We start from the raw sequence: 118,951 nt of genomic DNA on the forward strand, positions 1-118,951 counted from the left end.
TGTTATTTTAGTAGAAAATGCTCTATAGAAACAATTATTCACCACCTGGAACCATTTTATGGAATAATTTGATCATACTTTATCCCAATAAATACATACTTTACAAAGATTGGATGGAGAGAAACATGTGATCTATTGTCCACCTAATAGATGCCAATGGCTCAATATTAAACTAAGAACAGTTCTGCATTAAATATAAACCCAGTTCCTCTAAAAATGGAATTAATCGGATTCATTAAACGATTGAAAAAAAAAAATTATTAATCAGACTCAAAGTCTGATATAACATCAACAGAGAAACCAAACTTTCTGCTGTTTCTTACATTTAATATCACTCATCTATTTAAAAAGTCAACAAGTAAACAATCTAATCTACACTTTATTCCCTAGGAAAATATATAGAAATTATATTCTTTACACATTTAAAATAAAACAATGAGGAAAAGTCAAGAATTCTTTATGTGAAACTTCTAATGCACCCAAAAGCTAAAGATGTTAAGTATGATTTACTCTGAATAATTGAAGCAGGAATAATATGGAGGACAATTGATGCTTTTTGTTTGAAAATGATATAAAAATAATAGATCCTAATGTTTTATTATTGAGTTAAATAATTTTGGAATAAAAATGGATGGATCGAACCAACAGTTAAACTACTAGAGATATGAAAACATTCTTGATATTAGTGATTTTATATATGAATCCCCTCCTGTTTTTAACATGTCTAAATGGATTAATAAATAGAATTAAGGGCGCCATGTTGGGGAGGTCAACTTGCTGCCCTAACCAGCTGGTTTAACCAGAACAGCTGAAGGATACTGTTTTTGTTTGAATCAATGGACAGCTCTAGGGATACTTTGCGTAGCAATCTTTGTAAGACATTAGCACATAGACAGCATGTATACACACACTATATATATATATATATATATATATATATATATATATATATATATATATATATATATATATATATAAGAGAGACAGATGTTTTTAGCCAAAAGAAAACAAAAAAACGTGAAATTTATTCAATATTCAGCGAGTTAAAGTTGATTAAAAGTGATTCTGTTCCTGCTCAACACTTTACACTGAGCGGAGCTGTCGACCGCCCCAAGATGGCGCCACCAGATCATATGAGCGCTGACGATGCGGGTCAGTGTCTGAGTGGCTCACAGTCACATGAAATCATCGCGTAATTGACGTGTAGTCGACGCGTTCTTAATGCGTCAACTACGTGTGACAGATTGAAAGGCGAAGACAACACGGTAATAACGCGCAGACAGCGCGTGAAACACCTGTTATTCACGTGTTGTCTACGTGTCACAAACCAGGAAAACAGTAATTGAACCATTTAGCTTCCATAAAGCTACATCTAGCAGACAAGCTTTAGCTCAAAAAGCGCATTTCATCCCAGAGTGACACATCACCTTTCGTCACTTCCGGACCTGCGCAGTTGTCTCAAACCTCTACCGAGCAGCGAACAGAGAACCAGCTGGAAAAAACGATAAAACAAGCAGAATAAGAGACGGTTTTTGAAATATGTTCGCTTAAAAGACACTTTAAAGGTAGAAAACCCGGAGGAGAGCAGCTCAGACGGCTGGAAAGCATCGCAGAGCCTCAGGAACCGTCCAGGCATCGGCTCGGTCTGCCGTAGAGGGAAGGAAGAGTCAGTTCGGCCAAAGAGACGCAGCGCAGCAAGAAACCATGAACCCTGAGTAGTGAGTCTCCTCTTCATCACCTCCTCATCCTCACAGCTGCTCTGTTACCATAGTATCTGCTCTAACGAGGGGGGGTGCGGATTTAAAGGACATAGCTGGCACCTAGCTGGCCCCTATGTGGCTCCAAGCTGGCCCCTAGCTTGCTCCGAGCTGGCCCCTGGCCATCTCCTTTCTGGCCCCCAGCTATCCTCTAGCTGGCCCCTATCTGGCTCCTTGCTGGCCCCTAGCTGGCTCCAAGCTGGCCTCTAGGTATCTCATTTCTGGCCCCCAGCTATCCCCTAGCTGGCTCCAAGCTTGCTCCAAGCTGGCCCCTAGCTTGCTCCTAGATGGCTCCTAGCTGGCCCCTAGATGGCTCCTAGATGGCTCCTAGCTGGCCCCTAGATGGCTCCTAGCTGGCCCCTAGATGGCTCCTAGATGGCTCCTAGCTTGCCCCTAGATGGTTCCTAGCTGACCCCTAGCTGGCTCCTAGATGGCTCCTAGCTGGCCCCTAGATGGCTCCTAGATGGCTCCTAGCTGACCCCTAGCTGGCTCCTAGATGGCTCCTAGCTGGCCCCTAGATGGCTCCTAGCTGACCCCTAGCTGGCTCCTAGATGGCTCCTGGCTGGCCCCTAGATGGCTCCTAGCTGACCCCTAGCTAGCTCCTAGATGGCTCCTAGCTGGCCCCTAGCTGGCTCCTAGATGGCTCCTAGCTGACCCCTAGCTTGCTCCTAGCTGGCTCCTAGATGGCTCCTAGCTGGCTCCTAGATGGCTCCTAGCTGACCCCTAGCTTGCTCCTAGCTTGCTCCTAGATGGCTCCTAGCTGGCCCCTAGATGGCTCCTAGCTGGCCCCTAGATGGCTCCTAGCTGACCCCTAGCTGGCTCCTAGATGGCTCCTGGCTGGCCCCTAGATGGCTCCTAGCTGACCCCTAGCTGGCTCCTAGATGGCTCCTAGCTGGCCCCTAGCTGGCTCCTAGATGGCTCCTAGCTGACCCCTAGCTTGCTCCTAGCTTGCTCCTAGATGGCTCCTAGCTGGCCCCTAGATGGCTCCTAGCTGGCCCCTAGATGGCTCCTAGATGGCTCCTAGCTGGCTCCTAGATGGCTCCTAGCTGGCTCCTAGCTGGCCCCTAGATGGCTCCTAGCTGGCCCCTAGATGGCTCCTAGATGGCTCCTAGCTGGCTCCTAGATGGCTCCTAGCTGACCCCTAGCTGGCCCCTAGATGGCTCCTAGATGGCTCCTAGCTGACCCCTAGCTTGCTCCTAGATGGCTCCTAGCTGGCCCCTAGCTGACCGCTAGGTTGCTCCTAGATGGCTCCTAGCTGGCTCCTAGCTGACACCTAGCTGGCTCCTAGATGGCTCCTAGCTGGCCCCTAGATGGCTCCTAGATGGCTCCTAACTGACCCCTAGCTTGCTCCTAGCTGGCTCCTAGATGGCTCCTAGCTGGCCCCTAGCTTGCTCCTAGATGGCTCCTAGCTGGCCCCTAGATGGCTCCTAGATGGCTCCTAGCTGGCCCCTAGATGGCCCCTAGATTGCTCCTAGCTGACCCCTAGATGGCTCCTAGATGGCTCCTGGCTGGCCCCTAGATGGCTCCTAGCTGACCCCTAGCTGGCTCCTAGATGGCTCCTAGCTGGCCCCTAGCTGGCTCCTAGATGGCTCCTAGCTGACCCCTAGCTTGCTCCTAGCTTGCTCCTAGATGGCTCCTAGCTGGCCCCTAGATGGCTCCTGGCTGGCCCCTAGCTGGCTCCTAGATGGCTCCTAGCTGGCCCCTAGCTGGCTCCTAGATGGCTCCTAGCTGACCCCTAGCTGGCTCCTAGCTTGCTCCTAGATGGCTCCTAGCTGGCCCCTAGATGGCTCCTAGATGGCTCCTAGCTGGCCCCTAGATGGCTCCTAGATGGCTCCTAGCTGGCTCCTAGATGGCTCCTAGCTGGCCCCTAGATGGCCCCTAGATGGCTCCTAGCTGGCCCCTAGATGGCTCCTAGCTGGCCCCTAGATGGCTCCTAGCTGGCTCCTAGCTGGCTCCTAGATGGCTCCTAGCTGACCCCTAGCTGGCCCCTAGATGGCTCCTAGATGGCTCCTAGCTGACCCCTAGCTTGCTCCTAGATGGCTCCTAGCTGGCCCCTAGCTGACCCCTAGCTGGCTCCTAGATGGCTCCTAGCTTACCCCTAGCTGGCTCCTAGCTGACCCCTAGCTGACCCCTAGCTGGCTCCTAGATGGCTCCTAGCTGGCCCCTAGATGGCTCCTAGATGGCTCCTAGCTGACCCCTAGCTTGCTCCTAGCTGGCTCCTAGATGGCTCCTAGCTGGCCCCTAGCTTGCTCCTAGATGGCTCCTAGCTGGCCCCTAGATGGCTCCTAGATGGCTCCTAGCTGGCCCCTAGATGGCTCCTAGATGGCTCCTAGCTGACCCCTAGCTGGCTCCTAGCTGCTCCTAGCTGGCTCCCTAGCTGGCCTCCTAGATGGCCTCTAGCCCTAGATGGCCCTAGATGGCTCTAGCTGGCCCCTAGCCATGCGCTACCTAGATGGCTCCTAGCTGGCTGCCCCTAGATGGCTCCTAGCTGACCCTACTAGCATGGCCCCTAGTCTTGGCTCCTATGACCCCAGGCCCAGCTGTCCTAGATGCTCCTAGCTGCCCCAGCCCGCTGGCCCCTCTCCAGATGGCTCCTAGCTGGCCCCTCCTAGATGGCTCCTAGATGAGCTCCCTAGCTTGCTCCTAGCTGGCCCCTAGATGGCTCCTAGATGGCTCCTAGCTGGCGCTCCTAGATGGCTTGCCCTAGATGGCTCCTAGCTGGCCCTAGCTGACCCACCTAGCTGGCTCCCTAGATGGCTCTAGCTGGTACCCTAGCTGGCTCCTAGCTGACCCCTAGTGGCTCCTGCTGACCCCTAGCTGGCTCCTAGATGGCTCTATAGCTGACTAGCTTGCCCTAGATGGCTCCTAGCTGGCTCCTAGCTGACCCCTAGCTGCTCCTAGAGGCTAGCTACCCCTAGCTGGCTCCTAGCTGACCCTAGGCTGTGCTCCTAGATGGCTCCTAGCTGGCCCCTAGATGGCTCCTAGATGGCTCCTAGTGCCCTAGTGAGCCTCCTAGATGGCTCCTAGCTGGCCCGCCCTAGCTGCTCCTAGCTGGCCCTAAGCTGGCCCCTAGCTGATGCTCCTAGATGGCTCCAGTGACCCTAGCTGCTCCTAGCTGACCCTAGCTGGCCACCTGGCTCCTAGATGGCTCCTAGACTTGGCCCCCTAGCTGGCCCTAGCTGCCCTAGATGGCTCCTAGCTGACCCCTAGCTGGCTCCTAGCTGACCCCTAGATGCTCCTAGATGGCTCCTAGCTGGCTCCCAGCTGGCCCTAGATGGCTCCTAGCTGGCTCCTAGATGGCTCCTAGCTGACCCCTAGCTGGCTCCTAGCTGACCCCTAGCTTGCTCCTAGATGGCTCCTAGCTGGCTCCTAGATGGCTCCTAGCTGACCCCTAGCTGGCTCCTAGCTGACCCCTAGCTTGCTCCTAGCTGGCTCTTAGCTGACCCCTAGCTGGCTCTTAGCTGACCCCTAGCTGGCTCTTAGCTGACCCCTAGCTTGCTCCTAGCTGGCTCCTAGCTGACCCCTAGCTTGCTCCTAGCTGGCTCTTAGCTGACCCCTAGCTTGCTCCTAGCTGGCTCCTAGCTGACCCCTAGCTTGCTCCTAGCTGGCTCCTAGCTGACCCCTAGCTTGCTCCTAGATGGCTCCTAGCTGGTCCCTAGATGGCTCCTAGATGGCTCCTAGATGGCTCCTAGCTGACCCCTAGCTGGCTCCTAGCTGGCCCCTAGCTGGCTCCTAGATGGCTCCTAGCTGGCCCCTAGCTGGCTCCTAGATGGCTCCTAGCTGACCCCTAGCTGACCCCTAGCTGGCTCCTAGCTGGCTCCTAGCTGACCCCTAGCTGGCTCCTAGCTGACCCCTAGATGGCTCCTAGCTGACCCCTAGCTGGCTCCTAGCTGACCCCTAGCTTGCTCCTAGATGGCTCCTAGCTGGCTCCTAGATGGCTCCTAGCTGGCCCCTAGCTGGCTCCTAGATGGCTCCTAGCTGACCCCTAGCTCGCTCCTAGCTGACCCCTAGCTTGCTCCTAGCTGGCTCCTAGATGGCTCCTAGCTGGCTCCTAGCTGACCCCTAGCTGGCTCCTAGCTGACCCCTAGCTTGCTCCTAGATGGCTCCTAGCTGACCCCTAGCTGGCTCCTAGCTGACCCCTAGCTTGCTCCTAGCTGGCTCTTAGCTGACCCCTAGCTTGCTCCTAGCTGACCCCTAGCTTGCTCCTAGCTGACCCCTAGCTTGCTCCTAGCTGGCTCCTAGCTGACCCCTAGCTTGCTCCTAGCTGGCTCCTAGATGGCTCCTAGCTTGCTCCTAGATGGCTCCTAGCTGACCCCTAGCTGGCTCCTAGCTGACCCCTAGCTGGCTCCTAGCTGACCCCTAGCTTGTTCCTAGCTGACCCCTAGCTTGCTCCTAGCTGGCTCCTAGCTGATCCCTAGCTTGCTCCTAGCTGGCTCCTAGATGGCTCCTAGCTTGCTCCTAGATGGCTCCTAGCTGACCCCTAGCTGGCTCCTAGCTGACCCCTAGCTTGTTCCTAGCTGACCCCTAGCTTGCTCCTAGCTGGCTCCTAGCTGACCCCTAGCTTGCTCCTAGCTGACCCCTAGCTTGCTCCTAGCTGGCTCCTAGCTGACCCATAGCTTGCTCCTAGCTGGCTCCTAGATGGCTCCTAGCTTGCTCCTAGATGGCTCCTAGCTGACCCCTAGCTGGCTCCTAGCTGACCCCTAGCTTGCTCCTAGATGGCTCCTAGCTGACCCCTAGCTGGCTCCTAGCTGACCCCTAGCTTGCTCCTAGCTGGCTCCTAGCTGACCCCTAGCTTGCTCCTAGATGGCTCCTAGCTGGCCCCTAGATGGCTCCTAGATGGCTCCTAGCTGACCCCTAGCTGGCTCCTAGCTGGCCCCTAGCTGGCTCCTAGATGGCTCCTAGCTGGCCCATAGCTGGCTCCTAGATGGCTCCTAGCTGGCCCCTAGATGGCTCCTAGATGGCTCCTAGCTGACCCCTAGCTGGCTCCTAGCTGGCCCCTAGCTGGCTCCTAGCTGACCCCTAGCTTGCTCCTAGATGGCTCCTAGCTGGCCCCTAGATGGCTCCTAGCTGGCTCCTAGCTGGCCCCTAGCTGGCTCCTAGCTGGCTCCTAGCTGGCTCCTAGATGGCTCCTAGATGGCCCCTAGCTGGCCCCTAGCTTGCTCCGAGCTGGCCCCTAGCTGGCTCCTAGATGGCCCCTAGCTGGCCCCTAGCTTGCTCCGAGCTGGCCCCTAGCTGGCTCCTAGCTGGCTCCTAGATGGCTCCGAGCTGGCCCCTAGCTGGCTCCTAGATGGCCCCTAGCTGGCCCCTAGCTTGCTCCGAGCTGGCCCCTAGCTGGCTCCTAGCTGGCTCCTAGATGGCTCCTAGCTGGCCCCTAGCTGGCTCCTAACTGGCCCCCCCATCGTTCAGATGATCAGCTGATTGCTTCTGTTCTGTCAACCTTTAGAGGGAGAAGAGTTTTTCTAGAAGCCATTTTTTTTATTTTGGGGCCCGGTCCTAGCTCGCATCAGGCTGGATGGATCCACAGTTTACCGTCCTGCTGAGGGCCCGGCTGAACATTTGAGTCTGGGGCCATTCTTCCTCTCCTTGGTGCTGAAGCAGCAGTGGGATCCGGGCCTTACCACTAACGTTGGTCCGTTTTTTGTTTTGTGTTTCCTTTCCGCCAGCGCCACCAGAGGGCGCCGCTCTTCATTCTTAATCAGAGCCTTACTGATATTTTTACGATGGCAGTAACTTTAGAGCAGAACCAAATCTGGATTATTTCCTCCATTTAATGGATCCAAGGATCCAGAATGAACTCCCTGTGGTTCTGATGGTGAATCTAAGTCCAGATAAACTATATGGACCCAGTTAGCGGCGCTGATGGAGGAGCAGCAGAAGGAGAGGATGATGGAAAATTAGAACAGGATAGAAGAAGACATGCTAACAGTTAGCATTGAAGCCTTATGAGGTCATGACCTTCATGTATCCAACTTCTAACATTCCTCTGAGAGAAACCAGAACCAGAACCGCCTGTTTAAAGCTCTGCTAGCAGAACCAAGTCTCCCTGCTCTGATTGGTGGATTAGACTGAAACAGAGAGCTAGATCACAGTTAGCGTCTGCTTGAAACGAAGGAAAATAGACTGATGCTAAGTTATGCGTCCTTCTTTTTGCCCGTTCTGAAGGTCGGTGTAGGTGTCACAACTCGATCCGTCCCGGAAGCACGATCCGTTCTGCGCATCCAGATATACATCCGGGTCGCCCTCTATTTTATTTTAATAATACCTAAATCATGTTTTCCCTCCCCAAAAATAGTAAACGTACTAAAATATAAAGTATTAAACGTTAAGAATGTATTTCCTGACAAAAAGAAAAGCCTTAAAATCCTTTCTGTTCATCACCCGTCTCTCCCCGATCTGAACCGGAAATGGGATGCTACGCTACTTCCGGTCGCTAACTTTTTCAGCTTTGGATTTAAACATAAATCTAGTCTTCTTGAGTTTAATGTTTTCGTTTTAACCTCATGCTATGTAGTGTGTAATCTAAAGAAAGAAACAACTAAAAAGCAGTGTGGAGGTGCCATATGATGACATCATAAGAAAGGGCGGGGCTCTGAGCGGATTTGGTACCTACACCGGTCTATCTGGATGCAGACACTGAAATCAAACACGCCCTGACAGTGTGTCAGAGCGACATACCCTGTCTATTAATGATAGATCTACATCTATAGCTGCTGGGAATCACATGAGTTTCACAGATTTAATTCATATTTTTTATTCAGGCCTAATCTCCTGTTTTGTTGTCTTATTTATTCAGTATCTTATCGAGGTGGCTGAATAAACGTTAACACATAATGATGGACGATCATCTTTTTCAGTTTATTGATGACTTTCATGTTAGAGAGAACAGAGGTTTTAAGAAAAATGCCTCTTATTGGTTTAATCACTAATCGACTTTTACAATCATTTGACTTTAGATCAATTTATTAATCGGTTATTTTAATCCCTTCTGTAAATGGTAAATATTTAGACTGGAACACCTTTATCCTTTTCTAGCGTGTAGCAATTACTACAGAAAATGTCGTTTTTATAAGTTTATGCTGAAAACAAATGATGCTTCTGCCTAAATTCATATTATGTTATTCATTCGTTTTTATTTAGTTTTATTGTTTTTAAATAGCCGAATTTTTAAATATTAACCTACGAAAATGATCTAAAACTAAGTAAAAACTTTTTTTATATTAATTTATTTCCTTTAAATTTAAGCAAATAAATAAAATAAGCCAATGCATCAAAACTTTTTAAATGAGATATTATGCTCTTAAAACAAGACAATGGAGTTTTTTCTCATTTTAAATGTAAATTATTGTATTTTGTTGACAAATTGTCTTACCTGTTGTAAAAGGAAAATATGCTTATTCTTTGTCAAACTTAACTTTTATTTACTCGACTTATTAGATGAGCACTTTTACTTGCGTACGAGTTCTGATTTATTCACCGACACCAGAGGAAAAAAAACATTTAATGTTCAGCCGATAAAAAATATAAAGGGATTTCATCATCATATCATTTTTAGACAAATTTATATTTTGATTAAATTTAATTCATAATTTTAAACCTGGTTTTAATGATTTAACCGTGCATTTTATAACATTTTAATCATGTATTAGATGAGTATGTTATTTTTTTTTATTGATCCTATTGATGTGTTTTTCTATAAATCGATGTATAACTCAGGGATTACGTCGCAATGATTGTTAAAAACAGGGGGGGGCCGTAATCATAACCCCCCAGCTTTGGGACCGCCCCCCCGCCTGCTGTCATGGTTGGTTATTAATGATCAACATTAAAGACTCATTAAAAGTAGGAACCAACTGCTGGTTCGTTTAGAACGATGATGGTCGGTGGATTCCATCCCTTCGCTCACAGACGCTCTCTGTAGCGGCGCCCCAGGTGTGGCGCTCCGTATACTGCCATCTTTGTATCAGGGGGGCGGGTTGCTGAGAGGAGCGGCCAGAGGGAACATGCTGCACCCCAGAATGAATACTGATCAGACTGTGGCAGAAGGACAGAGGAGGACTGGTTAAACTCTGCTTAAACTCTGGTTAAAGACTGGTTAAAATCTGGATAAGATCTGATTAAACTGGTCAAACTCTTGTTCAACTCTGCTTAAACTCTGGTTATACGCTGGTTAAAAACTGGTTAAAATCTTGTTCAACTCTACTTAAACTATTGTTATGCTCTGGTTCAACTGTGCTAAAACTGCTTAAAGACTGGTTAAAATTTTGTTAAATTCTAGATAAGATCTGATTAAACTGGTTAAACTCTTGTTCAACTCTGCTAAAACTTGTTTTACTCTGGTTCAACTTTGCTAAAACTCTGGTTAAAGACTGGTTAAACTCTTGTTGAACTCTGCTAAAACTTGTTTTACTCTGGTTCAACTCTGCTAAAACTCTGGTTAAAGACTGGTTAAACTCTTGTTGAACTCTGCTAAAACTTGTTTTACTCTGGTTCAACTCTGCTAAAACTTGTTTTACTCTGGTTCAACTCTGCTAAAACTCTGGTTAAAGACTGGTTAAACTGGTTAAACTCTTGTTCAACTCTGCTTAAACTCTGGTTATACGCTGGTTAAAAACTGGTTAAAATCTTGTTCAACTCTACTTAAACTATTGTTATGCTCTGGTTCAACTGTGCTAAAACTGCTTAAAGACTGGTTAAAATTTTGTTAAATTCTAGATAAGATCTGATTAAACTGGTTAAACTCTTGTTCAACTCTGCTAAAACTTGTTTTACTCTGGTTCAACTCTGCTAAAACTCTGGTTAAAGACTGGTTAAACTCTTGTTGAACTCTGCTAAAACTTGTTTTACTCTGGTTCAACTCTGCTAAAACTCTGGTTAAAGACTGGTTAAACTCTTGTTGAACTCTGCTAAAACTTGTTTTACTCTGGTTCAACTCTGCTAAAACTTGTTTTACTCTGGTTCAACTCTGCTAAAACTCTGGTTAAAGACTGGTTAAACTGGTTAAACTCTTGTTGAACTCTGCTAAAATTTGTTTTACTCTGGTTCAACTCTGCTAAAACTCTGGTTAAAGACTGGTTAAACTCTTGTTGAACTCTGCTAAAACTTGTTTTACTCTGGTTCAACTCTGCTAAAACTCTGGTTAAAGACTGGTTAAACTCTTGTTGAACCTCGCTAAAACTTGTTTTACTCTGGTTCAACTCTGCTAAAACTTGTTTTACTCTGGTTCAACTCTGCTAAAACTCTGGTTAAAGAATGGTTAAACTCTTGTTGAACTCTGCTAAAACTTGTTTTACTCTGGTTTAACTCTGCTAAAACTCTGGTTAAAGACTGGTTAAACTCTTGTTGAACCTCGCTAAAACTTGTTTTACTCTGGTTCAACTCTGCTAAAACTTGTTTTACTCTGGTTCAACTCTGCTAAAACTCTGGTTAAAGACTGGTTAAACTCTTGTTGAACCTCGCTAAAACTTGTTTTACTCTGGTTCAACTCTGCTAAAACTTGTTTTACTCTGGTTCAACTCTGCTAAAACTCTGGTTAAAGAATGGTTAAACTCTTGTTGAACTCTGCTAAAACTTGTTTTACTCTGGTTCAACTCTGCTAAAACTCTGGTTAAAGACTGGTTAAACTCTTGTTGAACCTCGCTAAAACTTGTTTTACTCTGGTTCAACTCTGCTAAAACTTGTTTTACTCTGGTTCAACTCTGCTAAAACTCTGGTTAAAGAATGGTTAAACTCTTGTTGAACTCTGCTAAAACTTGTTTTACTCTGGTTTAACTCTGCTAAAACTCTGGTTAAAGACTGGTTAAACTCTTGTTGAACCTCGCTAAAACTTGTTTTACTCTGGTTCAACTCTGCTAAAACTTGTTTTACTCTGGTTCAACTCTGCTAAAACTCTGGTTAAAGACTGGTTAAACTCTTGTTGAACCTCGCTAAAACTTGTTTTACTCTGGTTCAACTCTGCTAAAACTTGTTTTACTCTGGTTCAACTCTGCTAAAACTCTGGTTAAAGAATGGTTAAACTCTTGTTGAACTCTGCTAAAACTTGTTTTACTCTGGTTTAACTCTGCTAAAACTCTGGTTAAAGACTGGTTATATGCTGGATAAACTCTGGATAAGATCTAATTAAACTAGTCAAACTCTTGTTCAACTCTGCTTAAACTCTGGTTAAAGACAGGTTAAGGACTGGTTATACGCTGGGTAAACTGGTTAAACTCTTGTTGAACTCTGCTAAAACTGCTTAAACTCTGGTTTAAGACTGGTTATATGCTGGTTAAAATCTGGATAAACTCTGTTCTCCCTGAGCATGCGTGGTTCTCTCCGGGTACTCCAGCTTCCTCCCGGTCTGAAACAGGACTGTTAGGTTAATTGGCTTCTCTAAATAGTCTCAGGTGTGAATAATGGTCGTGGATGGTGACCTGTCATGGTGGACCCCGCCTGGTGCGTTTTTCGCAGACAGCTGGAGATAAACGCCGGTCCCACTGCGACCCTGACTAAGCAGGAGAAAATAGATGAATGGATAAAAAAATTAGAAACAACCAGCAAATGAAATGAACAATAAAAACACAGCATCTGTTTTAGGAGTTATATTTCAGAAATTTAAATTACACCCATAGGGCCGGATCTATCAAAGGTTTGCGTGTATAAAAACGTGAGCTATTTCACTGCGCACGCTAAAAAATGTACAAACTGATCTATCAACAGCGTACTAAAAGGATTTGGTCTTTAAAACGTGCTAAATAGCGCCTCTGATCCATTTAGTACTTTTTCTGCAATGAATATGCAATATGGGGCGTTTACACGCTAAAGTGCGTCTTGTGGGAGGAGAACATGTAAATATATTAATTTAGCACTCGCAAAGTGATTTATCAAACTTGAACGCAATTTTGCTAACGGTATCTGACTCTATATTTAACACGTTTCAAAAGAAGGTGCAAATGGTCTGTATGCGTAATTGCGCACACATGGCAGCGGTTATTGTCGCAAGAAGGAGACATCGAAATGAAGCAAGGAGACGCAGAGAACGCATTTTTTCACTCCGTGTGAATATTTTTGCAATGAACGAGGAAACGATCATCAAAACATATAGTTTATCCAGCATTGCCATTTTGGAGCTGTTGGGGGAACTCCGAATGGATTTGGAGCCAGCCACAAGGAGGACCCACGCAATACCAGATATCGCAAAACTCCTTGCAACATTGCACTTTTTTGCATCTGGGTCATTCCAGCGTACAGTTGCAGCGAGAGCTGGGATCTCCCAATCTCGTTTTTTCAGAAGTGCTGTCCGACGGGGTCGGGGTTCTCCACCTGCGCCTGTGGAGCAACGTGCCAAATGCTGCGGGGATCTCATCCACAGTCACAGGCCAATACAAAACACCTGTTTTTTTTTTTGTTTTTTTTTTTACTGCAGCACATACCACCTTAGGGAATAAAGGTTGCCAATTTATAAATATAAATATATATATATATATATATATATATATATATATATATATATATATATATATATATATTTACTTATTTATTTTTTTTGTTGGGGGTCACTGTAAGATTTAAATTTCTTAATGCACTAGTTTGTACAGACTACAAACTACTTTGCCGCAAACCACAAAACGCGCAAAACAATCATTTAAATAGGGCGTCTCCAACAGTTTTGCACCTTCCACCAGTTACGCAATCACTCTTGTTAAATCACCCGCAAACCATGGTTCAGCCCCTCGCGCAAAATTCCAGTTTGCGAGCGCAAATTACTGCACGCAAAATTGGATCTTGATAAATCCGGCCCATAGTTGCTAAAAATCCGGTCATGCCGCTCTCTAAGCTGCTGCATCTGAAAACATGTTGATCTTTGACCTCACAGCACAGGTGTAACTTTGTGATGGCCTGGTGGGGACAGTCCCACCAATAATCCGCTTTTTTTCTCCTTTCCGCTCATTTCCTGTAGCCAGAGCTAGCAGGTTGGGTGCAGCTAACTGTGTTCAGTGTTTTTTCCCTCTCTCGCTGCTCCCATGCCACGCCTCTCGGTGTGACATCATCAGATCTGTCGCTTTCAGACATCTGATTTGCGGTCGCATTTCAGTGACGCACAGAGAAGCACTCAGTGAATATTGACCAGCTGCTGCTTCGATGTTTTAGTAAAAGTAAAAAAAAATTTGTGATGCCACCGAAAAATCTGTTTGTTAGACATCTGGAGCTTTTTCAGCTAAAACTGCAGCAGATTATAAGTTTATACAAGTTAGTAATATAATGCAAGAAGCTTGAGGAAAAATAGTTTGTTCTTCTTTACTAGTTAGAAAAATCTGGGCTTCTCAGAGGACCACTGAACAGACAGAATCAGACTGCAGCTTCTATAGATCTAGAAATGTAGTTCCTGGCATCATTATTTTAGTAAAGAGGTTCATAAATCTTTTTAGACAGAGAGAAGCAGGGAGAGCTGCAGATTTAAAGGAGAAACAGATTTACTGGGATATGCAACATCCCAGAAATATAAAATATATCTCCAAGTTTACCAGAAATAAATATACAGCGCTAAAGTTAAAATGCAGCATATCCATATTTTTCTGGATGGATGGAATTGAATTTGTACTTCATGGATGCATGATATATTGATTATGGCATCAGAATCGACTGTTATCAGTTATATTTTATACATTAATGTTTTTGGGCCTTATATCTAAAAGGCATCCCTCTAACATCTATGAATATAAATATCAGTTTATTATAGTTATCTTGTGTTCTCAACCATAGGAAAGCATTCAAGAAATGTATTTATATATATGTTTGGAAGGAGTAACTGTAGGTTCATCAGCCACTCCTTAGAGCGCCCCCACCTTCAGGGAGCCTCCACCCTTAGGGTGCCCCCACCCTTAGAGTGCCCCCACCCTCAGAGCGCCTCCACCCTTAGAGCGCCCCCACCTTCAGAGAGCCTCCACCCTTAGGGCGCCCCCACCTTCAGGGAGCCTCCACCCTTAGGGCGCCCCCACCTTCAGGGAGCCTCCACCCTTAGGGTGCCCCCACCCTTAGAGTGCCCCCACCCTCAGAGCGCCTCCACCCTTAGTGCGCCCCCACCTTCAGAGAGCCTCCACCCTTAGGGCGCCCCCCACCTTCAGGGAGCCTCCACCCTTAGGGCGCCCCCACCTTCAGGGAGCCTCCACCCTTAGGGCGCCCCTAAGGGTGGAGGCTCCCTGAAGGTGGGGGCACTCTAAGGGTGCCCCCACCCTTAGAGTGCCCCCACCTTCAGGGAGCCTCCACCCTTAGGGTGCCCTCACCCTTAGAGCGCCCCCACCTTCAGGGAGCCTCCACCCTTAGAGCGCCCCCACCTTCAGGGAGCCTCCACCCTTAGGGCGCCCCCACCTTCAGGGAGCCTCCACCCTTAGGGTGCCCTCACCCTTAGAGCGCCCCCACCTTCAGAGCGCCTCCACCCTTAGAGCGCCCCCACCTTCAGGGAGCCTCCACCCTTAGGGTGCCCCCACCTTCAGAGCGCCTCCACCCTTAGAGCGCACCCACCTTCAGGGAGCCTCCACCCTTAGGGCACCCCCACCTTCAGGGAGCCTTCACCCTTAGGGTGCCCTCACCCTTAGAGTGCCCCCACCCTCAGAGCGCCTCCACCCTTAGAGCGCCCCCACCTTCAGGGAGCCTCCACCCTTAGGGTGCCCTCACCCTTAGAGTGCCCCCACCCTCAGAGCGCCCCCACCTTCAGGGAGCCTCCACCCTTAGGGCGCCCCCACCTTCAGGGAGCCTCCACCCTTAGGGTGCCCTCACCCTTAGAGTGCCCCCACCCTCAGAGCGCCTCCACCCTTAGAGCGCCCCCACCTTCAGGGAGCCTCCACCCTTAGGGTGCCCCCACCTTCAGAGCGCCTCCACCCTTAGAGCGCCCCCACCTTCAGGGAGCCTCCACCCTTAGGGCGCCCCCAACTTCAGAGCGCCTCCACCCTTAGAGCGCCCCCACCTTCAGGGAGCCTCCACCCTTAGGGCGCCCCCACCTTCAGGCGGCCTCCACCCTTAGAGCGCCCCCACCTTCAGGGGGCCTCCACCCTTAGAGCACCCCCACCTTCAGGGCGCCTCCACCCTTAGAGCGCCCCGACCTTCAGGGAGCCTCCACCCTTAGGGTGCCCCCACCCTCACAGCGCCTTCACCCTTTGAGCACCCCCACCTTCAGGGAGCCTCCACCCTCAGTGCTCCCCCACTCTCTCATCACTAAGTTGCACCCTTGTCTCTCAGTTGTAGTTGTTTTTTTTTCCCTCAGCTCGTCTTTGATTGATGGAGATTCATCATTGCTCCGCCCTGAATGCAGCGTTACTCTTTTATGTAATATGACTTAAATACCTACAAAAAATAACAACTGAAAAAATGTAAATAAAATCCCAGCTATATACATCCGGCTGCAGCAACATAAATGACCTGACTGCCCTCTGCTGGCGTAATGCGGTACAATAATAAAAGAGAAAACCTCAATTGGAAGCTAGACCTCAGATTAATGCATTATGATAAAAACTTCTCTCCTAAACCTCAGTTTTAATTAGTTTCTGTGATTTTTCCTTTTGTTGTGTTTTTGTTGTTTTTTATTGCTACGCCTAGTTTTCTGTTTTTTTCATTTTTAATTTCAGATAAACCAGAAGTTTTAGTTTTAGTTAAATAAAAAACCTTGGTCCCATCAAATGATATATGTTAATTCCAAAGAATGTTATATAATGACATCATTACTGGACTTTGCATGTTTCCAGAAATAAATCAAGAGAGTGGAGCTGCAGACCTGCATACCAACAGTCAATATGCGCTAGACGTCAGATTTGCTTTTTTCTTTTTAGTTTTGTACAAAAAAATTGATTTAAAACTACCTCAGCGGGCATGTATCCCTTTATTCATGTACAATAAACCAAACAATGTAGGGTCAGATGATCGCCATACGCTTCAAAAAACACCAAAAAGAAAGTAATTTTTTTTGTGCATGACTACAGGGACAGACTACAGGGATAGAACAAAGGGACAGACTACAGGGACAGACTACAGGGACAGAACAAAGGGACAGACTACAGGGACAGAACAAACGGACAGACTACAGGGACAGACTACAAGGACAGACTACAGGCATAGAACAAAGGGACAGACTACAGGGACAGACTACAGGGATAGAACAAAGGGACAGACTACAGGGACAGACTACAGGGACAGAAAAAAAGGGACAGACTACAGGGACAGTCTACAAGAACAGAACAAAGGGACAGACTACAAGGACAGACTACAGGGATAGAACAAAGGGATGGTCTACAGGGACAGAACAAAGGGACAGACTACAGGGATAGAACAAAGGGACAGACTACAGGGACAGAACAAAGGGACAGACTACAGGGACAGACTACAGGGATAGAACAAAGGGACAGTCTACAGGGACAGACTACAGGGACAGAACAAAGGGACAGTCTACAGGGACAGAACAAAGGGACAGACTACAAGGACAGACTACAGGGATAGAACAAAGGGACAGACTACAGAGATAGAACAAAGGGACAGTCTACAGGGACAGACTACAGAGACAGACTACAGGGACAGTACAGGGATAGAACAAAGGGACAGACTACAGGGATAGTCTACAGGGACAGTCTACAGGGACAGAACAAAGGGACAGACTACAGGGACAGTCTACAGGGACAGACTATAGGGACAGACTACAGGGACAGTCTACAGGGACAGAACAAAGGGACAGACTACAGGGACAGTCTACAGGGACAGACTATAGGGACAGACTATAGGGAGAGAACAAAGGGACAGTCTACAGGGACAGAGCAAAGGGACAGTCTACAGGGACAGACTACAGGTACAGACTATAGGGACAGACTACAAGGACAGACTACAGGGATAGAACAAAGGGACAGACTACAGAGATAGAACAAAGGGACAGTCTACAGGGACAGACTACAGAGACAGACTACAGGGACAGTACAGGGATAGAACAAAGGGACAGACTACAGGGATAGTCTACAGGGACAGTCTACAGGGACAGAACAAAGGGACAGACTACAGGGACAGTCTACAGGGACAGACTATAGGGACAGACTACAGGGACAGTCTACAGGGACAGAACAAAGGGACAGACTACAGGGACAGTCTACAGGGACAGACTATAGGGACAGACTATAGGGAGAGAACAAAGGGACAGTCTACAGGGACAGAGCAAAGGGACAGTCTACAGGGACAGACTACAGGTACAGACTATAGGGACAGACCACAGGGATAGAACAAAGGGACAGTCTACAGGGACAGTCTACAGGGACAGACTACAGGACAGTCTACAGGGAAAGAACAAAGGGACAGTCTACAGGGACAGTCTACAGGGACAGACTACAGGGACAGAACAAAGGGACAGTCTACAGGACAGTCTACAGGGACAGAACAAAGGGACAGTCTACAGGGACAGTCTACAGGGACAGACTACAGGGACAGAACAAAGGGACAGTCTACAGGGACAGGGACTACAGGACAGTCTACAGGGACAGACTACAGGGATAGAACAAAGGGACAGACTACAGGGACAGACTACAGGGACAGTCTACAGGGACAGTCTACAGGGACAGACTACAGGGACAGACTACAGGGACAGACTACAGGGACAGACTACAGGGACAGACTACAGGGACAGAACAAAGGGACAGACTACAGGGACAGTCTACAGGGACAGACTACAGGGACAGAACAAAGGGACAGTCTACAGGGACATGGACTACAGGACAGTCTACAGGGACAGACTACAGGGATAGAACAAAGGGACAGACTACAGGGACAGTCTACAGGGACAGTCTACAGGGACAGTCTACAGGGACAGACTACAGGGACAGAACAAAGGGACAGACTACAGGGACAGAACAAAGGGACAGACTACAAGGACAGACTACAGGGATAGAACAAAGGGACAGACTACAAGGACAGACTACAGGGATAGAACAAAGGGACAGACTACAGGGATAGAACAAAGGGACAGACTACAGAGATAGAACAAAGGGACAGACTACAGAGACAGACTACAGGGACAGTACAAAGGGACAGACTACAGGGACAGAACAAAGGGACAGACTACAGGGACAGAACAAAGGGACAGAACAAAGGGACAGACTAAAGGGATAGTCTACAGGGACAGAACAAAGGGACAGACTACAGGGACAGTCTACAGGGACAGACTATAGGGACAGACTACAGGGACAGTACAAAGGGACAGACTACAGGGACAGAACAAAGGGACAGACTACAGGGACAGTCTACAGGGACAGACTATAGGGACAGACTACAGGGACAGAACAAAGGGACAGACTAAAGGGACAGTCTACAGGGACAGAACAAAGGGACAGACTACAGGGACAGTCTACAGGGACAGACTAAAGGGACAGAACAAAGGGACAGTCTACAGAGACGGACTACAGAGACAGAACAAAGGGACAGACTACAGGGACAGAACAAAGGGACAGACTACAAGGACAGACTACAGGGATAGAACAAAGGGACAGACTACAGAGATAGAACAAAGGGACAGTCTACAGGGACAGACTACAGAGACAGACTACAGGGACAGTACAGGGATAGAACAAAGGGACAGACTACAGGGATAGTCTACAGGGACAGTCTACAGGGACAGAACAAAGGGACAGACTACAGGGACAGTCTACAGGGACAGACTATAGGGACAGACTACAGGGACAGTCTACAGGGACAGAACAAAGGGACAGACTACAGGGACAGTCTACAGGGACAGACTATAGGGACAGACTATAGGGAGAGAACAAAGGGACAGTCTACAGGGACAGAGCAAAGGGACAGTCTACAGGGACAGACTACAGGTACAGACTATAGGGACAGACCACAGGGATAGAACAAAGGGACAGTCTACAGGGACAGTCTACAGGGACAGACTACAGGACAGTCTACAGGGAAAGAACAAAGGGACAGTCTACAGGGACAGTCTACAGGGACAGACTACAGGGACAGAACAAAGGGACAGTCTACAGGACAGTCTACAGGGACAGAACAAAGGGACAGTCTACAGGGACAGTCTACAGGGACAGACTACAGGGACAGAACAAAGGGACAGTCTACAGGGACATGGACTACAGGACAGTCTACAGGGACAGACTACAGGGATAGAACAAAGGGACAGACTACAGGGACAGACTACAGGGACAGTCTACAGGGACAGTCTACAGGGACAGACTACAGGGACAGACTACAGGGACAGACTACAGGGACAGACTACAGGGACAGACTACAGGGACAGTCTACAGGGACAGACTACAGGGACAGTCTACAGGGACATGGACTACAGGACAGTCTACAGGGACAGACTACAGGGATAGAACAAAGGGACAGACTACAGGGACAGTCTACAGGGACAGTCTACAGGGACAGTCTACAGGGACAGAATACAGGGACAGAACAAAGGGACAGACTACAGGGACAGAACAAAGGGACAGACTACAAGGACAGACTACAGGGATAGAACAAAGGGACAGACTACAAGGACAGACTACAGGGATAGAACAAAGGGACAGACTACAGGGATAGAACAAAGGGACAGACTACAGAGATAGAACAAAGGGACAGACTACAGAGACAGACTACAGGGACAGTACAAAGGGACAGACTACAGGGACAGAACAAAGGGACAGACTACAGGGACAGAACAAAGGGACAGAACAAAGGGACAGACTAAAGGGATAGTCTACAGGGACAGTCTACAGGGACAGAACAAAGGGACAGACTACAGGGACAGTCTACAGGGACAGACTATAGGGACAGACTACAGGGACAGTACAAAGGGACAGACTACAGGGACAGAACAAAGGGACAGACTACAGGGACAGTCTACAGGGACAGACTATAGGGACAGACTACAGGGACAGAACAAAGGGACAGACTAAAGGGACAGTCTACAGGGACAGAACAAAGGGACAGACTACAGGGACAGTCTACAGGGACAGACTACAGGGACAGAACAAAGGGACAGTCTACAGAGACGGACTACAGAGACAGAACAAAGGGACAGACTACAGGGACAGTCTACAGGGACAGAACAAAGGGACAGACTACAGGGACAGTCTACAGGGACAGACTATAGGGACAGACTACAGGGACAGTACAAAGGGACAGACTACAGGGACAGAACAAAGGGACAGACTACAGGGACAGTCTACAGGGACAGACTATAGGGACAGACTACAGGGACAGAACAAAGGGACAGACTAAAGGGATAGTCTACAGGGACAGTCTACAGGGACAGAACAAAGGGACAGACTACAGGGACAGTCTACAGGGACAGACTATAGGGACAGACTACAGGGACAGTACAAAGGGACAGACTACAGGGACAGAACAAAGGGACAGACTACAGGGACAGTCTACAGGGACAGACTATAGGGACAGTCTACAGGGACAGAACAAAGGGACAGTCTACAGGGATAGACTATAGGGACAGTCTACTGGGACAGAACAAAGGGACAGACCACAGGGATAGAACAAAGGGACAGTCTACTGGGACAGAACAAAGGGACAGACTACAGGACAGTCTACAGGGACAGAACAAAGGGACAGTCTACAGGGACAGACTATAGGGACAGACCACAGGGATAGAACAAAGGGACAGTCTACAGGGACAGAACAAAGGGACAGACTACAGGACAGTCTACAGGGACAGAACAAAGGGACAGTCTACAGGGACAGACTACAGGGACAGACTACATGGATAGAAAAAGGGACAGTCTACAGAGATGGACTACAGGACAGTCTACAGGGACAGACTACAGGGACAGAACAAAGGGACAGTCTACAGACACGGACTACAGGACAGTCTACAGGGACAGACTACAGGGACAGACTACAGGGACAGACTACAGGGACAGTCTATAGGGACAGACTAAAGGGATAGAACAAAGGGACAGTCTACAGAGACGGACTACAGGGACAGAACAAAGGGACGGACTACAGGGACAGAACAAAGGGACAGTCTACAGGGACAGACTACAGGGACAGAACAAAGGGACAGTCTACAGAGACGGACTACAGAGACAGAACAAAGGGACAGACTACAGGGACAGTCTACAGGGACAGAACAAAGGGACAGTCTACAGAGACGGGCTACAGAGACAGTCTACTACTTAAAGTAGCAGCAGCAGCAACCCAGACTGACAGCTCATTGGCTCATTTGGATCACGTGCAGCCTGGAGCCGGACGCTCCCCAGGGCTTTACCGTATTAACAGGAGAAGAGGCGCAAGTGAAATTAGACAGTGCCGTCAGAAAACATGCAGAAATTTATAAACGTTTGAAGTCAGGTTAGTTCTGGACTTCTAATCCGTGACCTCTGCCCTAGATAATGACCACAATAGACAATAACTTCTGTTTTTTTTCACCACACGACACCTGGAAAAAAAACAAAAAACTTTCAGATGTCTATTTATTTTATTTTCTTGGAAGCTTTTTTTTCGGTTGAATCAGCAGATTTCACATCATGACGCAGCGTTTGACTTTAGGTGAGTCACACTGAAACATCCGTCTGTAAGAGACGGATAATGTTGCAATAAATAAAAGAAAATCACACAAAAATTAAGATCAAACAGTTTTCTTAAAGGCAGATTTAATGGAGCTCTCACCTCATAAAAATGTCTTCTAATAAAATCCAGCAGGACAAATGCGTTATGAGCTGTTTCTGAATCTAGACGATGTTTTATAATTGAGAAATAAATTATTCTGACGGAAAAGTCGTAGCTGTGACCTTTAAATATATTCCTCTCAAACAGATCGTTGTTACGAAATAGTTTTTTTAAGGGTTCAGCTCCTTTTAGGAACATAAGCAGATAAAAAGATTCTGCTTTTGCTCTTTTTAAGGTTAAATTTAACAGCATTCAGATGATTTCTTTTAAAATAACTTATTTATTCTTTTTTTTTCATTTTCAGCGACTATCTGTTCAAGCTGCTCCTGATCGGAGACTCTGGGGTGGGAAAATCCTGTCTGCTGCTCCGCTTCGCTGTGAGTATCGCCTCACCTCTGTTCCTTCCTGCTGTCTGACTGATGCGTTCGGGGTTCTGATGCGTTCAGGCTCTGATGCGTTCGGGTTCTGATGCGTTCGGGTTCTGATGCGTTCGGGTTCTGATGCGTTCAGGCTCTGATGCGTTCAGACTCTGATGCGTTCGGGTTCTGATGCGTTCGGGTTCTGATGCGTTCGGGTTCTGATACGTTCATGCTCTGATGCGTTCGGGCTCTTATGTGTTCATGTTCTGATGCGTTCAGGTTCTGATACGTTCATGCTCTGATGCGTTCGGGCTCTTATGTGTTCATGTTCTGATGCGTTCAGGTTCTGATACGTTCATGCTCTGATGCGTTCGGGCTCTTATGTGTTCATGTTCTGATGCGTTCAGGTTCTGATACGTTCATGCTCTGATACGTTCATGCTCTGATGCGTTCGGGCTCTTATGTGTTCATGTTCTGATGCGTTCGGGTTCTGATACGTTCATGCTCTGATGCGTTCGGGCTCTTATGTGTTCATGTTCTGATGCGTTCAGGTTCTGATACGTTCATGCTCTGATGCGTTCGGGCTCTGATGCGTTCATTTTCTGATGCGTTCAGGTTCTCATGCGTTCAGGTTCTGATACGTTCAGGTTGTGATGCGTTCAGGTTCTCCCTGTCTTCTGTTCTCCTCCAGGATGACACCTACACAGAGAGCTACATCAGCACCATCGGGGTGGACTTGCTCTGATGCGTTCAGGTTCTGATACGTTCATGCTCTGATGCGTTCGGGCTCTGATGCGTTCATTTTCTGATGCGTTCATTTTCTGATGCGTTCAGGTTCTCATGCGTTCAGGTTCTGATACGTTCAGGTTGTGATGCGTTCAGGTTCTGGTCCTTTCAGGTTATGATGCATTCAGGTTCTCCCTGTCTTCTGTTCTCCTCCAGGATGACACCTACACAGAGAGCTACATCAGCACCATCGGGGTGGACTTGCTCTGATGCGTTCAGACTCTGATGCGTTCATTTTTTGATGCGTTCAGGTTATGATGCGTTCAGATTATGATACTTTCAGGTTCTGATACGTTCGGGCTCTTATGTGTTCTGATGCGTTCAGGTTATGATGCGTTCATTTTCTGATGCAGGTTCTGATGCGTTCAGGCTCTAATACGTTCGGGCTCTTATGTGTTCTGATGCGTTCAGGTTCTGATGCGTTCAGGTTCTGATGCGTTCGGGTTCTGATGCGTTCGGGTTCTGATGCGTTCAGGCACTGATGCGTTCAGGCACTGATGCGTTCGGGTTCTGATGCGTTCGGGTTCTGATGCGTTCGGGTTCTGATGCGTTCGGGTTCTGATGCGTTCGGGTTCTGATGCGTTGGGGGTTCTGATGCGTTGGGGGTTCTGATGCGTTCGGGTTCTGATGCGTTCGGGGCTCTGATACGTTCAGGTTCTGATGCGTTCATTTTCTGATGCGTTCAGGTTCTGATGCGTTCAGGTTCTGATGCGTTCGGGCTCTTATGTGTTCATGTTCTGATGCGTTCAGGTTCTGATACGTTCATGCTCTGATACGTTCGGGCTCTGATGCGTTCATTTTCTGATGCGTTCGGGGCTCTGATACGTTCAGGTTCTGATGCGTTCATTTTCTGATGCGTTCGGGGCTCTGATACGTTCAGGTTCTGATGCGTTCATTTTCTGATGCGTTCAGGTTCTGATGCGTTCAGGTTCTGATGCGTTCGGGCTCTTATGTGTTCATGTTCTGATGCGTTCAGGTTCTGATACGTTCATGCTCTGATACGTTCGGGCTCTGATGCGTTCATTTTCTGATGCGTTCGGGGCTCTGATACGTTCAGGTTCTGATGCGTTCATTTTCTGATGCGTTCAGGTTCTGATGCGTTCAGGTTCTGATGCGTTCAGGTTCTGATGCGTTCGGGCTCTTATGTGTTCATGTTCTGATGCGTTCAGGTTCTGATACGTTCATGCTCTGATACGTTCATGCTCTGATGCGTTCGGGCTCTTATGTGTTCATGTTCTGATGCGTTCAGGTTCTGATACGTTCATGCTCTGATGCGTTCCGGCTCTGATGCGTTCATTTTCTGATGCGTTCGGGCTCTGATGCGTTCATTTTCTGATGCGTTCGGGCTCTGATGCGTTCATTTTCTGATGCGTTCATTTTCTGATGCGTTCAGGTTCTCATGCGTTCAGGTTCTGATACGTTCATGCTCTGATGCGTTCGGGCTCTGATGCGTTCATTTTCTGATGCGTTCGGGCTCTGATGCGTTCATTTTCTGATGCGTTCATTTTCTGATGCGTTCAGGTTCTCATGCGTTCAGGTTCTGATACGTTCAGGTTGTGATGCGTTCAGGTTCTGGTCCTTTCAGGTTATGATGCATTCAGGTTCTCCCTGTCTTCTGTTCTCCTCCAGGATGACACCTACACAGAGAGCTACATCAGCACCATCGGGGTGGACTTGCTCTGATGCGTTCAGGCTCTGATGCGTTCAGGCTCTGATGCGTTCATTTTTTGATGCGTTCAGTTTCTGATGCGTTCAGGTTCTGATGCGTTCGGGCTCTTATGTGTTCATGTTCTGATGCGTTCAGGTTCTGATACGTTCATGCTCTGATGCGTTCGGGCTCTGATGCGTTCATTTTCTGATGCGTTCGGGCTCTGATGCGTTCATTTTCTGATGCGTTCATTTTCTGATGCGTTCAGGTTCTCATGCGTTCAGGTTCTGATACGTTCAGGTTGTGATGCGTTCAGGTTCTGGTCCTTTCAGGTTATGATGCATTCAGGTTCTCCCTGTCTTCTGTTCTCCTCCAGGATGACACCTACACAGAGAGCTACATCAGCACCATCGGGGTGGACTTGCTCTGATGCGTTCAGGCTCTGATGCGTTCAGGCTCTGATGCGTTCATTTTTTGATGCGTTCAGTTTCTGATGCGTTCAGGTTATGATGCGTTCAGATTATGATACTTTCAGGTTCTGATACGTTCAGGTTGTGATGCGTTCATTTTCTGATGCAGGTTCTGATGCGTTCAGGCTCTAATACGTTCGGGCTCTTATGTGTTCTGATGCGTTCAGGTTCTAGTCCTTTCAGGTTCTGGTCAGTTCAGGTTCTGATGCATTCAGGTTATGATGCGTTCGGGTTATGATGCAGGTTCTGATGCGTTCAGGCTCTAATACGTTCGGGCTCTTATGTGTTCTGATGCGTTCAGGTTCTAGTCCTTTCAGGTTCTGGTCAGTTCAGGTTCTGATGCATTCAGGTTATGATGCGTTCGGGTTATGATGCAGGTTCTGATGCGTTCGGGCTCTGATACGTTCAGGTTGTGATGCGTTCAGGTTCTGGTCCTTTCAGGTTATGATGCATTCAGGTTCTCCCTGTCTTCTGTTCTCCTCCAGGATGACACCTACACAGAGAGCTACATCAGCACCATCGGGGTGGACTTTAAGATCCGCACCATCGAGCTGGACAGCAAGACCATCAAGCTGCAGATTGTGAGTCGATAGATACCAGAACCAAGCTAAAGCTAACGCTAAACATCCTGCTGGTGTTTGAGGCTCTGCTCACTTCCTGCTCCATCGTTAGGTTCTAATCCAGGGTTCTGCTGCTTTTGAACCCAGAGAGACGTTTCTTTTTTTTTTCTTTTAAAGTAGAACAGGAAAGGAAGAAGAGAAAAACAAGTAGAAAATATGAAAGAAAGAGGAGATAAAGGGAGATGATCAGTGAATCTCTGGAACTCCATTTTACTTTGTAAAAAAAACACTTAAATTACATTTTCTATATTTACATCAAACACAGCAAGACGCTTTAAATTAAAACGGTTAAACTTTTACCAATATAAAAAAGAAATAAAAGGAGATATTTAAAATTAAATAAAATCTGGAAAAATATATGAAAAATAGAATTAAAATTTTGAAGATTTCGACATGTATTTGAAAATATAAAATCTGAAAAGAGTTTCCATTTATCATTAATTAAAGCCTAAAGCCTCTTTTTCTTTTTTTTGGTGGCTTAGAATTTTTTCAAAGTTCCAATTTTGGAAAATACATGGAGGAAAAATTTGTTCGATCATGGATTACTCATAAAGAGTTTTCCAAGTTGCATCTTTGGAAGTTTTTCCGCCAAACGTTCGTCTCTGTTTCATTTTTCTTTGCTGTGAATAAATCAGATCTGTGCAGCAGAGCAGGACGAAGGAAGCGGCCGCAGATCGCTCCTCTTCCTCTTTCATGGTTTCTACCGAGGAGGAAGGTCAGGCTGCAGCAGGTCGTTGGCTTGGTGACCAAAAAGGAACCGAGTCGGTTCTGGTCTGACGCTCTGAACGCCGCGGCCACACCTCCTGTCATCACGACGCAGCAGCAGGCGGTTTAAGACGCTTTTTTTATCTGACATCATTTAATCTTTTAACAACGTTTAGGATTTAAATAAGCAGCTAAATGATAGAGCTGCACCTCAGGATGTTTCTGACCCCATTCTGGGCGGGCTGCGACCCGGCAGTGGCGGCGAGCTGCGACCTAGCGGCGGCGGGCTGTGACCCAGCAGGCTCCCTAACCTGGTCCCAGCAGTCAGAAATATGTAGCTTCATTGGTACCATCAGCAGTCGGGCGTCGAGGTCAGCTGAAGCTCAGCATTGCTGCTCCCTCATTGTTAATGTCTGGTTTTATGTTGTCAATAAAGTTGTTAATCACGGTTTCATTTTCATACAAATGGAGGAAGAGAAAGGAACATTGCGTCAGAATAATCAGTATCGGCCTTAAGAAGCCTGGATCAGACCATCGCTTTTTCTAAGTTCTGGTTCCATAAAATAAAACCTCAGATGAAATATCGGCTTTACCAGCTGGATCGGTCAATGCTGGTCATTTTGAAGCATATTGGTCCAATTAGTACAAGATCGGATGTTTCTGTTTTATCTTACCAACAGAAAGAACATTTATTCTTATAGTTGCTGTTTTGTCTTCCTGCTCCATCAGTGGGACACGGCAGGACAGGAGAGGTTTCGAACCATCACCTCTAGTTATTATCGTGGCGCCCACGGCATCATCGTAGTTTACGACGTGACCGATCAGGTGAGTCCAACAGGAGACCAGAGATTTATTTACATTTGGATGTTTCCTCTAACGCCTCCTATTTATGGAGAGAAATTTGACCCAGAATTATTGAAAGCAAAAGACAGAAAGCAAAAGACATATGTCAAAAAAGGAAATTTGAAGAAAATGCTTTTCAATAATTGACCTTAAAAACTTGTCAATCAAAAAAATAAATAGTAATTCAGAATATTTATGTCAAAGTTTAATATTCAATTTTTTTTTTACTTTTTTCAGTTTTTTCACATTTTATTCTTTACATTTTTTATTTTTTTATGACTGCTTTGGAAAAGCTACTGGTCCTCATTCCAACCATCCGACAGTAGAGGATAAAATCTGTTAAACATGAATTTTTTCTTTAAATGTATGTTACAAAAAAAATATTTTATTTTGTTTCAGAAAAAGAAATTAACTATTAAAGAATTTTAGGAAAAAAAGTTAACTGAAAAAAAAAACAAATTTACAAAATTATTTGAAAAAATAATGTATGTTAGATAAAAAATGTGAAAACTAAAACATTTGGTTGAACTTTAACCTTTTAACATGAGAATGTTGGACTTTATCTCTCTGCTTTTCCAGGAGTCTTATAACAACATCAAACAGTGGCTGCAGGAAATCGATCGCTACGCCAGTGAAAATGTTAACAAGCTTCTGGTGGGAAACAAGTGCGACCTCACTACTAAGAAAGTGGTCGACTACACAACAGCCAAGGTAAAATGAGACGTTTGAGGCCCGCCAGTTTTTCCAGATATCCATTTTCTTTACCTGATTTGCAAAAACTATCTAGAAATAAGTAGAAACCTTTTAAATTACGTGTATTTCCCAACCAGCAGAGCTCCGAGGCTAACCGCAGCCAGGGCTAACGTTAGCCCGTCTGCAGCGGCCTTGGCTAGCGTTAGCCCGTCTGCAGCAGCCAAGGCTAAAATTAACCGGTCTGCAGCGGCCGTGGCTAGCGTTAGTCCGTATGCAGCAGCCTTGGCTAGCGTTAGCCCGTCTGCAGCGGCCTTGGCTAGCGTTAGCCCGTCTGCAGTGGCCGTGGCTAGCGTTAGTCCATATGCAGCAGCCTTGGCTAGTGTTAGCCCGTCTGCAGCAGCCTTGGCTAGCGTTAGCCCGTCTGCAGCAGCCAAGGCTAAAATTAACCGGTCTGCAGCGGCCGTGGCTAGCGTTAGTCCGTATGCAGCAGCCTTGGCTAGCGTTAGCCCGTCTGCAGCGGCCGTGGCTAGCGTTAGTCCATATGCAGCAGCCTTGGCTAGCGTTAGCCCGTCTGCAGCGGCCTTGGCTGGCGTTAGCCCGTCTACAGCGGCCAAGGCTAAAGTTAACCCGTCTGCAGCGGCATTGGCTAGCGTTAGCCCGTATGCCGCGGCTAGCGTTAGCCCGTCTGCAGCAGCCGCGGCTAGTGTTAGCCCGTCTGCAGCAGCCTTGGCTAGCGTTAGCCTATCTGCAGCGGCCGCGGCTAGCATTAGTCCGTATGCAGCAGCCTTGGCTAGCGTTAGCCCGTCTGCAGCGGCCTTGGCTAGCGTTAACCCATCTGCAGCGGCCTTGGCTAGCGTTAGTCCGTATGCAGCAGCCTTGGCTAGCGTTAGCCCGTCTGCAGCGGCCTTGGCTAGTGTTAGCCCATCTACAGAAGCCAAGGCTAAAGGTAACCGGTCTGCAGCGGCCTTGGCTAGCGTTAGCCCGTCTGCAGCGGCCAAGGCTAAAGTTAACCCGTCTGCAGCAGCCAGGGCTAACTATAGCCTGTCTCCAGCAGCCGCGGCTAGCGTTAGCCCGTCTGCAGTGACCTTGGCTTGCGTTAGCCCGTCTGCAGCAGCCGCGGCTAGCGTTAGCCCGTCTGCAGCAGCCGCGGCTAGCGTTAGCCCGTCTGCAGTGACCTTGGCTTGCGTTAGCCCGTCTGCAGCAGCCGCGGCTAGCGTTAGCCCGTCTGCAGCGACCCTCTCTTTCCTTTATTCCCCCAATAAATGAAAAGTCATAATAACAGGAGGTGAAATGCAGCTCCAGGCGAGCTGAGCGCGTGGTGATGTCATCAGTGTGATTTCTGTTCCAGTTGGCCAGATTTATGCTGCGTTTTCCCGTTAAAGCGTTTATGGAGGGAAAGAATAATTTTTTTGTGATTGAGTCTTGGCATAAACGCGCTGCTTGAAGCGTGAAGTCGTTCTTCAGCGTTTCACCGCCATCTCTCCTTTTTTCTTTTCCCTGACAGGAGTTTGCCGACTCTCTGGCCATCCCTTTCCTGGAGACCAGTGCCAAGAACGCCACCAACGTGGAGCAGGCTTTCATGACCATGGCGGCTGAGATCAAGAAGCGCATGGGCCCCGGGGCCACGGCCAGCGGGGACAAGCCCAACCTAAAGATCGAGAGCACCCCAGTGAGGCAGTCTGGAGGGGGCTGCTGTTAAGGGACCCCCAGTCCTCCCATCACGGTTTTATCCCCGCCCCTTACCCCCCACCCCACCCCCAGCTTGCTCTTTTCTCCCACCTGGAAAAACGGTAGAAGGTTTCTTTAGTCGGTCGGCGAGTCGTCAGACGGTGGAGAGGTTCTACCCAGAATCCTTTAGGGGCGGCGTCCTGCATGCGACTGATGATCCTGGTTCAACGCCACACCAATAAAAAGCGTTGGACGGGAGAAAAAGATCCATGTTGTTACAGACGGCGTTCTCTAGAACCGTTAGCAGTTATGACCAAACCTTTCTTCTTTTTCTCTTCTTCCATCCTGTCTTTTTTTTTTTTTGGTCCTGGAAGTCTCCGCTGCTAACATATTTAGCCTCCCTCCTGTTAGCCTCCAGATGAAGCTCTCTCAGGCTAACTCCGCCACCGCGCCTCCTAACTTCCTGTTAGCCTTCAGTTCTCACCTTCAGCTCCAACAATCGGAGGCTTCCACATGTTTAGAAAGCTCCTAGCCAAACCTCGGCGGGGAAAAGCTGGAACCGATGAGTTCCCTCTGGGCTGATTCTGCCTTAGCGGCATTTTTACGCGTTCATAGGAGCTGTGATCTAGCTGCTAGCCGTCCTGTCTGATATCTCTTTCCATTAAGACACTAAATACTTCCATCATCAGCAGGTGGCACCAATCCCCATCCACGATATCGTCATTACAGTGAGCTAGAAGCCTTTAGCATTAGCTTGATTTTCTTCGGGGTTTTGGTGATATTTTACGCTAACCTACAAACGAAGGGAAGAGACGTCACCGTCCTAGCTAGCCCCCAACCATCCAACATCCTGTAGCTTGAGCTTCGCCTTTAGCATCATGAGCACTATGGATGGGTTAGCTAATGTTTGTTAGCCGCATGGTGGACATCCAGAACAGCCTTCTTTTTTTTTTTTCATCTGCAGCCTTAAAACTTTATGAGAAAAAAAATGACACACTCCATCTTTAAAATTATGGAGATAGATTGGAGCCATAAATTTGTTTTTTTTTTTTACTAAAAATAAATTTTGAAACAAAAAAATAAATTTGAATCCCAAAAAAACGATTTAAAAATTAAAATAATGTGAAGTTGAAAAGGAAGTTTTTGAAACTACTTTTCAGTTTTGTTTTTAATATAACATTAAAAAATGGAAAAGAAAATCTGATACTGGAGTAAAAAAAAAAAAATTTGAGAAGTGGTTTAAAAGACTTATAATCGATTTTTTTTTCTTCTGTTACACAATTTTTAAATCATTTCAGTTATAAAAATGATGTAGTTCCAAGTGTTTTTTTTTTTTTGTTTTTTTTTCCGAATTGTGTTTCAGTTTCTACAATTTTTTTCCCACTTTAAAAACAAAAAAAAATTTGACTCAACTTTATGGCCCCTATGTAGCTCCATAGGTAGACTCATCCCGACCTGATGTACTTCCAGCAAACCGGAGCGTGTCGATCGGATCAGACTGGGCGACGTTCCGATGTCCCCGACCGATGTTAGCGCCGCCGTATCCGTGAGTTAGGAGTCTGTTCTGATGCCTGCAGCTGTTTCAGGACCTCCTGCTATGAATCAAAACTGGAATCTTGCTGCTGATCAAAAAATAAATAACATAAAAATATTTTCCCGCTAAAGTGAACAGGACCCCCCCCCCCACCCCCACCCCACCCCCCCTTAGCTAGCAGCTCTGCAGCCTCGGCGACTTCATCTGGACCTTCAGGGACTGACTGGTCTGGGATCGACGACCGGATATGAACTCCCTGACTTTTAATAAAAAAAAAATAAAGATTTCTGATTCCCTTTCCTACCCCCCCCCCCCACCCCCCCTCCCTTAAACACCAAAACTCTGGAGGTTGAGCATAAAGTGTACAGAGCAGGAAGAAGGTGCATCTCTCCATCACGGCATCACGCCGTCCTCACCGCCGCCGCCGGTGCAGAACAAGAATCCACAGTAAAGCGGTCTTATTCTCACGCGTGGATCTTTGGGCTTTGATCGCACGTTTTTTTTTGTTTGTTTGTTTTTGTTTTTGTTGCCTGTCTCTGTTGTCCAGGCGACGGATTGTTGGTGTTCTTTCATTGAATCCTGTGTGTTTAGGAAGGATCAGGCTGATCTGTAGGTGGGAAGACGGGGACTGGAGTCTTTGGCTCATGAATGTGATTTGGCTTTTTTTTTACTTTTTACTTCTGTTTCGGGTTTCCTTTGATCGGGGGGTGGGGGGGGTATTTTGTGTCATTTTGCACATTTTTTTTTCTTGCTTTCCAGTAGTTGAATGCAGCAGGCGCTCTGTAGAAGGTGTTAGCTAAAGAAACACCAGCTAATCGCTGTCATGTCACTTTTTCTGTCTCGTTTGGCTTGTTCCCTTCGGTTTCTGTCTCACTGCACGGTTTAAACTTGTCTTTTTCTGTACATAATAAAAAAGATATATGTAATAAAATTCTGGAAAAACAGCGGCTGGAGACGGTCTGAAAATGTCCGTCTGTCTCGCAGGTGATTGTCCTTCCTGGTTTAGATGGAGGAATTCTTCAGGATGAGGTTTTATATGAGTCAAATGTTAATGTTTTAAAGCTTTTAAATGAAATCTGCTGCTGATGTCAGAAAAGATGCCAATTTGTAGATTAGATAATTTTTCTAAATGAGCTCAGAGCTAAAAACTTCAGGTAAGTCCATTTAGTAAAAAACTTGTTTCCTGATTGTAAAAGTGTTTAAAAAATAATTTCTATTCAAACGTCGAGTTGAACCAAAGTATTTAAATCCAGACGTCTGCTTGTGCTGTTATGTTTAAACATTGATAGGACAGAGCCAGAGGAAGGAGATAATAGAAAGTATGGAGTTAAATATGGAGCGTAAATTTTGTTCACTACTTTTATTTATTTTTTTTTATTGAAAATTTAACTAAACCCTTTTTATTTTTTAATCTAAAGGTATATATTTTTTTATAACTGTATATTTTGAAAAAAAAAAAATTTTTAATTAACAATGGGAACGTGAATTGATGAGATATTTTTCAGATTAAATTTTTGTTTTAACTTTTCGTTTGAAACTGATGGAACTGAGCAGTTTGAAAGTAAAAAGGAAAACTAAAATATAATCTAAAAATAGTAAAAAAAAAAAAAAGTTGGTTTTTAACAAACTTTATGGAACAAAAACAGTCTCCATAATTGCCTCTCTGGCCAACGTCCCTGTATGCTCACCTCTATTTCAACCTTATGGAGTTCATTTAGGGCCACAAAGTTTACTCTAAAACTTTTTTTTTTTTTTTTTTATAAAGATCTGACACCAAAAATTATTTTTTCAAAGTACTTTTACCATACTCCTTTTTTAGTTTTGGATTATTTATTTTTTAAGATTATTTTTCCTTCTATTTTTCAGATTTTTTTTTCCAGTTTAAATTAGTAAAAACAAAACAAATTAAACCCAGAAAAAAAAACCTACAATTTGAAAAGTAGTGATATTTTCTGTTTTAAATTTGTTAAATTTAAATTTTGTTTCTTAGTTACCTTTTTTTAGATTTTGAAGAAATAACTACAAAATGCAGAGGTAATATTTTACAAAAACACTTGTTGCCAAATAATTTTTCATTTTGAAATTTTGTTTTTAAGTTTAACAAATCTTTTAAACCCTAGGGTCCATGTTTAGTGCCATACTTGCATGAAATATTACATTTGTTTCACATAAAGTCAAAATTTAGAAGTCAGAAATAAAACACTGGTTTCATCATATTAAACAGGAAGACTGAACTCAAAGGTTGCCATTTGTGGAAGTTCAAAGATGAGAACAAACCCAAATTCTCGGGGTTATTCTGCCGTTATTCTGGTGGTTCATATTTTAAAGAAGTATTTTCACATTTATCACATGTATTTCTTAATTTATGCAATTAGTTGGTTTTCCTTAGAAAACTGAACCAATCTGACTGGATGATCTAGTAGAGACACCTCTGTAAACGTGTTGTGAAATGGTCCTGAAGAAATTCATTTTATTAATATTTATAATAACAAAATTAGTTTGGAACTATATATATATATATGTGTGTGTGTGTTTCCATGTATGGTTAATGCAACTATTCCTTATTTGTGCACATTAAGGATGTTTTTGATAAAAATCCTTTCATTAAAATTCCATCAGAACGCTGATAATATTAAGTGTGTCTCAGCCCCCCCCCCTTCAGTGTCCACCATATTGGATCAGTCCATTTGCTGCACATGTTCAGAAAGGTCCAAACAGACAGCAGCAAACCATTTGAAAACAAACCATGCAAAGAGCAGTGTTGCCAACTTAGCGCTTTAGTCGCTATATTTAGCCACTTTTCAGACCCCTCTAGCACTTTGATTTCTAAAAAGCTCCTAGCGCCAAATCTAGAGACTTTTTTCTGCTACCGGAGACTTTGGAGACAACATCTAAAAGCAGCGAACTCTGCTCTCCAGAGCGAGTAGATTGGTAACCCCGCCTCCTGCTCTCCTCTATCTTGTCTGCTGTCATGATTCATGCAGCTATTATTTCATCCAAATGAAAAATGGAGAACAGATAAGCAGATCATGGCTTGTCTACAGTGAAAAGAAGGACTGGGTTATTTACTTTGGCCTTTTTGGAAACACAGGAAGGAGCAATCAGCTAAGTGAGCTTAGTGCTTGGAAAAAATCTTTCATTCCTTTAGAGACAGCATGAAAAGTCAGCTGAGTACAAAACATAGAGAGGAAAACAAGAAGAAAAGGGACAAGAAGAGAGGGACACAACCTAGAACAGATAATGGATGTCTATTCTATTCAGAGGGCCCCCTGCCTGTCTTTGCCTAGGGCCCTACATTTCCTAAACCCGCCCCTGGATGCCGTACTGGGTGGAGAGGAAGTTTGTGAATCAAGTTCTTACATTCCAGAACTTTCTGCTGATATGAGACCATAAAATAAAAGCTTTGTCCCCTTGGAAAGTTTGATCCTGTTTTCTGAAATACCAGGCAGGAGAATCAGACATTTTTTCTACTGGGTGCAGTACAGCGGAGATCCAGTAGATGAAGCTTTTTCCTGCCTTCCCATAATTTAGGAATTTGACATATTTAAGATTACCGTTTTCTATCAAATCTCAATTAGAACTCAAGAAAAACTGATAAATTCAGCTGTAAAAATTCTACTTAATACTATGTGGCTACATGTAATATGCCCCCCTAGGGGTCAGGAACCCCCTATATAGAGGAAGGGTGTGCAGGTGGTGCATGTTATGGATGACCAGCTCTACCATATTAAAATAAATAGATAAAAATGTAAATGTTCAATAAATAAATAAGCATATTTTAATTGCAGTAAAATGCTAACCAACCAATGGGCAGAAAGTGACCCTCTAAGACACGCCCCCTCCTCATTTGCATAATGACAGGCTGTAAAAACGCATTTAAATAGCATTTAAAAAATAAATAGGGTAAAAAAAAAATACAAGGTAAGTATAAAACAGACAAAAATGTTATAACATGCCCATAAATAATTACTATAAAAATAATCAATTAATAAATAAAGTTGAAGATTATAACAGACAATTAATAAATAAGGTAATTATTACAAAGGTGAATAAATAAAGATGCTAACTAAAAGAGATATATAATTTAATTTTTTACCTACATTTATTTGTTTATTATATTTTGGGGGGCAATTATTGTATACTTATTTATTAATGGTGCATTTAGTTATTTCTGTATTTATTTTGAAATATGGCAGAGTTGGTCCTCCATATACTATAGCTTTAAGAGACAAAGATAAACATCTAAGACAATAAATATCTAAGTTAGGGTTTGATTGATTTTGAGTTGTAGCTTTTGTTAATTTCTGAATAGAAGAAAATTTGTAAACCTAAATCTTAAAATAAATAAATAAATAAAAACCCCAAAATCTTAAAAAATTTAATCTGAAAAACAAATGTGAAAAATAAAATCTCAAATTAGAAAATAGGAAACATAAAGCTTTTTTTATTGAGAAGTTTTTCCAGAGTTCCTTATTAAAGTTTTGTTTTGTTTCCTATAATATTGGAGCAAATGTCTCCCCATAGCTTATTGGGGAAACATTTGTAAAGTGTAGAAGTCAAAGATTAGGAGGAATATTTATGGTTATTTAATGTGTTTTAAGAGAAAAAAACAGGGGTTGTTTTCTTCCACGTCTTTTTTTCACTGTGTCATTCATTCATTTATAAAAATCTTATTTTTTCATTAAAAGCAGTCGTTTCTATGGCAACACAGTGACGCCCCATGTGCGTGGCTGGAGCTTTGTGGCACAGGTTAACATAACATTAAACATTTGCCTATTTCTGAAAACAAATTTATACAAACTACTAAACTATTTCATCCATTCTGAAATTAATGACGTTTTTTTATGTATTAACTTGTGATTTTCTTTGCCATAGGAGATTCCCAGGCTTTTACTTTGGTAGTTCACTTCCGCTTTTTGGCAAGTGAATTTGCATATTTGCTAAATATTTAATATTTAGCTTGTTAAATAAATCTTAAATTTGAAGCTAAATATTTATTCAAAAAAAGTAAATACTTAACTTGGAGCTAAATATTCAGGTTCAGGGTAAGGTTGTGGTTCAGGATCCTCCTCCGTGTCTCGGGTCTGGTTCCGGTTCTGGTTCCGGAATCTCCACCCTGTCTCGGTTCAGGTTCTGGTTCGGGATCCTCCTCCGTGTCTCGGGTCTGGTTCTGGTTCCGGAAACCTCAAACGGTTCTGGTTCCGATTCTGGTTCCGGATCCTCCTCCGTTTCTCGGGTCTGGTTCCGATTCCGGAACCTCAAACGGTTCTGGTTCCGGTTCTGGTTCGGGATCCTCCTCCGTTTCTCGGGTCTGGTTCCGATTCCGGAACCTCAAACGGTTCTGGTTCCGGTTCTGGTTCGGGATCCTCCTCCGTGTTTCGGGTCTGGTTCCGGTTCCGGTTCTGGTTCCGGAATCTCCACCCTGTCTCGGTTCAGGTTCTGGTTCCGGTTCCAGAACCTCCTCCGATCCTGGTTCCGGTTCTGGTTCCAGATCCTCCTCGGTGTCTCGGGTCTGGTTCTGGTTCTGGTTCAGAATCCTCCTCCGTGTCTCGGGTCTGGTTCCGGTTCTGGTTCCAGCAGGCGGTCCTATGCTCCTTTGATCCCGCAGCGTCATAGAAAGTGGGCGGTCCGATAACATCCGGGAGGAGATGACGCTCCGATTCCTGCTCTGGCTCCCAGTCTTCCTCCTCCTGCTGCTCCTCCTGCTGCTCCTCGCTGGTGTTCCGTATCGATCCAGGCTGTGAAGCAGGAATCCAGGAGAACCGGGCCGGTTCTGGACCTCCCCTGGCAGACAGAGGGTAATGGATCCTTTCATCTCTCCTTCTCCTCCTGTTGTTGCTGTGGAGGTGATGAAGATGCCGCCTCCTCTTTGTCTCCTCATCCTCAGGCCTCCCGTGCAGCGGTTCTGTTTGCTCGGTTCTAATAGAACCGGGTCATGGAGCCGCTGCAGCAGTTGATGCTTGATGGAGGAAAGCTCTTTGATCTGATGCCGATCATTAGTTCCCTTTGATCATGCCGCCCTGGTTGGGTTCGGATGTTTTGATGATGATGATGATGATGAGGAAGCTGCACGCGCTGTCATGGGCAAAAGGCGACCCGCAGTTTGAAAGCTTCCTTTGATGTTTTCTGGATGGGGGGGGTCAAAATGGCAGCGGCGGCATCTTTGTGGTTCTGATCCAAAACGGCCCAGTTTGCTGAGGACCGAACCCTCCGTCCTCAGCTTTAGGTTCTGTTGGACCGACTGACCCTCTGGAGATTCAAGCTGTGACCAACTTTTTAGGAGATTTGAAGGAAATGTAGATTTGTATTTATTTATTTTTTGTTAATAAACGCAGAAGGATGTGATGCGTTCAGGGTCACCGAGCTGCAGGAAACAATGCTGCTGCTTCATAGCCGGTCTAAGGCAGAGGCGAACTTAGCGTCCCCAGGTATAAAGCAGTCAGCCATTAAATAGGGTTCCTTAAACAGGCCATTAAAAATCATTAAATTATTATTTTAAAAATTAATTAACTGGAAAGTGACCTGAGATGACACGAAGAGGCTTCATGTTGGCAGAAACCAGTTGTTGTTGTTGTTGTTGTTTTTGTTGCTCAGACCATTGTTGTGTGTAGCTGATACAGCAGGTAACATTTGCTGCAGTGCAGCCCTGAAAATATAGAAAGTTCTGTGTTTGGTGTAACAAACTTTCTCTTTTTAACTTAAAAAAAAAATGTTTTTCTTTGTTCATGTTTTACCAATGGAGCTTCTAATAAAGCTTAATGCCGATGAGTGAGAGGGACACAAAACATCCATCACAATAATTCAAATTAATCGGTTTTCCTTCCTGTCAAAGAATAGAATCCAAAGTCACAAATTAAAATCTTAGGTTATATTTAGTTAAACATTATATTTGTGTTTATTTTATAAACTCTGCAGTGGTTGTAATTGTTCAATGACAATTTAACCAGATCATCCAGTCAGATTGATTCAAAGTTTTCTATCTAAGGAAAACCAGCTGATTGCATCGACTCATTGACTCTTCAGCAATCCCTCACACTAAGCATGCTTGTAGCGACAGTGGAGAGGAAAAACTCCCTTTGAACAGGAAGAAACCTCCAGCAGAACCAGGCTCAGTGTGAGCGGCCATCTGCTGAGGCCCACTGGGGTTCAAGGAGACAGAAGCAGACATAGAAAAAGAAGCATAGATACAAAAGGCAACTGTCAACCAGCTCCACAGGCGGCCCCGTCCAGGAAACACACAGCCAGGCAGACGAGCTCCGAGCCAGCTCCCATGTCAGAGGATGAAGAGAGCACATCCAGTTAGTCACAGTCAGAGAAACAGGACTACACTGGAAAACAGGCCAAGCTCCAACCTCTAGAAACAAAGGTGTTGATGGCAGCAGCACAGCTGATATTTCTCTCCAGGATGGAGTCACAGCCAAACAGGAACAGACCAGATGAAGCTACTATGAGAAAAAGCAGAGAGAGCAGAACGTTAGAGATTGAACTAACAGATTCTGCAGAGTGGGAGAATAGAGAGAGAATGATGAAAAAGGGGACCCTATGTCCTCCAGCAGTCTAAGCCTATAGCAGCATAAATGCAGAATAACTGAATAATATAAGTATTTTTGATGAGGTATAAGAAAGGTAGGGTGAAGTAGTAACATCTATCTGGACTGATATTCCCCCCCGCCCGATCGGGGTGTTAACGCTCCGCCTACCTCTCTCTACCAGCCAGATCGAAGCCGCATCTGTAGACGACTGGACAAACCAGTAAAGTGGAGATGGAAATTGACCCTCTGTCTTATCCATTTAATTTCCTGCAGATGGCTCATGTTTAATGCAGGGGTCTTGGAGAACTGCCAGTGTTGCTTTTTAAATGGTAGACTACTATCTGTAAACCAGTGCAATAACTGCTCAATGAAGTGACGTTTCCCAGCATGAAGCATTTATTAAACCTTTTCTCCCTCTACCTTTAGTTTGTTAGTGAACAAAACGGCCTGTCCAATCTGTCTGGCCTCACGGAGAAGGAAATTAATACTCTCAGGTGTTTATTGGGAGCATATTTTTCAGCAGAATTATTAAACATTACTTCTGAAACCAGCTGCTTCTCTATCAATAAGATTATAGCTCTGATCTGGACTTGGAATTTTGCAGAAAGATAAAATGGTGCTGCGTTATTTCTTATTTCTTCCACTGTCCAAAACGCTCAGTTTTACCGAAATAGCGGATTGTAAATTGACTTCTTGGCCTCAGGCTGTCCTGTGCAGGGGCAGGGCTTAGTTTTATAGACATGGGGGGCCTAAACCACCAGGGGTGCCCCAAAAAAATTTATTTTCCTTTTTTTTTTTATGTATTACACATACAATCTGTTAAAAGGTGTCAGGTTAAATAGTAATTTCAATTCATTTTTTGCTGTTTTTTATAAAAGTATAAAGAAATTAAGATATTAGCAAAGAGGAAGGCTTCAGCCATCATAAAATTGGTGTAGTGATGCCACTGCCTCTTTTATTTCATGCCACCTCTCTTCACGGCCGTCAATAGGTTTTTAGGTCGAGGGGGACCTGGCCTCCTGGAAAAGGTAAATTATGTAAAGAATGTTGGGAGCACTACAAATGTGATTGCAGCAGCTATGAATGTGTCCCCCTCTGCTGATAGTATATGTTTGGTTCAACTGTGGGCTCAGCAGTTCTTCCTTTATTTCTTTGTATCTGTATCTTTCATCTTGAACCGTAAACATCAAAGAGTTGGAGTGGTAGCAGGATGTGTTTGATTCTTGTTTGTTTGTAAAACACAAGGCTACAATGAGCACTCAGCTTACAGGCTGGTTAGTTCTGTTCTCTGACCTGGTGTATTGCAACTCAGTTATACCCCACCCAGGGACGCCAATCAGTATATGTTTTTAGGATTGTTCAATATCTTAATAAAATATGTATGGGCAATATTAGGATTAGGAAGGCTGAAACATACTTCATACTCCTCATAATTATAATTATAATTTAATATTTATTCAATTCAGTTTATTTCTATAGCTCCAATTCACATCATATCATCTCAAGGCACTTTACAGAGTCGATTCAACCAGATCATCCAGTCAGATTGGTTCAAATTTTTATATTTAAGGAAAACCAGCTGATTGCATCGACTCATTGACTCTACAGCAATTCCATTTGAACATGAAGAAACCTCCAGCAGAACCAGGCTCAGTGTGAGCGGCCATCTGCTGAGGCCCACTGGGGTTCAAGGAGACAGAAGCAGACATAGAAAAAGAAGCATAGATACAAAAGAAAATGGTCAACCAGCTCCACAGGACAACATAATGTCTAACATAACGTTAGAGATTGAACTAACAGATTCTGCAGAGTGGGAGAATAGAGATAGAATGAAGCAGAATGATGAAAAAGGGGTCCCTATGTCCTCCAGCAGTCTAAGCCTATAGCAGCAGAACTATAGAGATAGCTCAGGATAACCTGAGCCACTCTAACTAGAAGCTTTATCAAAAAGGAAAGTTTTAAGCCTAGCCTTAGGGTTTCTGCCCCTTGGTCTCTTTGTTGTTTTCTATTTTAAATGTATTATTTGATGTTCAAGTAATCCTGTGTTAAAACTGTTTATTTATTTTATTTTAATTACCTTTTTATTCTATGTTAACAAACCCTATAGTTAATTTTCCTATTAAACCCTCTCTATTTGTTGTAAATCATATTTCTTTATGATGCTTAATTTTCTTTATTGCATGAAAGCTTCTTTATTGTGAAAGTTGAGATGAAGTTATAAAACGCAGAGGATCCACTGTTAGCATTTCCAGGATGGTTACCTAACGTGTTCAAAGAGAGAACAAAGCGTGGAGAGCTCTGTAATGCCTTAGCACTGCTGTGTTTTCTATGTGTAGGTGGTCTTGCCCACCTCTGATTATTAATAGTGTTGAGCTGAACCAAAACTCATTTGCAGACACATGGACTGAGCTTTGACTCGTTTCAAATAATGTCACAGTAGTTTAATAACGGTGTGATTTCTGTGGATATTTCAGATTTAAATAAAGGTTCAGGTTGATGTGGAATAATGATTTTCTCCCCATCTCTCTCTGGGATGTCCCATGTTCTCCTCCTCAGCAGCGAGCCCCAGGTGTGGCCGGTGGGCATGGTTCTGAAGGGTAGCTCAGAGGCTCTGTGTCCCCCCCCATCTCTGGAGCTGCGCCCATCCTGCAACAAGAGCCAGCCCTCTCCTCCTCTGGGCTCCGGCTCACAGCCACATGACGGAGTCATCACTGAGGACAAGGAGCCAGTCAAGTATGGCGAGCTCATCGTCTTGGGGTGAGATCATGTTTTGTATCTGCTAAGTTATTTGAATGATATAATAAACTTATTAGTTTAATCTAGTTTTAGTTTGTGGGAAACGGAAAAAGAGTTTCAGAAAAAAAACAGACCAACCTCCTCGCTGCGCCCGCTTAACTCCTGAAGCCTGATTGGCATAAGAACAGGTCAGACTCTTTCTATTAGACTTTCTTCCTTAAATCCTGGTAGGAAGACCTTTATAATCTTTATCACCATTTATGATGTTTATAACCAGTCACTGAAATATAGATATACAGATGTGATTGAAAGATTACATACACTTCCATTAAGGACAGAAAAAGAATCATCTTTCAGTAAAAAATAAATTGAAATTGACAAAAGCAAAAATTAGAAATTATAGAAAAATATGAAGAAAATTAATCAATATATATATCTATATCTATATAGATATAGATATATAGATATATACTACTGTTCTAAAGTTTGGGGTCACCCAAACAATTTTGTGTTTTCCTGAACAGTCACACTTATTCACCACCAAACGTTGTGAAATTAATAGAAAATAGAGTGAAGACATTGACAAGGTTAGAAATAATGATTTCTATTTGAAATAAGATTTTTTTTGTTTTTACATTAAACTTTGCTTTGGTCAAAGAATCCTCCATTTGCAGCAATTCCAGCATTGCAGACCTTTGGCATTCTAGCTGTTAATTTGTTGAGGTAATCTGGAGAAATCCCCCCCCACGCTTCCAGAAGCAGCTCCCATTGGTTGGATGGGCACTTCCTGCGTTCCATACGGTCAAGCTGCTCCCACAACAGCTCAATGGGGTTCAGATCTGGTGACTGCACTGGCCACTCCATTACCCATAGATTACCAGCTGCACGATTTGGAGGTGTGTGTAGGGTCATTGTCCTGTTGTAGGATGAAATTGACTCCAATCAAGCGCTGTCCACTGGGTATGGCATGGCGTTGCGAAATGGAGTGATAGCCTTCCTTATTCAGAATCCCTTTTACCCTGTACAAATCTCCCACCTTACCAGCACCAAAGCAACCCCAGACCATCACATTACCTCCACCGTGCTTAACAGATGGCGTCAGGCATTCTTCCAGCATCTTTTCATTTGTTCTGCGTCTCACAAACGTTCTTCTTTGTGATCCAAACACCTCAAACTTGGATTCATCCGTCCACAACACTTTTTTCCAGTCTTCCTCTGTCCAATGTCTGTGTTCTTTTGCCATCGTAATCTTTATCTTTTATTGGCCAGTCTCAGATATGGCTTTTTCTTTGCCACTCTGCCCTGAAGCCCAGAATCCCGCAGCCGCCTCTTTACTGTAGATGTTGACTCTGGTGTTTTGCGGGTACTATTTAATGAAGATGCCAGTTGGGGACCTGTGAGGCGTCTGTTTCTCAAACTAGAGACTCTGATGTACTTATCTTCTTGCTCAGTTGTGCAACGCGGCCTCCCACTTCTTTTTCTACTCTGGTTAGAGCCTGTTTGTGCTGTCCTCTGAAGGGAGTAGTACACACCGTTGTAGGAAATCTTAAATTTCTTAGCATTTTCTTGCATGGAATATCCTTCATTTCTAAGAACAAGAATAGACTGTCGAGTTTCAGATGAAAGTTCTCTTTTTCTGGCCATTTTGAGCGTTTAATTGACCCCACAAATGTGAGGCTCAGGAAACTCAATCTGTTCAAAGGAAGGTCAGTTTTGTAGCTTCTGTAACGAGCTAAACTGTTTTTAGATGTGTGAACATGATTGCACAAGGGTTTTCTAATCATCAATTAGCCTTCTGAGCCAATGAGCAAACACATTGTACCATTAGAACACTGGAGTGATAGTTGCTGGAAATGGGCCTCTATACACCTATGTAGATATTGCACCAAAAACCAGACATTTGCAGCTAGAATAGTCATTTACCACATTAGCAATGTATAGAGTGTATTTCTTTAAAGTTAAGACTAGTTTAAAGTTATCTTCATTGAAAAGTACAGTGCTTTTCCTTCAAAAATAAGGATATTTCAATGTGACCACAAACTTTTGAACGGTAGTGTATATATATATATATATATATATATATATATATATATATATATATATAATGTGTGTGTATGTATGTTCAGTCAGACTTCTGCACCTGTTGCCAGTTATGTTGGTTCCTGATCATCATCAAGGTGCTTTAATTTTTCTAGGACCGTTTAAAATTATTCGTTTAAATAAATATTTTATTGAACTAAATCATCATTTAGTAATTTTTTTTATTATAACTTTTTCAGTTTTGTTTGAATTTATCGTTGTCTTTAATAGGACGGTATCTAAACCTTCAAGCACAACTGTATATACGTATTAATGTATATATCTTTTACGATTAAATTTAAAGGATCTTAAACACAGAATTGTGGAGTGGATTTTGTTTTATTATTGTTGGAAACAAAGAAGACGTTTTATAAACCGAAATGTGAAGAAGAAAGAAAATGCAAGCCAGAAATTAAACTTTTAAAATCTTCTTTATCAAAAACATTAACATCACTGTTTTCTCAGATATCATTATAGTATTTTTAATCACATTTTATTTATTTTTTTACTTTAAATTATTTTTCTATTTTTTTTACATTTTAAATTTTTTTTTTTGTTATTTTAAATTCCTTTATTTAAATTATTTTTTAAAATCTCTGTTTTTTTAATTTTTTTTACGAATGACTTTCTTTTCAAACTACATTTTACAGCTCACCTTCACTAGATCACCAAAATGTTAGCTTTAAAAAACATTTTTAAAAAGCTAGTTTCACGTTCCTTATTTATATGATATTTATGTTTTTATATATTTTTTAAAAAGTCAATATTGACATTACGATCCAGGTTGTGTATCTGGCTGCAGGTAATTAGATTAGAAGAAGCAAAACATTTGACAGCTGAGATCTGAATTCTACAGACAGTGAACAAACAATCAAAGTTCCTCATTTATTTTGTTTTAAAACAGTCATCCTAACATTATGAGCCATTTAATAAAATAAGGTTATAAACACCATATTTAGTCCTTTCTGAGCCTTAATAGGATTCTAGCACTGTGTGTGATGAGCAGACATAAACAGCAGTGGCGCCACCTGCTGGCAGAACCACAGAACTATCAGAAAGCCAGATGGGAGCAATTTGAGTGTCTTCTAAATTGAGAAGACAGCAGGACACGGTCATATTTCAGAAAAAAAACTTTGTATGCAACCAGAGAGATTCTCTGGCATGAAATTTGAAATAATATTTTAAAAAAACTTGCTTTAATCATTTATTCAGGTTACAGCAGAATTATTTCTAACCACTTTTCCCTTGTTGTATTTTAGCATTATACATTATTTTCCTTATTGAGATAAATGTCGTCCTCTGACTCTTCCCAGCCACAATGGGTCACTGGCAAATGGTGACAAAGGCCGTAGAAGAAGTCGCCTTGCCCTTTATAAGCGACCTAAAGCCAATGGGGTCAGACCAGATGTTATCCACAACGTCTCGACACCTCTGGTGTCAAAGGTACGGAGTAAAATCCCCTGAAAAAACCATGAGCAGTTCACATCCTGCTACCGTGCCGTGACCGCTTATCCTTCCTATCAACAGGCTCTTAGCAACAAAAGCCAGCACAGCATCTCCTACACATTGTCCCGGAGCCACTCTGTCATCGTGGAGTACACACATGACATTAACACAGACATGTTTCAGGTGAGTTTGCTTTACTGCTTAAAAAGGTGTGTTCACACTGGATGTAAATAAGGATTTAATATGTTATCTTTTTGTAAATGCACAATCGGAAGCAGATCAAGGGTCTGTGATGGATGCCAATGAGGCCCGGCATACGCTGTGCCATGTTTTCAATTATACTCAACTAAAGCTTATACTTTATGGCGAAATCGCAGGATTTAAAAGTTCACAGCTCACAATGTATGCGGCTGACGCTCTGATGCCATCTACCTGCTCACACTGTACGTCTAAAAACCCCACGTCGGACTCAGCGACGAGAGATGGCGCTGTTCGGACTCATCAATCTGGAAGAAGTAGAACTCCCTTGTTTGCACGTGCACAGTGCGCTACGTTCTGCTAAATTGGTTCGTAGCTCTGCTTCAACAGCAAGATTTGCCCAGGAAAACCTCCCAAGAGCCGACTGAATTTCACACATTTGATCTTCTGACCTTACGATTCCTGATCGGGAGCTCGTCGTTAGAGCCTAATCGGCCTTTGTTACCTGCATGTGCAAAGACGACGTAGGACGCATCATGACCCCTTGCTCACACTGGCTCCGGTGCGGTTACCGAGCCGACGGAGACCGCAACTCCCGCACACCCCCTCTCATACCGCCCTTTTGACTACGGTGCGGTGTGGCTCTGCGGCTCCGGCAACAGGTCCGGAGATTTAACTTGCGAGAACAGAACTTCACTTGAGTTCACGTAACTTCACGCGATAACACGGCCCAAATAAGGATATTTGCGAGAGCTTGTTGCGGTGGGCTCCGGCACGCCGCAAGGATAGCTTTCTTGCTGAATTTTCTGCAGCGCCGGAGTGTCTCGGTAACCGCAGCCGGACAGCTCAGCAGCCGGTGAGAGAGGTTTACGTCTTTTTAATGACTTGGAATCACTGCGGCGCCGCACCCACCGCACCGCAACGATAAGACCGCAGTCGGTGTGAGCCGGGGGTGAGGAAGAAACTTGGCCCGATCTAAAATATTCTTACACGACTGGCGAATCGGCCTGAAAAGTGCAAAAACAGTGTATGCTAACCCTAATGCGAGTATGTCAAGACAGCACTGCAAATCAGTGGTGGGTGTGAGAGTTTGGCATTCAGAACTTTTCTGTCTGTCAGAATCGCGTTGACCAATCAGGGACTGGATGTGGTTGTGGTGCAGGTCAAAGAGCGCAGTGGAGACAGCTTATATGAAATTCAAAATCTGTCCCCGGAGATGAGAAAGCAGAGCATTTCCACTGGAACTACCATCCAACAGGGTGTGGTACTCGCCGAACTGGGGGCAGATCTGGTAGACCCAGAGATGCCAGCCCCCATATTTGGTTTTCCACAGTAACAAAACCTTCACTCTTCGGGGTAGAATCAAATCTGCTATGTTAAGAGAAACCGGCCAGCAGATGGACGCTCCCATTTGATGACGCGGTGACGCAAGCTGGGCGATAACCTTCACGTCTATGTTGATTGTTTGCAAGAGTGAGAGAGACGAAATGTCAAGTGACCAACAGCAGACAAGCAATGACGTTCAATAAGAACATGACTCCTCTTGGCCGATAAGAGTCGCCCCAGCGCTCCCCTGCTCGTTTCCGTTTGCTAGCCGATTTCCAGGTCTGCGACTGCTGATGGTTAGATTAGCTAAGCAGCAATCTCCACATGGCTTCTGAGCTCCTTTGCTTCCTTAAGTTGGCACAAATGCTCCAAAGCCTAACCAGTATGCTCCCTTTTGTTGCTTCTTGTTTCGTTTTAATCTGAGATCTCTGCCGCAAAGAAGAAGTCATTTCTCAGATCTATCACAGAGCTACTGTGAGAGCTGTTTCCCATGTTAGCTAACAATAAAGAAAACGGATTAAATCCAACTTAATTACTTATTCTAAGGCCTGGTGATACTTCGGACTGACTTAAACCCAAATCCCCTTCAGATGCACGTTTCTGCTCATATTAGCTGGTTTGCTCAAATTTCAGTCCCTTAATGCAGCAGCCTTCAACGTTTTCCAGACCAAGGACCCCAAACTGATGGCGAGATGCAGCGGGGAACCCCTAATTATATATATTTTTTTAAATAGTGTTCTGTCCAACTGGTCCTAAAGTCATTCTATTACAGATGGAGTAATGAAACGAAAGTAATTTCACTCTGGGGTTATTAAAGTATTTCTGATTCCTCTCGCTTGTTTCTGAATCCCACATCGTAGCATGGTATAGACAATTCACGTTAGCAGTTTGAAGAACACCTGCTTGCTTCTGATGCGTTAAAAAGTGAAGATGGATGCGTAATATGACTCATCCAATGACACTAGTTTCCAGTTAGACTCTATGTAATGAATAAAACTCAGAAGTAGAATGAACAATAAGTAATGAATAAAGTATAGTGTAAGAGCCAGTTAATGGGGAGTTCATATAGAATAATAATTTAGATAAAAAATTTATAAATATGCTTTATTTACTTTTAAGAAATTCATGATGAGTATATGTTCTAGAATGTATAACTTAGTTAATACAAAAGGATGCTTTTATTGTGAAAAGTAATTTGGCTTCCACTACGTAATGCGTAACATTAATATTTTTCTAGTATTCACGTTTGAGTTCAGATTGCAGTTGGATACGGTGGAAGCAGCACAATTTTTTGACCGATCTGTACCGAGCCTTTCGTTTTTTCTGTAAGTGTACTTTTCTGAGTTCTTCAAGTAAACATCATTAAAGAAGACTTGGTTTCAGTCGAGTGATTCAAATATTGGCTGTTAGACAAACTGCAAAGGTGGTACAACAAACTTTTGGGACGCAGAGTGCCACTACATATAGATACCTTAAAAGCGTACTTAAGTAAAGTAACAAAGTATTTTTTACTTGACACCTCTGAGCATTTCTAATATCCCTCCTCCAACTCAAAGTAAAAAAAAAAAAAAAAAAAAAACGTCTCTATTTTAAGAACAAACTTTTACCTCTGGAGAATTTAAATGTTTTTTTTTCTGTGTAGACGGCACAACTAGTCTTGTTAACTAGTCTTGTTAACTAGTCTTGTTGTGGTCCATCTACACCTTATGGACAAAGGACAATCTTTGGAGGACCAGAATGTTCTCATTTTGGACAAAGAAGACAGGTGGTTTGAGAGGAAGGAAGCCATCTATGTTAAGAAAGGAAAACCAACCTTAAAGGGGGGGGGGGGTTATTGCTGCAACCTACAATGCAGCAATAAAATTGATTCCTTCCCGCTATCATTGCAACCTAGGGTTGCCAACTCCCTGAAAACAAACACCTCATGTGCGTGACGGGTGACCCGACTGCCTTCACCCCTATTATTTGACTATTTGACTCAAATCTGCATTGAATTAGATTCATATTAGTGAGCGACATGAACACATGGAAAATAAATGATTATCTAGCGATTCACTTTAATACAAAATAACAAACTTTGCTGAATAAAATAAGTATCTTAAACATCAGCCTGTCCTGCTTAACTTCAAACTGTAAAAATGAATATAAAACAATAAATAAATAGTGCACATTTTTGGTGCAACAGCAAACTTGTGCAAACTTGTAAACATATTTGTGCCTTAAATGCAATGACTGTAGGCTACAGTTGGAAAACGGAAATAAAAATCATTAGCCTAATTCCACATAATGTGGCGATAGCCGACTTTTCCACTTGTATTTCCTCTGAGCTCTTGCGGCAGTGAGGAGTTTTCCGCCCCTAAAAGCAGCGTCAGCATTTAACCGTTCGTCCTCCATGATGCTCTGTTGTGTCCCGCTATCTTCTCCGATTCCGGATCGTTAATTATATGTTGTCAGTTCATTGGTCACAGCGTAGGACAGGGAGGGAAACAAGTTTACCGTAAGTCTTGTATCTAACGTGCCCTTGTTTTTCATTTTCCATTAGCTTTTTACTGATTATTTTTTGAATCTCCCAATAAATGGGACAAAGTGCGTTCCTTTTCCACTTAATACGGGACAGGTACTTCTATTTCTGAATATGGAACGATTCCGGTTTTCAAGGGACGGGTGGCAACCCTATACCAACCCCAACCCATTTACAGGGGAGCAGAATACCTCGCCTATTCAGCCAGGTCAACAATTCCCTCTAACGACCCCCCTTTCAGAGACATAGACAGGTATGGGGCATTGCAGGATAACAAAGAAGCCAAACGACCCCCATTCCAAAGGGGGGGACCCGTTCATCCGTTTCTATTTGCATGTTTTCTAAACTAAAACCAGGCTTTGTTGGGCTGCTGGATAAAACCTGGAACTAAACGCTATTTCTGACATTTTGGATTGAAAAAACTTCCTGGATGGAAGAGAAACGTCTTCAAACTTGGAAACAAAGTCCAGTGGATTGATTTTAACTGTTTTAGAATGACTATGATCTGGTTGACAGAGAATCATCACCAGCATAGTGTTGTTAACATGGTTTAAATAAGACGTGAAAACGCCGCAGCCTCCAGATTATGATGTCTATGTATTTATGTGACATCACTGACCTCTGTCTTGGCTTCCTCAGATTGGCAGATCTACGGAGAGCATGATAGACTTTGTGGTCACAGATACAGCAGGCGGCAGCAGCGGTCATGGCGGAGGCGCCGCAGGGGAAGGCGGCGGTGGAGGCCAGTCGGCCCAAAGCACCATATCTCGCTACGCCTGTCGCATCATGTGTGAACGCAGCGCTCCCTACACAGCCCGCATTTACGCCGCTGGCTTTGACTCCTCCAAAAACATCTTCCTAGGGGTGAGTTCCCCTTTCCTCTGCTGAAGCAGAAACGGATCGGTGTAGGTGTAGCGAAAGGGGCAGATTGGACGAGTTGAGGCAGCTGCTCAACAAGTAGATGGGAGGGTAAAGACTGGTTGATGCTTGACGACACATTCTTGAGGTCTGCACCGTGTCATGATCTATACAGCTTATCTGTTTGTCACCATGGGGACAGTTCTGCACAGAAAAAGATGGCGGAAGAGCAAATGATTTGCTTAATCAGGAACTAATAACCTTTAGTTAATGATTCTTTACCCTGTTTGAAATAGCTAGCAGCGAATAAACATCAGGATTCCACTGAATGACTCTTGGTCAGACTTGGTAAGGGAAATGTAATGAGCATCTGAGGAACACATGAACACTAATGTTATATCAGCATTTAGATCCTTAGTGAATAAAGCTTGTCCAAGCTTCAGCAACAGCCCAAAACATGTTTCTGTAGCATAGCATAGCATGCAGTCCATCCTGTTAGCTTTGTCTTTACTCATCAGTAAACACATGAAATGATCAATTTCATCAAAAGACATATTGTTTGTTCTGTCTTTAATTGTGCCAGACCTGCAAACCTTTTTGTCCATTTCCATTGGAAGCAGTCAAGCTTCAAGCTTCTCCAGATCTCCATTCTTGCTGGAGATCCTACCGAACTGGACCTCAGCTTCATGAGCAAGGGAGAGGAGGCAAAGAGAGGAGGAATCTGGTTTTCTTTGTCCTCATAGAGAGGGGGCTGGCAAGTCACACCTCTGTAGGAGGACCTGTGGAGGAGTTGGCTGGAAGGGGGGGGGTCTCAGAGAGATCTTTTAACGGTTATTCACCAAAGCTGCGTTCTCTTCTATGGTCATCATGTTAAGATGAAGAATAGACACTGGTTCCCAATATCCAAAAACCAAGATCATGGCATATGGCACAACATAGCTAAATGCTTATTACATGATGCCGCTAGCTAAATGCTTGTTACGTAATGCTGCTAGCTAAATGCTTGTTACGTAATGCTGCTAGCTAAATGCTTGTTACGTAATGCCGCTAGCTTAATGTTTCTTACGTAATGCTGCTAGCTAAATGCTTGTTACGTAATGCCGCTAGCTAAATGCTTGTGACGTAATGCCGCTAGCTAAATGCTTGTTAAGTAATGCTGCTAGCTAAATGCTTGTTATGTAATGCTGCTAGCTAAATGCTTGTTACGTAATGCCGCTAGCTAAATGCTTGTTACGTAATGCCGCTAGCTAAATGCTTGTTACGTAATGCTGCTAGCTAAATGCTTGTTACGTAATGCTGCTAGCTAAATGCTTGTAACGTAATGCTGCTAGCTAAATGCTTGTTACGTAATGCTGCTAGCTAAATGCTTGTTACGTAATGCTGCTAGCTAAATGCTTGTAACGTAATGCTGCTAGCTAAATGCTTGTTACGTAATGCTGCTAGCTAAATGCTTGTAACGTAATGCTGCTAGCTAAATGCTTGTTACGTAATGCCGCTAGCTAAATGCTTGTTACGTAATGCTGCTAGCTAAATGCTTGTTACGTAATGCTGCTAGCTAAATGCTTGTAACGTAATGCTGCTAGCTAAATGCTTGTTACGTAATGCTGCTAGCTAAATGCTTGTTACATAATGCTACTAGCTAAATGCTTGTTACGTAATGCCACTCGCTAAATGCTTGTTACGTAATGCTGCTAGCTAAATGCTTGTTATGTAATGCTTTATTACCTTGCTTGTTATCGAGTATCTAAAACTTTGCGCTGCTAATACGCGCGTGATTAAAACTTATTCAGTGTGCTAGCAGTTTCACATAGCACCAAATTAGTTCATCATTTTTTTTCAATGTTTAATATTCACATCTAATCAATTCAGACCTAAATTCTTAAATGTTTTGTATATTTCAAATAATATTTTGTTAAGAAATGTATAGTTTATGTGCCTGAAAGAAATTACTCCTCATAGCTTCTCTTGAGTTTTTTTCTTTTTGTTTGACTGGCTGTGCTGCAGCTCCAGTCCTTTTACACAAAGACGGGTCTGCCTTCATTAATACAGATCCAATTAAGGTAAAGATCCAATTAAAACCAATCTCCTGAGATGAAACTTGTGTTATTGTGTATTTTTCACTCCTCTGGTCATCAAATTATTCCCACTTGGACAAAAAAGGAAAATGCAAAGAAAATAAAAAAAGAGATTTCATTTAAGTTAATCAAGAAATTGACAGTCTGAGGGATTTTTAATCATTGCCAATCCAGCAGGTTTAACTGTAACTGTAGGAACTAGTTCAGCAATCTCCCTCTGAGCTGTAGGTAACACAGAAAGGGCACAGTGATGTTGAACTGTTTGTGTTCTACATCAGGAACGGGCTGCCAAATGGAGAACATCTGACGGTTTGATGGATGGACTCACCACCAACGGGGTTTTGGTGATGCACCCGGCCGGAGAGTTTGTCTCTGAACCTGCTCCCGGTGTCTGGAGGGAGATCTCGGTCTGCGGCAACGTCTTCGCCCTGAGGGAGACCCGGTCCGCCCAGCAGAGGGGAAAACTGGTATTGGCATGGGTGTCACGATACGATATTATCACCATATTGCAATATCACCATATATTTGATATTTTTCCTGCCATCAAAATTAAATGTATATATATATATAAAAAAGCAACCTCTGTATAAGCTCATCAGATGATATTGATCGTTAAGTTATTTTGGTATCGATTGTTTGGGTTTGAGTCGGTCCACGTCTTCCACTCTAACTGCCTCAGCTACAGATAATGACAGCAAAAGCGCTCCACAGCGCCATCTGCCAGCCTGGTGGTGCAGAGGGAGCCCATTTACCCTCAGTTTCAGGTCAAAAGGTTTTGCTTAAAGGGGTCATAGAGGTGTGAACAGCTAATGTCCTATTAGCTGTTCTATGAGCCCTAATGCAGCCTGGTTAAAAGCCCTAGAATGAAACCACAGGTTTTCTTCCTTTTATGGTTTGATCATGAATATTTAGATGAGCTGTGCTCTGATTGGTTGGTTTACAACGAGTCAAGCTGCTGAGCAAAGACGCATCATAGCAACAAGCACTCACTCACTGAAACATCTGATTGTTGATATGGTAGGGGGACCAGACGTCCTCTTTTTCCTGGACATGTCCTACTTTTCAAAATGTCTGAGGGGAATTTCCAAAGCGTCCGTGATTTTGGTCGACTGCAGTGCAACACAATCCCGCTTTGGACAGAAAAGCTGCAAAGGTTTCACAAGCAACCACGCAAACTCCTCCCCTCACCCCGCCTTCTCTTGTTGTCTGCGCAGTGGAAGTAGTTCTAATCCACACATGATGCAGGAAGTGTTGCACTGCCTGCTCGCTCTCACTCGCATTAAAAAAACACCTCCTCACAGAGTCTAAAATCCAGGATAATTTATCCGACTTGCGGGCATCAGTGAACAACTATCGATATCAGGGAGACTACCGGAAAATCAAGGAGACTTGGGATGTCTGTCCCCCTCCTCCGGCATGATGTAAAACATGGCTGCAACGTTCAGCCAATCATGCAGCGTAACGTCACTGGCAGGAAGCAGATCTGGTTCCTCCAGCGGCTGCTAACCTGTCTAACCCCTAAATCCCACATCCTCCGCCGCTCCAGGAGAGCGTGCGCTTTATTATTATTATTAAATTCATAGGAGCAAACATGGGGAAATGAATGCTGAATTTAATATGACATATTAAAATAGTTTATTTTTGCTTGGATTTTTGTAACAGAGAGAACAAGGATGATATAATCTTTACATTTTTATCAAAACATTAGCAGCTTATCTAGAACAAAAAGCAGAGCTGGATCTATGAACACATGAATAGAAAACAGGTTTATGATTGTGAAAATATTTTCCTGTTAGCTTTCACTATAACTTTATTAACCCTTTGTAGGGCAAATCCCCCTTTACAAATATATTCCTCCCATCCCTCAGTGATCTAGAAGCACTAGATCTATATCCAGCCATTCAGCAAAGATCCTGCTACATGGCTGCACGTCTGATTTTGTCATTTGACCGATTAGATGAACCTTTGATTGATAGATTACCTGCTGGAAATTAAGGTTGTGAAAATCTTTGAAAATCAACATTTCCAGCCAATAGTGTTATTATTGGAATCAAGGAAAATATCTCATTAACTGTGGAACATTAAATAAATCTGGATATTTTGATGGCAAAAATTAATGTCAATATAATAACAAGAAACAACAACTTTTCTGAATATATTAAGAAAAATAACAAAAGTCTGACTCTGAGAGAGAAAGAAACACATTTTCTTTGGTCTAACATAACCTTAGAGGCATTAATGCCGATACTGGAACTGACAGTTTTTAGTTTATAAACCTAAATATAATTGTTAACTAGGCTTATTAACTTTTTAACTTTACTTTTTATCTTTTCAGTTAGTTTTTTACCTTTTTTTTTACTTTTTATCTTTCTAATTAACTTTTTTCCAACTTTTTTTAGCTTTTGAATTAACTTTTTACCTTTTTTTCCTTGACTTTTTAAACTTTTTAACTTTTTTTCTTTACTTTTTTACCGTTTAATAAATTATTTCCTTTTTTTCTCGACTTAAATTTTTTAATCAACTTTTTTTCCCATTTGTAAAGTGGATGCAAGTGATCAAAAAACGCTAACTTGCCCTTTAAATGGTTAAAATGATTTATCTTAGGAAATAGGAGAGGCACATTCCATGATTTCTCACATCACTTTTATTTAAATATTAATAAATATGTAAAAAATGGCTGAAACCATCACTGTCCCAGTTTCCTATTTTAATTTTCCTAAAATGTGTTTATTTTTCTGTCTGAGCTGGAAACGTCTCCAGATTAGATGCAGAAACCTGCTCACCTAATGTTGGAGGAATCACTTGCTGACTGTTTCTTGTCTTCTTCAGGTTGAGAATGAGTCAAACACCCTGCAGGACGGTTCTCTGATTGATCTCTGCGGGGCCACCCTGCTCTGGCGGACACCCGCCGGCCTGCGCCACATCCCCACCCTCAAACAGCTGGAGTCCCTTCGACAGGAGCTGAACGCCGCTCGGCCCCAGTGCCCCGTGGGCTTCAACACTCTCGCCTTCCCCAGCCTGGCGCAGCGCGAGATCGTCGACAAGAAGCAGCCTTGGGTCTACGTCAACTGCGGCCACGTGCACGGATACCACAACTGGGGCTATCGCAAGGAGAAAGGGCCCAGCAGCCCGGGGGGCACGGCGCCAGCCGGCACCGGTGATAGAGAGTGTCCCATGTGCAGGAGGGTGGGCCCCTATGTGCCTTTGTGGTTAGGCTGTGAGGGGGGGTTGTACTTGGACGCCGGCCCCCCCACGCACGCTTTCTGTCCCTGTGGACATGTGTGCTCTGAAAAGACAGTAGTGGGATGGAGCCAGATCCCGTTGCCCCACGGCACGCACGCCTTCCACGCCGCCTGTCCCTTCTGTGGTACCTGGCTGACGGGGGAGCAAGGCCACGTCAAACTCATCTTCCAAGGCCCCGTGGACTGAGGCATGCACACCTACAGGAGCCTCGCACACTCACCGAGGGTTTCACTGTTGGCTGGTGTTCTCCAGCAGAAATGTGAATGTTGCTGACGAGTACAGGAGGACGACTCCGTACGCCAGAAAACTAAAAGCAATAGTTGATGCCAAGGATTTGAATGGAACACTGTCTGGAGAAAATGTAAATAAATAGTGTTGAACTGAAAAGTGGTCTTTAGTTATTATTAGTTTGTTTTTTTGACATGAGCCTTGAACCGCTACAGTGAGGGTTTGCATCAACACGGCGCCCTGAACGCCGCCGGGTGGGCCGCTGATGAAGATGGAGCTTCGCTGTTGGATGTCTGGAGAGACTGAAAGGAAAAAACAATGGCGGGAAATTCTGGAGAGGTTAGCTCGGTCGAACTGAGTGTTGTTGGTGGATTGATGTTTGGACGAATCCAACATTTCCTCTTCCCCAACTGATAAATCTAATTCTATGCGAGATCATACAGGTTAGGCTAAATGTCTTGGTTTATTCCTGGTTTATGCACCAAATAAACCAATTATGAATGTATTCCAGACTGTTTTTAGATTCCCTTTAGCTGGAAATAAGTCAACCTTTAATTTAAAGTCGTAGGGAAGCGGCCGTTCCAACCGTTGCATTTCCTAATTCTCCCAGTGGTGCCCGACTTTACCCGAGTGAATAAAGTCAATGTGATTGGTCGATTATCAAGGGGGCGGGATTATTGTGGCGGAAGGTTTTCAAGCAAGTTTGGTTGTGGCCGGTTTCTCGGTAGCATCTTGCTAACCAGTTAGCATCTTAGTGCTAGCAGGTTCCCAATGGGAAATTCCATTGGGAACAGACTGATAATGTCAGACTGATAATGTACCATAATGTCATCCATTGTATGGATGACATTATGGTAATTACTTTACATCAAAGGCGCATCTCTGTGAGAGTGGGGAGTACCAAGATGGCGGCAGGTGACTTCAGTTTATCAGCAATCAAGTGAATAAATATAGATCAGTAGGATCTGCCCAGGGTGTAACTCCACCTGTGAGCCACCAGCTCCACCTTCAAACTGCCAGCCTCCATTTATGATGAAGTCACCGCATGAGTGACTTAACATTTATCAGAGTTGATGCCAGTGGGAGGATCTGAGCCATTCATCCAATTAAGCCTTAAAACGTCGGCCTCCAATTAGGGAAGGAACCTGGATGAATGTCTTGGTCGGTGGTTTTATTGTTCTGATTGGTTGTTTCATCCTGCAGGAAGTCCCTCCTTCCCCTTCATGTGCTGCAGGGATAAAACGTCCTGCTTTGCATCAGTCTGTCCCTGATCTTCAGACAGGGCTTTGCTTCCTCTGGAGACCAAGCTCTGCTCTGGTGGCACCACTGCTCTGTGGCTCTTCCTTCAGGAGACGCTCCTTTTTCTCGTTTACATCTCACCTTTGAACGGCGACCTGCTTTGAGGTGGACGTGTTGGGAAGCCATGCCCAGCGAGGTGCCAACTAGAGCCGCTGTAGGTACCAGATTGACTCGGGGGCCTGCGCCTTTTGATGACGTCATAATATGGCAACGCCACTCGTAACGATATGGCAACTCCACTCAAACAAACTACATTGCTTCATTCTCCTGAATTTATTCTCGTTACAAATGCAGACCGCGGGCTCAATGTAGTTTGTTTGAGTGGCGTTGCCATAATGTGACGTCATCGGGAGGCGCAGGGACCATGAAGAATTTCTTCGTAAAATTGTCCGTTTATAAACCGCAATCCCGCTTTCGAATAAAACCTACACCCCGCTATAATTACTTTAGTAAGCTGTCCAGACCAATCAAAATGTTTTGCGCAATTGTGCAAACGTTAAAACAATTATGTATTGTGACGTCATCAAAAGGCGCAGGCCCCCGAGTCAATCTGGTACCTACACCGCCTCAGCTGGACTCCATGTTAAAAGCGTGAAAATACTGAAATAAAGGTTTATAATAGTTGGCATTTCCTCCTACCTTTTTTGGCCGTTTGTAAAGTGAAGCAGTCAAAAATTAGGAGTAATTTTTCTAATAATATAAAAAAATGACTTGAGGGGAAAAAAAACAACCTTATTTTTCTCTTAAAATACACTAAATAACCATAAACATTGATCCTAATTTTCAGTTGTCAAACGGCGCCCCTTACCTACCAGTTTAGATTTGTTTTTTTAAACACATAACCTGGCAACTCTTAAACTCAGCTTTTAAGATCTCTAGATCTATCCTAGCTTCTATTCTTGGTCTTCCTGTTAAATCCAGATTAAATTCTCACAGATCCGCCCCTTTTTACATCCAGATTAAAGACAACATTTTTAAAACTGGCTTTTAATATTTTAAACACACTGTTTTATGGTCAGGATTTTTATTTTATGTTTTTACGTTTCTGTGAAGCACTTTGGTGTTCCAGGTGTTGTTGTAAATTGTTATATAAATAAACTTTTATTAAATCCAGAATAGAATTTAAAATCCTCCTTCTCACATATAAAGCCTTAAATGGCCAAGCTCCATCTGATATCAGAGATCTGATTGTTCCTTATGTTCCTAACAGAGCACTTCGCTCTCAGTCTGCAGGTTTACTAGTGGTTCCTAGAATTTCTAAAAGTAGAATGGGAGGCAGATCTTTTAGTTATCAGGCTCCTCTCCTGTGGAACCAACTACCAGTTTTAGTCCGTGAGGCAGACACCCTGTCTACTTTTAAGGCTAGGCTTAAAACTTTCCTTTTTGATAAAGCTTCTAGTTAGAGTGGCTCAGGTTATCCTGATCTATCTCTATAGTTCTGCTGCTATAGGCTTAGACTGCTGGAGGACATAGGGACCCCCATTTCATCATTCTGCTTCATTCTATCTCTATTCTGCAGAATTTGTTACTGTAACTGTATATTGTCTCTGCTCTTCCTCGCCCCATTAGCTTCATCTGACCTGGTTCTGTTTAGCTGTGATACCATCCTGCTGCTTTCAACACCTTTGATAGAGTTGAGTCTGTTTTTTCGGTGTTTAGTCCCATTTCTCTCCTAGACAGCTATGGGCTCAGCCTTTAGTGCGACTAGCTGGATGTTCTTGCTTTCATTCTTTCTTACATTAAAACTGGCCCTGAGCTTGCTGACTAAACTTTGTTTTCCCTGGACAGAGCCACCTGTGGAGCTAGCTTACTGTTTGCTTCACTAAAGCAGCATTATTGGCTCAGTTCCTCCAGGATCTCCTGCGTTGGTGACGACTTAAGGAAGCACAGGCAGGCAGAAGAAACAATAGGCCAGTGGAAAATATTTGCAGGATTATAATCCTGTGTGGATGACGTTCCGATGTGGACTTTTCTCACCTAAAAAAAAGCCCACTACCAGAAAATGGAGTGAGCCCCTTTTACATATTTTTTACTCCAACTCCATCCTTTCACTGAATTACAAGGTCTAACCAGAAAATGGCGCTTCTCTTTAGATCTTAATGTCCACAAATCATGACAGAAAAAAATATTTGAGTACAAAGATTGATTTTTAAAAAGGAATTGTAGGGGACCAGCCAAGGACCATCCAAGGACCATCCAAGGGCCATCCAAGGACCAGCCAAGGACCAGCCAAGGGCCATCCAAGGACCAGCCAAGGGCCATCCAAGGACCAGCCAAGAGCTATCTAAGGACCAGCCAAGAGCCAGCCAAGGACCATCCAAGGGCTATCTAAGGACCAGCCAAGAGCTATCTAAGGACCAGCCAAGAGCCAGCCAAGGGCCATCCAAGGACCATCCAAGGACCAGCCAAGGGCTATCTAAGGACCAGCCAAGAGCCAGCCAAGGGCCATCCAAGGACCAGCCAAGAGCCAGCCAAGGGCCATCTAAGAACCAGCCAAGGGCCATCCAAATATCAGCCAAGGGCCATCCAAATATCAGCCAAGGGCCATCCAAATATCAGCCAAGGGCCATCCAAATATCAGCCAAGGGCCATCCAAATATCAGCCGAGGGCCATCCAAATATCAGCCGAGGGCCATCCAAATATCAGCCGAGGGCCATCCAAATATCAGCCGAGGGCCATCCAAATATCAGCCGAGGGCCATCTAAGGACTAGCCAAAGATCCCCCAAGAGCCATCCAAGTGCAAGCAAAGGGCCAGCCAAAGGCCACCCAAGAGCCAGCCAAGGGCCATCCATCCAAGGGCCATCTAAGCACCATCCAAGGACCATCTAAGGACCAGCCAAATATCAGCCTAGGACTAACCAAGGAAAGGCGGGAACTTTTGATGGCTACTACTGTAGCCTGTAGCTCTAAACCTTAAAACTATTTTTAATAGATTTAGCTTTTTTTCTGAAAGGGACAAACATTGTCAAAAATTAGACTAAATATATCTTTTTTTCCATTTTCCCCCATATTTAAAACCTACAGGTTTTTTTTAACAAACATTTTTGCCCCAATTTAGCTCCATAGAGGTAGAGAATTGATTCAGTGTGTAATATTTTATTTTTCAATATTAGACAACAGATTAGAATGGAAAAACAAAAAGAAAACAAACATCGTAGAAACCAATGAAACCTGAATGACGACTAAACAGAAAAACGGTTCTGATGGGATCCAGGATGGCAACAGGAAGCCTCCATGTTTCCAGGAACCAACAGGATGAAGCCGTTTCCACCATCAGTAAAAGCAGCTGGAAGCTGCAGAGGAGGAATATTCTTCTGAGGAAACATCGGAAATGTCCAAGATGATAAATTCAGAGTGTTTAAGGATTCTTGGATCCAGAGGCGGCGGCGCCGCCGTCATCATCGTCAGGAGGACACGCCACGAAATCTGCCAACATGGAGGCCATGGCTTCATCTTCCTGCTGCAGAGCAGAGAGGAACAACATGAGGTGAAGCTGATTGAAGTGGATGATGACGCGTCGATATGTGTTGTTTTATCTGAAAGAAGCTTTTTAATTTATCTGTTGATGGTTTTAAGTTCTGAGCTAAATGCTAACGCTAATTGAGCCTGCTGTGCGTTTCAGGATGCTACAGTTGGATCGGCTAGCATTGCTAGCTTCCAGCTACCTCATCTTAGGCCCCGCGTGTATAGGGGGTGGCGGCCATCTTAGGACAAACTTTAAGGACCCTGGCTGTTTCTCAATTCACTAGAACACGAGTACGGACTCGTGATCTCGACAAGTCTGTTCCTGAGAAGAACCCAGGAAAGTCTGGACTCTGGGAGAACGATAATCATTAGCTGGTTTTAGCCTTGATTTTAAGGACCTATTAATCTGCAGGTAAAGTTGCAGGTGAGGAGGTTTAAGGAAAATAAACATCTACCTTTTTCTTCTCAGGACTCTGACCCGTTTCCTCCTCCACTGTCTCGTCCTCCCTCTTCCTCTTTGTCCCTTTCTCCTCCTCATTAATTTCCTCCTCTTGTTCTTTTCCTCCTTCCTCTCCTCCTCCTCCCTCTGCAGGCTTGGTCAGTTCTTCTTCCTTCCTGTCTCCCTGGTCGGCTTCCGTTTCCTCTGGTTCTGGAACGCTCGGAGCGGCGGCGGTGGCGTCTTCCTGATCTCCTGTTCCTCCCGCTGAGGCCACGCCCTCACCTTCCGCCATCGGCGGCTGCTCCTCTAGCAGCGGCGGCTCTTCTTTCTCAGAGCTTTCAGTGACAGGCTCCTGTTAAAACAGAAGAATAAAATAAACCTGCCTCCCTCTAACCAGATATTCTACGGAGGGCTAGAACAGCCACTGAATAAAAAAATGTATCCTACAATTAGAAATCCAATTTAAACTTCGTTCTCTAATTAAATTTAAATTTACTATAGAGGACATTAAATTTTATTTACAAAAGAAGACATTCTAGCTGTTAGCATGTTAGCTGGAGAAGCTAGTGAAGTTCAATTCAATTCAGTTTATTTATATAGCGCCAATTCACAACACATCTCATCTCCTCAAGTTCTAACGTTCCTCAGAGGAACCTGTTTAAAAGTCTCTCTCACCTCTGATTGGTGGATCAGACTGAAAGCAGAGAGCTAGCTCACAGTTAGCATCGCTACATTGGAAGGAAGCTAAATAATCCTTACAGTCTGTCAGAGCGACATTTCCTCTGTTAATGAGATTTTAAATATTTCACAGATTTTATTTCAATAATATGCTCCTGTTGAAATCTAGAAATTTTATTGTGTTTATTCAGACAGTATTTTACACAACTGGAAAAATTAGTTGTTAAAATACAATTATGAAAAAAAATTATAATAAAAAAAAAATCCTTTATCTTATTCCAGAGAAAACTTTGTTTTCCTGTAATCAATGAATTCTTAGTCGACTGATAAAATAAATCAATTAAGGAAAATAATTAAGGAATGTTGGAGATGATTTGGCTGCTGGATTTATCCTGTTTTCCTAATTCAGCCACCAAGATGGCGGCGTGAGTACATCGCGTGGCTCACGGTCTCTCCACATTCTGCAATTTTATAGTAATATCCACCTGTATATTATATTGGGTACATATCCAGCTGTAAATTTAGTTCATAACACTAGTGATCTATATATTATGTTCATTATTTATAATAGTATTCATCTCTATACTACGGTGGCCCTGAAGTGCAAACTGCAACTACAAATCTAAAAGCGCAACTACATTAAGGAAATCGCAACTACATTAAGAAAAACAAAACTACATAAAGGAAAACACAATTACATGAACCTACCAGAAAAGGTAGGTACCAGTGGGAAACATGAGACATCCCTGATTGGACGACGGCGCCGTTTGACCCTTTGCTTTGCTTTATGTAGTTTTGTTTTCCTTAATGTAGTTGCGCTTTGCTTTATGTAGTTGCGATTTCCTTAATGTTGTTGCGTTTTGCTTTATGTAGTTTTGTTTTCCTTAATGTAGTTGCGCTTTTAGATTTGTAGTTGCAGTTTGCACTTCAGGGCCACCGTACTATACTCATTCAGTAGAACCCATGTCCTGTATTTATGGAACCATTATTTATCCTGCACTTCTGGTTAGACCTAAACTGCATTTCATTGCCTTGTACCTGTACCTGTGTAAGGACAATAAAGTTGAATCTAATCTAATCTAATGAAGAATTTTCAATAAAATTTTCCCTGAATTAAATCCTCCTCCCAGTCATCCAGGTCATTATCATTTCAAAAAAGTTAATCAATCCTCTGGACTTTATTTCCAAGTTTGAAGACGTTTCTCTTCCATCCAGGAAGATTTTTCAGTTCAAAATGTCAGAAATAGAAGAAGGATCCTTGTTTTCCCGCTGCTCCTCTCTTTCCGACATTTTGAAATAAAAAAATCTTCCTGGATGGAAGAGAAAAGTCTTCAAACTTGGAATCAAAGTCCAGCGGATCGTTTTTGACCTTTTTGCACTTCCTCATGTTTCCACCGATCAAAGCTCTGCTCTGATTGGTCGCTCTTAAACCCACCTGCTGGCTCTGCCCGCCCGCCGGCTCGTTGTCTTCGATGCTTCGATCCCACAGCTCCATCTTCTCTTGAAGTTCTCCCACCGCCTCCGCCGCCTCTCGGCCGCCGTCGCCGCCCTCCTCCGGCGCCCCGCCAGTGACGCAGAGGATCTGTGGCATGGTGGGGTCGTCCATCCGCTCGCTGTCATCGTCGTCCCTGGCCTCCTCCAGGACGCCGATGCTCTCCACCTCCTGGACCTTCAGCCTCTCCTTGGTCATCAGAGCTCTGCTGCTCTGCAGCTCCTCCACGCCGCCCTCTCCTTCCTCCTCCTCTGCTGGCAGCACCTTCTCCTCCTCTTCCTCCATGACCACCTCCTCAGACTTGTCCTCCGATCCCTCCAGAGGCGGCATGTCTCCATCTTCATCCTCCTCATCCTCCTCCAGCTCTTCGGCCTCCTCCTCGTCAAATTCCTCAAACTCCTCCCCCTCGTAGAACTCTTCGCTGCCCTCCTCCTCTTCGTCTTCCTCGTCGATGCCGTCCTCCTCCTCTTCCTCCAGATCTTCGTCGTCCTCCATGTCCTCTTCGTCTTCCTCCTCATCATCGGTGCTGTTGATGTTAATGACGGCCGATTCTTCGTTGGCGGCAGGTGCGGGGGGATGCTGGTGGAGGTGGCGCCCCTGCTGGGCCAGCTGGTTCTGCAGCTGGTGCATCTGGAGCGGCAAGGCCATCGGGCCGGGCGCCGCCGCCGAGGACGGCTGCATCAGCATCTGCTGGAGCTGAGGTTTGGCCGCCATTGAGTCCGCCTGGCCGCCGGCGGGAGCAGCAGCGCTCAGCGAGGAAACCAGCGACACCACCGAGCCGCTGGAGGGGGGGAAGGAGTTTATGGGAGCGCTGGAGGTGGCGAGGAGCGCGGAGGAGGTCACCAGATCGTCGGGCAGCGACGTCACATCTAAAGCCGTCTGCGCCGAGGCGGCGGTCGCCAAGGTGACCGTCTCTCCCGCAGGTATGGCGCCGCCCGGCGCAGAGGAGAGGACGCTCTGGGGGTTGGCGGCCGGGTCGTCCGGCGGGTTGGCGGCGGCGAGCATCCCGGGGGGGACGATGACCACGCTGTCGTCAGAGTCGCTCTCCAGAGAGATCTCCACGTCTTCGGCTTCCTCTTTGTCGTAGCGGACGAACACGGGCCTCTGGCCCTCCGGGGGCCCCAGCCCAGCAGGGTCCGTCTGGGAGTGCGAGTGGGGGGACAGCAGCAGGTCCCCCGGACCGGAACCCTGGCCCGGCAGCCCCGGAACCAGACCCAGGTGGTTCTCCAAGGAGCCCAGCAGGGAATTGGGGGCCATGCTGAGCGGGTGACGGGCGGAGAAGGGTGGGCCGGGGGTGGGGCCTCCGAGGAGGGTAGGCAGCGCAAGCCTAGGGGCGGGGCCCTGACAGGAGAGGACCGAGGGAGTGGGGGCCGGTTTCAGGGCCAGCGGGGGCAGCGGCAGGGCTATGGATGGAGCGCGGGGATGAAGGAGGGAGTTACAGACGGTCAGAGCTTCGCTGCAGAAGGAGGAGACCTGATGGGGGGGGGACAGGAAGTTAGCAGCAGGTCCTAAATCTGTATTTTTGTGTTTAAATCATAGCTTTCCCCGTTAGCAACACTAGCTATTAGCCACTAGGGGCGCTAGACCAGCAGAAGGAGAAGTCCTGCAGCTCCTGGTAAAGACGAAATATTCACCCCCTTAGATTAACTAGCTAGCTAGCAGTTGCTTAGCTTAGCTAGCTCAGGGTTTAGCTAGCTCAGGTTGATAAGAAGTGGCGCTCTGGATCACATGACCCATTCAGAGCTAGATCGACCCTCTGAGCCCACAGACATGAATATAGAGCTGATTGATCATTGGATGGATGTTAAATGAAGCCAATGGTCAGGTCAAAGGTCACCTTAAATCACTCAGGTGTTTCTTCTCATTATGATGATACTATCATGAGTTCTATCATAGAAGAATGAACAAAAAACTTTTCTGTGCACATTTTCATCTGTATATCGTTTCTAATTTCCCCTCCATGTTTCTGGAGCCTCCCCAGCGCCCCCTGCTGGTCCCCAGCTAAACATCCCCTGCGTTAAACAGCGGGATGAGCCTGGGCGCGTCCTGGCGGGGCTTACTTTGAGGTTGCGGTCGACGCGGCCGTTGCTGAGGATGGACACGGCGCAGGTCAGAGGCGGAGGCCAGGATGGAGACGGGACCAGAACCAAGGCCAGCAGTAACCTGCAAACAGAGCAAAGCCACGCCGTGGTCAGACGGTTCTCCTTTGGACCAGACATGGCGAACAAAGGAACCAGACAGTGAGGAGGTTCTGAACGGTTCTACATATTTTGTGACTGGTCAAAAATATTTAGAACATCCCAAATATTTCTAGTTTTTTTAGAGTTAAATACTCCGTTTACTAGTTTGAAAACTTCTGGTTTCTGATCACATCTGTCTGAATGGTCACGTTCTAAAATGGCTGCCTTCATATTTACTGTGTTGAACAATGTCACTTTCTGTCACTAACTATTTCTCACTTTGTGTTCTGGTGCGTCCTCGTGTCCTCGTGAAACCTCATTATCCTCAGCCCTAGCATTGTTCCAATTCACAAGAACAGCAGACTGACAACGGACTAAGTCCCCTAATGTTGTTCTGGCCCCTCCCTCTTTACCCAGCATGCATCAGAGCAGAGTTGTCCTTCCTCCAGACTGACAGCTGTCCCAGCATGCACTGCGGCAGCAGCAGCTTCCATGTTAGCGCTCACAGAGCTCAGAGTATTCATTTAAAGGTATTCTTTTGTTTCTATCATTAGAGACGAGAATGTTATACCTAAAGCTTCACTTTATTGAGCTTTTACTGATTTAGTGCGTAAAAAAAAAAAAAATTCTGAAATTTAGAGGACCACAGCAACCAGTGGGGCTCTGAGGCTAACCGCAGCCAGGGCTGACGTTAGCTCGTCTGCAGCAGCCAGGGCTAACTTTAGCCCTTCTTCAGCAGCCAGGGCTAACGTTAGCTCGTCTGCAGCAGCCAGGGCTATCGTTAGCTCGTCTGCAGCAGCCAGGGCTAACGTTAGCCCGTCTGCAGCATCCAGGGCTAACGTTAGCCCGTCTGCAGCATCCAGGGCAAACGTTAGCCCGTTTGCAGCATCCAGGGCTAACGTTAGCCCGTCTGCAGCAGCCAGGGCTAACGTTAGCCCGTCTGCAGCAGCCAGGGCTATCGTTAGCTCGTCTGCAGCAGCCAGGGCTAACGTTAGCCCGTCTGCAGCATCCAGGGCTAACGTTAGCCCGTCTGCAGCATCCAGGGCTAACTTTAGCCCTTCTTCAGCATCCAGGGCTAACGTTAGCCCGTCTGCAGCAGCCAGGGCTATCGTTAGCTCGTCTGCAGCAGCCAGGGCTAACGTTAGCCCGTCTGCAGCATCCAGGGCTAACGTTAGCCCGTCTGCAGCATCCAGGGCTAACTTTAGCCCTTCTTCAGCAGCCAGGGCTAACGTTAGCTCGTCTGCAGCAGCCAGGGCTATCGTTAGCTCGTCTGCAGCAGCCAGGGCTAACGTTAGCCCGTCTGCAGCATCCAGGGCTAACGTTAGCCCGTCTGCAGCATCCAGGGCAAACGTTAGCCCGTCTGCAGCATCCAGGGCTAACGTTAGCCCGTCTGCAGCATCCAGGGCAAACGTTAGCCCGTCTGCAGCATCCAGGGCTAACGTTAGCCCGTCTGCAGCATCCAGGGCTAACGTTAGCCCGTCTGCAGCATCCAGGGCTAACGTTAGCCCGTCTGCAGCATCCAGGGCTAACGTTAGCCCGTCTGCAGCAGCCCTCTCTCAGCATAGCCATGTGTGAAGTACTGCTGGCTCTGATGGAGGTTTGATCATTTTATTTGGCTAAATGTTCATTTGATTTGTGTTTATCTGACTGTGTTCATTATTATTCCTCCACTAAATGAAAAAAAGTCAGAGTTTATTATTATCTAAAGAATATTAATAACAGGAGGTGAAATGCAGTTCCAGACGAGCAGAGCGTGTGGTGATGTCATCAGTACGCTTCTGTTCCAGTTGACCCAGATTTATTCTGCTCCCGTTCTCCAAGTCCAGACTTTCCTGGGTTCTCACCAAGTCTGCTTGGTGAGAACACGAGTCCGTACTCACATTCTGGTTAAACAAGAAAGGCCTAAATCTGTCTGGGTGGACTACGGTGTCCTGCAGGGATCCATTTTAGCTCCCATTTTATTGGATCTAGATAGGATTCCCTTCGCCTCCGTCGGTGGACTCCATGATGTTTTCTATCATTCACACGAATCCGTCTGAATGCCAAAAAATAAACTTTAAACTACCTCGACGGGCGTGTATCGCTTTAGTCCCCAAAAAAACCCCAAAACAATTAAAAGGTCATTTCGTTATACACTTCAAAAAACACCAAAAACCGAGTCTTTAAATATTTTTTTTGTCCATGACCAAAGGGATAAACGGGAATTGACTGTGTATGCTGGTCTGACGCGGTATGTTCATCTGACAGAAAAGTGGCGGTATGCTGGAGGTCTGGAGCTCCCAACAGGAACTGCAGATTTTTGGTGGGATTATGATCCTGATGAACTGATGAACAGAGGATGTTTGGAGGAGGACTTTACCTCTTAGAAACTAATTGATGAATTTTTGTTCTTGTAGTTTAAATTCTCGTTAATCTGGTTTCAGTAAATTTAATTAATTTAATTTCTGTTTCCTGTCATCAGGCCTCTGATCGTCATGGAAATGAGCTCAATAATAAAGGTCACATCTTTTTCCAAGCGGTTCCACTGAACTTCCACTGAACCTCTATATCAACAATAACTGGAAAAATCAGGATGTTCTAAAACTTTTGACCAGTAGACAGAAGGAAACGATGGAGTGGAAGGAAGAAAGGAGGCGGAGCTCAGAGGGGTCACCAGCTCTGCATCCATACCTGTAGAGTTCACGTCGGGTCAGAGCGCTGCTGTACTGGCCGCTGATGCCTCCCACAGATTCAGACGCCGCCATGCTCCCAGACTTCTGCTGCTGGAGGCGGACGCACAGCGGCAGCACCACCTCATGGAGGCGCTGTGAGGAAAAGCACAGAGCGATTGAAAGGGGCGGAGCTCATCGCAGCAGAGAAACACCCACCAATTTAAAACCTTCCTGTCAGGCGGCGAATTTATTAACATTTTAACCCCAAAAACACCAGAATGGAGGAACCTGAGATACATGATTACTTCATTAAAACCTTTCACTCTTAACTCTTTAGGTTAGCGAGTTAGCATTCGAGGGTAGATTGCTTTGACCTCAGTTCACCAAAAGGTGCAGCTGAATATTTTGCAGGCAAATTTGAACCAGATATAAAATTCAGTGTAAGGAATTCAATGTGTGAAAAAAATCAGTTTAAAATTCGGCGTACAAAGATAAGGCAGATTCTTCAGTTAGCAGGCAGCCGCAGCTAGCAGGCAGCCGCAGCTGGCAGGCAGCTAGCAGGCAGCCGCAGCTAGCCGCAGCTGGCAGGCAGCCGCAGCTAGCCGCAGCTGGCAGGCAGCTAGCAGGCAGCCGCAGCTAGCCGCAGCTGGCAGGCAGCCGCAGCTGGCAGGCAGCTAGCAGGCAGCCGCAGCTAGCAGGCAGCCGCAGCTGACAGGCAGCTAGCAGGCAGCCGCAGCTAGCCGGCAGCTAGCAGGCAGCCGCAGCTGACAGGCAGCTAGCAGGCAGCCGCAGCTAGCAGGCAGCCGCAGCTAGCCGCAGCTGGCAGGCAGCTAGCAGGCAGCCGCAGCTGGCAGGCAGCCGCAGTTGGCAGGCAGCCGCAGCTGGCAGGCAGCGGAAGCTAGCAGGCAGCTAGCAGGCAGCTAGCAGGCAGCCGCAGCTAGCAGGCAGCAGAGCTGCAAGAGTAAAAGAAGCGACTGCTGCAACATCGCTGTATTGTGATTTATAAACATGTTGTTCACAGCGGATTATTGGTGGGGACAAGTAGGTCGGTCCAAAATTTAGTACGGACATGTCCCTTTGGTCCCTTTGCAAAACTACGCCCATGTCCTAAACCTTTGAGTAACTTGAGCATAACTTATCAAGAACTTCTCTCCAAGCATATCAGCGTATCTGACGTGTTCCAGACGAGCGCTGAACGTGTTTCTAACTTCCAGCTACTGTATAATGGCGTATTGGCAGCGTTTTGGTATAAAGGGGGTTCACAGGAGGAAACCGTCAGTTCTCCTCCAGACTTCATCCCCATCATAGGGGGAGCCAGAAGGTGAGTGATGGATCCTCCCTGCGTTCACGCCCACCACCAACACACTTCCTAGCAGACATGACGCTCAATCTGCTGCCACCAGAAACCTTCTTTCTTTCCTTCCTTTTTATTATTTTTGGCGGGCGGTAAACAGCAGCTAGGTTAATACCGCAATCAAAGACATCTTTATATGCAGACCAGGCGCCTCTGCGTGCATCGCTGCCCCCCTCAGGAAACTGGCTTGTGCATCTTTTCCTGTGCATAAATGTCTGGTTATACTCTTACAGCAGGGTGTTACAGTGAGCCTGACGCAGATATTTTTGATTTATGCTCAATTTTGAAGCGTGGTCTGCGCTATATGCAGTGGGTCTAGATACGGCCGAGGCGATGAGGAAGTGGGGGCAAGTTTGTGCGACAACGGAGGGACATGAGGGGGAAAAAGGGTCCCAGCGTTCTCACGAACCTCGATCTTCTAGCTGAGTTGTTTTCTGCAATTTCGGTCATAAAAACAAAACAAGCCGGCCTTCTGACTGCGGCACTCTCTGCGGTCACCTACAATTTGGGAGAGGTGCAGCAGAGTGTCTTTGGCGGGGGCGAGAACGTCTTTGCGTTCACTGCGACAGCTACGCAGACGACCTAGTTTCGAAGTATAAATCAGCCTTTATGCTGCTGTGGATTATGCAGAAGTTAGGCTGTGGTTGGACAGAAGTTATGGACCCGTTATGATACTCTATCAGGGCTGGATGGTAACCATCGCCCGGGGCAAGTAGTTTTTATTGTCGGGAGAGTACAAATTTCATTTTTTTTTGCCTGGCGGGCAAGTGCAATGATCGCAAAAAAAAATTCTCACTGAAAATTACTTTAAAATCACAGACATTTGATGAAAAGGACGGGGTGCCATCTTTGTTGGTTTGTACACATTCTGGCGTGATTTGATAAAGCCGCGTGATGTTCCTCCAAATGGCGTGATTTTTGTCCACCTAGCGGTAATTTTGATGTAGTTACCAAAACGACAAACGGCTGCATTTATTTTGTCGGGGAAAATACTGAATTACAAAAAAAATTTAAAAAACAAACATGTTTCATTGATATATATACAAAAATTAATATTAGGAACTATATTTATCAAACATTATAATGGGCAAGTAACAATTGTTTCTGGGCAAATTAAATGTGAAAGTCACTTGCCCTAAAAATCCTTAACATCAACCCCTGTCCAAGTATACGGCCAAAATAGAAAAAATAAATATAAAGTTCAGCGTCTGCCAGTTTTAGGAGATTGTGGGATTTTTTTTTCAGGTATAGGGTGAATTTTTTAAATCTTTGTCGCATCTCTTCACACATGAAGGTTTGTTTCGATATTTTGGAAACTCCAGCCTCAGAGATCCTCCTCTGGGATCAGACTTCATTCAACTAAGAGGCCAGAAAGCAGGATTATAAACTTCCATGTTTCCTATAAAGCTGGAGAAACCAAACTAAAGTCCCGTCTCAGGGTTCCTGCAGCATCAGGCAAGTTAAATTCAAGACTTTTTAAGACTTCTTAATGCCACTTGAAATAAAAATTTTAGACCAAATTCACAAGAAACACCAGAAAAACCTGCTTGTGACAACTTAACCCAAAGGTTTATTTTAACATAAACCACTGCACTAATGTTTCAGATTTTGAAAAGCTTCCCATACAGGAAGAAAGCTAAAAACACACAAATGACAGATATATTTGAACAATTATTTAACTGAATTCACAAACTTTGTTTTAGCAGGGAACAAAATAAATCAGTTTTAAAGCAACAACATAACCAGTGCTAAGTCTTTTTAGCAGCTATTTTTCTTTGTATGGTTTTCTTAGTATGTTTGATTTGGTGATAAGTGGAGGCGTTGCAGAGACAAGGGTGGAACTAAACTGAGAAATACCGGCTGTTTCTCTGTAACTCCATTTTGACGCTTTGTGTTTCGTGCTTCGCATGCGACTCCACTGCCTTAATTCCCATCGTTCTGAGCTTGAATGACTTCTTGCACTAAATCCACTGAGCCTCATGTATGTTCCCTGGTTTTAGCCATGGAGGAAACTCTTGGCTGGAGACTATTTTGGTTACATTTACACTTGCTCATATTTTCCAGATAATAAGTTAATGGTGCATCTCCCAAATGTCCCGGCCGCAACAACGCTTTATTGGTTCCGCTATCGGGACGGAACCAATAATGGCGAGCCGTTATTTATTTTTTATAAAAAAAATAAATAAAAAAAAAAAGTAAATTTTAATGTTTTATTTAGATAACAAAAATAAATCGTAATAAAAATAATCCTATTTATGATGGTTTAAAAATTAAGAACTACTAAAGACAAATTTAAGGCATTTTAATACCAATTAGGGCCATAATTTTATTTTGAAGAATTCAATGCCTTTTAAGACTTTTTAAGGACCCGCAGGAACCCTGAGTCTGAACTGATTTAGTGCCGCTCTCTCTTGGATTTAAAAGCTGCAGAAAGGCTTCGCTTTGCTCTGAATGAGCCTGAAGCTAAGCTATAGCTAATGAAGTGGGCGTGTACCTTGTGTATGTCGTCCTTTAGGAGCGTCCCGCTGGTCTGAATGATGCGCCTCAGGACTGAAAGCATAAAAACACGTCAGCAGAGAACATCTATGAGGACATTCTTGTAAATTTTCAGTTCTGGAGTTTTTTTTTTTTTATATATTTTATTTCTTCAAATTTTTAACTGCGTAAGAGATTTCATATTGTTTTTAATTAATAGTTTTTTTCAAAGCAGATTTTACATTTTTTTTGTTTTTATCAGATTTCTTTCTTTCAATATTCTTTGCAAAGATCTTATATTTGCAAAATTCTATTTTTTTCCGAATTTTTCTTTTTTCAGATGAGTTTTCTGAATTTCCTTCTTTTCCAGATCGACTCCTCTCGCCCTCTGGGGACGCCGTACCTCAGAAAGTGAAGCGAATACACAGTGATCTAAAGCATAGTTTGAAAAGAAAGTCATTCGTAAAACTTAATCTGAAATAGAGAAATTCGAAAATAAAAATAAAAGTATTTGAAAATATATATAATCTGTAAAAAAAAACCTTAATTTCTGGATTGGATTCATTTCCAAATCTCCATCAAGAAAACATGTTTGCTTGAAGCAGTAACAGAGAAACCAGCGGCTGACCTTTCAGGGCCGACAGGCAGGTGTCCTGGTTGGACAGAGGGTCTCCCTTCCTTTGGAGTGACGGACCCGCCGCGTCGGCCATGACCAGCTGCTTGGTTCTCCGAGGACCAGGTTTCCCCGCAGGAACCACGTCGGCAGACAGACCGGCCCGCAGCTGCAGAGGCAGAGAGGGCGGACTGTTCCAGCTCACGACGTGGATTTCTCTCCATGATAAAAACTCTTCTCACCTTGATGGATTCAGCACCAGGCATGATGTCGCCCAGCAGCTGGTTGAAGAGCAGCTCGGCGTGGCTGGTGGCCCCTTGGAGGACGTGAGCCGACGCTCCGACCACTTGGACCCACAGCTCTAAGGTTCTGTAGACGGAGACCCTCACTGAGCTGCAGGGGGAGAAACGGAAACGTTCAGATGAGCTGAAGGAATGATTTTCTACACGGCTTCATGGTCCAAACTCCGCCCACCTGAAGGCTCTCTGCTGCCCCACGCTGGATTCAGGAGGAGACGTCCACGCAGACAGGGTCTGAGAAAACAGCCTCTGGATCACAGCGGCGTACTGCATCATGCCGCTACGGACCCTGGAACGCACAGAGAGGGAGGGACGAGGTGAGAATGAGAGGGACGGGGTGAGAATGAGAGGGACGGGGTGAGAATGAGAGGGACGGGGTGAGAATGAGAGGGACGGGGTGAGGGGGACGGGGCGAGAGGGACGGGGCGAGAGGGACGGGACGAGAGGGACGGGGTGAGAGGGACGGGACGAGAGGGACAGAGTCAGAATGAGAGGGACAGGACGAGAGGGACGGGATGAGAGGGACGGAGTGAGAGGGACGGAGTGAGAGGGACGGGACGAGACGAGAGGGACGGGACGAGACGAGAGGGGCGGAGTGAGAGGGACGGGGTGAGAGGGACGGGGTGAGAGGGACGGGACGAGACGAGAGGGGCGGAGTGAGAGGGACGGGGTGAGAGGGACGGGACGAGAGGGACAGAGTCAGAATGAGAGGGACGGGGTGAGAGGGACGGGACGAGACGAGAGGGGCGGAGTGAGAGGGACGGGGTGAGAGGGACGGGACGAGACGAGAGGGGCGGAGTGAGAGGGACGGGGTGAGAGGGACGGGGTGAGAGGGACGGGGTGAGAGGGACGGGACGAGAGGGACAGAGTCAGAATGAGAGGGACGGGGTGAGAGGGACGGGACGAGACGAGAGGGGCGGGGTGAGAGGGACGGGGTGAGAGGGGCGGGGTGAGAGGGACGGGGTGAGAGGGACGGGGTGAGAGGGACGGGACGAGAGGGACAGAGTCAGAATGAGAGGGACGGGGTGAGAGGGACGGGACGAGACGAGAGGGGCGGAGTGAGAGGGACGGGGTGAGAGGGACGGGACGAGAGGGACAGAGTCAGAATGAGAGGGACGGGGTGAGAGGGACGGGACGAGACGAGAGGGGCGGGGTGAGAGGGACGGGGCGAGAGGGACAGAGTCAGAATGAGAGGGACGGGGTGAGAGGGACGGGACGAGAGGGACGGGACGAGAGGGACAGAGTCAGAATGAGAGGGACGGGGTGAGAGGGACGGGACGAGAGGGGCGGAGTGAGAGGGACGGGGTGAGAGGGACAGAGTCAGAATGAGAGGGACGGGGTGAGAGGGACGGGACGAGACGAGAGGGGCGGGGTGAGAGGGACGGGACGAGAGGGACAGAGTCAGAATGAGAGGGACGGGGTGAGAGGGACGGGGTGAGAGGGACGGGGTGAGAGGGACGGGACGAGACGAGAGGGGCGGAGTGAGAGGGACGGGACGAGACGAGAGGGGCGGAGTGAGAGGGACGGGGTGAGAGGGACGGGACGAGACGAGAGGGGCGGGGTGAGAGGGACAGAGTCAGAATGAGAGGGACGGGGTGAGAGGGACGGGACGAGACGAGAGGGGCGGAGTGAGAGGGACAGAGTCAGAATGAGAGGGACGGGGTGAGAGGGACGGGATGAGAGGGACGGGACGAGAGGGACAGATTCAGAATGAGAGGGACGGAGTGAGAGGGACGGGGTGAGAGGGACGGGGCGAGAGGGACGGGACGAGACGAGAGGGGCGGGGTGAGAGGGACAGAGTCAGAATGAGAGGGGCGGAGTGAGAGGGACGGGGTGAGAGGGACGGGACGAGACGAGAGGGGCGGGGTGAGAGGGACAGAGTCAGAATGAGAGGGACGGGGTGAGAGGGACGGGACGAGACGAGAGGGGCGGAGTGAGAGGGACAGAGTCAGAATGAGAGGGACGGGGTGAGAGGGACGGGATGAGAGGGACGGGGCGAGAGGGACGGGACGAGAGGGACGGGGTGAGAATGAGAGGGACGGGGTGAGGGGGACGGGGCGAGAGGGACGGGGCGAGAGGGACGGGACGAGAGGGACAGAGTCAGAATGAGAGGGACGGGACGAGAGGGACAGAGTCAGAATGAGAGGGACGGAGTGAGAGGGACGGGACGAGACGAGAGGGGCGGAGTGAGAGGGACGGGACGAGACGAGAGGGGCGGAGTGAGAGGGACGGGACGAGACGAGAGGGGCGGAGTGAGAGGGACGGGGTGAGAGGGACAGAGTCAGAATGAGAGGGACGGGGTGAGAGGGACAGAGTCAGAATGAGAGGGACGGGGTAAGAGGGACGGGACGAGACGAGAGGGACGGGGTGAGAGGGACGGGACAAGACGAGAGGGGCGGAGTGAGAGGGACAGAGTCAGAATGAGAGGGACGGGGTAAGAGGGACGGGACGAGACGAGAGGGACGGGGTGAGAGGGACGGGACGAGACGAGAGGGGCGGAGTGAGAGGGACGGGGTGAGAGGGACAGAGTCAGAATGAGAGGGACGGGGTGAGAGGGACAGAGTCAGAATGAGAGGGACGGGGTAAGAGGGACGGGACGAGACGAGAGGGACGGGGTGAGAGGGACGGGACGAGACGAGAGGGGCGGAGTGAGAGGGACGGGGTGAGAGGGACGGGACGAGAGGGACAGGATGAGAGGGACGGGACGAGAGGGACAGAGTCAGAATGAGAGGGACGGGGTGAGAGGGACGGGACGAGAGGGACAGAGTCAGAATGAGAGGGACGGGGTGAGAGGGACAGAGTCAGAATGAGAGGGACGGGGTGAGAGGGACAGAGTCAGAATGAGAGGGACGGGGTGAGAGGGACAGAGTCAGAATGAGAGGGACGGGACGAGACGAGAGGGACGGGGTGAGAGGGACGGGACGAGACGGGCAGAGTGAGAGGGACGGGGTGAGAGGGACGGGATGAGAGGGACGGGACGAGAGGGACAGAGTCAGAATGAGAGGGACGGGGCGAGAGGGACGGGACGAGAGGGACAGAGTCAGAATGAGAGGGACGGGGTGAGAGGGACAGAGTCAGAATGAGAGGGACGGGGTGAGAGGGACGGGACGAGACGAGAGGGACGGGGTGAGAGGGACGGGACGAGAGGGACAGAGTCAGAATGAGAGGGACGGGGCGAGAGGGACGGGACGAGAGGGACGGGATGAGAGGGACGGGACGAGAGGGACAGAGTCAGAATGAGAGGGACGGGGCGAGAGGGACGGGACGAGAGGGACAGAGTCAGAATGAGAGGGACGGGGTGAGAGGGACAGAGTCAGAATGAGAGGGACGGGACGAGAGGGACAGAGTCAGAATGAGAGGGACGGGGTGAGAGGGACAGAGTCAGAATGAGAGGGACGGGGTGAGAGGGACGGGACGAGACGGACGGGGTGAGAGGGACGGGACGAGACGGTCAGAGTGAGAATGAGAGGGACGGGGTGAGAGGGACGGGATGAGAGGGACGGGACGAGAGGGACAGAGTCAGAATGAGAGGGACGGGGTGAGAGGGACGGGATGAGAGGGACGGGACGAGAGGGACAGAGTCAGAATGAGAGGGACGGGGCGAGAGGGACGGGACGAGAGGGACAGAGTCAGAATGAGAGGGACGGGGTGAGAGGGACAGAGTCAGAATGAGAGGGACGGGGTGAGAGGGACAGAGTCAGAATGAGAGGGACGGGACGAGAGGGACAGAGTCAGAATGAGAGGGACGGGACGAGAGGGACAGAGTCAGAATGAGAGGGACGGGGTGAGAGGGACGGGATGAGAGGGACGGGACGAGAGGGACAGAGTCAGAATGAGAGGGACGGGGCGAGAGGGACGGGACGAGAGGGACAGAGTCAGAATGAGAGGGACGGGGTGAGAGGGACAGAGTCAGAATGAGAGGGACGGGACGAGAGGGACAGAGTCAGAATGAGAGGGACGGGGTGAGAGGGACAGAGTCAGAATGAGAGGGACGGGACGAGACGGGCAGAGTGAGAATGAGAGGGACGGGGTGAGAGGGACGGGATGAGAGGGACGGGACGAGAGGGACAGAGTCAGAATGAGAGGGACGGGGCGAGAGGGACGGGACGAGAGGGACAGAGTCAGAATGAGAGGGACGGGGTGAGAGGGACAGAGTCAGAATGAGAGGGACGGGACGAGAGGGACAGAGTCAGAATGAGAGGGACGGGGTGAGAGGGACAGAGTCAGAATGAGAGGGACGGGGTGAGAGGGACGGGACGAGACGAGAGGGACGGGGTGAGAGGGACGGGACGAGACGGGCAGAGTGAGAATGAGAGGGACGGGGTGAGAGGGACGGGATGAGAGGGACGGGACGAGAGGGACAGAGTCAGAATGAGAGGGACGGGGCGAGAGGGACGGGACGAGAGGGACGGGGTGAGAGGGACGGGACGAGAGGGACAGAGTCAGAATGAGAGGGACGGGACGAGAGGGACGGGATGAGAGGGACGGAGTGAGAGGGACGAGACGAGAGGGACAGAGTCAGAATGAGAGGGACGGGACGAGAGGGGCGGAGTGAGAGGGACGGGCCGAGAGGGACGGGACGAGAGGGACAGAGTCAGAATGAGAGGGACGGGATGAGAGGGACGGGAGGGTCAGAATGAGAGGGACGGAGCGAAAGGGACGGGGTGAGAGGGACAGAGTCAGAATGAGAGGGACAGGGTGAGAGGGACAGAGTCAGAATGAGAGGGACGGGGTGAGAGGGACGGGACGAGACGAGAGGGGCGGGGTGAGAGGGACGGGACGAGAGGGACAGAGTCAGAATGAGAGGGACGGGGTGAGAGGGACGGGACGAGACGAGAGGGGCGGAGTGAGAGGGACGGGGTGAGAGGGACAGAGTCAGAATGAGAGGGACGGGGTGAGAGGGACAGAGTCAGAATGAGAGGGACGGGGTGAGAGGGACGGGACGAGACGAGAGGGGCGGAGTGAGAGGGACGGGGTGAGAGGGACGGGGTGAGAGGGACAGAGTCAGAATGAGAGGGACGGGGTGAGAGGGACAGAGTCAGAATGAGAGGGACGGGGTGAGAGGGACGGGACGAGACGAGAGGGGCGGAGTGAGAGGGACGGGGTGAGAGGGACGGGGTGAGAGGGACAGAGTCAGAATGAGAGGGACGGGGTGAGAGGGACAGAGTCAGAATGAGAGGGACGGGGTGAGAGGGACAGAGTCAGAATGAGAGGGACGGGACGAGAGGGAAACCAGATCCGTTCATCTGGGTCAGTCTTTTTTTTCCTCTAAACTTTAAAGGAGCTGAAAATGAAAGATGGAGCAGATCCACAGGAGGACCAGGACTGACAGACCGTCCAAAGCTCTGATTCCAGCGGTTGTTGCAATATTAGCTTTGAACATTTTGTTTGATTTTCCTTCTGCTAAACAAACATCAATTTAACAGGGATAGAATACAAAGTAAAACCTAAAAGTCATTCTTTTGTCTGACAGTTTTCAAATGGGGACAAACGGAAAGTTTAGGAACTCCTGATCTGAGATCTAAACCATCGAGGAGTGAAGATTAACAAAAACAGAACAACAAACTGAACCCAAAACAAGTGGAAGGTTATTAAAGAAATAACTCAGAAATCAGAGGAATAAAGGCTTTTGCCATATATATAAAATAACTGAGATGTCTGTTTTATTCCAGATTTAAACATAAATCATCTCCTTTTTGTGAATCGTCTCAAATCGGGAGAAAAATAGGCTTAAAAAGATAAAACTATTTCCTTAGAAGTCATTTCCTGCAGTTCTCTTCCCATCTGTGTGGCAGCAAACGGCTCTGAGCTTGTTGCTGCCACCTACAGGCCAAAAAATTAACACCTCTGCCAGGGGAAATACTACACATTGTAAAAGTGATCAGTAATATTTCATAATTGGGAGTCTGTTGATCCAAAGGCCAGAATAAAACTTTAATTGGGCCACTTTAATAAAAAAAGCCTCCTGGAATGAAAACCTGTAGAACAGTAGTGGGATTGTTGGCGTTTACTCACACAGTGATCAGCTCTGCCAGGACCTCCAAGGTGCTGATATGAACGCCGGGAAGAACCAGGAGCCTCAGACTTCCATCCGCCGTCAGACTCTGACAAACAAACCAAACAGGATCAGATTTTTCTGAAGCGTTTCCAACATTGTGCTCTTCGCTCCGTCCCATAAAACTCTGCTCAGCGTAAAACTGGCCTTTTAGCTTCAGAACCAGCAACCGACACATGCAGGTTTTCTAAAGCCGATGCTGATTATTCTTCATCCAACTGATCCCAGATCTGTGCTGCCAGTTTCTGGGTCCATTATTTTTTTTTTTCATCGATAAACGTCAGATGTGTCTAATATTGACCAGCCGCTGTTCTGTCAGATGAGCATACCCATCTACCCCTGTAGCCCACCGCTTTAGTTTTGTATGAAACATAAACTTAAAACTACCTCGACGGGTGTGTAACCCTTTAGTCGTGTGCAAAAACTACTCTATGACTTACTTTTTGCTGTATTTTGAAGCGTATGACGATCTCACCTTAAATTGTTTTTTTTGTACACGGCTAAAGGCATACAGGCCCGCTGAGGTTTATGTTTTGTACCTATATTCACTATAGGTATGCTGGTCTGACGGTGTATGCTCCTCTGACAGAACACCGGCGCTGCTGTCAAACCTCTGAAATGTTCATTTGTTTGTTAATATCAAATTCAAAAATTTCCCAGGACCGATTTTCTTGAACTCAAGAACCCCCTTTGGCGGCATTTAGCGTGTCACTGGCACACGTCGTATGTCGCCGTGTGCCAGTCTGGAAAGAGGGAATGATTGGGGTTGCCCTATATTTGGGTCAGTGCAGTAGGTTTCAGTTAGCTGGGGAAAATGTGTGCATATAAATTATTAATCCTGATTAATTCCCTGGATTGCTGATTGATTGAAAAAAGTGAAGCCACCGATACGCAGTAAAATGCCTCCGTTTAGCATTTAGCTGCTAAAACCAGCAGTTTTCTGTCTGCAGGAAGACGTTCCTCAGGTCATTTCCCAGTCAGTGGATGAACTAACCCATAAATCCATCTATAGCCGATGGATCCTATAGTTTAGTCTGCAGACTAACATTAGTCTGGCTATCTGGGACTGACTGGAAGACATTGACTGAGTTAGACACTGACATTGGGTCTAAGGTTAGAAAATAGAAAGTAATTCACTGTGAAACGTTAATGTAGGAATTCTTTATTAAGTGTTTGATGCTGTCGTTTTTGGAGCGTTTGGTTTATTTCTCATTGGAAAAAGTCATGAGCTGAAATATATTGCAGGTTATATTGCTGGAAAAAAAGCAACTAAAGCATTTGACAAATATAAATATATATGTTATATTACATGATTTATAGACTCCATAATGACTCTGCAATATGATTGGCTGATTTTTTTTATTCCAAGTTAAAGTTAATCTACTGATGCTATGAAACAGCCAGTCTGTATCAAAGTGATGAATTTATCTTTATTTTAAAAGTCTTAATTCCCCCTGAAAATCAGAACATCATGGTTGTTCGATGCTGTAGCGATGCATTGTTTACATTGCGAACGGTCTAACTAGGGAGTACCAATATGGCGGCCGGTGGCTTCACTGCAACCCCGTACTACCAACGGGCGATCAGCAATCCAGTGGATAAATAGAAATCAGTGACATAAACCCAAATGCCCATTCTTAAAAATTCCAAAACTTTCCAGGATTTCAAGGACATGTTTGCTTAACCAAAAGGGAGGCCCCAAAGATCGGCATGGGCCGATCCTGGAATGGGTCTGTTAACTAAACCTGGGCTGATGTTTCCTGTTTTTCATGCTGCGTTTGGTCATGTGACACGGATGCAGCAAAGGATTATGGGACAGAAGAAGCAGAGATCTTTACTCCCTGTGGTTCCAAAGGGTTGGGGAATTTATGAGATCAGTTGATCGCTCCAGATTTTCTATCCATGCATCCCAGCTTTAAAACTTCTAACTGATCCTCATCAGGAAGCAGGAGCTCGGATGATCGTGTCTGTTTGCTCACTATGCTCTTGGCGTTGACGGCGAGTCCTCGGCACACCAGGTTGAGGATGGGTCTGACGGGTAGATGAACAGCTGAGGCAGGATCCGCTCTGATGGGGAGAAACATTCACCAGATGAGACTCAGAACAAACAAACTTCTCCTGATCTCTGAAACATCGACACTGTGGCTCCAAACATGAAACTCCGTCAGGAAAACATTTCCTGAGGCTGGTTCCTGGTTTATGGAGACAACATGGCCGTTTCATTAAAAACACTACCCAACCCGTCCTGACAATAAGATCCGGATCATGAAAAACAACGTGATACGCAGTTCTAACAAAGTTTGACTTTATATACTAAAAACATTAAAGAATGCTGAACTACATTGTATAGAAAATATTGAAGACTTTTCTGGAAGACATGGAGACGTTTAACATTCTCTCTATTGTATTACGTGACGTCATCATCGGACGCGCTCAGAGCAGCCACAGTAACATTCCAAAGGCTATTTAAGTTTTTTTTTTTTTGAAATTGCGATATTTATGCAAAAGAATAAAAAAGAACCTGGAGGTTATTCTGTTCGGATGTGCTTCTGGGACGGATCGGGAGCAGCGTAACATTCGGTCAAAGGTTAGGGTTTTTTTTCCCCGCCAGTTTAATGTCGGTTGACAGCAAAAAAAAAGTTGATTCAGACCTGAAAACCTGCTCAGAAACTTGTTCCTCTCTAATTTTATGATTCTAATGGTGCGTTCAGGGTCTTATGTTTATGCATTTAGCAGCTAAGCAGCTAACAAAGTAGGCAGTAGGCTTTGGCATAAAGCCGGGCATACACTGCTCGTCGATTTTTGCCCTTTTTGGGCCGATTCTCCAGGCTGTATGCTCATCTGACAGAACGCCGGCGGTATGCTGGAGGTCTGGAGCTCCAAACAAGACCTGCAGATTATAGTGGGATTATAATCTTGATATTTGGAGGTGGACTTTGTCACTTAAAAACGTGTTAAATCTATTTTTCCATCTCACACAGTAAATAAAGCCGAGCTGCTGTCTAGCTGAAGCTACAGAACAGAGCAGATGAACAACCAGAGCGTCGAGCAGCAAAGCAGCTGGACCACAGTTCGATCCAGAGCCCAGATCTCTAAGTTCTTGACGCTTTAGTTTTTAACGCAGCATACCGTAGTTTTCGGATTATAAGCCGCACTTTTTTTTCATGGTTTGGCTGGCCATGCCACTTATACTTATCGCATAGCAACTAATACGTGTCTTCTATTGCTGGTAATACCACGGAACGAAAAAAAGTTTAGAACTTACCACAACAAAACAGATTAGCACTACAACAACAACGCGTAATGATAGTAGTGGTGATATTTAAAACAAGCAGAGTAGGCGACAGGGCAGCTAGCGCGTTAATGAAATAAAACAATGCGGTCTTCGATCAGCAGCCTGTTTGGCCAGAAGAACACGGATTCCATGGATAGAATAACCGTTCAAAAAGGTACGACTTTTAGTCCCGTACGATGTATACATTGTCTTCATAATGCATTTTTTGGCTGAAGCGACTTTAAGTCGTATAGAAGCGGTCGTTCCATTGGTTTCATTTCCGAATTCTCCCAGTGGTGCCCGACTTTACACGAGTGAATAAAGTGAATGTGATTGGTTGATTATCAAGGGGGCGGGATTGTTGTGGCGGGAGGTTCGCAAGCAAGTTTGGTTGTAGCCGGTTTGCAGAGATGGGAAGTAACGAAGTACAAATACTTCGTTACTGTACTCCAGTAGATTTTTCTGATATTTTTACTTTACTTTACTACTTATTTTTATGGCGACTTATTACTTCTACTCCTTACATTTTAAAAAATTGGCTCGTTACTTTAGTTTTGAATCATTTCAATGGAGTTACCTTTATTATTTTTCACGTCATCAATACCAAATTCAAACTAATTGGATGGGAATCTACGTTGCATTTGACGCACCACTACAAGATGAATCGACAGATTCGGCGGTATTCATTGGCGGCAAATCATTGCAGCTTGGTGGCGGTGGCGTTAGCATAGTAGCATGGACGACGAGATGATTGAAAATGAACACAACGGAGATCTAGTCCTTTTGGCAGACATCCATTTAAAATGTAGGCAACGGCATGAAAAAAGTGGTTTCTACTTTTACTTTTATACTTTAAGTAAATTTACAAGCCTGTACTTTGTTACTTTTACTTGAGTAAAGAAGTTTAATCAGTACTTCCACTTTTACCAGAGTATTTTTTAACTCAAGTATCTGTACTTTTACTCAAGTACGGAAAGTTAGTACTTTTGCTATCTCTGCCGGTTTGTGGGAAGCATCTTGCTAACCAGTTAGCAACTTAGTGCTAGCAGGTTCCCAATGGGAAATTCCATTGGGACCAAGTAGCACTAAATTGGTGACTTAGAAACGACGCTGTCAAGGAACGCTATGGACAGCGGAAACATGCAAGAATTTGATTGACAGATGGCCGTTGATATATGATTGGCCGAATTTAGGTGTTCAGGCTGACGAATAACTAACTGGCCTGAAGAAGATAATGAAGAAAATTAAAAACAGCCCCTTCGATCCAGCTATGGAAAATTTTTCTTTCTGAAGTTATTGTACTAGAAAGATTAAGATACTGTATGAATGGGAAATTTCATACTTTTAAAAAAAGATGGGAACGTATTCTTGATTACTTCAAAATCTCCAAAATGAAAAACCAGTAATGTGAATCTGAATGACGTGTACGTAGAAATTGGTTATGTTTCTCATATGAGCCTCCCATTTTGATTTTGTCTTGTTTTCTGTATCAGTGCTGTATAAGTTTTGCACTGTTATTGTTATTTCTTTTTCAGTTTTTGTATAAATGTTCAAAAATATCTAATAAACATACTTCTTAAAAAAAAAAAAAAAACAATAAACTGATTTTGAGACAAGATTTTTTTTTTTTATAGAAATTTTCTAAATTTTGGGACAATATGATCTGATAAAGACAACATTTATATACATGTTTAAGCCAGAATGATTTGACATTTAAATACGATTTCCCTACGAATTTAAACTCTGGAGCGACGTATAGTGTGAAAAATACGGTAAACCATAAATCTGTGATTTCTTCTTGCAAATTATTGACTTTTTACATCAGGGTTTACACAGGAAGGAGGAACTCTAATTTAATGCTTTTTAATGCTGTTAGAAATCATTTTAATACCATCAATAAGTACCCATTACTCTCATATTTTATATATATAAACACGGCCAAATCCTTCGTAATCTTTACCATCGACAGGCTGCAGCCGTGTCCTGAATTTCACGTTTTCCAGCCACTTATGTTAAAATGAGCATTTTCCCGCTCTCCGAACATATGCGCAAACACGTGGAACCAGTTAAATCTGATATATTTGACAATTTTTGTTTTAATAAAGCATTTTAAATGCCATGATAATCACATTTAATGAATTTTAATGCCAATTAAGGCCTTAATTAAAAAAAAATAATAATTAATGACACTCAGAAACCCTGTCCATACATTTCTGCAATGTTCTAAACTCTCACAGAAGAAACATCTGATGTAGCTTGTAGGTAAAAGATTACGTTTTATTTTCGTTAATCTTCAGACTCCCCTGCAAACGTTTTAACAGACAGTTTTCTAACCCCATAGATAAAACCGATCCAATTGAAAGTCTTAAAGAAGCATTAAAGTGTTTGGTTGTTTCCTACCTGAGCGTGTGTTTAATGGCCAGGCAAACAGCCGCATATCTGTGGCGGAGCTGCAGAAGGAGCAGCGGATCCGTCTGATCCAGATGAGGGAAGCGAATCTCCACGCCTGGACCTCCATACTGAACAGCATCATCTGTGCAGAACCACACGCTTCGTATGAGAAACACAGCAAACGTTTACTGGACTGGCTTCTCTCTACTGACACAGGCTGACGTTTTCAACATGAGTTGCTAATAAAGATACAGGTGGGATTAGAGAAGGGCGATTAGAGATGATTCTGCAAAAAGTATTAAATCCTTCATTAATCTGCCATTTTATTCAGGTAGTTTAACATGCAGGCGCTCATTATGGACACCTGTGACAAACATGTCGTAAAATGTTGGATTTTATTTTTAAATCTTAAAGATCAGAGAAATTCCTCCATAGTGGACCCCAGAGAAATAAATATTTTTTAAAAAATGATTCAAACTAGTGATGAAAATTATGGCTCCGTATTCAGGCCATTCAAAGATGGAAAAATATCATTTTGAATTTAAATTTTGAGTTTAAAATGGCCTATTTACTAGATTAAACATGCATATTTCCGAGATCCTAAACATGTAAATTTATAAGAAAATCGTTGCCGAATTACGAGAATAAAGATGCAAATTTACTAGTTTGGCTTTTATGCCGCTGAATGAACCGGTTGAGGTGTGGGCAGCGCAATCCAAACCTTGAACAAAAGTTTCACTATTGTCTGATGGATCACTGATCTGAGCCGCTTCCTCCTCATCGGTCCCTCCCTCTCCGCCCGAATCACCATCATCAATACTTTGAAGCATTTCTAAAGCCTGTTTCGCTGTTAGATTTCTCCTGAAAGCCATTTTTTGCCATTAGCCAATTAATAGAGCCGTCAAAATGACGACTGTGGGAGATCGAGGTAGACTTAACCATATTTATTTATTATGTTTTTATTTTATTAGAAAACTACGTGAAAATGAAGGAAATATAGAAACAGGAAAAGTCAGTTAACAAGAGCAACATATGATTAATGTAAATAAAGTTGTTTCCTCTTAAAGGCATACTATGCAACATTTTTCAGTTAATTAATGTGTTCCATAACGTTTTGGATGATTAAATGATTCATTTCAGGTCGAACAAAGGTATTCTCGGCCGCCCTGGTGGTCTGTAGGGGAAATACCGCACTTGCAACTGCAGGAGCCCTCGGCCCGCACCCACAGGCTCAGAAGTCTCGCGAGAGTCGGTCTTGCTTTACGGCGACAACTGCTACACGCCCCCAGTGAAAGGCATGCTCGTTGCTACCGCAGTGGCGATATTTGTGCAGTTATCATGGTGGAACCAGCGAGAAAACAGCGAAAGCCCATGTCGGAAACATGCTAAATTTTCAAACTCGATAATTGGAACAAAATAGTCACTTACCGCAGTAGACATGGTGATTCGTTGCGTTCGCCTGTCTGCTAAGCTCAAAACAACCGCGTCTGGTTTGACGGAGAAACCAGGAGAACAGCTGAGCATATTTACGACAGTGCACTTTTACTTTTGCCCTCTGGGGGGAGCCTCGCTGGAAAATCAACACCAGTTGCATAGTATACCTTTAAAATCTCAGCACCGGCCCTGGGAGTTCTAGTGTTAACGCCCCCTGGTGGCTCCCTGGAGCTTTTTCAAAAATGTATTTAAATGGAAAAAGATGAATTTTTTTTTTGGTTTGTTTTAATATGGAGTGAAGGACATTAAACCTTCTGATGGTTTCCTGTTTCTAGAATCAGAAAAGTAATTTTTCATCCAATAAAATCCGCCGGGTCGTCTTTATTTTTCCACTGCCTCGCCGTCTTAAGTTTGATGATTTTAATGAACTACGTTACCGACTTTAGGAAGCTTGATTCGATGGAAAGGTTTCCTAGAAACTAGCTGCTGTATTGGAGCTTCAGATGCCAGGGTTGTCATGGAGACGGAAAAGAGGTACCTGTTTCCGAGCCTTGGTAGAGCTGAGCCAGGAGGCCGTTCCCAGACGCCAGCAGGCATTGAATCTGATTGGTCCAGCCTTCGGCTCTGCCCGTCCCCACCGACCTGTCCGCCAGGCCCCCCAGGCAGGGCAGGCGGCCGTAACCCTGGCAGGCCGTCTGAGGGAGGAGAGCCAGTTAACCGACGGGGGGGTCTTGGGACACATTTTGGATGGAATTCGCCAGGAAAACTCACCTCCTGCGTTTTCCTGTTAGCGCTGTCCATCTTAGAGAGGAAATACGCTCCTAGTTTGTCCTTCGAACAGAAGCAGAATGTGTGTCAGCGCTACGCAGCCCATCCCATTGGACAGGAAGTGAAGGACGCCTCACCTTCAGGGAGCCGCAGGCTCTGGGGTAGTAGATCATGCAGGCCTTCATCCCCTCCATGGCGGCCAGCTCACACTGACACCACAGGAAGAACCAGTTAGAAACCAACATTTCTCTTTGTCCACGAACCTTCAGATGAAACAATCTAACGCTACGTTCAGATCACTAGCAGCAGGAGCAGCTAGTTTACATGCAAAGTCAGCGGTTGATGCGCATCAAGGTGCAGCAGAAGGTCCTGCAGCATCTAGAGCAGCTGAAGCAGCGCCTCATGAACGTCTGATAGCAGCACATCCTGGAGTTTGAACATGTTTTGTTTAGCTGCTGGACGCGCCGCATCAACCATCAATCAATCAGAGAAGCTGATGTGGGAGCTGGCTTATCAGGCTGACGTAGAACTAACCGGCCTGCTTAAGATAACGAACAAAAAAACTGATTTTAAGATTTTTTTTTTTTTATAGAATTTTCTTTTTTTTTGGGGCCAATATAGTCTGATAAAGAGAACTTTTTTCACATGTTTAAGCCAGAATGATTTGACATTTAAATATAATTTCCCTACGATTTTAAATACAGTGGTTGTTAAAGCTGCTTTATCACCATTATACTAATTAAACTATTTTAATTAATCGTTTTATTGTTGGTCAGGAGCAACAATTTAGAGAACTGCTCTAAAATATCAAACGTACAATAATAAATACTGCAGGTTCTTTCACTAAGATCATATAATTTTAGACTCATTAATCAGAGTCAGAAATAAAACATCCTGATCCGTTAAGTTTGCCTTTATTGTGAAAAACAAACACCGCTGGCCGCTTCCTGTCTGACCGTGGCTGGTTTTTCTGAGTTTAGGCTCTTCTGGAGGAAAGCAGCTTCCTGCCTCACCTCCGACTTCAGGCCCAGAAGCGAGGTCAGGATCCCCAGAATGGAGTTGAGGCCGACCTCCCTGGCCAGCTCTGCTATCTGACTGGAGTACTGCAGCAGGTCTTTCAGGATGTTTACAGCCAGCTGGATGGTCTGAGTGGGAGCCTGAGACTGCAGCACAAACAAAACAGGAACAAATAAAACCCTGCAAAGGTTTAAACACCAACAGAAATGATGATTCCCAGAATGCATTTGGTAAAAATGATTATTTTTATGTGTTATGGCAGCATTGGTCCTCCATAGAACCAAGAAGGTAAACAGTTTCATGAGGAAAAGCAGGTGTTGATCTTACCTGGATGACCTGCTGCAGGGAGCGCAGCCAGGAGAGGCAGTGCTGATGGAACAGCTCACTGGAGCTATCCTTCACCAGCATGGAGAGCAGGCACAGCCCCTCGAACCTGGAGGACACGGACACATCTGCATCACCTCAACACGCGGACACATCTGCATCACCTCAACACGCGGACACATCTGCATCACATCTGCATCACCTCAGCACACGGACACATCTGCATCACATCTGCATCACCTCAGCACACGGACACATCTGCATCACCTCAACACGCGGACACATCTGCATCACCTCAACACGCGGACACATCTGCATCACCTCAACACGCGGACACATCTGCATCACCTCAACACGCGGACACATCTGCATCACCTCAACACGCGGACACATCTGCATCACCTCAACACGCGGACACATCTGCATCACCTCAACACGCGGACACATCTGCATCACCTCAACACGCGGACACATCTGCATCACATCTGCATCACCTCAGCACACGGACACATCTGCATCACATCTGCATCACCTCAGCACACGGACACATCTGCATCACATCTGCATCACCTCAACACACGGACACATCTGCATCACATCTGCATCACCTCAGCAGACAGACACATCTGCATCACCTCAACACACGGACACATCTGCATCACATCTGCATCACCTCAGCAGACAGACACATCTGCATCACATCTGCATCACCTCAGCAGACAGACACATCTGCATCACATCTGCATCACATCTGCATCGCCTCAGCAGACGGACACATCTGCATCGCCTCAACACACGGACACATCTGCATCGCCTCAGCAGACAGACACATCTGCATCACATCTGCATCACATCTGCATCGCCTCAACACACGGACACATCTGCATCGCCTCAGCAGACGGACACATCTGCATCACATCTGCATCACATCTGCATCACATCTGCATCACCTCAACACACGGACACATCTGCATCACATCTGCATCACCTCAGCAGACAGACACATCTGCATCACATCTGCATCACCTCAGCAGACAGACACATCTGCATCACCTCAACACACGGACACATCTGCATCACATCTGCATCACCTCAGCAGACAGACACATCTGCATCACATCTGCATCACCTCAGCAGACAGACACATCTGCATCACATCTGCATCACATCTGCATCGCCTCAGCAGACGGACACATCTGCATCACCTCAACACACGGACACATCTGCATCACCTCAACACACGGACACATCTGAATCGCCTCAGCAGACGGACACATCTGCATCACATCTGCATCACCTCAGCAGACAGACACATCTGCATCACATCTGCATCACATCTGCATCGCCTCAGCAGACGGACACATCTGCATCACCTCAACACACGGACACATCTGCATCACCTCAGCAGACGGACACATCTGCATCGCCTCAGCAGACGGACACATCTGCATCACATCTGCATCACCTCAGCAGACAGACACATCTGCATCACATCTGCATCACCTCAGCAGACAGACACATCTGCATCACCTCAACACACGGACACATCTGCATCACCTCAACACACGGACACATCTGCATCACATCTGCATCACCTCAGCAGACAGACACATCTGCATCACATCTGCATCGCCTCAGCAGACAGACACATCTGCATCACATCTGCATCGCCTCAGCAGACGGACACATCTGCATCACATCTGCATCGCCTCAGCAGACAGACACATCTGCATCACATCTGCATCACCTCAGCAGACAGACACATCTGCATCACATCTGCATCGCCTCAGCAGACAGACACATCTGCATCACATCTGCATCGCCTCAGCAGACGGACACATCTGCATCACATCTGCATCGCCTCAGCAGACGGACACATCTGCATCACATCTGCATCGCCTCAGCAGACGGACACATCTGCATCGCCTCAGCAGACGGACACATCTGCATCACATCTGCATCGCCTCAGCAGACGGACACATCTGCATCGCCTCAGCAGACGGACACATCTGCATCGCCTCAGCAGACGGACACATCTGCATCGCCTCAGCAGACGGACACATCTGCATCACATCTGCATCACCTCAGCAGACAGACACATCTGCATCACATCTGCATCGCCTCAGCAGACAGACACATCTGCATCACATCTGCATCGCCTCAGCAGACAGACACATCTGCATCACATCTGCATCGCCTCAGCAGACGGACACATCTGCATCACATCTGCATCGCCTCAGCAGACAGACACATCTGCATCACATCTGCATCACCTCAGCAGACAGACACATCTGCATCACATCTGCATCGCCTCAGCAGACAGACACATCTGCATCACATCTGCATCGCCTCAGCAGACGGACACATCTGCATCACATCTGCATCGCCTCAGCAGACAGACACATCTGCATCACATCTGCATCACCTCAGCAGACAGACACATCTGCATCACATCTGCATCGCCTCAGCAGACGGACACATCTGCATCACCTCAACACACGGACACATCTGCATCACCTCAACACACGGACACATCTGCATCGCCTCAACACACGGACACATCTGCATCGCCTCAACACACGGACACATCTGCATCGCCTCAACACACGGACACATCTGCATCGCCTCAACACACGGACACATCTGCATCGCCTCAACACACGGACACATCTGCATCACATCTGCATCGCCTCAGCAGACGGACACATCTGCATCGCCTCAACACACGGACACATCTGCATCGCCTCAACACACGGACACATCTGCATCGCCTCAACACACGGACACATCTGCATCGCCTCAACACACGGACACATCTGCATCGCCTCAACACACGGACACATCTGCATCGCCTCAACACACGGACACATCTGCATCACCTCAACACACGGACACATCTGCATCACCTCAACACACGGACACATCTGCATCGCCTCAGCAGACAGACACATCTGCATCACCTCAACACACGGACACATCTGCATCACCTCAACACACGGACACATCTGCATCGCCTCAACACACGGACACATCTGCATCGCCTCAACACACGGACACATCTGCATCGCCTCAACACACGGACACATCTGCATCGCCTCAACACACGGACACATCTGCATCACATCTGCATCACCTCAGCAGACAGACACATCTGCATCACATCTGCATCACCTCAGCAGACAGACACATCTGCATCACATCTGCATCACCTCAGCAGACAGACACATCTGCATCACATCTGCATCACATCTGCATCGCCTCAGCAGACGGACACATCTGCATCACCTCAACACACGGACACATCTGCATCACCTCAACACACGGACACATCTGCATCGCCTCAGCAGACGGACACATCTGCATCACCTCAACACACGGACACATCTGCATCACCTCAACACACGGACACATCTGCATCACCTCAACACACGGACACATCTGCATCACATCTGCATCACCTCAGCAGACAGACACATCTGCATCACATCTCTATCGCCTCAGCAGACAGACACATCTGCATCACATCTGCATCGCCTCAGCAGACGGACACATCTGCATCACATCTGCATCGCCTCAGCAGACAGACACATCTGCATCACATCTGCATCACCTCAGCAGACAGACACATCTGCATCACATCTGCATCGCCTCAGCAGACGGACACATCTGCATCGCCTCAGCAGACGGACACATCTGCATCGCCTCAGCAGACGGACACATCTGCATCGCCTCAGCAGACGGACACATCTGCATCGCCTCAGCAGACGGACACATCTGCATCGCCTCAGCAGACGGACACATCTGCATCGCCTCAGCAGACGGACACATCTGCATCGCCTCAGCAGACGGACACATCTGCATCGCCTCAGCAGACGGACACATCTGCATCGCCTCAGCAGACGGACACATCTGCATCACATCTGCATCACCTCAGCAGACAGACACATCTGCATCACATCTGCATCGCCTCAGCAGACAGACACATCTGCATCACATCTGCATCGCCTCAGCAGACGGACACATCTGCATCACATCTGCATCGCCTCAGCAGACAGACACATCTGCATCACATCTGCATCACCTCAGCAGACAGACACATCTGCATCACATCTGCATCGCCTCAGCAGACAGACACATCTGCATCACATCTGCATCGCCTCAGCAGACGGACACATCTGCATCGCCTCAGCAGACGGACACATCTGCATCACATCTGCATCGCCTCAGCAGACAGACACATCTGCATCACATCTGCATCACCTCAGCAGACAGACACATCTGCATCACATCTGCATCGCCTCAGCAGACGGACACATCTGCATCACCTCAACACACGGACACATCTGCATCACCTCAACACACGGACACATCTGCATCGCCTCAGCGACAGGAAAACCCTCTGCCACCCCCTCAACCCCACGGAAAAAACATCCCCCCAATCATCACCTCAAACACGGACACCCTCTTTCATCCCCAAACAACACCGGAAAACATCTTTCATCCCTCAACCCCACGGAAACATTTTGCATCGCCTCAACACCCGGACACATTTTGCAAACGCCTCAAAAACACGGGGGCACATCTGCATCAAAATATTGCATCACCTCCCGCAGACAGACACATCTGCATCACCTCAACAAAAAGGGGCACATCTGCATCCCCCCAACACACGGACACATCTGCACCCTCAACACAAAGGACCACATCTGCATCAAACCCCAACACACGGAAAAACATTTCATCACCTCCCAAAAACCCGGACACCCCTGCAACAAAATGCTCTAACACACGGAAACATCTTTCATTTGCCTTAAACCCCTCGGAGCACATCTGCCCCCCATTGGGATCGCCCCAGCCCAAAAGACACATCTGCATCACCCCTTTAACACACGGAACTCTCATCACCTTTTAAACCAAAACGGACAATTCATCCCTCAACACACGGGGGGAAATCTGCATTCACCTAACACAAGGACACATCTGCCTTTACCTCAAAACACGGACACAAACTGAAAAACCCCCCAAAACACACGGACCCCAAAACCCGGCACAAACTGAATTTAATCTGCATCGCCCAGCAGACAGAACCTCTGCATCACCTCAAACACGGACAATCTGCAATCACCTCCCCACCACGGGGAAAAAAACTGATCACCCCCAAACACACGGAAAAAACATCTGCATCAAAATTTAACCCCACGGACAAAATCTGCATCCCCCTCAACACACGGGACACCCTTGCTTTGCCCCCCCAAAAACACGGACACATCTGCATCGCCCCCCCCCCAACTAACCCACGGAAACCCCCTCTGCAACAAACACTGCATTTCCCCCCAGAAAACAGACACCTTGCAAACACCTCAGAAAACAGCACATCTGCATCCCCCCCCTCAGCAGGGCAGCACATCTGCATCAAAAACAGCAGACAAACACCTGCATCACCACGAAATCAGACCAGGGCCCCATCTGCATCACATTTTTGGATACCCCCAGCAGACAGGGCACATCCCGCATCACCCCAACAACAGACACATCTGCTTTTCCCCTGCATCACCTCAGCAGACAGACACATCTGCATCACCTCCCCAACCCCCAAACCCGGGCACCCTCTGCTTTGCCCCAACACAAAGGACACATCTGCATGGGCCCCAACACACGGACAAAATTTTTGCATCGCCTCAACACACGGACACAAACTGCAAACGCCTAAAAACACGGACAAAAAAATCTGCATCGCCTCGCCCGACGGGGCAAAATCTGAAACCCTCAAAAACCGGGAAAATCTGCAACCCAAACACCCCCGGACACACCCGCATCCCCTCAACACACGGAACTCTTCTTTTTCCCCACAGGGAAGGACACATTTTGCATCGCCTCAACACACGGACACATCTGCATCGCCTCAACACACGGACACATCTGCATCGCCTCAGCAGACGGACACATCTGCATCACATCTGCATCACCTCAGCATCGCCTCAGCAGACAGACACATCTGCATCACATCTGCATCGCCTCAGCAGACGGACACATCTGCATCGCCTCAGCAGACGGACACATCTGCATCGCCTCAACACACGGACACATCTGCATCGCCTCAACACACGGACACATCTGCATCACATCTGCATCACCTCAGCAGACAGACACATCTGCATCACATCTGCATCACCTCAGCAGACAGACACATCTGCATCACATCTGCATCACCTCAGCAGACAGACACATCTGCATCACCTCAACACACGGACACATCTGCATCGCCTCAACACACGGACACATCTGCATCGCCTCAACACACGGACACATCTGCATCGCCTCAACACACGGACACATCTGCATCGCCTCAACACACGGACACATCTGCACCGCCTCAGCAGACTGACACATCTGCATCGCCTCAGCAGACGGACACATCTGCATCACATCTGCATCACCTCAACACACGGACACATCTGCATCACATCTGCATCACCTCAACACACGGACACATCTGCATCACATCTGCATCACCTCAGCAGACAGACACATCTGCATCACATCTGCATCACCTCAGCAGACAGACACATCTGCATCACATCTGCATCGCCTCAACACACGGACACATCTGCATCGCCTAAGCAGACGGACACATCTGCATCGCCTCAGCAGACGGACACATCTGCATCGCCTCAACACACGGACACATCTGCATCGCCTCAACACACGGACACATCTGCATCGCCTCAACACACGGACACATCTGCATCACCTCAACACACGGACACATCTGCATCACCTCAACACACGGACACATCTGCATCGCCTCAACACACGGACACATCTGCATCACATCTGCATCGCCTCAGCAGACAGACACATCTGCATCACATCTGCATCGCCTCAGCAGACGGACACATCTGCATCACCTCAACACACGGACACATCTGCATCGCCTCAGCAGACGGACACATCTGCATCGCCTCAGCAGACGGACACATCTGCATCGCCTCAGCAGACGGACACATCTGCATCGCCTCAGCAGACGGACACATCTGCATCGCCTCAGCAGACGGACACATCTGCATCGCCTCAGCAGACGGACACATCTGCATCGCCTCAACACACGGACACATCTGCATCGCCTCAACACACGGACACATCTGCATCGCCTCAGCAGACGGACACATCTGCATCGCCTCAACACACGGACACATCTGCATCGCCTCAACACACGGACACATCTGCATCGCCTCAGCAGACGGACACATCTGCATCACATCTGCATCACCTCAGCATCGCCTCAGCAGACTGACACATCTGCATCACATCTGCATCGCCTCAGCAGACGGACACATCTGCATCGCCTCAGCAGACGGACACATCTGCAAACGCCCCCAACACCAAAAGGACCCACTGCATCGCCTCAACACACGGAACATCTGCATCACATCTGCATCAACCCCCAGCAGACAAAACAATCTGGGATCACATCTCATCACCTTTAGCAGACAGGGAACATTTTGCATCACATTGCATCACCTCCCGCAAAAGGAAAAAGACACATCTGCAACCCCCCTCAACACACGGACACATTGCTCGCCTCAACACACGGACACATCTGCATTTGCCTCAAACACCCCGGGGGCACATCTGCCTCGCCTCAACCCCAAAGGACACATCCCGCATCGCCTCAACACAAAGGGAAAACAATGCACCGCTTCCGCGACTGGGCACATCTGAAAAGCCTCAGCAGACGGGGCAAATCTGCATCACATTTTGCATCAAACCTTTAACACACGGACAATTTTGCATCACATCTGATCACCTCAAAACACGGACACATTATCATTTCCCCTCTCCCTCACCCCAAAGGGAGGGCAGACAAAATCCGCATCACATCTGCATCAAACCCCGCCCGAAAAGGGCACATCTTTCAAACACATCTGCATGCCTCAAAAAACGGGGCACAAACTGCACGCCTAAAACAACCGGGGCACATTTTGCATCGCCCCAGAGACGGGGCAAAATCCTGCAACGCCTAACAAAAACGGAAAAATCTGCATGCCTAAAAACAAAGGGCCCTTTTGCACCCCCCTCAAACAAACGGGGAAAATCTGCTCACCTCAACACAAAGGGAAAAAAAATCTGCATCACCTCAACACACTGCCCCAAACTGCATCGCCTCAACACACCGGGGCAACCCTCTGCATCACATCTCATCCCTCAGCAGACAGACACATCGCATTCCCCAAATTTTGATCCCCTCAAACAGGGGGACACATCTGCATTTACCCAACACCCGGCCCCATCTCATCGCCTCAGCAAGGGAAAATTTTGGACAACATCTGCATGGGCCCCAGCAGACGGAAACTTGGCATCGCTTTAGCAGACGGACACACCCCGCCATCGCCTCAGCAGACGGACCAAATTCTGCTTTGCCCCAGCAGACGGGGCACTCGGGATCGCCTCAGCAGATTTTGGGAAACATCCGGCCTGCAGGACCCCCGTCCTACCAAAGGGGAAAAGGCTGCAAAATCCCTGATCTGTTGCATCCGCTGACGGTTTTAGGGAAAACGGGCTAAAAAACATGAGGGGCCAATGGGGGCCCATCTTTCGGGCCCCCAAAATGACGGAAAAATCTGCATGTTCGAAACCCTTTAAACCCCGCCCAAGACTAGATCTGGGTAATTAAATTTATTTCAACCCAATTTTGAAAAAAAAAAAGCAATTTTTAAAAATTTCCAAAAAAAGGGGCATTTAGTTCAACTAAAGGGATTAAAAAAAAAAAAGATAAAATAAAAAAGATAAACCAGCGGGCAAAGGGAAAAAAGATGAACCAAAGAGACCAAAAATTTAAAAGGGGTAAAAAAAAAAGAGATAAACCAAAAAAGATAAACCAAAGAGATAAACCAAAAAAGATAAAACCAAAAGATAAAACCAAAGGGGGGGATAAAACCAAAAAGAGATAAATCAAAGAGATAAACCAAAGAGACAAAGTAAAAGGGGAAAAAACCAAAAAAGATAAACCCAAAAAGATAAACTTTAAAAGAAAAACAAAAAAAAAAGCAAAAAACCAAAGAGAAAACCCCAAAAAGAAAAAACCAAAGAGATAAAATTTAAAAGATAAAACTAAAAAAGATAAACTAAAAGAGATAAAATAAAGAGAAAAAAACCAAAGGATTTAAAACCCCAAAAGAAAAAACCAAAAGAAAAAAGTAAGGGGAATTTAAACCCAAAAAGATAAAAAATAAAGAAAATAAACTAGAAAATAAAACTAAAGAAAATAAACCAAAAAGATAAAACTAAAGAGATTTAAATAGAGATAAAATAAAAAGAAAAAACCAGAGACAAAACCAAAGGGGTAAATTAGAGATAAACCAAAGAGATAAAAAAAAAGAGATAAAAACCAAAGAGGGCAAAAATAAAGAGATAAAATAAAGAGAAAAAAAAACCCGAGAAAACCAAAGGCATAAACTAGAGATAAACAAAGGACAAAAATTTAAAGGGGTAATTAAAAAAAGGAAAAAACCAGAGGGCAAACCAAAGGCAAAAAACAAGATAAAACCCAAAAGGGGTTTAAAATAAAGAGATAAACCAAAGAGATAAAGTAAAGGGATAAACTAAAGAGATAAACCAGAGGGGCAAAAACCCAAAAGGGATAAACTAGAGTTAAACCAAAGGGGGAAAAAACCAAAGGGGGGGAAAAAACCCAAAAGGGGTAAATTTAAAATTAAAAAAGAAAATAAACCAAAAAAGAAAAAATTTAAAAGGGGGTAAACCAAAAGATTAAAACTAGAGATACACTAAAGAGGGTAAAAACCCGAGAAAAACCCAAAAGGGAAAAAACTTTGAAAATAAAACCCAAAAGGGGTAAACCAAAGAGATAAACCAAAAGAGATAAATCAAAGAGATAAACCAAAAGACAAAGGGAAAGGGATAAACCATAGAGATAAACTAAAAGAATAAACCGAGGACAAAGTTAAAAAGATGAAAACCCAAAAAGGGGCAAAGTAAAGGGGGGAAAATTAAAAAGATAAAAAACCCAAAAAGATAAAAAACCCAAAAAGGGAAAAAACCCAAAAAGATAAAAAAAAAGAGATAAACCAAAAGAGGAAAAATTTAAAAAAGATAAACCAAAAAGAGGGTAAAATTTAAAGGATAAAACCAAAAAGGGCAAAATAAGGGGATAAAAACCCCCAGAGGGTAAACCAAAAGATAAACCCAAAAAGAAAAACCAAAGAGATAAAAATTTAGAGATAAAAAAAAAAAGATATAAACTAAAGAGATAAACTAAAGAGATTTAAAATAAAGAGATAAAACCCAAAAAAGAATAAACCAAAGAGATAAAAAAAAAGAGACAAAATAAGGGGATTTAAAAACCAAGGGGATAAAATAAAGGATAAACCAAAAAGATAAACCAAAGAATAAACCCAAAAAGATAAACCAAAAAAGATAAACAAAAAGATAAAACTAAAAAAAAGAGATAAACCAAAAAGACCAAACCAAAGGGATAAAAAAGAATTTAAATTAAAAGATAAAAAAAAAAAAGATGGGTAAAAAAAACCGTAAAAAGAGAAAAAAATTTAAAACCAAAAAAAATAAAGAAAACAAAAAAGGTAAAGAAAAAATAAACCAAAGAGAAAAAATTTAAACCCAAAAAGGGTAAACCAAAGGATAAACTAGGCTAAACTAAAGAAGATAAAACCAAAGAAAACAAAGTAAAAAGGGGGTAAAAATAAAGAGATAAACCAGAGACAAACCTAAAAGGATAAACCAAAAAAATAAAAAAAAATAAAACCCAAAAAGGGGAAAAATTAAAAATAAAAGGCCCGGATTAAAAAAACCTAAAGAGAAAAAGTAAAAGGGGTAAAAATAAAGAAGTAAAAAAGGGGACAAACCAAAGGGGATTAAAAAAAAAAACTAAAGAGATAAAACCTAAAAAAAGGCTGAATAAAAAGAAAAAAAAAAACCAAATAAAAAAGGGAAAAATAAAACCAAAGGGGGTAAAAATTTTAAAAGGGTAAACTAAAGAGATAAAAACCCAAAAAGAAAAAGTAAGGGGAAAAAACCAAAAAAGGAAAAAACTAAAAAGATAATAAAAAGATAAACCCGAGAACAAAACCCAAAAGGGATAAACTAGAGATAAAACCCAAAGGGGTAAAAACCCAAAAAGAAAAAACCCAAAAAGATAAACCAAAGAGATAAACCCCAAAAAGGGCAAAGTAAAGGGGTAAAAAATAAACCAAAGAGATAAAAACGAAAAAAAAGGGTAAAATAAAAAAAAAGGGGGTAAAATTAAAAAGATAAACCAAAAAAAAACCAAGGGATAAAAAAAAGGATAAACCAAAAGAGATAAACCAAAAAGAAAAACCCAAAAAGGATAAAACCGAGATAAAAAAAAACCCAAAAAAGGGAAATTTAAAACCCAAAAAGGGGTAAAACCCAAAAAGAAAAACCAAAGAGATAAAAAAAGAGATAAACCCCAAAAGATAAACCAAAGAGAAAAACTAAAGACAGAAAAAAGTTTAAAAAAAATAAACCAAAGAAAATAAACAAAAAAGAAAACCCAAAAAGACAAAGGGGGAAGGGGATAAACCAAAGAGATAAACCCAAAAAGAAATAAACTTACAGAATTAAAAAAAGAGTAAACCAAAGAGAAAATAAAGGGGGTAAACAAGAGGTAAACTAAAGGATTTAAAAAAGAGAAAACCCAAAGGGAAAAGAGATTAAAAAAAAGAGATAAACCAAAAAAGAAAAAACCAAAGGGGACAAAAAAAAAAACCTCAAGGGGGTAAAACGAAAAACCAAAGGATAAAAAAGAGATAAACTAAAAAAAGATTTTAAAACCCAAAAAGACAAAGTAAAGGGATAAATAAAAGTAAAAAAAAAACCCAAAGGGGATAAAATGAGATAAACCAAAGGATAAACCAAAGAGAAAAACCCAAAAGTAAAATAAAAAGGGATAAACTAAAGAGATAAACCAGAGACAAACCAAAGGCATAAAAATAGAGAAAAAACCAAAAAAGGGGGAAACCAAAAAAGGGTTAAACCCAAAAAGGGTAAATTAAAGGGGGAAAAATAAAGAGATAAACCAAAAAGAAAAAAAGGGATAAACCAAAGGGAAAAAAAAAACCAAAGGGATAAACTTAAAAGAAAACCTAAAAGAGAATAAACCAAAGGGGGTTAAAAAAAAGAAAATAAAAAAAATAAAGAGAAAAAAACCAAAGAAAAAAAAGTAAAAGGGGGGCCAAAAATAAACCAAAAAGTTTAAAATAGAGATTAAAAAAAAACCCTAAAAAAAATAAAAAAGAAAAAACCAAAAAAAAGCAAAAAAAGGGTAAAAGGCTAAACCAAAAAGATAAAAACCCAAAAGGGAAATTAAACCCAAAAAGGAAAATTAAAATAAAAAGAGATAAAAACCCAAAAAAAATAAACCCAAAAAGACAAAGTAAGGGGGGTAAACCAAAGGAAAAAAAAAGAGTAAAAAAAAATAAAAGGATAAACCAAGAGAAAAAAACCAAAGGACAAACCAAAAAGGGGTAAACAAAAAAGAAAACCAAAAAAAGAGGGAAAAACAAAAGTAAATTGGGATAAACCAAAAAGATAAACCAAAGAGATAAAAATAGAGATAAACTAAAAGAGATAAACCAAGAGGGCAAAAGGGGGAAAAGGGAATAAACTTAAAAAAGAGATAAAAAAAAACCAAAAAAGATAAAATAAAAACCCAAAAGGGGGTAAACTAGAGAAAAAAAAAAAACCAAAAACCAAAAAAAGGGAAAACCAAAAAAAGGCCCCAAAAAACTAGAGATGGTAAACCAAAGAGATAAACCAAAAAAAGAAAAGGGAAAAAAATAAAAGATAAAACGAGAAAAAAAAAAACCCCAAACCGGGAAAAAACTTAAAAGATAAACAAAGGAAAAAAGGGGAAATTTAAAGAAAATAAAGAAAAACCCAAAAAGAAAAAAATAAAGGGGGTAAAAAAAAGAGATAAACAGAGAAAAAAAAAACCAAACGGCATAAAAATAGAGATTAAACCAAAGGGGGAATAAACCAAAAGGGTAAAAACACAAAAAGAGGAAAAATTTAAAAAAAAGAGTAAAACTAAAGAAAATTGAAAAAACTAAAAAAAAGGGAAAAAAAGGTTAAAAAAAAAAGGGGAAAAGAAAACCAAAAAAAAAAAGGATAAAAATAGGGTAAACTAAAGAGATAAACCAAAAAGGAAAAAAGGTAAAAAAAATAAACCAAAGGAATAAATAAAAAAATAAACCCCCAAAAGGGTAAAAAACCAAAAAAGAAAAGGTTAAAAACCAAAAAGATTTAAAACCAAAAAAGTAATTTTAAAAAGAAAACCAAAGAGAAAAACAAAAAGAAAATAAACCAAAAAAAGGGGTAAACAAAGAGATAAACTAAAAAAGATAAAGTAAAGGGATAAAATTGAGGAGAAAAAAATTAAAAACTAGAGATTTAAAAAAAGGGATAAACCAAAGGGAAAACCAAAGGGAAAAAACTTAAAAGATAAAACCCAAAAAGGACAAAAAAGTAAAAGGGGGTAAACCAAAGAGAAAAAAAAAAACTTAAAAAAGAAAACCCAAAAGAGAAAACCCAAAGGTAAAAAAGGATAAAAAAATAAACCAAAGAGAAAACCAAAAGAAAACAAAGGTAAAAAGAGAAAAATAAAAAGGGGAAAAAAAAAAAACCAAAAAAAACGAAGGTAAAAATTGAGAAAAACTAAAGAGATAAAACCCAAAACAAACCAAAAAGGGGTAAATTAAAAAGAAAAACCCCAAAAAGAAAAAAAAATTAAACCAAAAAGATAAAAAAAACCCAAAAAGACAAAATAAAGGGGAAAAAAAGATAAAACTAAAGAGAAAACCAAAAGAAAAAAGGGGGAAAACCCCAAAAGATAAACTTTGGAAAAAAAAAACCAAGGGAAAAAGAGATAAACCAAAGAGAAAATCCAAAAAAAAAGGGAAAAAAAAAAAAACTAAAGAGTAAACCAAGACAAACCAAAGGCAAAAAATAACTAAAAGATAAACCAAAAAAATTAAAGGGAAAAAAAGGGTTAAAAAAAATAAAAGAGGTAAACCAAAGGGAAAATAAAAAAGGGTAAAAAAATAAAATGGGTTTAAAATAAAGAGAAAAAACCAGGGGGACAAACCAAAGGTAAACTAGAGATAAACCCAAAAAGGGAAAAAACCCAAAGGGGATAAACCAAAGGATAAACTTTAAAAGGGTAAATAAAGAGATAAACCCAAAGAGACCCAAAATTTAAAGGGGGAAAAAACCAAAGAGATAAAGTAAAGAGAAAAACAGAGATAAACTAAAGGATAAACCAAAGAATAAACTTTAAAAAGAAAAAAAATAAAAGATAAACTAAAGAAATAAACCAGGACAAACCAAAAGGGAAAAAAATTAGGGGATTAAAACCAAAAAAGATAAACCCAAAGAGATAAACCAAAAAAGGACCCAAAAATAAAGAGATAAAAATAAAGAGATAAACCAGGAAAACAAACCCCAAAAGGGATAAACTAGAGATAACTAAAGAGATAAAACCAAAAAGAAAAAAGTAAAGGGGGTAAATAAAGAGATAAACCAGAGACAAACCCAAAAGGCCAAAAACTAGAGATAAAACCCAAAAAGGGGGTTAAAAAAAAAAAAGGAAATAAAACCCCCGAGATTAAAAAGGTTTAAAAAAATAAAACTAAAGAGATAAACCCGAGGGCAAAACCCAAGGGGATAAAACTTGAATAAAACCCAAAAAGGGAAAAAAAACCAAAGGGAAAAACCAAAGGGGAATTTAAAATTAAGAAAATAAAACCCAAAGAGATAAACCAAAGAGACAAAGTAAGGGGATAAACCAAAGAGATAAACTAAAGAGATAAACCAGAGACAAACCAAAGGGATAAATTAGAGATAAACCAAAGAGATAAACTAAAGAGATAAACCAAAGAGATAAAGTAAAGAGATAAACTAAAGAGATAAACCAGAGACAAACCAAAGGCATAAACTAGAGATAAACTAAAGAGATAAACCAAAGAGACAAAGTAAAGGGATAAACTAAAGAGATAAACCAGAGACAAACCAAAGGCATAAACTAGAGATAAACCAAAGGGATAAACTAAAGAGATAAACCAAAGGGATAAACGGGTATTGACTGAGGGGTTGCTGCTCTGACACCGGGACCATCTTGCTGCTCCTCCCCCCCTCCCGGAGCATCATGGACCCAGCAGCCGCGTCACTCACCTGGTTTTACTGGAGCTCAATTTGGCGTTGCTGAACCCCACGAGCCCCGCGGCGTCCCCGGAGCCCTGAGGAGGAGACAACAAAAGGTAAAAACACGCAGGATTTCCACCGGTCGGTTTCCAGCTGCCGAGCAACAAAGGCTGGAGCGGCCGGTCCACCGGAAGCCGCCCCGGTTACCTGTGAGGAGAAGACGCCATGTTCTCTGTAGTTCTCCAAGGCTTCGGACAGAAACTCCGGACGCTGCTCCTTCAGCACCGACACCAAACCCTCGGTGAGTCTCATTGCAGCGGCGCCATGCATCCAAGCCGAGGCAGCCATTTTCCGCCCCCCTCAGCGCCAGTGTGACGTCACTACTCAGCGACCGCGTTCCGCTTCGTCATTTCTTCGCGCCGCCGTAGAGAGGCTGGGGTCACTGGTTGTAGAAACTCTGCTGAGTTTCTTTGTCCTTTTTATTTTTTTGTGGCGGATTTAAATCTTCTTCCGGTGGATCTAAATATTTTCCCGCTCTGATGGCGAACGAGCGGCTCCGACTGCTGGAGGAGGTGGAGAAGGAGATCGCGGTGGTGCTGCAGTGCGCTGGTGAGGAAACTGGAGCTAGCAGAGACCCAGCGGGCCGATGCCAGAACCCATTATTCCTCCGATATCAGTCTAACTACGGCGGCCTATTAGGGCCATTCAAAGAATTTAAAAAAAGGGATTAAAATTTCTGGATTTAAAGTGGCTTAACTAGAATAAACACGCAAATTTAGAAGGAAAGATTAGAAATAACAATTTCCACTGTTACGGTGATGATATTCAGCTACATCTGAGTATAAATCCAGATGAAAGCTAACCCGGTTTAATGAAGCAACTATTGATGCAGTGTTGATTCAACTCACGGAATACTGACACCTGCTGGACGTTTAGAGACAATACAGGCAGCTGATAGGACAGAATAAACTGAATTATATATGTTGGAGCTATTTATTCTTTATTTCTTTATCAATTTGAATTGTATTAATTTATTCTCAAATCAATATTTTGTGTATTATTTACAGTTGATTTGCAACTAATAATTGTTGATTCCATTTATCTCTGTTTGATTTTTTTTTTTATTCCATTATAATAATTTTTTTTTTTGCTCTGAGGTAAGACAGGAAGTGGTATGGGTCAGTCCACTTTCTATAAGTGTAGGGGCCTGGGAGACAACAAAGCAGAGTGTTAACCCTGTAATCGCTGAATAAAATAGGAAAATTATTGTAGGTTATATTCTATTATTTCATATCTATGTTTAAATTGAAAATATCTTTAATATTTTTATATGCAGCCAATAAATAATGTAAACAAGTATTATAATGTGAAAATATAAGGGAAAATGTGAATGAGGATGTTGCTTGACTAGGATTTTAAAACAATAAGTACAGTAAATAAACTAAGAGTCAATTTGAAATGAACTTTAATTCAGGTAAGTTGAGTGATAACTGAGAGGAAAAGGATGACGCAACCAGAAAATTAAAATAAAAACACAATGATGTTCCTTTTGCTTTTAGGCTCCAAAATTCTGGATCATTTTATAGATGAGACTTTTTTTTAGCAGATGCATCATGTTGACAGTTGTTTTTAAATCCGGTTTAGTGAGTCGGTCAATAGAACTACTTGGATGCAGTGTTTAGCTCTATGGGCTCCATGCATCGGGTTAATTACGTAATTAAGTAATAACGGAAGATTATGTAAGAGTTAAAGGAAGAACCTGCGGTAAACCTGGACGGTCTCTTTGCAGGGAACATCGTTCTGGAACTCTCCAAAGACAAACACAACGCCAGCTTCCTGGACAGACAGCTGGTCCAGTTCCAGACGTCCATCAACCGGGTGGAGAGCGAACTGAGCGCCCAGATCCGCTACCTCACACAGGTCAGGAAGCTCTGCAGCCTCTGGTGCAGGTGCTGCATACCCGGGAATGTATGGAAGGAAATCATGCCATAAAATTAGCTCGAAAGGATTTTAATTTTACACAAAAAAAAAAAATATTTACTGACAAAGACTTTTGAAACTGAAACTAAATGTTTCAAGCTAGGTTATTTAATTTCAGATATTTAAAAACAAGGATAAAAACAAAAATAAAATTACATTTATATTTAGTTACTACGATAGAGTATTAGGGCTAGGCTATTTTTTTATTATTATTTTGAGAATAAAGTCGCAATATTATGAGAATAAAGTCATCATACATCAACCGGTTTCAGAAAGAAAGCTTGGAGCTCTGCCCGGCAGATGACATCAGACCAGCTCCACCAATCAGCAACCAGAGTCCACTTTGACATCCTGCCCAGTTTGATGCTGCTGCTAAAAGATTTCCTGATTTGTTAAACCGATGCTAAAGTAGAACTTCACATGATGCTCCACATTCATCATTAGAGGGAAGAAAGGGATTCTGGGAAGAGTTGTCATAAAATACAAATTTATTCTTCGTAATTTTATGACTTTATTCTCGAAATAGCAAAAAAAATGTCTAACCTGGCCCTAATACTCTTTCGTAGGTTTCAAATCCTTTTTTTTGTTTTTTCGGTTTTAATCTTTTTTTTTTTCTTTCCAATTTTTTATTTTTATTTTTTTGGTTTAAATTTTTTTCTTTTCAATTTTCCTTTTTGTTTTTGATAAATATTTCTTCTATTAAAAGAAAAAAAAACCTTTTTTGGGGGCGGGACTTGGATGCCATGCGGTGTGGATAGATGACTGACGGATTCGACACCTGAACTAAATATTCCCATATTCTTAGCTTTTCCATTCAGGAGCTCTGAAAACCAATAATCTCTTTAGAATTTTGAACATAAAATGTTTATTTTTCTAAGTAGATTTTATAGATTTTTTTTTTTAAAACAGAACATATATATATACAGGTGCTCTATATATTCATAAGGATGGCACAGCAGGAAGACCCAAACCCACCATTTATCCTGCATCCATCCTTATAGGGGAAAATAGGAAAATTACACAAGATGGGATCATTAATAAAAGTTGATAAGTAAATAAGGAGCTAATGTCTTTGAAGGTAAACCTAATGTGATGAGGCCAGGATGCCTCGTTAATTTAAATGAGGAGATTTCGCTTAATTCTTGGACTCTATTGCTCTAAAATCCCCCAAACAGTGAATGTTTGTTTGCAACAGATGATTGACATTTAGAACAGATGAGAGTGGCCTGGTTATCCGTCATATTAAGGTGTTAAAGTGAGGAAAATAAGTATTCGAACACGGTGGATTTTCAGTAATAACGTTTAACCAGGTTAATTTTTCCCAACAGGTAGCTACCGGTCAGCCACACGAGGGCTCCACTTATTCTTCCAGGAAGGACTGTCAGATGTCGCTGAACAGAGCCGAGTACACCAAGGTGAAGCTGGGGGAACTGGGTCGGAGGTGTGAAGCCATGCTGGAGCAGCAGCAGCAGCCTCAGGTGTGAGATCGGAGGCCGATCCGACGCCTCTTTGTTTTGGTCGGGACTGAATGGGCCAGAACTGAACCAAAGGTTGGATGTTCATCGCTTTAGTGGAGCTCATTTCTTCCCCTTTTAGTTCAAGGAGCGTTTCATAAATATCAGCAGATTTGACACGTCAAGTCCTGCATCGACTCATTTCATCAACTGTCGGCTAAAAACTGACATTTTTTCCCAAGTGATGGTTTAACTTTTTCTATGTATGAAATCAATAAAGACGTTTTCCTAAGTTACCTCCATCCTGGAATCATTTAAAGTTTAATATTGCTGGATTTTTCCCAGAGGATCAAATTCCGCCTGAAATTACATCTATGAATTAAAGCAGGTTTATCTCCAAAAACTAAGAATTGAAAACACAATAGTTTGTATTTGTGTGACAGAAAAGCATCGAGGAATATATTTCAGGTGGAAACACTATTTCAAATGTCACCATGTCTGATTTATAGATGATTAAACGAAGAAAAAAAAAGAAAAATATTTAGCCGTGCCAAATTTGTTTCAAAAATAAATAAATTAATTAACTAAATTAATCAAAAATAAATTTAAAACATTAATAAATGAATGCATTTGTCTGATGACGAAGTGTAATTTCACTTGCTCCTCTTCTCCTGTTAATACGGTAAAGCCCTGGAGAGCGTCCGGCTCCAGGCTGCACGTGATCCAAATGAGCCAATGAGCTGTCAGTCTGGGTTGCTGCTGCTGCTACTTTTAGACACAGCAGGCAAACCTGTGGCAAGCCGGGCGATGGGAAAGAAGGAGAAGACCATGAGAAAAAGAGAGCAGAGAAAGTGTGGACTGCTGGAAGAACTGCGGTGAACTGGTGAAAGAAAAGTGAAATGGCGTGCTCAAAGATGACCCTGCACATTTAGAGGATGTTTGGCTCAACCTGCTGCTGTGAAGCAGGATTCTCCACCATGAACAGAATCAACAATAAATCTGGATCCAGGCTCAAAATGAGCTCCTTGATATGTGCTTGAGAATGGCTTAGTCTCTGGTTAAACCCAGGTTTAAAGCCTTGCAGGGCAGCCTAAAGCCCACTGCCAACATTAAGACAGAAAAAAGAAAGAAAAAAACAAACAATCAGTTCAGGGGTTTGAGAAAATATGGGAATCAGGAAATTATCTATAAACCAAACTGAACGATTGTTGTTCTCTACTTCAAAAAACACTTTAGATTTTAACATGGAAAAATTTTCTATTTTCTTTTATATATTTTTTATTTAAAAAATCATGCATAACATGGATGCATAAAAATCTAAATTAATTTCAGTGTTACGACTTTATTCTAGAAATAGCATAGAATAAATAGATACTTCATTATAGCCAAACACCATAAAGCCCATTAGAACCAGGGGCGGCGCCGGAACATTTTATAAGGGCGGCCAGGCACCAACCAATGCACACTGAGAGGTGGCCAAAAGCACCAGAACCTCACGGTCAATCTACACGGTTCCAACAGGAAATTAAAGAGCAAAACATCCACATTTTCTAAATAAAGAAAAAATATACTTTCTCACATACTTTGCTAAGAAATAGACGATTATATTCAAACATCCGAGCTTTCTGGATAAAAGGTACAGTGTATAAAATTCTTTCAGCTTTTGAGCGAACATCTTTTTAACTGTCATTACTTACCTACTTTTATCAGTAATCATTCTGCATAAAATTGATATTTTTAAGTACTAATATCTACATAAATTGATTATTTAATGAGTTTGTATTAAAATAGTTATTTATGATTGCACTGAAGTAGCCTAGTTGACTTGACCCTATAAAAGAGAAAATCTAGTTCTTAAAAGAGCTTGAATTCTGTACTTATCACCTGTAATGTTAGTATATTGATGTGCATAATTAAAAATAGTGTTTTTGTTGTCAAATATTTGTAATATATGTAAAATGTTTTGAATATTCCAATAGCTTGGTTTCACGTGACGTCACAGTGCTGCGTCGCGACGCCGCGAAACTCAGATGGAGGGCAGGAAGTGAAGTAGCTGAGGATCTGCCGTCTGAAATAACGCCTATATTTTGTGTAGTTTACGGCTGCTCCAATCGTTGGAACCGAGAAAAGGAAAAGAGCTTTTTACAAAGTACCAAAGATTGTTGTTCATAAAGGTGAAAATTGTAAAAAGCTCACAGAACAACGCCGTAAAAAATGGATTCTAAACCTACGTCTGCGATCTGAAGGAGCAGTCTGCCAATGCCCGTGTCTGCAGCGACCGCTATAACGTTATGTTAGCTTGCTAACTTTTTTTTTGTGGTTGTGTTTATATAGCATAAGGTTGTCGTTAAATGCTCATGTACTTAGTAATGATTAATAAGTTACCGATAGTCTAATATGGACTTCATTGTCACTGTTTATGCTGTCCTAGCGCTTTGGCTGACGTTGAATCGGTAGACTGGGCTCCGACGGTCAACCCCGGTTATCAAAAAACTAAGCCCAAATCAGAAGCATCTCTTCAACGAGAGAAACATAAACAACTGTGAGGCTAGCCGCTACTGCTAACGCTAGCATCTTTTAACACATAAAACAATATAAGAACAAAAACTCACCCTGGCGAAGACTAAACGATGATCGTCGTGGAGACGTTGTGGACCCACCCGCTGACGAAGAAGTTATACGCCTCCATACTTTTATTGCTGTTTGGTGTAACACGACATCTGAAGGACCAGATAGTTCGTTATGTCGACGGCCTCCACGGTCGGCAAATCTTTAAGGTCCAGCGAAAACTCACTCCTCTTCATGAGGTACGGGTCACGTCCAACATATCTGTCAATCAACTCCTTGTATCTGCGTCTTGAAACAGGCTCTAACTCCAAACAATACGGGCTCTTGGTAACGGTATCCTCCATGTTTATGCTAACTTCATAGACTTCCTGTCCTCCATCTGAAATCGCGGAATCGTCACGTGACTGAAACCCGCCTATTGAGAGTATTCCTGCTGCCACCATCTTTATTAGAGGTAAATAAATGCTAGGGGGGCCTTAGGGGTGAGCAATGATTGGCTAAGGGTGGCCATGGCCCCCCCTGGCCCCCCATCTAGCTCGGCCCCTGATTAGAAGCTCAGACTTTATAGAACCACATCTTGACTAGAACTCAAGCTAATCTGGACTGAATCCGTTGAAGCACGTTTGTTCCACAGAGGTTTTAGTGAACAGACTGCTGGGAGGAAATGGGATTTTAGTGCAAAATGCATTTTTTTCAATCATAAAAGGGAATCTGATCAGGAAAATATGCTGATTTCCATTTTTGGATTGTTTCTTTGCTCCTCAGATTTAGTCGTTTCATTGAAATTTACCAATAAAATCATCAAACTGAATAGAAAATAAGAATAACAGAGCAGCTTATGGAACGCATGCTGGTTACATCACCTGAAATAGTTGCACAATGACCTCTGACCCCTCCTTAGAAAGGTCTGACCCTCTAGTTTCCAATGATGGCGGCCATTAGGGGGCGGGGCTAAAAATGAATACCTTTTATTTGTTCACACTGCTATAAAACAAAAAGAATTTGTGAAAAAATAATTTAGAAACAAGTTTTAGAAATTTTAAAGTGTGTGGATGAAACACCATGTGTATGGAGTGAATTTTCTGCCAAAACGTTGCGTACTAAAAAGCAAGTTGGAAACACATAAAGCATGTTTCACATTATTACTCACAAATAAAACTTGTGTTATGAACTCTCCTCAAATGTCACTCACAAAAAAATTTGTTTTTCAAACTGTCCTTTAACACACACACAAAAAAATAGTTTTAACGTTGCACTAAAAATATAATTTATAAATTGTCCCCAGATACAAAATGATCTCTGCTCACATATAAAACAGCCTCTCCTCGCGTACGGGACAATTCTACGGACTCCGCGGGAAGTTTCTGCCATCCAAACAAAACAACTGAAACGTGCTGGTGTCATAGTTAGCATGCTTTATGCGTGTGTGCAACATTCTGGTAGAAAAGTGACTCCATACATGTGACTGTGTTTTTGGTCATTTCTATAAACAGATAATCAGCAGGTGTCAGCGGGGGCCTGTGCCGCGCCCGCACGGATGAAGGGGTAATTGATTATTTTTACGGCGTGATTCTTTGGTAAATAGTTTACAGGGCCTGTCTGCAGGATTCCAGGTCCAACCCACCCGAGTCTCCGCCTCCGCATCCAGTCAACCCCTGATAACCTGATTATTGGACCAAGCGTGTTGAAGCAGAGATGCAGCCCTGAAGGACAGCAGACCATAACCAGGCTTAGTTGGGCTGCTGGATAAAACCTGGAACTAAACGCTATTTCTGACATTTTGGATTTTAAAAGTTTCCTGGGTGGAAGAGAAACATCTTCAGACTTGGAAACAAAGTCCAGTGGATTGATTCCCCCCCCCCATTTTTTTAAATCAGTGTATACAAAACGAAAGTTAGTTCAGTGCAGCGGTGATAAAATGTAAACATAAGACTGAGATACGTTTCTAACATTCAGTGTTTTTTTCCATCAGTGTGATGGCGGGGGGGGGAGAAGCTGCTGCAGAACCTGCTGGGAGAACAGTCCATGGTGGGGGGGTGAGGGGGCATTGATGTCACGGGACACGCAGCGCTGGGATGAAATGTCTTTAATGGAGGGAAGAGGAGCCCCCATGATCCTCTCTGCTGTTCTCACCTTCTTCCAGTCTGAGGCGCTGCAGCCTCCACACCACACAGTGAGACAGCATTTTACTGCATGTCTTTGGAGTGGGGAGTACCAATATGGCAGACAGTGGCTTCCCTTTTTTTCCCAGCCAATCAGCAATCCAGGGAATAGGTCAGTGGTGGGGGCAGGTGGGCCCTCCTCAGGAAGTACTGCATTCTCATTTATTTTCTTAGCATTACTTTATTCTCATAATAAAAATATCCTGGCCATAATACTTTATACTTCATTAGTCATCAGATGGTGGCGCTGTTTTCTCATCAGAACCCAGCCTGAGGGGAGCAGCTATAAAATATTAGATCCTACTAAATGGGAAGAAAAATGGCTGCAATCAACCTTTTGTTTTACAAAAGGTCATTTTCCTCCATGAAATTGCCGACGATGCATTAATGGAAGAATTTGGATGAAAACATTTGTTCAAATTTGAAATGCAGAAACCAGTTTGTGTTAAAAAGGAGAAACCTTTATTTTTTTTAAAGACCATTAAAATAAATACTTTACAGAATCCAATGTAGAAAACTCGATACACCGTCTCAAAACGGTTAACATCCCGTAATGAAATTTGAAGCGATGGGAGGAGTAGATGGAGGGAGGGGGGGTTATAAAGGAAAAACATGGCCAGCACTTTTTAAATGAAGCTTATTGAGAATGCTTGTGACACAGATGGCCTTTTTTCTCCAATTTTCTGTCATTTGGTCCTTTCATGCCTTTTAACACCCCACCCACCCCGAGATGGAGAAAAAAAAAAAAAAAAAAAAGTGAATCAGAAAGCACGGATCCGAGGCCAGCCTTTCACTACTAAACCCTTCGTCTCCAGGTAAGGCGTTCCTGAACGCGGCCCGCATTATTCCACTGCTATGACCGCCGTCCTAAACGCTGCATATTTACACTTAAGGCTGGATAAATACTGCCCCGGTGGCAAACACCCCCCCAAAAACAACTTCATTCCCTAACAACTCCCGCAGACCGCAGCGCGCTGGTAGCCACACTCCTGATCGCTTCAGTTCAAGTAACAGATTTCAGAGCAAACACCATTGAAATAAAGATTGCTTTTATCAATGTTTTACAGATGCAGGCAGTTCTGAACCGAAGGAGATGCATGAAGGTCTACGACAACTACGGTGAACAGATGACAGTTCAGCAAGCTATCCTTCCACTTAGGCAAAAAACACTTTCAATATTTGGATACAGAGCATAGTCAGTGAAATTCGCTGAAGTTTAAAATTTCTTTCCCCCGATCACATAGCAAAAAAAAAAAAAAAAAAAAAAAAGAAAAAAACAGGACTTCACTTCTAAAATAAGCAGGTTGGGGTGGATGTTAGGGCATGTAGAAGTTAGATGAGGTCAGCCACGTTCATCGGCATCTCTTCCACGGTGGTGTTGTAGAATGTCTCGATGTCCCTCAGGGTTCGTTTGTCGTCCTCCGTCACCATGTTGATGGCTACTCCTTTTCTGCCGAAGCGACCGCCGCGTCCGATCCTGAACGGAAAGAGGAAACCGTTAGCCGTTACTGTCGGCAAAGAACGCAGCAGTTAGAGCTTCTACTGAAAGTTGGGCTTTATTTCAGCTCTGCAGGAGGAGGTCAGTCTCTTCATTTGTTCGACAGCTTTAATGCAGCTTTAAGTAAACGCCCAAATGCGGGAATAAAATTAGCCTCTTATAAACCCTGGGGGGAAACGTAGCCGCTTATAATACAGAAATTCTGGTAACTTTTCAATTTTCTTAGATCTAATTAACGATTACCACTTCCCTCATTTTTCCCTCTTAATGAAGATATTTAGAAGTTTTATTTAAAGCTTTTTAGGGCTAAAACTTCTCCAGTAGAAGTTTCGGTATAGAACAATTTTATTTTTACCATTTTTAATTTGTACTATATATACTATACTCCTGCTTCAAAGGGTCACTGTCAGCTTAAGGCATGTTTTAGAGTCTCTATACTCCAGTTAAAGATTAACAGATAACCAAATCAGTTAATTTCAATCAATATGATCGTTTCAGCTGTAATATTTTTTTTTTTCATCTTCCAGCTCACATCCAGCCAATCAGACGTCATCACTGACCTCCAGCAGACCAATGAAAATGCATCTTTTCTCCTGACTCAGGAGGAATGACCTCCAGAAGTGAGGAGAAAAGTTGTGAAATTTAACATGAAAAGAAAAATATTGATAAAATGTAATTTAAACCTATTGGATGACATCATCCAGGTGTTCCTGAAGCACATTTTTAAATTCACATTAAGACTGGTCTCCTGAGCAGCAGATCATTTACCTGTGAATGTAGTTTTCTCTGTTGGTGGGCAGGTCGTAGTTGATGACCAGGGACACCTGCTGGACGTCGATGCCTCTCGCCTGACGGAGGAAAAACAACGAGTTAAATCGCTGCGTCTTTCAGCGATCAGAGGGGCTGTCGCCTGCTGTTTAGTTGTGAAACAAAGACTTTGACTAGGCCACAGTGGAGAGCAGGCATGTTTCTATACCAAGGAACTTTCAGTCCTAAACCACCACTGCAGGTGGAAGGAGAGGGAACCTTGGAGTGAACCAAACATCATGGCGTCCGGCTGAACGTACCAGCAGGTCGGTGGTAATGAGCACTCTGCTGGAACCGGAGCGGAACTCCCTCATGATCAAGTCTCTCTCTTTCTGGTCCATGTCTCCGTGCTGGAAGAACAAGTCAGAGTCAGGCACCTGGAGGTTCGTTCCCGCCGCTGGGACGGGCGGCTCTCAGAACATGGCGGCCTTTACCAGAGCGGAAACGGTGAAGTCTCTGGCGTGCATCTTCTCGGTGAGCCAGTCCACTTTCCTCCTGGTGTTGATGAAGATCACAGCTTGTGTGATGGTCAGGGTCTCGTACAAGTCGCACAGCGTGTCCAGCTTCCACTCCTGGAAACAAAGCGGCAGGTTTAGTCTGGGCGGAGCTCCTGCTGGACGAGGACAACCCTCGACAACTTGCCTCTTTCTCCACGTTGATGTAGAACTGGCGAATACCCTCCAGGGTCAGCTCCTCCTTCTTTACCAGGATTCGAATCGGTTCTCGCATGAACTTCTTTGTGACCTCCAAGACGTCGGCCGGCATGGTGGCTGACAGAAGGACGACCTGCAGGCACACGTTTCTTTAGCGATGCGGACCGGATCCGTTTTCAGGAAGCCTCTAAAGAACAGAAGCTCACCTGGATGTTGCTCGACAGCTTCTGGAAGATCTCGTAGATTTGGTCCTTGAATCCTCGGCTCAGCATCTCGTCGGCCTCGTCCAGCACAAACATTTTAATGCTTTTGGAAGCTGAAAAAAATAAACCAGATGACCTGAATGTTGATTTAAACCCAGGAAACCAGCCAGATACATAAATTCATCTAAAGTCGATCAAACAGACTGATTGTTAGAGGAACTTTCCATAAAATGATTAAATTATGTTTTAAGTCCACCATTAAATCAGATTTGATCTCTAACTTGTAAACAGGTGGTTCTGGTTCCTCCCTGAGGAAAGCGGCGTTCAGATAACGGCTGTAATCAGAAACATGGGAGTCTGATCACGTCTCCGTTCTTCTGACGCAGGGACAGCGCCGGCTAGCAGAACGCCAACCAGAGCAGCTCGGCGTCAGAGGTTGACGGAGTCAGTTGACACGCATGGATTTCATCATTATACAGCAGCTCCTAACGTGGATGCGGCCTGGAGTAAATCTGAACCCTGAGGCGGCGTTACCTTAACATTTATGTCTGTTACTCACAGAGGTTTTTGCGAGTCAGCATGTCAAAGACGCGGCCGGGGGTTCCCACCACGATGTGAGGGGCTTCAGCCTGCAGCTTCTGGACCTCGCTGCGGATGTTGGTGCCTCCGATGCAGGCATAGCAGCTGGCTCCCATGTAGTCGCCCAGAGCCAGAACCACCTTCTGGATCTGGACAAAGAAAAGCAAAATCCAGCCTCACTTCTGCACCGACGTTCAGCCACACGAGAAACAACCATGGAGTTTCTCTGAACAACCACAGCTTCTCCCTACTCACCAGGAATCAGTAACTAATTTAATACTCTTAGAAATAATTTTAATGCCATCGCCGAGCACCCATGGCTCCCATATAAACACGACAAAACCCTTGGTCATCTCTGCCGTAGACAGACAGCAGCCTTGGCCCAAATTTGTTTTTTTCTAGACACTTGTTGAAATCCATCCTCCAGCTTCTTTTATGAACATACGATCGACCGGAAGCAGTTCCGTCGATCGTATTTTGATATATCTGACGAAATAATTTACATAAACGCATTTGAGTCATTTTCAAATGCCACAGTAATCAAATTTCATTTTCATGCCAATTAAGGCTTTCATTTAAATAATGGACCAGAATTGTGTCCATAATCGTCAACATAGAGGGAAGAACTCCTGAGATTATCAGAGCATATTAGGACTGAATGATTGTCAAAAATCTAAAAGCAATTAATTTCCTCCAATATTGTCATTTTGCCGTTTTCTTCCAGAGTTTCAGTCTTTTTGTGACCTTGAAAGGCGGCTTCACCAGAATCTAGCGCAGCAGGACTTTACTGCAACGTAAAAGTTCTCACTACTATAAAGCATGGATCTACGTGCTAGCTTTACTCAGCGACAGCAGGCCCACTTTAATCCCGCTGCCACCACCGAAGGTAGAAATTTAATGTCCATTTCTGGCTAAATCTATTTTGAAGCATTTTTAGCGCGGCACCAGGAGAAACTAAATGAGCGGCCGCTTAAAGGAAAGCAATGGCATTTCCCCCCCCCCCACTGTTTGCCAAGAGACAGATCTCGGAGGTGATGGAACATCTTAGCATTACCCTGGAAAGTAAAGATATTTCAAGGTCTGGGAGACTGAATTCCCATCTGCAGCATAACTGGCAGCTTTTTTCCTTCCTCCCCCCAATTATTGTCCAATTTGTATCATTAGTTTCACTTTAAGAGTCTGGAGTTGGGATGGAGTGCCTGGTTGGGATCATCTAGTTGCTAGTTTGTGTTTATTAACTGCCCAGATCTAGAGCAAACTAACATCCAGCTAAATGGGATCCTGTGCAGGAAGTTAGGATCCAGGTGGACCTACCTGCTGTGCCAGCTCCCTGGTGGGAGCCAGAACCAGAGCCTGGGTGGCCTTCATCTCCACATCAATCTGCTGGAGGATGGAAATGGCAAACGTGGCGGTCTTCCCAGTGCCAGACTGGGCCTGGGCGATCACGTCATAACCTACAGCAGAACGGAGACGTTACGGTCAGCGACGCTAACTCAGATTATTCACGTTCATCCCGAGGCGGGACACTCACCCTTGATACAAGGCATAATAGCCCTTTGCTGAATAGCAGATGGCTTCTCGAAACCATAGGCATAAATTCCCCTGAGCAGAGTTTCTCGCAAGTTCATCTCATCGAAACTGTCCACGATCTGGTTCCAGTTGCTCTGAAGAGGAAAATATGGAAACACCAAAAACATTTAATCACTCACAGCCTGATATCTGACCATCCATCACCTCTAACAGGTCTTACATCCAGGAAATACAAAACAAAACATGGAGGAAAAATGATTTCTGGCCCAAAGTCATCAGATATTTATATTTTCCAACAGAGCATGATCAGATGTGGAGAATGAAGACTCACCTCAATGATGCCATCGGGCTCCATGCCCTCCGGGCCATTATCCCTGAAAATAAACACAAACAACAGAATTAAAAACCCGATCGAACAGACTTTAACACGATAAACATAAAGCCGGTTTAATATGCGACTATCAGAGAACCGGTGATGAAACCAGAGCGTGTCTTCCTACAGGCCGCGTCCTGGAAGCGGAGGCCGCCTGGAGGAGCCGCCATCTTTACTGCCTGATCGATTCAAGATGGTCGCTTTCCTGTCGGGCCGAGATGAAGGGGGGGACGGTACCGGGACACACGGTACCGAGACAAAATGTCCCGATAAACACCGGCAGAGCCGCGCATTAAAAGGGGGACGTTAATAAGTTTTTAACACACAGACAATAAAAAAAAGGGAAAGTGTCGTAAAAAATGAAGCTAAGCTAACAGCGGGCGGGCCTGCTAGCAGAACATTAGCTCCGATCTGATGGACTCAGCGTCACTAAACAAAAGCGGCGCTGAAAGGCAGAACCACCGGCGGTTTACCAGATCCGAACCGGACCGGAACCAGCCGGTGAAATAACGCTACAAAGGAGAAACGGGACGGGAAGTCAGCGGACCACGAGGCCGCTGCTGCCGGCATTGTTCCCCGCCGCTCAGGGAGGGGGGTTGCGCCATGTGGACCAGAACACGGATCCGAACCCCGAGTGGGTCACGACATGATTCGGACTTCAGAAGCAGCGGTTCTGGAGGATCCCCGGCCCAGCGGGACCTCTGGGGCCTTTTTTCTATCGGAGCCAGCGGTTGGACTCACGTGCTGCACACGGCGCCGGTAGCCGTTAGACCCAACCGACCAAAACCGAACACAGAAACCGGCGTCACACCAGAAATACCGACCGATAAATCTCAGATAAAAACTTTAACTCGGAAAGTTTAAGTTTTCCTCTCGGTGTTTTTCGCTCATCTGTTTAATTTAACGACAGCGAGGCAAGGTTTGGGCCTAAGCGGCTAATCGATCCGCGCTGCCAAACAAAACCTTCCGTAGGAACATAAACATCTCCCTAACTGGATTTAAGCTTCTTTAACCCTCCAAAATAAGCCGTTTTGATATGGATTATTGACTGTTTCACCGACCTGTTTTCATAGTCAGCCGACATTATTCCAAAGAAAGAAAAAAACGGCAGGAATGTCTTATATACGTTGAACGTACAATGCCGCGCTCTCATTGGAGGACGTCACTGTCATTCTACTCTGATCCCGCCTACATTCGGTCATGATTGGCCGTTGATGCAGACGGATGGAAAAAATATGGCCGACCAGGGCGGGACTTTGTAATTTCACAACCCGGCAGGGCGGGGTTTGGATTTTTTAAAGAGACAGTGCACCTATCTGGGCCTGAAGGTCGCTTTGTAGTTTTTTCCGTAGCAGACAGATGATAAATTAATGAAAATTAAGGCGTGATTCCCGGAAGTCAGTAACAATGCTGGACATAAAGCATATTTTATTGGAAACAGAGCATATATTGAAGGAAAAGAGGTTTAATTTGGAGGTTTCAAAGGCTTATTCTATCACGCATCACTGTATCACTATTGGCTACATTATATATACATAAAATAAAAACAGCTGAAAAAATGAATTTATTTTTAACCTTGGAAAAAAATATTTTGCTCTCCTTTCCCACCAATTAAATTCTATTCAGTTTATTTCTATAGCTCCAATTCACATCATCTCAAGGCACTTTACAGTTCACCAGATCATCCATTCATTGATTCAGTTTTTTTAAGGAAAACCAGCTGATTGCATCGACTCATTGACTCTTCAGCAATCCCTCACACTAAGCATGCTTGTAGCGACAGTGGAGAGGAAAA

General features: G+C 44.7%; 5 protein-coding genes and 1 non-coding gene across 6 annotated transcripts; 3 read left to right on the forward strand and 3 right to left on the reverse strand.

The window, feature by feature from the left end:
• Positions 1 to 1,236: 1,236 nt before the first annotated feature.
• Positions 1,237 to 30,272, forward strand: rab1ba (zRAB1B, member RAS oncogene family a). The gene is made up of 6 exons (XM_038303182.1): positions 1,237 to 1,718; positions 22,681 to 22,753; positions 26,125 to 26,220; positions 27,694 to 27,789; positions 28,387 to 28,518; positions 30,005 to 30,272. Exons 1-6 carry the CDS (start codon positions 1,705 to 1,707, stop codon positions 30,197 to 30,199), a joined length of 606 nt encoding a protein of 201 aa, XP_038159110.1. The 5' UTR covers positions 1,237 to 1,704; the 3' UTR covers positions 30,200 to 30,272.
• A 7,104-nt stretch (positions 30,273 to 37,376) lies between these two features.
• peli3 (pellino E3 ubiquitin protein ligase family member 3) lies at positions 37,377 to 56,103 on the forward strand. The gene is made up of 7 exons (XM_038303183.1): positions 37,377 to 37,500; positions 41,791 to 41,991; positions 45,363 to 45,492; positions 45,577 to 45,678; positions 50,180 to 50,404; positions 52,752 to 52,940; positions 55,303 to 56,103. The coding sequence occupies exons 2-7, from the start codon at positions 41,819 to 41,821 to the stop codon at positions 55,900 to 55,902; spliced, it is 1,419 nt and encodes a 472-aa protein (XP_038159111.1). The 5' UTR covers positions 37,377 to 37,500; positions 41,791 to 41,818; the 3' UTR covers positions 55,903 to 56,103.
• A 4,222-nt stretch (positions 56,104 to 60,325) lies between these two features.
• Positions 60,326 to 104,008, reverse strand: pelp1 (proline, glutamate and leucine rich protein 1). Its single transcript, XM_038303167.1, has 19 exons — positions 103,557 to 104,008; positions 103,380 to 103,444; positions 88,158 to 88,263; positions 87,827 to 87,976; positions 86,951 to 87,022; positions 86,817 to 86,876; positions 86,584 to 86,740; positions 84,621 to 84,753; positions 80,926 to 81,013; positions 78,907 to 78,995; positions 73,067 to 73,180; positions 72,835 to 72,985; positions 72,608 to 72,761; positions 71,999 to 72,054; positions 68,170 to 68,303; positions 65,380 to 65,482; positions 63,263 to 64,792; positions 61,166 to 61,501; positions 60,326 to 60,705 (listed from the first exon to the last, which is right to left on the reverse strand). The coding sequence occupies exons 1-19, from the start codon at positions 103,695 to 103,697 to the stop codon at positions 60,604 to 60,606; spliced, it is 3,741 nt and encodes a 1,246-aa protein (XP_038159095.1). The 5' UTR covers positions 103,698 to 104,008; the 3' UTR covers positions 60,326 to 60,603.
• On the forward strand, positions 103,748 to 106,827 carry med11 (mediator complex subunit 11). Its single transcript, XM_038303168.1, has 3 exons — positions 103,748 to 103,958; positions 105,139 to 105,269; positions 106,658 to 106,827. Exons 1-3 carry the CDS (start codon positions 103,889 to 103,891, stop codon positions 106,811 to 106,813), a joined length of 357 nt encoding a protein of 118 aa, XP_038159096.1. The 5' UTR covers positions 103,748 to 103,888; the 3' UTR covers positions 106,814 to 106,827.
• A 5,718-nt stretch (positions 106,828 to 112,545) lies between these two features.
• On the reverse strand, positions 112,546 to 118,331 carry LOC119795271 (eukaryotic initiation factor 4A-I). Its single transcript, XM_038303179.1, has 11 exons — positions 118,218 to 118,331; positions 117,115 to 117,157; positions 116,785 to 116,917; positions 116,568 to 116,707; positions 115,234 to 115,402; positions 114,678 to 114,787; positions 114,461 to 114,604; positions 114,253 to 114,390; positions 114,079 to 114,168; positions 113,780 to 113,859; positions 112,546 to 112,990 (listed from the first exon to the last, which is right to left on the reverse strand). Exons 1-11 carry the CDS (start codon positions 118,307 to 118,309, stop codon positions 112,846 to 112,848), a joined length of 1,284 nt encoding a protein of 427 aa, XP_038159107.1. The 5' UTR covers positions 118,310 to 118,331; the 3' UTR covers positions 112,546 to 112,845.
• LOC119795277 lies at positions 115,012 to 115,151 on the reverse strand. Its single transcript, XR_005282313.1, has one exon. It is a non-coding gene; the product is annotated as a small nucleolar RNA SNORD10 (small nucleolar RNA).
• Positions 118,332 to 118,951: the final 620 nt, after the last annotated feature.

Source organism: Cyprinodon tularosa, unplaced genomic scaffold (assembly GCF_016077235.1).
Source record: "Cyprinodon tularosa strain WSP-4 unplaced genomic scaffold, ASM1607723v1 ctg507, whole genome shotgun sequence".
NCBI classification, from domain to species: Eukaryota; Metazoa; Chordata; class Actinopteri; order Cyprinodontiformes; family Cyprinodontidae; genus Cyprinodon; species Cyprinodon tularosa.

Bases quoted from the DNA above. Each gene is read 5' to 3' on its own strand.
- rab1ba (XM_038303182.1), top strand. The intron at 22,754-26,124 runs GTGAGTATCGCC...GTTCTCCTCCAG, and splicing joins GTCTGCTGCTCCGCTTCGCT to GATGACACCTACACAGAGAG. The intron at 28,519-30,004 runs GTAAAATGAGAC...TTTCCCTGACAG, and splicing joins TCGACTACACAACAGCCAAG to GAGTTTGCCGACTCTCTGGC.
- peli3 (XM_038303183.1), top strand. From the start codon at position 41,819: ATGGTTCTGAAGGGTAGCTCAGAGGCTCTGTGTCCCCCCCCATCTCTG. The intron at 45,493-45,576 runs GTACGGAGTAAA...TCCTATCAACAG, and splicing joins CGACACCTCTGGTGTCAAAG to GCTCTTAGCAACAAAAGCCA. The intron at 45,679-50,179 runs GTGAGTTTGCTT...TGGCTTCCTCAG, and splicing joins TTAACACAGACATGTTTCAG to ATTGGCAGATCTACGGAGAG.
- pelp1 (XM_038303167.1), bottom strand. From the start codon at position 103,697: ATGGCTGCCTCGGCTTGGATGCATGGCGCCGCTGCAATGAGACTCACC. The intron at 103,445-103,556 runs GTAACCGGGGCG...TCTCCTCCTCAG, and splicing joins ATGGCGTCTTCTCCTCACAG to GGCTCCGGGGACGCCGCGGG. The intron at 72,055-72,607 runs GTCAGCCGCTGG...TTATGCTTTCAG, and splicing joins CTGCCTGTCGGCCCTGAAAG to TCCTGAGGCGCATCATTCAG.
- med11 (XM_038303168.1), top strand. From the start codon at position 103,889: ATGGCGAACGAGCGGCTCCGACTGCTGGAGGAGGTGGAGAAGGAGATC. The intron at 103,959-105,138 runs GTGAGGAAACTG...GTCTCTTTGCAG, and splicing joins GGTGGTGCTGCAGTGCGCTG to GGAACATCGTTCTGGAACTC. The intron at 105,270-106,657 runs GTCAGGAAGCTC...TTTTCCCAACAG, and splicing joins AGATCCGCTACCTCACACAG to GTAGCTACCGGTCAGCCACA.
- LOC119795271 (XM_038303179.1), bottom strand. From the start codon at position 118,309: ATGAGAGCGCGGCATTGTACGTTCAACGTATATAAGACATTCCTGCCG. The intron at 115,403-116,567 runs GTAGGTCCACCT...TTCTTTGTCCAG, and splicing joins CCAGGGAGCTGGCACAGCAG to ATCCAGAAGGTGGTTCTGGC. The intron at 114,788-115,233 runs GTGAGTAACAGA...TATTTTTTTCAG, and splicing joins GCTGACTCGCAAAAACCTCT to CTTCCAAAAGCATTAAAATG.